The sequence below is a fragment of the Symphalangus syndactylus genome, chromosome 12, assembly GCF_028878055.3.
Source record: "Symphalangus syndactylus isolate Jambi chromosome 12, NHGRI_mSymSyn1-v2.1_pri, whole genome shotgun sequence".
Classification (NCBI taxonomy): domain Eukaryota; kingdom Metazoa; phylum Chordata; class Mammalia; order Primates; family Hylobatidae; genus Symphalangus; species Symphalangus syndactylus.
In genome coordinates this window covers 116,684,599-116,828,777 of record NC_072441.2, presented here as the reverse complement: position 1 = coordinate 116,828,777, position 144,179 = coordinate 116,684,599, and positions in this window count along the sequence as shown.

The window sequence follows — 144,179 nt, the reverse complement described above, 5'->3', positions numbered from 1 at the left end:
GTTTTGATTGAGCCGTTCTGAAACACTCTTTCTGTAGAAACTGCAATTGGACATGCTAAGCGCTAAGAGGCCTACATTGGGAAAAAGAATATCTTAAAATAAAAACTACACAGATGCATTCTGTGAAACTTATTTCTGATCTGTAAATTCAGTTAACAGAGATAAAACATATTTTTGATTGAGCAGTTATGAAACACACTTTTTGTAGAAAATGCAAGTGGAGATTCGGAGCGCTAAGAGGGTAATAGTGGAAAAAGGAATGTCTTCAAATATAAACTACACAGAATCATTCGGTGAAACTTCTTTCTGATCTGTGCATTCAGCTAACAGAATTAAAACATACTTTTGATTGAGCAGATCTGAACACTCTTTCTGTAGAAAATGCAACTGGACATTTGGAGCGCTAAGAGCGTAGTAGTGGAAAAAGGAATATATTCAAATATAAACTACACAGAAGCATTCTGTGAAACTTCTTTCTGATCTGAGCATTCAGCTAACAGAGTTAAACCATACTTTTGATTGAGCAGTTTTGAAACACTCTGTCTGTAGAAAATGCAACTGGACATTCGTAGCGCTAAGTGGGTAATAGTGGAAAAAAAATATGTTCAAATATAAACTACACAGAAGCATTGTATGAAACTTCTTTCTGTTCTGTGCATTCAACTAACAGAGTTGAACTTTACTTTTGATTGAGCCGCTCTGAAACACTCTTTCTGTAGAAACTGCAATTGGACATTCTGAGCGCTAAGAGGCCTATATTGGGAAAAAGAATGTCTACAAATAAAAACTACACAGAAGAATTGTGTGAAAATTCTTTCTGTTCTGTTTGTTCAACCAAAAGAGTTGAACCTTAGTTTTGATTGAGCCGTTCTGAAACACTCTTTCTGTAGAAAATGCAAGTGGAGATTCGGAGCGCTAAGAGGGTAATAGTGGAAAAAGGAATGTCTTCAAATATAAACTACACAGAATCATTCTGTGAAACTTCTTTCTGATCTGTGCATTCAGCTAACCGAGTTAAACCATACTTTTGATTGAGCAGATCTGAACACTCTTTCTGTAGAAAATGCAACTGGACATTTGGAGCGCTCAGAGAGTAGTAGTGGAAAAAGGAATATATTCAAATATAAACTACACAGAAGCATTCTGTGAAACTTCTTTCTGATCTGAGCATTCAGCTAACAGAGTTAAACCATACTTTTGATTGAGCAGATTTGAAACACTCTGTCTGTAGAAAATGCAACTGGACATTCGTAGCGCTAAGTGGGTAATAGTGGAAAAAAGAATATGTTCAAATATAAACTACACAGAAGCATTGTATGAAACTTCTTTCTGTTCTGTGCATTCAACTAACAGAGTTTAACCTTACTTTTGATTGAGCCTTTCTGAAACACTCTTTCTGTAGAAACTGCAATTGGACATTCTGAGCTCTAAGAGGCCTATATTGGGAAAAATAATATCTTCAAATAAGAACTACACAGAAGCATTGTGTGAAACTTATTTCTGATATGTTCATTAAGCTAACAGAGTTAAACCATACTTTTGATTGCGCAGTTCTGAACACTCTTTCTGTAGAAAATGCAAGTGAACATTCGGAGCGCTAAGAGGGTAATAGTGGAAAATGAATATATTCAAATATAAACTACACAGTAGCATTCTGTGAAAATTCTTTCTGTTCTGTGCATTCAACTAACAGGGTTGAACCTTAGTTTTGATTGAGCCGTTCTGAAACACTCTTTCTGTAGAAACTGCAATTGGACATGCTAAGCGCTAAGAGGCCTACATTGGGAAAAAGAATATCTTAAAATAAAAACTACACAGATGCATTCTGTGAAACTTATTTCTGATCTGTAAATTCAGTTAACAGAGATAAAACATATTTTTGATTGAGCAGTTATGAAACACACTTTTTGTAGAAAATGCAAGTGGAGATTCGGAGCGCTAAGAGGGTAATAGTGGAAAAAGGAATGTCTTCAAATATAAACTACACAGAATCATTCGGTGAAACTTCTTTCTGATCTGTGCATTCAGCTAACAGAATTAAAACATACTTTTGATTGAGCAGATCTGAACACTCTTTCTGTAGAAAATGCAACTGGACATTTGGAGCGCTAAGAGCGTAGTAGTGGAAAAAGGAATATATTCAAATATAAACTAGACAGAAGCATTCTGTGAAACTTCTTTCTGATCTGAGCATTCAGCTAACAGAGTTAAACCATACATTTGATTGAGCAGTTTTGAAACACTCTGTCTGTAGAAAATGCAACTGGATATTCGTAGCGCTAAGTGGGTAATAGTGGAAAAAAGAATATGTTCAAATATAAACTACACAGAAGCATTGTATGAAACTTCTTTCTGTTCTGTGCATTCAACTAACAGAGTTGAACCTTACTTTTGATTGAGCCGTTCTGAAACACTCTTTCTGTAGAAACTGCAATTGGACATTCTGAGTGCTAAGAGGCCTATGTTGGGAAAAAGAATGTCTACAAATAAAAACTACACAGAAGAATTGTGTGAAACTTCTTTCTGTTCTGTTTGTTCAACTAAAAGAGTTGAACCTTAGTTTTGATTGAGCCGTTCTGAAACACTCTTTCTGTAGAAAATGCAAGTGGAGATTCGGAGCGCTAAGAGTGTAATAGTGGAAAAAGGAATGTCTCCAAATATAAACTACACAGAATCATTCTGTGAAACTTCTTTCTGATCTGTGCATTCAGCTAACAGAGTTAAACCATACTTTTGATTGAGCAGATCTGAACACTCCTTCTGTAGAAAATGCAACTGGACATTTGGAGCGCTAAGAGAGTAGTAGTGGAAAAAGGAATATATTCAAATATAAACTACACAGAAGCATTCTGTGAAATTCTTTCTGATCTGAGCATTCAGCTAACAGAGTTAAACCATACTTTTGATTGAGCAGTTTTGAAACACACTTTCTGTAGAAAATGCAACTGGACATTCGTAGCGCTAAGTGGGTAATAGTGGAAAAAAGAATATGTTCAAATATAAACTACACAGAAGCATTGTATGAAACTTCTTTCTGTTCTGTGCATTCAACTAACAGAGTTCAACCTTACTTTTGATTGAGCCTTTCTGAAACACTCTTTCTGTAGAAACTGCAATTGGACATTCTGAGCGCTAAGAGGCCTCTATTGGGAAAAATAATATCTTCAAATAAAAACTACACAGAAGCATTGTGTGAAACTTATTTCTGATATGTTCATTAAGCTAACAGAGTTAAACCATACTTTTGATTGCGCAGTTCTAAACACTCTTTCTGTAGAAAATGCAAGTGGACATTCGGAGCGCTAAGAGGGTAATAGTGGAAAAAGGAATATATTCAAATATAAACTACACAGTAGCATTCTGTGAAAATTCTTTCTGTTCTGTGCATTCAACTAACAGGGTTGAACCTTAGTTTTGATTGAGCCGTTCTGAAACACTCTTTCTGTAGAAACTGCAATTGGACATGCTAAGCGCTAAGAGGCCTACATTGGGAAAAAGAATATCTTAAAATAAAAACTACACAGATGCATTCTGTGAAACTTATTTCTGATCTGTAAATTCAGTTAACAGAGATAAAACATATTTTTGATTGAGCAGTTATGAAACACACTTTTTGTAGAAAATGCAAGTGGAGATTCGGAGCGCTAAGAGGGTAATAGTGGAAAAAGGAATGTCTTCAAATATAAACTACACAGAATCATTCGGTGAAACTTCTTTCTGATCTGTGCATTCAGCTAACAGAATTAAAACATACTTTTGATTGAGCAGATCTGAACACTCTTTCTGTAGAAAATGCAACTGGACATTTGGAGCGCTAAGAGCGTAGTAGTGGAAAAAGGAATATATTCAAATATAAACTACACAGAAGCATTCTGTGAAACTTCTTTCTGATCTGAGCATTCAGCTAACAGAGTTAAACCATACTTTTGATTGAGCAGTTTTGAAACACTCTGTCTGTAGAAAATGCAACTGGACATTCGTAGCGCTAAGTGGGTAATAGTGGAAAAAAAATATGTTCAAATATAAACTACACAGAAGCATTGTATGAAACTTCTTTCTGTTCTGTGCATTCAACTAACAGAGTTGAACTTTACTTTTGATTGAGCCGCTCTGAAACACTCTTTCTGTAGAAACTGCAATTGGACATTCTGAGCGCTAAGAGGCCTATATTGGGAAAAAGAATGTCTACAAATAAAAACTACACAGAAGAATTGTGTGAAAATTCTTTCTGTTCTGTTTGTTCAACCAAAAGAGTTGAACCTTAGTTTTGATTGAGCCGTTCTGAAACACTCTTTCTGTAGAAAATGCAAGTGGAGATTCGGAGCGCTAAGAGGGTAATAGTGGAAAAAGGAATGTCTTCAAATATAAACTACACAGAATCATTCTGTGAAACTTCTTTCTGATCTGTGCATTCAGCTAACCGAGTTAAACCATACTTTTGATTGAGCAGATCTGAACACTCTTTCTGTAGAAAATGCAACTGGACATTTGGAGCGCTCAGAGAGTAGTAGTGGAAAAAGGAATATATTCAAATATAAACTACACAGAAGCATTCTGTGAAACTTCTTTCTGATCTGAGCATTCAGCTAACAGAGTTAAACCATACTTTTGATTGAGCAGATTTGAAACACTCTGTCTGTAGAAAATGCAACTGGACATTCGTAGCGCTAAGTGGGTAATAGTGGAAAAAAGAATATGTTCAAATATAAACTACACAGAAGCATTGTATGAAACTTCTTTCTGTTCTGTGCATTCAACTAACAGAGTTTAACCTTACTTTTGATTGAGCCTTTCTGAAACACTCTTTCTGTAGAAACTGCAATTGGACATTCTGAGCTCTAAGAGGCCTATATTGGGAAAAATAATATCTTCAAATAAGAACTACACAGAAGCATTGTGTGAAACTTATTTCTGATATGTTCATTAAGCTAACAGAGTTAAACCATACTTTTGATTGCGCAGTTCTGAACACTCTTTCTGTAGAAAATGCAAGTGAACATTCGGAGCGCTAAGAGGGTAATAGTGGAAAATGAATATATTCAAATATAAACTACACAGTAGCATTCTGTGAAAATTCTTTCTGTTCTGTGCATTCAACTAACAGGGTTGAACCTTAGTTTTGATTGAGCCGTTCTGAAACACTCTTTCTGTAGAAACTGCAATTGGACATGCTAAGCGCTAAGAGGCCTACATTGGGAAAAAGAATATCTTAAAATAAAAACTACACAGATGCATTCTGTGAAACTTATTTCTGATCTGTAAATTCAGTTAACAGAGATAAAACATATTTTTGATTGAGCAGTTATGAAACACACTTTTTGTAGAAAATGCAAGTGGAGATTCGGAGCGCTAAGAGGGTAATAGTGGAAAAAGGAATGTCTTCAAATATAAACTACACAGAATCATTCGGTGAAACTTCTTTCTGATCTGTGCATTCAGCTAACAGAATTAAAACATACTTTTGATTGAGCAGATCTGAACACTCTTTCTGTAGAAAATGCAACTGGACATTTGGAGCGCTAAGAGCGTAGTAGTGGAAAAAGGAATATATTCAAATATAAACTAGACAGAAGCATTCTGTGAAACTTCTTTCTGATCTGAGCATTCAGCTAACAGAGTTAAACCATACATTTGATTGAGCAGTTTTGAAACACTCTGTCTGTAGAAAATGCAACTGGATATTCGTAGCGCTAAGTGGGTAATAGTGGAAAAAAGAATATGTTCAAATATAAACTACACAGAAGCATTGTATGAAACTTCTTTCTGTTCTGTGCATTCAACTAACAGAGTTGAACCTTACTTTTGATTGAGCCGTTCTGAAACACTCTTTCTGTAGAAACTGCAATTGGACATTCTGAGTGCTAAGAGGCCTATGTTGGGAAAAAGAATGTCTACAAATAAAAACTACACAGAAGAATTGTGTGAAACTTCTTTCTGTTCTGTTTGTTCAACTAAAAGAGTTGAACCTTAGTTTTGATTGAGCCGTTCTGAAACACTCTTTCTGTAGAAAATGCAAGTGGAGATTCGGAGCGCTAAGAGTGTAATAGTGGAAAAAGGAATGTCTCCAAATATAAACTACACAGAATCATTCTGTGAAACTTCTTTCTGATCTGTGCATTCAGCTAACAGAGTTAAACCATACTTTTGATTGAGCAGATCTGAACACTCCTTCTGTAGAAAATGCAACTGGACATTTGGAGCGCTAAGAGAGTAGTAGTGGAAAAAGGAATATATTCAAATATAAACTACACAGAAGCATTCTGTGAAATTCTTTCTGATCTGAGCATTCAGCTAACAGAGTTAAACCATACTTTTGATTGAGCAGTTTTGAAACACACTTTCTGTAGAAAATGCAACTGGACATTCGTAGCGCTAAGTGGGTAATAGTGGAAAAAAGAATATGTTCAAATATAAACTACACAGAAGCATTGTATGAAACTTCTTTCTGTTCTGTGCATTCAACTAACAGAGTTCAACCTTACTTTTGATTGAGCCTTTCTGAAACACTCTTTCTGTAGAAACTGCAATTGGACATTCTGAGCGCTAAGAGGCCTCTATTGGGAAAAATAATATCTTCAAATAAAAACTACACAGAAGCATTGTGTGAAACTTATTTCTGATATGTTCATTAAGCTAACAGAGTTAAACCATACTTTTGATTGCGCAGTTCTAAACACTCTTTCTGTAGAAAATGCAAGTGGACATTCGGAGCGCTAAGAGGGTAATAGTGGAAAAAGGAATATATTCAAATATAAACTACACAGTAGCATTCTGTGAAAATTCTTTCTGTTCTGTGCATTCAACTAACAGAGTTGAACCTTACTTTTGATTGAGCCGTTCTGAAACACTCTTTCTGTAGAAACTGCAATTGGACATGCTAAGCGCTAAGAGGCCTACATTGGGAAAAATAATATCTTCAAATAAAAACTACACAGATGCATTCTGTGAAACTTATTTCTGATCTGTAAATTCAGTTAACAGAGATAAAGCATATTTTTTATTGAGCAGTTATGAAACACTCTTTTTGTAGAAAATGCAAGTGGAGATTCGGAGCGCTAAGTGTGTAATAGTGGAAAAAGGAATGTCTTCAAATATAAACTACACAGAATCATTCGGTGAAACTTCTTTCTGATCTGTGCATTCAGCTAACAGAGTTAAACCATACTTTTGATTGAGCAGATCTGAACACTCTTTCTGTAGAAAATGCAACTGGACATGTGGAGCGCTAAGAGCGTAGTAGTGGAAAAAGGAATATATTCAAATATAAACTACACAGAAGCATTCTGTGAAACTTCTTTCTGATCTGAGCATTCAGCTAACAGAGTTAAACCATACTTTTGATTGAGCAGTTTTGAAACACTCTGTCTGTAGAAAATGCAACTGGACATTCGTAGCGCTAAGTGGGTAATAGTGGAAAAAAAATATGTTCAAATATAAACTACACAGAAGCATTGTATGAAACTTCTTTCTGTTCTGTGCATTCAACTAACAGAGTTGAACTTTACTTTTGATTGAGCCGCTCTGAAACACTCTTTCTGTAGAAACTGCAATTGGACATTCTGAGCGCTAAGAGGCCTATATTGGGAAAAAGAATGTCTACAAATAAAAACTACACAGAAGAATTGTGTGAAAATTCTTTCTGTTCTGTTTGTTCAACCAAAAGAGTTGAACCTTAGTTTTGATTGAGCCGTTCTGAAACACTCTTTCTGTAGAAAATGCAAGTGGAGATTCGGAGCGCTAAGAGGGTAATAGTGGAAAAAGGAATGTCTTCAAATATAAACTACACAGAATCATTCTGTGAAACTTCTTTCTGATCTGTGCATTCAGCTAACCGAGTTAAACCATACTTTTGATTGAGCAGATCTGAACACTCTTTCTGTAGAAAATGCAACTGGACATTTGGAGCGCTCAGAGAGTAGTAGTGGAAAAAGGAATATATTCAAATATAAACTACACAGAAGCATTCTGTGAAACTTCTTTCTGATCTGAGCATTCAGCTAACAGAGTTAAACCATACTTTTGATTGAGCAGATTTGAAACACTCTGTCTGTAGAAAATGCAACTGGACATTCGTAGCGCTAAGTGGGTAATAGTGGAAAAAAGAATATGTTCAAATATAAACTACACAGAAGCATTGTATGAAACTTCTTTCTGTTCTGTGCATTCAACTAACAGAGTTTAACCTTACTTTTGATTGAGCCTTTCTGAAACACTCTTTCTGTAGAAACTGCAATTGGACATTCTGAGCTCTAAGAGGCCTATATTGGGAAAAATAATATCTTCAAATAAGAACTACACAGAAGCATTGTGTGAAACTTATTTCTGATATGTTCATTAAGCTAACAGAGTTAAACCATACTTTTGATTGCGCAGTTCTGAACACTCTTTCTGTAGAAAATGCAAGTGAACATTCGGAGCGCTAAGAGGGTAATAGTGGAAAATGAATATATTCAAATATAAACTACACAGTAGCATTCTGTGAAAATTCTTTCTGTTCTGTGCATTCAACTAACAGGGTTGAACCTTAGTTTTGATTGAGCCGTTCTGAAACACTCTTTCTGTAGAAACTGCAATTGGACATGCTAAGCGCTAAGAGGCCTACATTGGGAAAAAGAATATCTTAAAATAAAAACTACACAGATGCATTCTGTGAAACTTATTTCTGATCTGTAAATTCAGTTAACAGAGATAAAACATATTTTTGATTGAGCAGTTATGAAACACACTTTTTGTAGAAAATGCAAGTGGAGATTCGGAGCGCTAAGAGGGTAATAGTGGAAAAAGGAATGTCTTCAAATATAAACTACACAGAATCATTCGGTGAAACTTCTTTCTGATCTGTGCATTCAGCTAACAGAATTAAAACATACTTTTGATTGAGCAGATCTGAACACTCTTTCTGTAGAAAATGCAACTGGACATTTGGAGCGCTAAGAGCGTAGTAGTGGAAAAAGGAATATATTCAAATATAAACTACACAGAAGCATTCTGTGAAACTTCTTTCTGATCTGAGCATTCAGCTAACAGAGTTAAACCATACTTTTGATTGAGCAGTTTTGAAACACTCTGTCTGTAGAAAATGCAACTGGACATTCGTAGCGCTAAGTGGGTAATAGTGGAAAAAAAATATGTTCAAATATAAACTACACAGAAGCATTGTATGAAACTTCTTTCTGTTCTGTGCATTCAACTAACAGAGTTGAACTTTACTTTTGATTGAGCCGCTCTGAAACACTCTTTCTGTAGAAACTGCAATTGGACATTCTGAGCGCTAAGAGGCCTATATTGGGAAAAAGAATGTCTACAAATAAAAACTACACAGAAGAATTGTGTGAAAATTCTTTCTGTTCTGTTTGTTCAACCAAAAGAGTTGAACCTTAGTTTTGATTGAGCCGTTCTGAAACACTCTTTCTGTAGAAAATGCAAGTGGAGATTCGGAGCGCTAAGAGGGTAATAGTGGAAAAAGGAATGTCTTCAAATATAAACTACACAGAATCATTCTGTGAAACTTCTTTCTGATCTGTGCATTCAGCTAACCGAGTTAAACCATACTTTTGATTGAGCAGATCTGAACACTCTTTCTGTAGAAAATGCAACTGGACATTTGGAGCGCTCAGAGAGTAGTAGTGGAAAAAGGAATATATTCAAATATAAACTACACAGAAGCATTCTGTGAAACTTCTTTCTGATCTGAGCATTCAGCTAACAGAGTTAAACCATACTTTTGATTGAGCAGATTTGAAACACTCTGTCTGTAGAAAATGCAACTGGACATTCGTAGCGCTAAGTGGGTAATAGTGGAAAAAAGAATATGTTCAAATATAAACTACACAGAAGCATTGTATGAAACTTCTTTCTGTTCTGTGCATTCAACTAACAGAGTTTAACCTTACTTTTGATTGAGCCTTTCTGAAACACTCTTTCTGTAGAAACTGCAATTGGACATTCTGAGCTCTAAGAGGCCTATATTGGGAAAAATAATATCTTCAAATAAGAACTACACAGAAGCATTGTGTGAAACTTATTTCTGATATGTTCATTAAGCTAACAGAGTTAAACCATACTTTTGATTGCGCAGTTCTGAACACTCTTTCTGTAGAAAATGCAAGTGAACATTCGGAGCGCTAAGAGGGTAATAGTGGAAAATGAATATATTCAAATATAAACTACACAGTAGCATTCTGTGAAAATTCTTTCTGTTCTGTGCATTCAACTAACAGGGTTGAACCTTAGTTTTGATTGAGCCGTTCTGAAACACTCTTTCTGTAGAAACTGCAATTGGACATGCTAAGCGCTAAGAGGCCTACATTGGGAAAAAGAATATCTTAAAATAAAAACTACACAGATGCATTCTGTGAAACTTATTTCTGATCTGTAAATTCAGTTAACAGAGATAAAACATATTTTTGATTGAGCAGTTATGAAACACACTTTTTGTAGAAAATGCAAGTGGAGATTCGGAGCGCTAAGAGGGTAATAGTGGAAAAAGGAATGTCTTCAAATATAAACTACACAGAATCATTCGGTGAAACTTCTTTCTGATCTGTGCATTCAGCTAACAGAATTAAAACATACTTTTGATTGAGCAGATCTGAACACTCTTTCTGTAGAAAATGCAACTGGACATTTGGAGCGCTAAGAGCGTAGTAGTGGAAAAAGGAATATATTCAAATATAAACTAGACAGAAGCATTCTGTGAAACTTCTTTCTGATCTGAGCATTCAGCTAACAGAGTTAAACCATACATTTGATTGAGCAGTTTTGAAACACTCTGTCTGTAGAAAATGCAACTGGATATTCGTAGCGCTAAGTGGGTAATAGTGGAAAAAAGAATATGTTCAAATATAAACTACACAGAAGCATTGTATGAAACTTCTTTCTGTTCTGTGCATTCAACTAACAGAGTTGAACCTTACTTTTGATTGAGCCGTTCTGAAACACTCTTTCTGTAGAAACTGCAATTGGACATTCTGAGTGCTAAGAGGCCTATGTTGGGAAAAAGAATGTCTACAAATAAAAACTACACAGAAGAATTGTGTGAAACTTCTTTCTGTTCTGTTTGTTCAACTAAAAGAGTTGAACCTTAGTTTTGATTGAGCCGTTCTGAAACACTCTTTCTGTAGAAAATGCAAGTGGAGATTCGGAGCGCTAAGAGTGTAATAGTGGAAAAAGGAATGTCTCCAAATATAAACTACACAGAATCATTCTGTGAAACTTCTTTCTGATCTGTGCATTCAGCTAACAGAGTTAAACCATACTTTTGATTGAGCAGATCTGAACACTCCTTCTGTAGAAAATGCAACTGGACATTTGGAGCGCTAAGAGAGTAGTAGTGGAAAAAGGAATATATTCAAATATAAACTACACAGAAGCATTCTGTGAAATTCTTTCTGATCTGAGCATTCAGCTAACAGAGTTAAACCATACTTTTGATTGAGCAGTTTTGAAACACACTTTCTGTAGAAAATGCAACTGGACATTCGTAGCGCTAAGTGGGTAATAGTGGAAAAAAGAATATGTTCAAATATAAACTACACAGAAGCATTGTATGAAACTTCTTTCTGTTCTGTGCATTCAACTAACAGAGTTCAACCTTACTTTTGATTGAGCCTTTCTGAAACACTCTTTCTGTAGAAACTGCAATTGGACATTCTGAGCGCTAAGAGGCCTCTATTGGGAAAAATAATATCTTCAAATAAAAACTACACAGAAGCATTGTGTGAAACTTATTTCTGATATGTTCATTAAGCTAACAGAGTTAAACCATACTTTTGATTGCGCAGTTCTAAACACTCTTTCTGTAGAAAATGCAAGTGGACATTCGGAGCGCTAAGAGGGTAATAGTGGAAAAAGGAATATATTCAAATATAAACTACACAGTAGCATTCTGTGAAAATTCTTTCTGTTCTGTGCATTCAACTAACAGAGTTGAACCTTACTTTTGATTGAGCCGTTCTGAAACACTCTTTCTGTAGAAACTGCAATTGGACATGCTAAGCGCTAAGAGGCCTACATTGGGAAAAATAATATCTTCAAATAAAAACTACACAGATGCATTCTGTGAAACTTATTTCTGATCTGTAAATTCAGTTAACAGAGATAAAGCATATTTTTTATTGAGCAGTTATGAAACACTCTTTTTGTAGAAAATGCAAGTGGAGATTCGGAGCGCTAAGTGTGTAATAGTGGAAAAAGGAATGTCTTCAAATATAAACTACACAGAATCATTCGGTGAAACTTCTTTCTGATCTGTGCATTCAGCTAACAGAGTTAAACCATACTTTTGATTGAGCAGATCTGAACACTCTTTCTGTAGAAAATGCAACTGGACATGTGGAGCGCTAAGAGCGTAGTAGTGGAAAAAGGAATATATTCAAATATAAACTACACAGAAGCATTCTGTGAAACTTCTTTCTGATCTGAGCATTCAGCTAACAGAGTTAAACCATACTTTTGATTGAGCAGTTTTGAAACACTCTGTCTGTAGAAAATGCAACTGGACATTCGTAGCGCTAAGTGGGTAATAGTGGAAAAAAAATATGTTCAAATATAAACTACACAGAAGCATTGTATGAAACTTCTTTCTGTTCTGTGCATTCAACTAACAGAGTTGAACTTTACTTTTGATTGAGCCGCTCTGAAACACTCTTTCTGTAGAAACTGCAATTGGACATTCTGAGCGCTAAGAGGCCTATATTGGGAAAAAGAATGTCTACAAATAAAAACTACACAGAAGAATTGTGTGAAAATTCTTTCTGTTCTGTTTGTTCAACCAAAAGAGTTGAACCTTAGTTTTGATTGAGCCGTTCTGAAACACTCTTTCTGTAGAAAATGCAAGTGGAGATTCGGAGCGCTAAGAGGGTAATAGTGGAAAAAGGAATGTCTTCAAATATAAACTACACAGAATCATTCTGTGAAACTTCTTTCTGATCTGTGCATTCAGCTAACCGAGTTAAACCATACTTTTGATTGAGCAGATCTGAACACTCTTTCTGTAGAAAATGCAACTGGACATTTGGAGCGCTCAGAGAGTAGTAGTGGAAAAAGGAATATATTCAAATATAAACTACACAGAAGCATTCTGTGAAACTTCTTTCTGATCTGAGCATTCAGCTAACAGAGTTAAACCATACTTTTGATTGAGCAGATTTGAAACACTCTGTCTGTAGAAAATGCAACTGGACATTCGTAGCGCTAAGTGGGTAATAGTGGAAAAAAGAATATGTTCAAATATAAACTACACAGAAGCATTGTATGAAACTTCTTTCTGTTCTGTGCATTCAACTAACAGAGTTTAACCTTACTTTTGATTGAGCCTTTCTGAAACACTCTTTCTGTAGAAACTGCAATTGGACATTCTGAGCTCTAAGAGGCCTATATTGGGAAAAATAATATCTTCAAATAAGAACTACACAGAAGCATTGTGTGAAACTTATTTCTGATATGTTCATTAAGCTAACAGAGTTAAACCATACTTTTGATTGCGCAGTTCTGAACACTCTTTCTGTAGAAAATGCAAGTGAACATTCGGAGCGCTAAGAGGGTAATAGTGGAAAATGAATATATTCAAATATAAACTACACAGTAGCATTCTGTGAAAATTCTTTCTGTTCTGTGCATTCAACTAACAGGGTTGAACCTTAGTTTTGATTGAGCCGTTCTGAAACACTCTTTCTGTAGAAACTGCAATTGGACATGCTAAGCGCTAAGAGGCCTACATTGGGAAAAAGAATATCTTAAAATAAAAACTACACAGATGCATTCTGTGAAACTTATTTCTGATCTGTAAATTCAGTTAACAGAGATAAAACATATTTTTGATTGAGCAGTTATGAAACACACTTTTTGTAGAAAATGCAAGTGGAGATTCGGAGCGCTAAGAGGGTAATAGTGGAAAAAGGAATGTCTTCAAATATAAACTACACAGAATCATTCGGTGAAACTTCTTTCTGATCTGTGCATTCAGCTAACAGAATTAAAACATACTTTTGATTGAGCAGATCTGAACACTCTTTCTGTAGAAAATGCAACTGGACATTTGGAGCGCTAAGAGCGTAGTAGTGGAAAAAGGAATATATTCAAATATAAACTAGACAGAAGCATTCTGTGAAACTTCTTTCTGATCTGAGCATTCAGCTAACAGAGTTAAACCATACATTTGATTGAGCAGTTTTGAAACACTCTGTCTGTAGAAAATGCAACTGGATATTCGTAGCGCTAAGTGGGTAATAGTGGAAAAAAGAATATGTTCAAATATAAACTACACAGAAGCATTGTATGAAACTTCTTTCTGTTCTGTGCATTCAACTAACAGAGTTGAACCTTACTTTTGATTGAGCCGTTCTGAAACACTCTTTCTGTAGAAACTGCAATTGGACATTCTGAGTGCTAAGAGGCCTATGTTGGGAAAAAGAATGTCTACAAATAAAAACTACACAGAAGAATTGTGTGAAACTTCTTTCTGTTCTGTTTGTTCAACTAAAAGAGTTGAACCTTAGTTTTGATTGAGCCGTTCTGAAACACTCTTTCTGTAGAAAATGCAAGTGGAGATTCGGAGCGCTAAGAGTGTAATAGTGGAAAAAGGAATGTCTCCAAATATAAACTACACAGAATCATTCTGTGAAACTTCTTTCTGATCTGTGCATTCAGCTAACAGAGTTAAACCATACTTTTGATTGAGCAGATCTGAACACTCCTTCTGTAGAAAATGCAACTGGACATTTGGAGCGCTAAGAGAGTAGTAGTGGAAAAAGGAATATATTCAAATATAAACTACACAGAAGCATTCTGTGAAATTCTTTCTGATCTGAGCATTCAGCTAACAGAGTTAAACCATACTTTTGATTGAGCAGTTTTGAAACACACTTTCTGTAGAAAATGCAACTGGACATTCGTAGCGCTAAGTGGGTAATAGTGGAAAAAAGAATATGTTCAAATATAAACTACACAGAAGCATTGTATGAAACTTCTTTCTGTTCTGTGCATTCAACTAACAGAGTTGAACCTTACTTTTGATTGAGCCTTTCTGAAACACTCTTTCTGTAGAAACTGCAATTGGACATTCTGAGCGCTAAGAGGCCTATATTAGGAAAAATAATATCTTCAAATAAAAACTACACAGAAGCATTGTGTGAAAGTTATTTCTGATATGTTCATTAAGCTAACAGAGTTAAACCATACTTTTGATTGCTCAGTTCTGAACACTCTTTCTGTAGAAAATGCAAGTGGACATTCGGAGCGCTAAGAGGGTAATAGTGGAAAAAGGAATATATTCAAATATAAACTACACAGTAGCATTCTGTGAAAATTCTTTCTGTTCTGTGCATTCAACTAACAGAGTTGAACCTCACTTTTGATTGAGCCGTTCTGAAACACTCTTTCTGTAGAAACTGCAATTGGACATGCTAAGCGCTAAGAGGCCTACATTGGGAAAAAGAATATCTTCAAATAAAAACTACACAGATGCATTCTGTGAAACTTATTTCTGATCTGTAAATTCAGTTAACAGAGATAAAACATATTTTTGATTGAGCAGTCATGAAACACACTTTTTGTAGAAAATGCAAGTGGAGATTCGGAGCGCTAAGTGGGTAACAGTGGAAAAAGGAATGTCTTCAAATATATACTACACAGAATCATTCGGTGAAACTTCTTTCTGATCTGTGCATTCAGCTAACAGAGTTAAACCATACTTTTGATTGAGCAGATCTGAACACTCTTTCTGTAGAGAATGCAACTGGACATTTGGAGCGCTAAGAGCGTAGTAGTGGAAAAAGGAATATATTCAAATATAAACTACACAGAAGCATTCTGTGAAACTTCTTTCTGATCTGAGCATTCAGATAACAGAGTTAAACCATACTTTTGATTGAGCCGTTTTGAAACACTCTGTCTGTAGAAAATGCAACTGGACATTCGTAGCGCTAAGTGGGTAATAGTGGAAAAAAGAATATGTTCAAATATAAACTACACAGAAGCATTGTATGAAACTTCTTTCTGTTCTGTGCATTCAACTAACAGAGTTGAACCTTACTTTTGATTGAGCCTTTCTGAAACACTCTTTCTGTAGAAACTGCAATTGGACATTCTGAGCGCTAAGAGGCCTATATTGGGAAAAATAATATCTTCAAATAAAAACTACACAGAAGCATTGTGTGAAACTTATTTCTGATATGTTCATTAAGCTAACAGAGTTAAACCATACTTTTGATTGCGCAGTTCTGAACACTCTTTCTGTAGAAAATGCAAGTGGACATTCGGAGCGCTAAGAGGGTAATAGTGGAAAAAGGAATATATTCAAATATAAACTACACAGTAGCATTCTGTGAAAATTCTTTCTGTTCTGTGCATTCCACTAACAGAGTTGAACCTTACTTTGATTGAGCCGTTCTGAAACACTCTTTCTGTAGAAACTGCAATTGGGCATGCTAAGCACTAAGAGGGCTACATTGTGAAAAAGAATATCTTCAAATAAAAACTACACAGATGCATTCTGTGAAACTTATTTCTGATCTGGAAATTCAGTTAACAGAGATAAAACATATTTTTGATTGAGCAGTTATGAAACACTCTTTTTGTAGAAAATGCAAGTGGAGATTCGGAGCGCTAACAGGGTAATAGTGGAAAAATGAATGTCTTCAAATATAAACTACACAGAATCATTCGGTGAAACTTCTTTCTGATCTGTGCATTCAGCTAACAGAGTTAAACCATACTTTTGATTGAGCAGATCTGAACACTCTTTCTGTAGAAAATGCAACTGGACATTTGGAGCGCTAAGAGCGTAGTAGTGGAAAAAGGAATATATTCAAATATAAACTACACAGAAGCATTCTGTGAATCTTCTTTCTGATCTGAGCATTCAGCTAACAGAGTTAAACCATAATTTTGATTGAGCAGTTTTGAAACACTCTGTCTGTAGAAAATGCAACTGGACATTCGTAGCGCTAAGTGGGTAATAGTGGAAAAAAAATATGTTCAAATATAAACTACACAGAAGCATTGTATGAAACTTCTTTCTCTTCTGTGCATTCAACTAACAGAGTTGAACCTTAGTTTTGATTGAGCCGTTCTGAAACCCTCTTTCTGTAGAAACTGCAATTGGACATTCTGAGCGCTAAGAGGCCTATATTGGGAAAAGGAATGTCTACAAATAAAAACTACACAGAAGAATTGTGTGAAACTTCTTTCTGTTCTGTGTGTTCAACTAAAAGAGTTGAACCTTAGTTTTGATTGAGCCGTTCTGAAACACTCTTTCTGTAGAAAATGCAAGTGGAGATTCGGAGCGCTAAGAGGGTAATAGTGGAAAAAGGAATGTCTCCAAATATAAACTACACAGAATCATTCTGTGAAACTTCTTTCTGATCTGTGCATTCAGCTAACAGAGTTAAACCATACTTTTGATTGAGCAGATCTGAACACTCTTTCTGTAGAAAATGCAACTGGACATTTGGAGCGCTAAGAGAGTAGTAGTGGAAAAAGGAATATATTCAAATATAAACTACACAGAAGCATTCTGTGAAACTTCATTCTGATCTGAGCATTCAGCTAACAGAGTTAAACCATACTTTTGATTGAGCAGTTTTGAAACACTCTGTCTGTAGAAAATGCAACTGGACATTCGTAGCGCTAAGTGGGTAATAGTGGAAAAAAGAATATGTTCAAATATAAACTACACAGAAGCATTGTATGAAACTTCTTTCTGTTCTGTGCATTCAACTAACAGAGTTGAACCTTACTTTTGATTGAGCCTTTCTGAAACACTCTTTCTGTAGAAACTGCAATTGGACATTCTGAGCGCTAAGAGGCCTATATTGGGAAAAATAATATCTTCAAATAAAAACTACACAGAAGCATTGTGTGAAACTTATTTCTGATATGTTCATTAAGCTAACAGGGTTAAACCATACTTTTCATTGCGCAGTTCTGAACACTCTTTCTGTAGAAAATGCAAGTGGACATTCGGAGCGCTAAGAGGGTAATAGTGGAAAAAGGAATATATTCAAATATAAACTACACAGTAGCATTCAGTGAAAATTCTTTCTGTTCTGTGCATTCAACTAACAGAGTTGAACCTTACTTTTGATTGAGCCGTTCTGAAACACTCTTTCTGTAGAAACTGCAATTGGACATGCTAAGCGCTAAGAGGCCTACATTGGGAAAAAGAATATCTTCAAATAAAAACTACACAGATGCATTCTGTGAAACTCATTTCTGATCTGAAAATTCAGTTAACAGAGATAAAACATATTTTTGATTGAGCAGTTATGAAACACTCTTTTTGAAGAAAATGCAAGTGGAGATTCGGAGCGCTAAGAGTGTAATAGTGGAAAAAGTAATGTCTTCAAATATAAACTACACAGAATCATTCGGTGAAACTTCTTTCTGATCTGTGCATTCAGCTAACAGAGTTAAACCATACTTTTGATTGAGCAGATCTGAACACTCTTTCTGTAGAGAATGCAACTGGACATTTGGAGCGCTAAGAGCGTAGTAGTGGAAAAAGGAATATATTCAAATATAAACTACACAGAAGCATTCTGTGAAACTTCTTTCTGATCTGAGCATTCAGATAACAGAGTTAAACCATACTTTTGATTGAGCAGTTTTGAAACACTCTGTCTGTAGAAAATGCAACTGGACATTCGTAGAACTAAGTGGGTAATAGTGGAAAAAGAATATGTTCAAATATAAACTACACAGAAGCATTGTATGAAACTTCTTTCTGTTCTGTGCATTCAACTAACAGACTTGAACCTTACATTTAATTGAGCCGTTCTGAAACACTCTTTCTGTAGAAACTGCAATTGGACATTCTGAGCGCTAAGAGGCCTATATTGGGAAAAGGAATGTCTACAAATAAAAACTACACAGAAGAATTGTGTGAAACTTCTTTCTGTTCTGTGTGTTCAACTAAAAGAGTTGAACCTTAGTTTTGATTGAGCCGTTCTGAAACACTCTTTCTGTAGAAAATGCAAGTGGAGATTCGGAGCGCTAAGAGGGTAATAGTGGAAAAAGGAATGTCTCCAAATATAAACTACACAGAATCATTCTGTGAAACTTCTTTCTGATCTGTGCATTCAGCTAACAGAGTTAAACCATACTTTTGATTGAGCAGATCTGAACACTCTTTCTGTAGAAAATGCAACTGGACATTTGGAGCGCTAAGAGAGTAGTAGTGGAAAAATTAATATATTCAAATATAAACTACACAGAAGCATTCTGTGAAACTTCATTCTGATCTGAGCATTCAGCTAACAGAGTTAAACCATAATTTTGATTGAGCAGTTTTGAAACACTCTGTCTGTAGAAAATGCAACTGGACATTCGTAGCGCTAAGTGGGTAATAGTGGAAAAAAGAATATGTTCAAATATAAACTACACAGAAGCATTGTATGAAACTTCTTTCTGTTCTGTGCATTCAACTAACAGAGTTGAACCTTACTTTTGATTGAGCCTTTCTGAAACACTCTTTCTGTAGAAACTGCAATTGGACATTCTGAGCGCTAAGAGGCCTATATTGGGAAAAATAATATCTTCAAATAAAAACTACACAGAAGCATTGTGTGAAACTTATTTCTGATATGTTCAGTAAGCTAACAGAGTGAAATCATACTTTTGATTGCGCAGTTCTGAACACTCTTTCTGTAGAAAATGCAAGTGGACATTCGGAGCGCTAAGAGGGTAATAGTGGAAAAAGGAATATATTCAAATATAAACTACACAGTAGCATTCAGTGAAAATTCTTTCTGTTCTGTGCATTCAACTAACAGAGTTGAACCTTACTTTTGATTGAGCCGTTCTGAAACACTCTTTCTGTAGAAACTGCAATTGGACATGCTAAGCGCTAAGAGGCCTACATTGGGAAAAAGAATATCTTCAAATAAAAACTACACAGATGCATTCTGTGAAACTTATTTCTGATCTGAAAATTCAGTAAACAGAGATAAAACATATTTTTGATTGAGCAGTTATGAAACACTCTTTTTGTAGAAAATGCAAGTGGAGATTCGGAGCGCTAAGAGTGTAATAGTGGAAAAAGGAATGTCTTCAAATATAAACTACACAGAATCATTCAGTGAAACTTCTTTCTGATCTGTGCATTCAGCTAACAGAGTTAAACCATACTTTTGATTGAGCAGATCTGAACACTCTTTCTGTAGAGAATGCAACTGGACATTTGGAGCGCTAAGAGCGTAGTAGTGGAAAAAGGAATATATTCAAATATAAACTACACAGAAGCATTCTGTGAAACTTCTTTCTGATCTGAGCATTCAGCTAACAGAGTTAAACCATACTTTTGATTGAGCAGTTTTGAAACACTCTGTCTGTAGAAAATGCAACTGGACATTCGTAGCGCTAAGTGGGTAATAGTGGAAAAAAGAATATGTTCAAATATAAACTACACAGAAGCATTGTATGAAACTTCTTTCTGTTCTGTGCATTCAACTAACAGAGTTGAACCTTACTTTTGATTGAGCCGCTCTGAAACACTCTTTCTGTAGAAACTGCAATTGGACATTCTGAGCGCTAAGAGGCCTATATTGGGAAAAGGAATGTCTACAAATAAAAACTACACAGAAGAATTGTGTGAAACTTCTTTCTGTTCTGTTTGTTCAACTAAAAGAGTTGAACCTTAGTTTTGATTGAGCCGTTCTGAAACACTCTTTCTGTAGAAAATGCAAGTGGAGATTCGGAGCGCTAAGAGGGTAATAGTGGAAAAAGGAATGTCTCCAAATATAAACTACACAGAATCATTCTGTGAAACTTCTTTCTGATCTGTGCATTCAGATAACAGAGTTAAACCATACTTTTGATTGAGCAGATCTGAACACTCTTTCTGTAGAAAATGCAACTGGACATTTGGAGCGCTAAGAGAGTAGTAGTGGAAAAAGGAATATATTCAAATATAAACTACACAGAAGCATTCTGTGAAACTTCTTTCTGATCTGAGCATTCAGCTTACAGAGTTAAACCATACTTTTGATTGAGCAGTTTTGAAACACTCTGTCTCTAGAAAATGCAACTGGACATTCGTAGCGCTAAGTCTCTAATAGTGGAAAAAAGAATATATTCAAATATAAACTACACAGAAGCATTGTATGAAACTTCTTTCTGTTCTGTGCATTCAAATAACAGAGTTGAACCTTACTTTTGATTGAGCCTTTCTGAAACACTCTTTCTGTAGAAACTGCAATTGGACATTCTGAGCGCTAAGAGGCCTATATTGGGAAAAATAATATCTTCAAATAAAAACTACACAGAAGCATTGTGTGAAACTTATTTCTGATATGTTCATTAAGCTAACAGAGTTAAACCATACTTTTGATTGCGCAGTTCTGAACACTCTTTCTGTAGATAATGCAAGTGGACATTCGGAGCGCTAAGAGGGTAATAGTGGAAAAAGGAATATATGCAAATATAAACTACACAGTAGCATTCTGTGAAAATTCTTTCTGTTCTGTGCATTCAACTAACAGAGTTGAACCTTACTTTTGTTTGAGCCGTTCTGAAACACTCTTTCTGTAGAGACTGCAATTGGACATGCTAAGCGCTAAGAGGCCTACATTGGGAAAAAGAATATCTTCAAATAAAAATTACACAGATGCATTCTGTGAAACTTATTTCTGATCTGTAAATTCAGGTAACAGAGATAAAACATATTTTTGATTGAGCAGTTATGAAACACTCTTTTTGTAGAAAATGCAAGTGGAGATTCGGAGCGCTAAGAGGGTAATAGTGGAAAAAAGAATGTCTTCAAATATAAACTACAGAGAATCATTCGGTGAAACTTCTTTCTGATCTGTGCATTCAGCTAACACAGTTAAACCATACTTTTGATTGAGCAGATCTGAACACTCTTTCTGTAGAAAATGCAACTGGACATTTGGAGCGCTAAGAGCGTAGTAGTGGAAAAAGGAATATATTCAAATATAAACTACACAGAAGCATTCTGTGAAACTTCTTTCTGATCTGAGCATTCAGCTAACAGAGTTAAACCATACTTTTGATTGAGCAGTTTTGAAACACTCTGTCTGTAGAAAATGCAACTGGACATTCGTAGCGCTAAGTGGGTAATAGTGGAAAAAAGAATATGTTCAAATATAAACTACACAGAAGCATTGTATGAAACTTCTTTCAGTTCTGTGCATTCAACTAACAGAGTTGAACCTTACTTTTGATTGAGCCGTTCTGAAACACTCTTTCTGTAGAAACTGCAATTGGACATTCTGAGCGCTAAGAGGCCTATATTGGGAAAAAGAATGTCTACAAATAAAAACTACACAGAAGAATTGTGTGAAACTTCTTTCTGTTCTGTTTGTTCAACTAAAAGAGTTGAACCTTAGTTTTGATTGAGCCGTTCTGAAACACTCTTTCTGTGGAAAATGCAAGTGGAGATTCAGAGCGCTAAGAGGGTAATAGTGGAAAAAGGAATGTCTCCAAATATAAACTACACAGAATCATTCTGTGAAACTTCTTTCTCATCTGTGCATTCAGCTAACAGAGTTAAATCATACTTTTGATTGAGCAGATCTGAACACTCCTTCTGTAGAAAATGCAACTGGACATTTTGAGCGCTAAGAGGGTAGTAGTGGAAAAAGGAATATATTCAAATATAAACTACACAGAAGCATTCTGTGAAACTTCTTTCTGATCTGAGCATTCAGCTAACAGAGTTAAACCATACTTTTGATTGAGCAGTTTTGAAACACTCTGTCTGTAGAAAATGCAACTGGACATTCGTAGCGCTAAGTGGTAATAGTGGAAAAAAGAATATATTCAAATATAAACTACACAGAAGCATTGTATGAAACTTCTTTCTGTTCTGTGCATTCAAATAACAGAGTTGAACCTTACTTTTGATTGAGCCTTTCTGAAACACTCTTTCTGTAGAAACTGCAATTGGACATTCTGAGCGCTAAGAGGCCTATATTGGGAAAAATAATATCTTCAAATAAAAACTACACAGAAGCATTCTGTGAAACTCCTTTCTGTTCTGTTCATTCAACTAAAAGAGTTGAACCTTAGTTTTGATTGAGCCGTTCTGAAACACTCTTTCTGTAGAAAATGCAGGTGGAGATTCGGAGCGCTAAGAGGGTAATAGTGGAAAAAGGAATGTCTTCAAATATAAAATACACAGAATCATTCTGTGAAACTTCTTACTGATCTGTGCATTCAGCTAACAGAGTTAAACCATACTTCTGATTGAGCAGATCTGAACACTCTTTCTGTAGAAAAGGCAACTGGACATTTGGAGCGCTAAGAGGGTAGTAGTGGAAAAAGGAATATATTCAAATATAAACTACACAGAAGCATTCTGTGAAACTTCTTTCTGATCTGAGCATTCAGGTAACAGAGTTAAACCATAATTTTGATTGAGCAGTTTTGAAACACTCTGTCTGTAGAAAATGCAACTGGACATTCGTAGCGCTAAGTGGGTAATAGTGGAAAAAAGAATATGTTCAAATATAAACTACACAGAAGCATTGTATGAAACTTCTTTCTGTTCTGTGCATTCAACTAACAGAGTTGAACCTTACTTTTGATTGAGCCTTTCTGAAACACTCTTTCTGTAGAAACTGCAATTGGACATTCTGAGCGCTAAGAGGCCTATATTGGGAAAAATAATATCTTCAAATAAAAACTACACAGAAGCATTGTGTGAAACTTATTTCTGATATGTTCAGTAAGCTAACAGAGTGAAATCATACTTTTGATTGCGCAGTTCTGAACACTCTTTCTGTAGAAAATGCAAGTGGACATTCGGAGCGCTAAGAGGGTAATAGTGGAAAAAGGAATATATTCAAATATAAACTACACAGTAGCATTCAGTGAAAATTCTTTCTGTTCTGTGCATTCAACTAACAGAGTTGAACCTTACTTTTGATTGAGCCGTTCTGAAACACTCTTTCTGTAGAAACTGCAATTGGACATGCTAAGCGCTAAGAGGCCTACATTGGGAAAAAGAATATCTTCAAATAAAAACTACACAGATGCATTCTGTGAAACTTATTTCTGATCTGAATATTCAGTTAACAGAGATAAAACATATTTTTGATTGAGCAGTTATGAAACACTCTTTTTGTAGAAAATGCAAGTGGAGATTCGGAGCGCTAAGAGTGTAATAGTGGAAAAAGGAATGTCTTCAAATATAAACTACACAGAATCATTCAGTGAAACTTCTTTCTGATCTGTGCATTCAGCTAACAGAGTTAAACCATACTTTTGATTGAGCAGATCTGAACACTCTTTCTGTAGAGAATGCAACTGGACATTTGGAGCGCTAAGAGCGTAGTAGTGGAAAAAGGAATATATTCAAATATAAACTACACAGAAGCATTCTGTGAAACTTCTTTCTGATCTGAGCATTCAGCTAACAGAGTTAAACCATACTTTTGATTGAGCAGTTTTGAAACACTCTGTCTGTAGAAAATGCAACTGGACATTCGTAGCGCTAAGTGGGTAATAGTGGAAAAAAGAATATGTTCAAATATAAACTACACAGAAGCATTGTATGAAACTTCTTTCTGTTCTGTGCATTCAACTAACAGAGTTGAACCTTACTTTTGATTGAGCCGCTCTGAAACACTCTTTCTGTAGAAACTGCAATTGGACATTCTGAGCGCTAAGAGGCCTATATTGGGAAAAGGAATGTCTACAAATAAAAACTACACAGAAGAATTGTGTGAAACTTCTTTCTGTTCTGTTTGTTCAACTAAAAGAGTTGAACCTTAGTTTTGATTGAGCCGTTCTGAAACACTCTTTCTGTAGAAAATGCAAGTGGAGATTCGGAGCGCTAAGAGGGTAATAGTGGAAAAAGGAATGTCTCCAAATATAAACTACACAGAATCATTCTGTGAAACTTCTTTCTGATCTGTGCATTCAGATAACAGAGTTAAACCATACTTTTGATTGAGAAGATCTGAACACTCTTTCTGTAGAAAATGCAACTGGACATTTGGAGCGCTAAGAGAGTAGTAGTGGAAAAAGGAATATATTCAAATATAAACTACACAGAAGCATTCTGTGAAACATATTTCTGATCTGAGCATTCAGCTAACAGAGTTAAACCATACTTTTGATTGAGCAGTTTTGAAACACTCTGTCTCTAGAAAATGCAACTGGACATTCGTAGCGCTAAGTGGGTAATAGTGGAAAAAAGAATATGTTCAAATATAAACTACACAGAAGCATTGTATGAAACTTCTTTCTGTTCTGTGCATTCAACTAACAGAGTTGAACCTTACTTTTGATTGAGCCTTTCTGAAACACTCTTTCTGTAGAAACTGCAATTGGACATTCTGAGCGCTAAGAGGCCTATATTGGGAAAAATAATATCTTCAAATAAAAACTACACAGAAGCATTGTGTGAAACTTATTTCTGATATGTTCATTAAGCTAACAGGGTTAAACCATACTTTTCATTGCGCAGTTCTGAACACTCTTTCTGTAGAAAATGCAAGTGGACATTCGGAGCGCTAAGAGGGTAATAGTGGAAAAAGGAATATATTCAAATATAAACTACACAGTAGCATTCAGTGAAAATTCTTTCTGTTCTGTGCATTCAACTAACAGAGTTGAACCTTACTTTTGATTGAGCCGTTCTGAAACACTCTTTCTGTAGAAACTGCAATTGGACATGCTAAGCGCTAAGAGGCCTACATTGGGAAAAAGAATATCTTCAAATAAAAACTACACAGATGCATTCTGTGAAACTCATTTCTGATCTGAAAATTCAGTTAACAGAGATAAAACATATTTTTGATTGAGCAGTTATGAAACACTCTTTTTGAAGAAAATGCAAGTGGAGATTCGGAGCGCTAAGAGTGTAATAGTGGAAAAAGTAATGTCTTCAAATATAAACTACACAGAATCATTCGGTGAAACTTCTTTCTGATCTGTGCATTCAGCTAACAGAGTTAAACCATACTTTTGATTGAGCAGATCTGAACACTCTTTCTGTAGAGAATGCAACTGGACATTTGGAGCGCTAAGAGCGTAGTAGTGGAAAAAGGAATATATTCAAATATAAACTACACAGAAGCATTCTGTGAAACTTCTTTCTGATCTGAGCATTCAGATAACAGAGTTAAACCATACTTTTGATTGAGCAGTTTTGAAACACTCTGTCTGTAGAAAATGCAACTGGACATTCGTAGAACTAAGTGGGTAATAGTGGAAAAAGAATATGTTCAAATATAAACTACACAGAAGCATTGTATGAAACTTCTTTCTGTTCTGTGCATTCAACTAACAGACTTGAACCTTACATTTAATTGAGCCGTTCTGAAACACTCTTTCTGTAGAAACTGCAATTGGACATTCTGAGCGCTAAGAGGCCTATATTGGGAAAAGGAATGTCTACAAATAAAAACTACACAGAAGAATTGTGTGAAACTTCTTTCTGTTCTGTGTGTTCAACTAAAAGAGTTGAACCTTAGTTTTGATTGAGCCGTTCTGAAACACTCTTTCTGTAGAAAATGCAAGTGGAGATTCGGAGCGCTAAGAGGGTAATAGTGGAAAAAGGAATGTCTCCAAATATAAACTACACAGAATCATTCTGTGAAACTTCTTTCTGATCTGTGCATTCAGCTAACAGAGTTAAACCATACTTTTGATTGAGCAGATCTGAACACTCTTTCTGTAGAAAATGCAACTGGACATTTGGAGCGCTAAGAGAGTAGTAGTGGAAAAAGGAATATATTCAAATATAAACTACACAGAAGCATTCTGTGAAACTTCATTCTGATCTGAGCATTCAGCTAACAGAGTTAAACCATAATTTTGATTGAGCAGTTTTGAAACACTCTGTCTGTAGAAAATGCAACTGGACATTCGTAGCGCTAAGTGGGTAATAGTGGAAAAAAGAATATGTTCAAATATAAACTACACAGAAGCATTGTATGAAACTTCTTTCTGTTCTGTGCATTCAACTAACAGAGTTGAACCTTACTTTTGATTGAGCCTTTCTGAAACACTCTTTCTGTAGAAACTGCAATTGGACATTCTGAGCGCTAAGAGGCCTATATTGGGAAAAATAATATCTTCAAATAAAAACTACACAGAAGCATTGTGTGAAACTTATTTCTGATATGTTCAGTAAGCTAACAGAGTGAAATCATACTTTTGATTGCGCAGTTCTGAACACTCTTTCTGTAGAAAATGCAAGTGGACATTCGGAGCGCTAAGAGGGTAATAGTGGAAAAAGGAATATATTCAAATATAAACTACACAGTAGCATTCAGTGAAAATTCTTTCTGTTCTGTGCATTCAACTAACAGAGTTGAACCTTACTTTTGATTGAGCCGTTCTGAAACACTCTTTCTGTAGAAACTGCAATTGGACATGCTAAGCGCTAAGAGGCCTACATTGGGAAAAAGAATATCTTCAAATAAAAACTACACAGATGCATTCTGTGAAACTTATTTCTGATCTGAAAATTCAGTTAACAGAGATAAAACATATTTTTGATTGAGCAGTTATGAAACACTCTTTTTGTAGAAAATGCAAGTGGAGATTCGGAGCGCTAAGAGTGTAATAGTGGAAAAAGGAATGTCTTCAAATATAAACTACACAGAATCATTCAGTGAAACTTCTTTCTGATCTGTGCATTCAGCTAACAGAGTTAAACCATACTTTTGATTGAGCAGATCTGAACACTCTTTCTGTAGAGAATGCAACTGGACATTTGGAGCGCTAAGAGCGTAGTAGTGGAAAAAGGAATATATTCAAATATAAACTACACAGAAGCATTCTGTGAAACTTCTTTCTGATCTGAGCATTCAGCTAACAGAGTTAAACCATACTTTTGATTGAGCAGTTTTGAAACACTCTGTCTGTAGAAAATGCAACTGGACATTCGTAGCGCTAAGTGGGTAATAGTGGAAAAAAGAATATGTTCAAATATAAACTACACAGAAGCATTGTATGAAACTTCTTTCTGTTCTGTGCATTCAACTAACAGAGTTGAACCTTACTTTTGATTGAGCCGCTCTGAAACACTCTTTCTGTAGAAACTGCAATTGGACATTCTGAGCGCTAAGAGGCCTATATTGGGAAAAGGAATGTCTACAAATAAAAACTACACAGAAGAATTGTGTGAAACTTCTTTCTGTTCTGTTTGTTCAACTAAAAGAGTTGAACCTTAGTTTTGATTGAGCCGTTCTGAAACACTCTTTCTGTAGAAAATGCAAGTGGAGATTCGGAGCGCTAAGAGGGTAATAGTGGAAAAAGGAATGTCTCCAAATATAAACTACACAGAATCATTCTGTGAAACTTCTTTCTGATCTGTGCATTCAGATAACAGAGTTAAACCATACTTTTGATTGAGCAGATCTGAACACTCTTTCTGTAGAAAATGCAACTGGACATTTGGAGCGCTAAGAGAGTAGTAGTGGAAAAAGGAATATATTCAAATATAAACTACACAGAAGCATTCTGTGAAACTTCTTTCTGATCTGAGCATTCAGCTTACAGAGTTAAACCATACTTTTGATTGAGCAGTTTTGAAACACTCTGTCTCTAGAAAATGCAACTGGACATTCGTAGCGCTAAGTCTCTAATAGTGGAAAAAAGAATATATTCAAATATAAACTACACAGAAGCATTGTATGAAACTTCTTTCTGTTCTGTGCATTCAAATAACAGAGTTGAACCTTACTTTTGATTGAGCCTTTCTGAAACACTCTTTCTGTAGAAACTGCAATTGGACATTCTGAGCGCTAAGAGGCCTATATTGGGAAAAATAATATCTTCAAATAAAAACTACACAGAAGCATTGTGTGAAACTTATTTCTGATATGTTCATTAAGCTAACAGAGTTAAACCATACTTTTGATTGCGCAGTTCTGAACACTCTTTCTGTAGATAATGCAAGTGGACATTCGGAGCGCTAAGAGGGTAATAGTGGAAAAAGGAATATATGCAAATATAAACTACACAGTAGCATTCTGTGAAAATTCTTTCTGTTCTGTGCATTCAACTAACAGAGTTGAACCTTACTTTTGTTTGAGCCGTTCTGAAACACTCTTTCTGTAGAGACTGCAATTGGACATGCTAAGCGCTAAGAGGCCTACATTGGGAAAAAGAATATCTTCAAATAAAAATTACACAGATGCATTCTGTGAAACTTATTTCTGATCTGTAAATTCAGGTAACAGAGATAAAACATATTTTTGATTGAGCAGTTATGAAACACTCTTTTTGTAGAAAATGCAAGTGGAGATTCGGAGCGCTAAGAGGGTAATAGTGGAAAAAAGAATGTCTTCAAATATAAACTACAGAGAATCATTCGGTGAAACTTCTTTCTGATCTGTGCATTCAGCTAACACAGTTAAACCATACTTTTGATTGAGCAGATCTGAACACTCTTTCTGTAGAAAATGCAACTGGACATTTGGAGCGCTAAGAGCGTAGTAGTGGAAAAAGGAATATATTCAAATATAAACTACACAGAAGCATTCTGTGAAACTTCTTTCTGATCTGAGCATTCAGCTAACAGAGTTAAACCATACTTTTGATTGAGCAGTTTTGAAACACTCTGTCTGTAGAAAATGCAACTGGACATTCGTAGCGCTAAGTGGGTAATAGTGGAAAAAAGAATATGTTCAAATATAAACTACACAGAAGCATTGTATGAAACTTCTTTCAGTTCTGTGCATTCAACTAACAGAGTTGAACCTTACTTTTGATTGAGCCGTTCTGAAACACTCTTTCTGTAGAAACTGCAATTGGACATTCTGAGCGCTAAGAGGCCTATATTGGGAAAAAGAATGTCTACAAATAAAAACTACACAGAAGAATTGTGTGAAACTTCTTTCTGTTCTGTTTGTTCAACTAAAAGAGTTGAACCTTAGTTTTGATTGAGCCGTTCTGAAACACTCTTTCTGTGGAAAATGCAAGTGGAGATTCAGAGCGCTAAGAGGGTAATAGTGGAAAAAGGAATGTCTCCAAATATAAACTACACAGAATCATTCTGTGAAACTTCTTTCTCATCTGTGCATTCAGCTAACAGAGTTAAATCATACTTTTGATTGAGCAGATCTGAACACTCCTTCTGTAGAAAATGCAACTGGACATTTTGAGCGCTAAGAGGGTAGTAGTGGAAAAAGGAATATATTCAAATATAAACTACACAGAAGCATTCTGTGAAACTTCTTTCTGATCTGAGCATTCAGCTAACAGAGTTAAACCATACTTTTGATTGAGCAGTTTTGAAACACTCTGTCTGTAGAAAATGCAACTGGACATTCGTAGCGCTAAGTGGTAATAGTGGAAAAAAGAATATATTCAAATATAAACTACACAGAAGCATTGTATGAAACTTCTTTCTGTTCTGTGCATTCAAATAATAGAGTTGAACCTTACTTTTGATTGAGCCTTTCTGAAACACTCTTTCTGTAGAAACTGCAATTGGACATTCTGAGCGCTAAGAGGCCTATATTGGGAAAAATAATATCTTCAAATAAAAACTACACAGAAGCATTCTGTGAAACTCCTTTCTGTTCTGTTCATTCAACTAAAAGAGTTGAACCTTAGTTTTGATTGAGCCGTTCTGAAACACTCTTTCTGTAGAAAATGCAGGTGGAGATTCGGAGCGCTAAGAGGGTAATAGTGGAAAAAGGAATGTCTTCAAATATAAAATACACAGAATCATTCTGTGAAACTTCTTACTGATCTGTGCATTCAGCTAACAGAGTTAAACCATACTTCTGATTGAGCAGATCTGAACACTCTTTCTGTAGAAAAGGCAACTGGACATTTGGAGCGCTAAGAGGGTAGTAGTGGAAAAAGGAATATATTCAAATATAAACTACACAGAAGCATTCTGTGAAACTTCTTTCTGATCTGAGCATTCAGGTAACAGAGTTAAACCATAATTTTGATTGAGCAGTTTTGAAACACTCTGTCTGTAGAAAATGCAACTGGACATTCGTAGCGCTAAGTGGGTAATAGTGGAAAAAAGAATATGTTCAAATATAAACTACACAGAAGCATTGTATGAAACTTCTTTCTGTTCTGTGCATTCAACTAACAGAGTTGAACCTTACTTTTGATTGAGCCTTTCTGAAACACTCTTTCTGTAGAAACTGCAATTGGACATTCTGAGCGCTAAGAGGCCTATATTGGGAAAAATAATATCTTCAAATAAAAACTACACAGAAGCATTGTGTGAAACTTATTTCTGATATGTTCAGTAAGCTAACAGAGTGAAATCATACTTTTGATTGCGCAGTTCTGAACACTCTTTCTGTAGAAAATGCAAGTGGACATTCGGAGCGCTAAGAGGGTAATAGTGGAAAAAGGAATATATTCAAATATAAACTACACAGTAGCATTCAGTGAAAATTCTTTCTGTTCTGTGCATTCAACTAACAGAGTTGAACCTTACTTTTGATTGAGCCGTTCTGAAACACTCTTTCTGTAGAAACTGCAATTGGACATGCTAAGCGCTAAGAGGCCTACATTGGGAAAAAGAATATCTTCAAATAAAAACTACACAGATGCATTCTGTGAAACTTATTTCTGATCTGAATATTCAGTTAACAGAGATAAAACATATTTTTGATTGAGCAGTTATGAAACACTCTTTTTGTAGAAAATGCAAGTGGAGATTCGGAGCGCTAAGAGTGTAATAGTGGAAAAAGGAATGTCTTCAAATATAAACTACACAGAATCATTCAGTGAAACTTCTTTCTGATCTGTGCATTCAGCTAACAGAGTTAAACCATACTTTTGATTGAGCAGATCTGAACACTCTTTCTGTAGAGAATGCAACTGGACATTTGGAGCGCTAAGAGCGTAGTAGTGGAAAAAGGAATATATTCAAATATAAACTACACAGAAGCATTCTGTGAAACTTCTTTCTGATCTGAGCATTCAGCTAACAGAGTTAAACCATACTTTTGATTGAGCAGTTTTGAAACACTCTGTCTGTAGAAAATGCAACTGGACATTCGTAGCGCTAAGTGGGTAATAGTGGAAAAAAGAATATGTTCAAATATAAACTACACAGAAGCATTGTATGAAACTTCTTTCTGTTCTGTGCATTCAACTAACAGAGTTGAACCTTACTTTTGATTGAGCCGCTCTGAAACACTCTTTCTGTAGAAACTGCAATTGGACATTCTGAGCGCTAAGAGGCCTATATTGGGAAAAGGAATGTCTACAAATAAAAACTACACAGAAGAATTGTGTGAAACTTCTTTCTGTTCTGTTTGTTCAACTAAAAGAGTTGAACCTTAGTTTTGATTGAGCCGTTCTGAAACACTCTTTCTGTAGAAAATGCAAGTGGAGATTCGGAGCGCTAAGAGGGTAATAGTGGAAAAAGGAATGTCTCCAAATATAAACTAAACAGAATCATTCTGTGAAACTTCTTTCTGATCTGTGCATTCAGATAACAGAGTTAAACCATACTTTTGATTGAGAAGATCTGAACACTCTTTCTGTAGAAAATGCAACTGGACATTTGGAGCGCTAAGAGAGTAGTAGTGGAAAAAGGAATATATTCAAATATAAACTACACAGAAGCATTCTGTGAAACATATATCTGATCTGAGCATTCAGCTAACAGAGTTAAACCATACTTTTGATTGAGCAGTTTTGAAACACTCTGTCTCTAGAAAATGCAACTGGACATTCGTAGCGCTAAGTCTCTAATAGTGGAAAAAAGAATATGTTCAAATATAAACTACACAGAAGCATTGTATGAAACTTCTTTCTGTTCTGTGCATTCAAATAACAGAGTTGAACCTTACTTTTGATTGAGCCTTTCTGAAACACTCTTTCTGTAGAAACTGCAATTGGACATTCTGAGCGCTAAGAGGCCTATATTGGGAAAAATAATATCTTCAAATAAAAACTACACAGAAGCATTGTGTGAAACTTATTTCTGATATGTTCATTAAGCTAACAGAGTTAAACCATACTTTTGATTGCGCAGTTCTGAACACTCTTTCTGTAGATAATGCAAGTGGACATTCGGAGCGCTAAGAGGGTAATAGTGGAAAAAGGAATATATGCAAATATAAACTACACAGTAGCATTCTGTGAAAATTCTTTCTGTTCTGTGCATTCAACTAACAGAGTTGAACCTTACTGTTGATTGAGCCGTTCTGAAACACTCTTTTTGTAGAGACTGCAATTGGACATGCTAAGCGCTAAGAGGCCTACATTGGGAAAAAGAATATCTTCAAATAAAAATTACACAGATGCATTCTGTGAAAATTATTTCTGATCTGTAAATTCAGGTAACAGAGATAAAACATATTTTTGATTGAGCAGTTATGAAACACTCTTTTTGTAGAAAATGCAAGTGGAGATTCGGAGCGCTAAGATGGTAATAGTGGAAAAAGGAATGTCTTCAAATATAAACTACAGAGAATCATTCGGTGAAACTTCTTTCTGATCTGTGCATTCAGCTAACACAGTTAAACCATACTTTTGATTGAGCAGATCTGAACACTCTTTCTGTAGAAAATGCAACTGGACATTTGGAGCGCTAAGAGCGTAGTAGTGGAAAAAGGAATATATTCAAATATAAACTACACAGAAGCATTCTGTGAAACTTCTTTCTGATCTGAGCATTCAGCTAACAGAGTTAAACCATACTTTTGATTGAGCAGTTTTGAAACACTCTGTCTGTAGAAAATGCAACTGGACATTCGTAGCGCTAAGTGGGTAATAGTGGAAAAAAGAATATGTTCAAATATAAACTACACAGAAGCATTGTATGAAACTTCTTTCAGTTCTGTGCATTCAACTAACAGAGTTGAACCTTACTTTTGATTGAGCCGTTCTGAAACACTCTTTCTGTAGAAACTGCAATTGGACATTCTGAGCGCTAAGAGGCCTATATTGGGAAAAAGAATGTCCACAAATAAAAACTACACAGAAGAATTGTGTGAAACTTCTTTCTGTTCTGTTTGTTCAACTAAAAGAGTTGAACCTTAGTTTTGATTGAGCCGTTCTGAAACACTCTTTCTGTAGAAAATGCAAGTGGAGATTCAGAGCGCTAAGAGGGTAATAGTGGAAAAAGGAATGTCTCCAAATATAAACTACACAGAATCATTCTGTGAAACTTCTTTCTCATCTGTGCATTCAGCTAACAGAGTTAAATCATACTTTTGATTGAGCAGATCTGAACACTCCTTCTGTAGAAAATGCAACTGGACATTTTGAGCGCTAAGAGGGTAGTAGTGGAAAAAGGAATATATTCAAATATAAACTACACAGAAGCATTCTGTGAAACTTCTTTCTGATCTGAGCATTCAGCTAACAGAGTTAAACCATACTTTTGATTGAGCAGTTTTGAAACACTCTGTCTGTAGAAAATGCAACTGGACATTCGTAGCGCTAAGTGGGTAATAGTGGAAAAAAGAATATATTCAAATATAAACTACACAGAAGCATTGTATGAAACTTCTTTCTGTTCTGTGCATTCAAATAACAGAGTTGAACCTTACTTTTGATTGAGCCTTTCTGAAACACTCTTTCTGTAGAAACTGCAATTGGACATTCTGAGCGCTAAGAGGCCTATATTGGGTAAAATAATATCTTCAAATAAAAACTACACAGAAGCATTCTGTGAAACTCCTTTCTGTTCTGTTCATTCAACTAAAAGAGTTGAACCTTAGTTTTGATTGAGCCGTTCTGAAACACTCTTTCTGTAGAAAATGCAGGTGGAGATTCGGAGCGCTAAGAGGGTAATAGTGGAAAAAGGAATGTCTTCAAATATAAAATACACAGAATCATTCTGTGAAACTTCTTACTGATCTGTGCATTCAGCTAACAGAGTTAAACCATACTTCTGATTGAGCAGATCTGAACACTCTTTCTGTAGAAAAGGCAACTGGACATTTGGAGCGCTAAGAGGGTAGTAGTGGAAAAAGGAATATATTCAAATATAAACTACACAGAAGCATTCTGTGAAACTTCTTTCTGATCTGAGCATTCAGGTAACTGAGTTAAACCATACATTTGATTGAGCAGTTTTGAAACACTCTGTCTGTAGAAAATGCAACTCGACATTCGTAGCGCTAAGTGGGTAATAGTGGAAAAAAGAATATGTTCATATATAAACTACACAGAATCATTGTATGAAACTTCTTTCTGTTCTGTGCATTCAACTAACAGAGTTGAACCTTACTTTTGATTGAGCCTTTCTGAAACACTCTTTCTGTAGAAACTGCAATTGGACATTCTGAGCGCTAAGTGGCCTCTATTGGGAAAAATAATATCTTCAAATAAAAACTACACAGAAGCATTGTGTGAAACTTATTTCTGATATGTGCATTCAGCTAACAGAGTTAAACCATACTTTTGATTGCGCAGTTCCGAACACTCTTTCCGTAGAAAATGCAAGTGGACATTCGGAGCGCAAAGAGGGTAATAGTGGAAAAAGGAATATATTCAAATATAAACTACACAGTAGCATTCTGTGAAACTTCTTTCTGTTCTGTGCATTCAACTAACAGAGTTGAACCTTACTTTTGATTGAGCCGTTCTGAAACACTCTTTCTGTAGAAAATGCAATTGGACATTCTAAGCGCTAAGAGGCCTACATTGGGAAAATGAATATCTTCAAATAAAAACTACACAGATGAATTCTGTGAAACTTATTACTGATCTGTAAATTCAGTTAACAGAGCTAAACCATATTTTTGATTGAGCAGTTATGAAACACTCTTTTTGTAGAAAATGCAAGTGGACATTCGGAGCGCTAAGATTGTAATAGAGGAAAAAGGAATATCTCCAATTAAAAACTACACAGAAGCATTCTCTGAAACCCCTTTCTGTTCTCCACATTCAACTAACAGAGTTGAGCCTTACTTTTGAAGGAGCAGTTCTGAAACCCTCTTTGTGCAGAAACTGCCAGTGGATATTCGGAGCGCTAAGTGGGTAATAGTCCAGAAAGGAGTATCTTCAACTAAATACTACACAGAAGCATTCTGTGAAACTCCTTTCTGTTCTGTGCATTCAACTAAGAGAGTTGAACCTTACATTTGATTGAGCCTTTCTGAAACACTCTTTCTGTATAAACTGCAATTGGACATTCTGAGCGCTAAGAGGCCTATATTGGGAAAAATAATATCTTCAAATAAAAACTACACAGAAGCATTGTTTGAAACTTATTTCTGATATGTGCATTCAGCTAACAGAGTTAAACCATACTTTTGATTGCGCAGTTCGGAACACTCTTTCTGTAGAAAATGCAAGTGGACATTCGGAGCGCTAAGAGGGTAATTGTGGAAAAAGTAATATATTCAAATATAAACTACACAGAAGCATTCTGTGAAACTTCTTTCTGTTCTCTGCATTCAACTGCCAGGGTTGAACCTTACTTTTGATTGAGCCGTTCTGACGCAATCTTTCTGTAGAAACTGCAATTGGAGATTCTGAGCGCTAAGAGGCCTATATTGGGAAAAAGAATATCTACAAATAATAACTACACAGAAGCATTCTGTGAAACTACATTCTGTTCTGTTCATTCAACTAAAAGAGTTGAACCTTAGTTTTGATTGAGCCGTTCTGAAACACTCTTTCTGTAGAAAATGCAAGAGGAGATTCGGAACGCTAAGAGGGTAACAGTGGAAAAAGGAATGTCTTCAAATATAAACTACACAGAATCATTCTGTGAAACATCTTTCTGATCTGTGCATTCAGCTAACAGAGTTAAACCATACTTTTGATTGAGCAGATCTGAACACTCTTTCTGTAGAAAATGCAACTGGACATTTGGAGCGCTAAGAGGGTAGTAGTGGAAAAGGGAATATATTCAAATATAAACTACACAGAAGCATTCTGTGAAACTTCTTTCTGATCTGAGCATTCAGCTAACAGAGTTAAACCATACTTTTGATTGAGCAGTTTTGAAACACTCTGTTTGTAGAAAATGCAAATGGACATTCGTAGCGTTAAGTGGGTAATAGTGGAAAAAAGAATATGTTCAAATATAAACTACACAGAAGCATTGTATGAAATTTCTTTCTGTTCTGTGCATTCAACTAACAGAGTTGAACCTTACTTTTGATTGAGCCGTTCTGAAACACTCTTTCTGTAGAAACTGCAATTGGACATTCTGAGCTCTAAGAGACTTATATTGGGAAAAATAATATCTTCAAATAAAAACTACACAGAAGCATTGTGTGAAACTTATTTCTGATATGTGCATTCAGCAAACAGAGTTAAACAATACTTTTGATTGCGCAGTTCCGTACAGTCTTTCTGTAGAGAATGCAAGTGGACATTCGGAGCGCTAAGAGGGTAATAGTGGAAAAAGGAATATATTCAAATATAAACTACACAGTAGCATTCTGTGAAACTTCTTTCTGTTCTGTGCATTCAACTAACAGAGTTGAACCTTACTTTTGATTGAGCCGTTCTGAAACACTCTTTCTTTAGAAACTGCAATTGGACATTCTGAGCGCTAAGAGGCCTATATTGGGAAAAATAATATCTACAAATAAAAACTACACAGAAGCATTCTGTGAAACTTCTTTCTCTTCTGTTCATTCAACTAAAAGTGTTGAACCTTAGTTTTGATTGAGCCGTTCTGAAACACTCTTTCTGTAGAAAATGCAAGTGGAGATTCGGAGCGCTAAGAGGGTAATAGTGGAAAAAGGAATGTCTTCAAGTATAAACTACACAGAATCATTCTGTGAAACATCTTTCTGATCTGTGCATTCAGCTAACAGAGTTAAACCATACTTTTGATTGAGCAGATCTGAACACTCTTTCTGTAGATAATGCAACTGGACATTTGGAGCAATAAGAGGGTAGTAGTGGAAAAAGGAATATATTCAAATATAAACTACAAAGAAGCATTCTGTGAAACTTCTTTCTGATCTGAGCATTCAGCTAACAGAGTTAAACCATACTTTTGATTGAGCAGTTTTGAAACACTCTGTCTGTAGAAAATGCACCTGGACATTCGTAGCGCTAAGTGGGTAATAGTGGAAAAAAGAATATGTTCAAATATAAACTACACAGAAGCATTGTATGACACTTCTTTCTGTTCTGTGCATTCAACTAACAGAGTTGAACCTTACTTTTGATTGAGCCGTTCTGAAACACTCTTTCTGTAGAAACTGCAATTGGACATTCTATGCGCTAAGAGGCCTACATTGGGAAAAAGAACATCTTCAAATAAAAACTACACAGATGCATTCTGTGAAACTTATTTCTGATATGTAAATTCAGTTAACAGAGCTAAAACATATTTTTGATTGAGCTGTTATGAAACACTCTTTTTGTAGAAAATGCAAGTGGACATTCGGAGCGCTAAGATTGTAATAGAGGAAAAAGGAATATCTCCAATTAAAAACTACACAGAAGCATTCTCTGAAACCCCTTTCTGTTCTCCGCATTCAACTAACAGATTTGAGCCATACTTTTTAAGGAGCAGTTCTGAAACACTCTTTGTGTAGAAACTGCCAGTGGATATTCGGAGCGCTAAGTGGGTAATAGTCCAAAAGGAGTATCTTCAACTAAATACTACACAGAAGCATTCTGTGAAACTTCTTTCTGTTCTGTGCATTCAACTAAGAGAGTTGAACCTTACATTTGATTGAGCCGTTCTGAAACCCTCTTTCTGTAGAAACTGCAATTGGACATTCTGAGCGCTAAGAGGCCTATATTGGCAAAAATAATATCTTCAAATAAAAACTACACAGAAACATTGTTTGAAACTTATTTCTGATATGTGCATTCAGCTAACAGAGTTAAACCATACTTTTGATTGCGCAGTTCCGAACACTCTTTCTGTAGAAAATGCAAGTGGACATTCGGAGCGCTAAGAGGGTAATAGTGGAAAAAGGAATATATTCAAATATAAACTACACAGTAGCATTCTGTGAAACTTCTTTCTGTTCTGTGCATTCAACGAACAGATGTGAACCTTACTTTTGATTGAGCCGTTCTGAAACACTCTATCAGTAGAAACTGCAATTGGACATTCTGAGCGCTAAGAGGCCTACATTGGGAAAAAAATATCTTCAAATAAAAACTACACAGATGCATTCTGTGAAACTTATTTCTGATCTGTAAATTCAGTTAACAGAGCTAAACCATATTTTTGATTGAGCAGTTACTAAACACGCTTTTTGTAGAAAATGCAAGCGGACATTCGGAGCGCTAAGATTGTAATAGAGGAAAAAGGAATATCTCCAATTAAAAACTACACAGAAGCATTCTCTGAAACCCCTTTCTGTTCTCCGCATTCAGCTAACAGAATTGAGCCTTACTTTTGAAGGAGCAGTTCTGAAACACTCTTTGTGTAGAGACTGCCAGTGGATATTCGGAGCGCTAAGAGGGTAATAGTCCAAAAAGGAGTATCTTCAACTAAATACTACACAGAAGCATTCTGTGAAACTTCTTTCTGTTCTGTGCATTCAACTAAGAGAGTTGAACCTTACATTAGATTGAGCCGTTCTGAAACACTCTTTCTGTAGAAACTGCAATTGGACATTCTGAGCGCTAAGAGGCCTATATTGGGAAAAATAATATCTTCAAATAAAAACTACACAGAAGCATTGTGTGAAACTTATTTCTGATATGTTCATTCAGCTAACAGAGTTAAACCATACTTTTGATTGAGCAGTTTTGAAACACTCTGTCTCTAGAAAATGCAACTGGAAATTCGTAGCGCTAAGTCTCTAATAGTGGAAAAAAGAATATGTTCAAATATAAACTACACAGAAGCATTGTATGAAACTTCTTTCTGTTCTGTGCATTCAAATAACAGAGTTGAACCTTACTTTTGATTGAGCCTTTCTGAAACACTCTTTCTGTAGAAACTGCAATTGGACATTCTGAGCGCTAAGAGGCCTATATTGGGAAAAATAATATCTTCAAATAAAAACTACACAGAAGCATTGTGTGAAACTTATTCCTGATATGTTCATTAAGCTAACAGAGTTAAACCATACTTTTGATTGCGCAGTTCTGAACACTCTTTCTGTAGATAATGCAAGTGGACATTCGGAGCGCTAAGAGGGTAATAGTGGAAAAAGGAATATATGCAAATATAAACTACACAGTAGCATTCTGTGAAAATTCTTTCTGTTCTGTGCATTCAACTAACAGAGTTGAACCTTACTTTTGATTGAGCCGTTCTGAAACACTCTTTCTGTAGAAACTGCAATTGGACATGCTAAGCGCTAAGAGGCCTACATTGGGAAATAGAATATCTTCAAATAAAAATTACACAGATGCATTCTGTGAAACTTATTTCTGATCTGTAAATTCAGTTAACAGAGATAAAACATATTTTTGATTGAGCAGTTATGAAACACTCTTTTTGTAGAAAATGCAAGTGGAGATTCGGAGCGCTAAGAGGGTAATAGTGGAAAAAGGAATGTCTTCAAATATAAACTACAGAGAATCATTCGGTGAAACTTCTTTCTGATCTGTGCATTCAGCTAACACAGTTAAACCATACTTTTGATTGAGCAGATCTGAACACTCTTTCTGTAGAAAATGCAACTGGACATTTGGAGCGCTAAGAGCGTAGTAGTGGAAAAAGGAATATATTCAAATATAAACTACACAGAAGCATTCTGTGAAACTTCTTTCTGATCTGAGCATTCAGCTAACAGAGTTAAACCATACTTTTGATTGAGCAGTTTTGAAACACTCTGTCTGTAGAAAATGCAACTGGACATTCGTAGCGCTAAGTGGGTAATAGTGGAAAAAAGAATATGTTCAAATATAAACTACACAGAAGCATTGTATGAAACTTCTTTCAGTTCTGTGCATTCAACTAACAGAGTTGAACCTTACTTTTGATTGAGCCGTTCTGAAACACTCTTTCTGTAGAAACTGCAATTGGACATTCTGAGCGCTAAGAGGCCTATATTGGGAAAAAGAATGTCTACAAATAAAAACTACACAGAAGAATTGTGTGAAACTTCTTTCTGTTCTGTTTGTTCAACTAAAAGAGTTGAACCTTAGTTTTGATTGAGCCGTTCTGAAACACTCTTTCTGTAGAAAATGCAAGTGGAGATTCAGAGCGCTAAGAGGGTAATAGTGGAAAAAGGAATGTCTCCAAATATAAACTACACAGAATCATTCTGTGAAACTTCTTTCTCATCTGTGCATTCAGCTAACAGAGTTAAATCATACTTTTGATTGAGCAGATCTGAACACTCCTTCTGTAGAAAATGCAACTGGACATTTTGAGCGCTAAGAGGGTAGTAGTGGAAAAAGGAATATATTCAAATATAAACTACACAGAAGCATTCTGTGAAACTTCTTTCTGATCTGAGCATTCAGCTAACAGAGTTAAACCATACTATTGATTGAGCAGTTTTGAAACACTCTGTCTGTAGAAAATGCAACTGGACATTCGTAGCGCTAAGTGGGTAATAGTGGAAAAAATAATATGTTCAAATATAAACTACACAGAAGCATTGTATGAAACTTCTTTCTGTTCTGTGCATTCAAATAACAGAGTTGAACCTTACTTTTGATTGAGCCTTTCTGAAACACTCTTTCTGTAGAAACTGCAATTGGACATTCTGAGCGCTAAGAGGCCTATATTGGGAAAAATAATATCTTCAAATAAAAACTACACAGAAGCATTCTGTGAAACTCCTTTCTGTTCTGTTCATTCAACTAAAAGAGTTGAACCTTAGTTTTGATTGAGCCGTTCTGAAACACTCTTTCTGTAGAAAATGCAGGTGGAGATTCGGAGCGCTAAGAGGGTAGTAGTGGAAAAAGGAATGTCTTCAAATATAAAATACACAGAATCATTCTGTGAAACTTCTTACTGATCTGTGCATTCAGCTAACAGAGTTAAACCATACTTCTGATTGAGCAGATCTGAACACTCTTTCTGTAGAAAATGCAACTGGACATTTGGAGCGCTAAGAGGGTAGTAGTGGTAAAAGGAATATATTCAAATATAAACTACACAGAAGCATTCTGTGAAACTTCTTTCTGATCTGAACATTCAGCTAACAGAGTTAAACCATACTTTTGATTGAGCAGTTTGAAACACTCTGTCTGTAGAAAATGCAACTGGACATTCGTAGCGCTAAGTGGGTAATAGTGGAAAAAAGAATATGTTCAAATATAAAGTACACAGAAGCATTGTATGAAACTTCTTTCTGTTCTGTGCATTCAACTAACAGAGTTGAACCTTACTTTTGATTGAGCCTTTCTGAAACACTCTTTCTGTAGAAACTGCAATTGGACATTCTGGGCGCTAAGAGGCCTATATTGGGAAAAATAATATCTTCAAATAAAAACTACACAGAAGCATTGTGTGAAACTTATTTCTGATATGTGCATTCAGCTAACAGAGTTAAACCATACTTTTGATTGCGCAGTTCCGAACACTCTTTCCGTAGAAAATGCAAGTGGACATTCGGAGCGCAAAGAGGGTAATAGTGGAAAAAGGAATATATTCAAATATAAACTACACAGTAGCATTCTGTAAAACTTCTTTCTGTTCTGTGCATTCAACTAACAGAGTTGAACCTTACTTTTGACTGAGCCGTTCTGAATCACTCTTTCTGTAGAAACTGCAATTGGACATTCTAAGCGCTAAGAGGCCTACATTGGGAAAAAGAATATCTTCAAATAAAAACTGCACAGTTGCATTCTGTGAAACTTATTTCTGATCTGTAAATTCAGTTAACAGAGCTAAACCATATTTTTGGTTGAGCAGTTATGAAACACTCTTTTTGTAGAAAATGCAAGTGGACATTCGGAGCGCTAAGATTGTAATAGAGGAAAAAGGAATATCTCCAATTAAAAACTGCACAGAAGCATTCTCTGAAACCACTTTCTGTTCTCCGCATTCAACTAAAAGAGTTGAGCCTTACTTTTGAAGGAGCAGTTCTGAAACACACTTTGTGTAGAAACTGCCAGTGGATATTTGGAGCGCTAAGTGGGTAATAGTCCAAAAAGGAGTATCTTCAACTAAATACTACCCAGAAGCATTCTGTGAAACTACTTTCTGTTCTGTGCATTCAACTAAGAGAGTTGAACCTTACATTTGATTGAGCCGTTCTGAAACACTCTTTCTGTTGAAACTGCAATTGGACATTCTGAGCGCTAAGAGGCCTATATTGGGATAAATAATATCTTCAAATAAAAACTACACAGAAGCATTGTTTGAAACTTATTTCTGAAATGTGCATTCAGCTAACAGAGTTAAACCATACTTTTGATTGCGCAGTTCAGAACACTCTTTCTGTAGAAAATGCAAGTGGACATTCGGAGCGCTAAGAGGGTAATAGTGGAAAAAGAATATTTTCAAATATAAACTACACAGAAGCATCCTGTGAAACTTCTTTCTGTTCTGTGCATTCAAATACCAGGGTTGAACCTTACTTTTGATTGAGCCGTTCTGAAACACTCTTTCTGTAGAAACTGCAATTGGACATTCTGAGCGCTAAGAGGCCTATATTGGGAAAAAGAATATCTACAAATAAAAACTACACAGAAGTATACTGTGAAAGTTCTTTCTGTTCTGTTCATTCAACTAAAAGAGTTGAACCTTAGTTTTGATTGAGCCGTTCTGAAACACTTTTTCTGTAGAAAATGCAAGTGGAGATTCTGAGCGCTAAGAGGGTAATAGTGGAAAAAGGAATGTCTTCAAATATAAAATACACAGAATCATTCTGTGAAAATTCTTTCTGATCTGTGCATTCAGCTAACAGAGTTAAACCATACTTTTGATTGAGCAGATCTGAACACTCTTTCTGTAGAAAAGGCAACTGGACATTTGGAGCGCTAAGAGGGTAGTAGTGGAAAAAGGAATATATTCAAATATAAACTACACAGAAGCATTCTGTGAAACTTCTTTCTGATCTGAGCTTTCAGGTAACAGAGTTAAACCATACATTTGATTGAGCAGTTTTGAAACACTCTGTCTGTAGAAAATGCAACTCGACATTCGTAGCGCTAAGTGGGTAATAGTGGAAAAAAGAATATGTTCATATATAAACTACACAGAATCATTGTATGAAACTTCTTTCTGTTCTGTGCATTCAACTAACAGAGTTGAACCTTACTTTTGATTGAGCCTTTCTGAAACACTCTTTCTGTAGAAACTGCAATTGGACATTCTGAGCGCTAAGTGGCCTCTATTGGGAAAAATAATATCTTCAAATAAAAACTACACAGAAGCATTGTGTGAAACTTATTTCTGATATGTGCATTCAGCTAACAGAGTTAAACCATACTTTTGATTGCGCAGTTCCGAACACTCTTTCCGTAGAAAATGCAAGTGGACATTCGGAGCGCAAAGAGGGTAATAGTGGAAAAAGGAATATATTCAAATATAAACTACACAGTAGCATTCTGTGAAACTTCTTTCTGTTCTGTGCATTCAACTAACAGAGTTGAACCTTACTTTTGATTGAGCCGTTCTGAAACACTCTTTCTGTAGAAAATGCAATTGGACATTCTAAGCGCTAAGAGGCCTACATTGGGAAAATGAATATCTTCAAATAAAAACTACACAGATGAATTCTGTGAAACTTATTTCTGATCTGTAAATTCAGTTAACAGAGCTAAAACATATTTTTGATTGAGCAGTTCTGAAACACTCTTTTTGTAGAAAATGCAAGTGGACATTCGGAGCGCTAAGATTGTAATAGAGGAAAAAGGAATATCTCCAATTAAAAACTACACAGAAGCATTCTCTGAAACCCCTTTCTGTTCTCCGCATTCAACTAACAGAGTTGAGCCTTACTTTTGAAGGAGCAGTTCTGAAACCCTCTTTGTGTAGAAACTGCCAGTGGATATTCGGAGCGCTAAGTGGGTAATAGTCCAAAAAGGAGTATCTTCAACTAAATACTACACAGAAGCATTCTGTGAAACTCCTTTCTGTTCTGTGCATTCAACTAAGAGAGTTGAACCTTACGTTTGATTGAGCCTTTCTGAAACACTCTTTCTGTATAAACTGCAATTGGACATTCTGAGCGCTAAGAGGCCTATATTGGGAAAAATAATATCTTCAAATAAAAACTACACAGAAGCATTGTTTGAAACTTATTTCTGATATGTGCATTCAGCTAACAGAGTTAAACCATACTTTTGATTGCGCAGTTCGGAACACTCTTTCTGTAGAAAATGCAAGTGGACATTCGGAGCGCTAAGAGGGTAATAGTGGAAAAAGTAATATATTCAAATATAAACTACACAGAAGCATTCTGTGAAACTTCTTTCTGTTCTGTGCATTCAACTACCAGGGTTGAACCTTACTTTTGATTGAGCCGTTCTGACGCAATCTTTCTGTAGAAACTGCAATTGGAGATTCTGAGCGCTAAGAGGCCTATATTGGGAAAAAGAATATCTACAAATAATAACTACACAGAAGCATTCTGTGAAACTACATTCTGTTCTGTTCATTCAACTAAAAGAGTTGAACCTTAGTTTTGATTGAGCCGTTCTGAAACACTCTTTCTGTAGAAAATGCAAGAGGAGATTCGGAACGCTAAGAGGGTAACAGTGGAAAAAGGAATGTCTTCAAATATAAACTACACAGAATCATTCTGTGAAACATCTTTCTGATCTGTGCATTCAGCTAACAGAGTTAAACCATACTTTTGATTGAGCAGATCTGAACACTCTTTCTGTAGAAAATGCAACTGGACATTTGGAGCGCTAAGAGGGTAGTAGTGGAAAAGGGAATATATTCAAATATAAACTACACAGAAGCATTCTGTGAAACTTCTTTCTGATCTGAGCATTCAGCTAACAGAGTTAAACCATACTTTTGATTGAGCAGTTTTGAAACACTCTGTTTGTAGAAAATGCAAATGGACATTCGTAGCGTTAAGTGGGTAATAGTGGAAAAAAGAATATGTTCAAATATAAACTACACAGAAGCATTGTATGAAATTTCTTTCTGTTCTGTGCATTCAACTAACAGAGTTGAACCTTACTTTTGATTGAGCCGTTCTGAAACACTCTTTCTGTAGAAACTGCAATTGGACATTCTGAGCTCTAAGAGACTTATATTGGGAAAAATAATATCTTCAAATAAAAACTACACAGAAGCATTGTGTGAAACTTATTTCTGATATGTGCATTCAGCAAACAGAGTTAAACAATACTTTTGATTGCGCAGTTCCGTACACTCTTTCTGTAGAGAATGCAAGTGGACATTCGGAGCGCTAAGAGGGTAATAGTGGAAAAAGGAATATATTCAAATATAAACTACACAGTAGCATTTTGTGAAACTTCTTTCTGTTCTGTGCATTCAACTAACAGAGTTGAACCTTACTTTTGATTGAGCCGTTCTGAAACTCTCTTTGTGTAGAAACTGAAATTGGACATTCTAAGCGTTAAGAGGCCTACATTGGGAAAAAGAATATCTTCAAATAAAAACTACACAGATGCATTCTGTGAAACTTATTACTGATCTGTAAATTCAGTTAACAGAGCTAAACCATATTTTTGATTGAGCAGTTATGAAACACTCTTTTTGTAGAAAATGCAAGTGGACATTCGGAGCGCTAAGATTGTAATAGAGGAAAAAGGAATATCTCCAATTAAAAACTACACAGAAGCATTCTCTGAAACCCCTTTCTGTTCTCCGCATTCAACTAACAGAGTTGAGCCTTACTTTGAAGGAGCAGTTCTGAAACCCTCTTTGTGTAGAAACTGCCAGTGGATATTCGGAGCGCTAAGTGGGTAATAGTCCAAAAAGGAGTATCTTCAACTAAATACTACACAGAAGCATTCTGTGAAACTCCTTTCTGTTCTGTGCATTCAACTAAGAGAGTTGAACCTTACATTTGATTGAGCCTTTCTGAAACACTCTTTCTGTATAAACTGCAATTGGACATTCTGAGCGCTAAGAGGCCTATATTGGGAAAAATAATATCTTCAAATAAAAACTACACAGAAGCATTGTTTGAAACTTATTTCTGATATGTGCATTCAGCTAACAGAGTTAAACCATACTTTTGATTGCGCAGTTCGGAACACTCTTTCTGTAGAAAATGCAAGTGGACATTCGGAGCGCTAAGAGGGTAATAGTGGAAAAAGTAATATATTCAAATATAAACTACACAGAAGCATTCTGTGAAACTTCTTTCTGTTCTGTGCATTCAACTACCAGGGTTGAACCTTACTTTTGATTGGGCCGTTCTGACGCAATCTTTCTGTAGAAACTGCAATTGGAGATTCTGAGCGCTAAGAGGCCTATATTGGGAAAAAGAATATCTACAAATAATAACTACACAGAAGCATTCTGTGAAACTACATTCTGTTCTGTTCATTCAACTAAAAGAGTTGAACCTTAGTTTTGATTGAGCCGTTCTGAAACACTCTTTCTGTAGAAAATGCAAGAGGAGATTCGGAACGCTAAGAGGGTAACAGTGGAAAAAGGAATGTCTTCAAATATAAACTACACAGAATCATTCTGTGAAACATCTTTCTGATCTGTGCATTCAGCTAACAGAGTTAAACCATACTTTTGATTGAGCAGATCTGAACACTCTTTCTGTAGAAAATGCAACTGGACATTTGGAGCGCTAAGAGGGTAGTAGTGGAAAAGGGAATATATTCAAATATAAACTACACAGAAGCATTCTGTGAAACTTCTTTCTGATCTGAGCATTCAGCTAACAGAGTTAAACCATACTTTTGATTGAGCAGTTTTGAAACACTCTGTTTGTAGAAAATGCAAATGGACATTCGTAGCGTTAAGTGGGTAATAGTGGAAAAAAGAATATGTTCAAATATAAACTACACAGAAGCATTGTATGAAATTTCTTTCTGTTCTGTGCATTCAACTAACAGAGTTGAACCTTACTTTTGATTGAGCCGTTCTGAAACACTCTTTCTGTTGAAACTGCAATTGGACCTTCTGAGCTCTAAGAGACTTATATTGGGAAAAATAATATCTTCAAATAAAAACTACACAGAAGCATTGTGTGAAACTTATTTCTGATATGTGCATTCAGCAAACAGAGTTAAACAATACTTTTGATTGCGCAGTTCCGTACACTCTTTCTGTAGAGAATGCAAGTGGACATTCGGAGCGCTAAGAGGGTAATAGTGGAAAAAGGAATATATTCAAATATAAACTACACAGTAGCATTTTGTGAAACTTCTTTCTGTTCTGTGCATTCAACTAACAGAGTTGAACCTTACTTTTGATTGAGCCGTTCTGAAACTCTCTTTGTGTAGAAACTGAAATTGGACATTCTAAGCGTTAAGAGGCCTACATTGGGAAAAAGAATATCTTCAAATAAAAACTACACAGATGCATTCTGTGAAACTTATTACTGATCTGTAAATTCAGTTAACAGAGCTAAACCGTATTTTTGATTGAGCAGTTATGAAACACTCTTTTTGTAGAAAATGCAAGTGGACATTCGGAGCGCTAAGATTGTAATAGAGGAAAAAGGAATATCTCCAATTAAAAACTACACAGAAGCATTCTCTGAAACCCCTTTCTGCTCTCCGCATTCAACTAACAGAGTTGAGCCTTACTTTTGAAGGAGCAGTTCTGTAACACTCTTTGTGTAGAAACTGCCAGTGGATATTTGGAGCGCTAAGTGGGTAATAGTCCAAAAAGGAGTATCTTCAACTAAATACTACACAGAAGCATTCTCTGAAACCCCTTTCCGTTCTCCGCATTCAACTAACAGAGTTGAGCTTTACTTTTGAAGGAGCCGTTCTGAAACACTCTTTTTGTAGGAACTGCAATTGGACATTTTGAGCGCTAAGAGGCCTATATTGGGAAAAATAATATCTTCAAATAAAAACTGCACAGAAGCATTGTGTGAAACTTATTTCTGATATGTGCATTCAGCTAACAGAGTTAAACCATACTTTTGATTGCGCAGTTCCGAACACTCTTTCTGTAGAAAATGCAAGTGGACATTCGGAGCGCTAAGAGGGTAATAGTGGAAAAAGGAATATATTCAAATATAAACTACACAGTAGCATTCTGTGAAACTTCTTTCTGTTCTGTGCATTCAACGAACAGATGTGAACCTTACTTTTGATTGAGCCGTTCTGAAACACTCTATCAGTAGAAACTGCAATTGGACATTCTGAGCGCTAAGAGGCCTACATTGGGAAAAAAATATCTTCAAATAAAAACTACACAGATGCATTCTGTGAAACTTATTTCTGATCTGTAAATTCAGTTAACAGAGCTAAACCATATTTTTGATTGAGCAGTTACTAAACACGCTTTTTGTAGAAAATGCAAGCGGACATTCGGAGCGCTAAGATTGTAATAGAGGAAAAAGGAATATCTCCAATTAAAAACTACACAGAAGCATTCTCTGAAACCCCTTTCTGTTCTCCGCATTCAGCTAACAGAATTGAGCCTTACTTTTGAAGGAGCAGTTCTGAAACACTCTTTGTGTAGAGACTGCCAGTGGAAATTCGTAGCGCTAAGTGGGTAATAGTGGAAAAAAGAATATGTTCAAATATAAACTACACAGAAGCATTGTATGAAACTTCTTTCTGTTCTGTGCATTCAACTAACAGAGTTGAACCTTACTTTTGATTGAGCCTTTCTGAAACACTCTTTCTGTAGAAACTGCAATTGGACATTCTGAGCGCTAAGAGGCCTATATTGGGAAAAATAATATCTTCAAATAAAAACTGCACAGAAGCATTGTGTGAAACTTATTTCTGATATGTGCATTAAGCTAACAGAGTTAAACCATACTTTTGATTGCGCAGTTCCGAACACTCTTTCTGTAGCGAATGCAAGTGGACATTCGGAGCGCTAAGAGGGTAATAGTGGAAAAAGGAATATATTCAAATATAAACTACACAGTAGCATTCTGTGAAACTTCTTTCTGTTCTGTGCATTCAACTAACAGAGTTGAACCTTACTTTTGATTGAGCCGTTCTGAAACACTCTTTCTTTAGAAACTGCAATTGGACATTCTGAGCGCTAAGAGGCCTATATTGGGAAAAATAATATCTACAAATAAAAACTACACAGAAGCATTCTGTGAAACTTCTTTCTCTTCTGTTCATTCAACTAAAAGTGTTGAACCTTAGTTTTGATTGAGCCGTTCTGAAACACTCTTTCTGTAGAAAATGCAAGTGGAGATTCGGAGCGCTAAGAGGGTAATAGTGGAAAAAGGAATGTCTTCAAGTATAAACTACACAGAATCATTCTGTGAAACATCTTTCTGATCTGTGCATTCAGCTAACAGAGTTAAACCATACTTTTCATTGAGCAGATCTGAACACTCTTTCTGTAGATAATGCAACTGGACATTTGGAGCAATAAGAGGGTAGTAGTGGAAAAAGGAATATATTCAAATATAAACTACAAAGAAGCATTCTGTGAAACTTCTTTCTGATCTGAGCATTCAGCTAACAGAGTTAAACCATACTTTTGATTGAGCAGTTTTGAAAAACTCTGTCTGTAGAAAATGCACCTGGACATTCGTAGCGCTAAGTGGGTAATAGTGGAAAAAAGAATATGTTCAAATATAAACTACACAGAAGCATTGTATGACACTTCTTTCTGTTCTGTGCATTCAACTAACAGAGTTGAACCTTACTTTTGATTGAGCCGTTCTGAAACACTCTTTCTGTAGAAACTGCAATTGGACATTCTATGCGCTAAGAGGCCTACATTGGGAAAAAGAACATCTTCAAATAAAAACTACACAGATGCATTCTGTGAAACTTATTTCTGATATGTAAATTCAGTTAACAGAGCTAAACCATATTTTTGATTGAGCTGTTATGAAACACTCTTTTTGTAGAAAATGCAAGTGGACATTCGGAGCGCTAAGATTGTAATAGAGGAAAAAGGAATATCTCCAATTAAAAACTACACAGAAGCATTCTCTGAAACCCCTTTCTGTTCTCCGCATTCAACTAACAGATTTGAGCCATACTTTTTAAGGAGCAGTTCTGAAACACTCTTTGTGTAGAAACTGCCAGTGGATATTCGGAGCGCTAAGTGGGTAATAGTCCAAAAGGAGTATCTTCAACTAAATACTACACAGAAGCATTCTGTGAAACTTCTTTCTGTTCTGTGCATTCAACTAAGAGAGTTGAACCTTACATTTGATTGAGCCGTTCTGAAACCCTCTTTCTGTAGAAACTGCAATTGGACATTCTGAGCGCTAAGAGGCCTATATTGGCAAAAATAATATCTTTAAATAAAAACTACACAGAAACATTGTTTGAAACTTATTTCTGATATGTGCATTCAGCTAACAGAGTTAAACCATACTTTTGATTGCGCAGTTCCGAACACTCTTTCTGTAGAAAATGCAAGTGGACATTCGGAGCGCTAAGAGGGTAATAGTGGAAAAAGGAATATATTCAAATATAAACTACACAGTAGCATTCTGTGAAACTTCTTTCTGTTCTGTGCATTCAACGAACAGATGTGAACCTTACTTTTGATTGAGCCGTTCTGAAACACTCTATCAGTAGAAACTGCAATTGGACATTCTGAGCGCTAAGAGGCCTACATTGGGAAAAAAATATCTTCAAATAAAAACTACACAGATGCATTCTGTGAAACTTATTTCTGATCTGTAAATTCAGTTAACAGAGCTAAACCATATTTTTGATTGAGCAGTTACTAAACACGCTTTTTGTAGAAAATGCAAGCGGACATTCGGAGCGCTAAGATTGTAATAGAGGAAAAAGGAATATCTCCAATTAAAAACTACACAGAAGCATTCTCTGAAACCCCTTTCTGTTCTCCGCATTCAGCTAACAGAATTGAGCCTTACTTTTGAAGGAGCAGTTCTGAAACACTCTTTGTGTAGAGACTGCCAGTGGAAATTCGTAGCGCTAAGTGGGTAATAGTGGAAAAAAGAATATGTTCAAATATAAACTACACAGAAGCATTGTATGAAACTTCTTTCTGTTCTGTGCATTCAACTAACAGAGTTGAACCTTACTTTTGATTGAGCCTTTCTGAAACACTCTTTCTGTAGAAACTGCAATTGGACATTCTGAGCGCTAAGAGGCCTATATTGGGAAAAATAATATCTTCAAATAAAAACTACACAGAAGCATTGTGTGAAACTTATTTCTGATATGTTCATTAAGCTAACAGAGTTAAACCATACTTTTGATTGCGCAGTTCTGAACACTCTTTCTGTAGAAAATGCAAGTGGACATTCGGAGCGCTAAGAGGGTAATAGTGGAAAAAGGAATATATTCAAATATAAACTACACAGAAGCATTCTGTGAAACGTCTTTCTGTTCTGTGCATTCAACTACCAGGTTTGAACCTTACTTTTGATTGAGCCGTTCTGAAGCACTCTTTCTGTAGAAACTGCAATTGGACATTCTGAGCGCTAAGAGGCCTATATTGGGAAAAAGAATATCTACAAATAAAAACTACACAGAAGCATTCTGTGAAAGTTCTTTCTGTTCTGTTCATTCAACTAAAATAGTTGAACCTTAGTTTTGATTGAGCCGTTCTGAAACACTCTTTCTGTAGAAAATGCAAGTGGAGATTCGGAGCGCTAAGAGGGTAATAGTGGAAAAAGGAATGTCTTCAAATATAAACTACACAGAATCATTCTGTGTAACATCTTTCTGATCTGTGCATTCAGCTAACAGAGTTAAACCATACTTTTGATTGAGCAGATCTGAACACTCTTTCTGTAGAAAATGCAACTGGACATTTGGAGCGCTAAGAGGGAAGTAGTGGAAAAAGGAATATATTCAAATATAAACTACACAGAAGCATTCTGTGAAACTTCTTTCTGATCTGAGCATTCAGCTAACAGAGTTAAACCATACTTTTGATTGAGCAGTTTTGAAACACCCTGTCTGTAGAAAATGCAACTGGACATTCGTAGCATTAAGTGGGTAATAGTGGAAAAAAGAATATGTTCAAATATAAACTACACAGAAGCATTGTATGGAACTCCTTTCTGTTCTGTGCATTCAACTAACAGAGTTGAACCTTACTTTTGATTGAGCCGTTCTGAAACACTCTTTCTGTAGAAACTGCAATTGGACATTCTGAGCGCTAAGGGGCCTATATTGGGAAAAATAATATCTTCAAATAAAAACTACACAGAAGCATTGTGTGAAACTTATTTCTGATATGTGCATTCAGCTAACAGAGTTAAACCATACTTTTGATTGCGCAGTTCCGTACACCCTTTCTGTAGAAAATGCAAGTGGACATTCGGAGCGCTAAGAGGGTAATAGTGGAAAAAGGAATATATTCAAATATAAACTACACAGAAGCATTCTGTGAAACTTCTTTCTGTTCTGTGCATTCAACTAACAGAGTTGAACCTTACTTTTGATTGAGCGGTTCTGAAACACTCTTTCTGTAGAAACTGCAATTGGACATTCTAAGCGCTAAGAGGCCTACATTGGGAAAAAGAATATCTTCAAATAAAAACTACACAGATGCATTCTGTGAAATTTATTTCTGATCTGTAAATTCAGTTAACAGAGCTAAACCATATTTTTGATTGAGCAGTTATGAAACACTCTTTTTGTAGGTAATGCAAGTGGACATTCGGAGCGCTAAGATTGTAATAGAGGAAAAAGGAATATCTCCAATTAAAAACTACACAGAAGCATTCTCTGAAACCCCTTTCTGTTCTCCGCATTCAACTAACAGATTTGAGCCTTACTTTTGAAGGAGCAGTTCTGAAACTCACTTTGTGTAGAAACTGCCAGTGGATATTCGGAGCGCTAAGTGGGTAATAGTCCAAAAAGTAATATCTTCAACTAAATACTACACAGGAGCATTCTGTGAAACTTCTTTCTGTTCTGTGCATTCAACTAAGAGAGTTGAACCTTACATTTGATTGAGCCGTTCTGAAACACTCTTTCTGTAGAAACTGCAATTGGCCATTCTGAGCGCTAAGAGGCCTATATTGGCAAAAATAATATCTTCCAATAAAAACTACACAGAAGCATTGTTTGAAACTTATTTCTGCTATGTGCATTCAGCTAACAGAGTTAAACCATACTTTTGATTGCGCAGATCAGAACACTCTTTCTGTAGAAAATGCAAGTGGACATTCGGAGCGCTAAGAGGGTAATAGTGGAAAAAGGAATATATTCAAATATAAACTACACAGAAGCATTCTGTGAAACTTCTTTCTGTTCTGTGCATTCAACTACCAGGGTTGAACCTTACTTTTGATTGAGCCGTTCTGAAGCACTCTTTCTGTAGAAGCTGCAATTGGCCATTCTGAGCGCTAAGAGGCCTATATTGGGAAAAAAATACCTACAAATAAAAACTACACAGAAGCATTCTGTGAAACTTCTTTCTGTTCTGTTCATTCAACTAAAAGAGTTGAACCTTAGTTTTGATTGAGCCGTTCGGAAACACTCTTTCCTTAGAAAATGCAAGTGGAGATTCGCAGCGCTAAGACGGTAATAGTGGAAAAAGGAATGTCTTCAAATATAAACTACACAAAATCATTCTGTGAAACATATTTCCGATCTGTGCATTCAGCTAACAGAGTTAAACCATACTTTTGATTGAGCAGATCTGAACACTCTTTCAGTAGAAAATGCAACTGGACATTTGGAGCCCTAAGAGGGTAGTAGTGGAAAAAGGAATATATTCAAATATAAACTACACAGAAGCATTCTGTGAAACTTCTTTCTGATCTGAGCATTCAGCTAACAGAGTTAAACCATACTTTTGATTGAGCAGTTTTGAAACACTCTGTCTGTAGAAAATGCAACTGGACATTCGTAGCGCTAAGTGGGTAATAGTGGAAAAAAGAGTATGTTCCAATATGAACTACACAGAAGCATTGTATGAAACTTCTTTCTGTTCTGTGCATTCAACTAACAGAGTTGAACCTTACTTTTGATTGAGCCGTTCTGAAACACTCTTTCTGTAGAAACTGCAATTGGACATTCTGAGCGCTAAGAGGCCTATTTTGGGAAAAATAATATCTTCAAATAAAAACTACACAGAAGCATTGTGTGAAACTTATTTCTGATATGTGCAATCAGCTATCAGAGTTAAACAATACTTTTGATTGCGCAGTTCCGATCACTCTTTCTGTAGAAAATGCAAGTGGACATTCGGAGCGCTAAGAGGGTAATAGTGGAAAAAGGAATATATTCAAATATAAACTACACAGTAGCATTCTGTGAAACTTCTTTCTGTTCTGTGCATTCAACGAACAGAGTTGAACCTTACTTTTGATTGAGCCGTTCTGAAGCACTCTTTCTGTAGAAACTGCAATTGGACATTCTGAGCGCTAAGAGGCCTGCATTGGGAAAAAGAATATCTTCAAATAAAAACTACACAGAAGCATTCTGTGAAACTTATTTCTGATCTGTGCATTCAGTTAACAGAGCTAAACCATACTTTTGATTGAGCAGTTATGAAACACTCTTTGTGTAGAAAATGCAAGTGGACCTTCGGAGCGCTAAGATTGTAATAGAGGAAAAAGGAATATCTCCAAATAAAAACTACACAGAAGCATTCTCAGAAACTCCTTTCCGTTCTCTGAATTCAACTAACAGAGTTTAGCCTTACTTTTGAAGGAACAGTTCTGAAACACTCTTTGTGTAGAACCTGCAAGTGGATATTCAGAGCGCTAAGTGGGTAATAGTCAAAAAAGGAATATCTTCAACTAAATTCGACACAGAATCATTCTGTGAAACTTCTTTCTGTTCTGTGCATTCAAGTAAAAGAGGTGAACCTTACTTTTCATTGAGCCGTTCTGAAACACTCTTTCTATAGAAACTGCAATTGGACATTCTGAGCGCTAAGAGGCCTATATTGGTAAAAAGAATATCTTCATATAAACACTACACAGAAGCATTCTGTGAAACTTCTTTCTGATCTGTGCATTCAGCTAACGGAGTTAAACCATACTTCTGATTGAGCCAAATAACGAATTCCTTTAAGCATAGATATATATATACACATATATACACATATATATATACATATATACATACGCACACATATATATACATATATATACACACACACACATACATATACATGTATATATACACACATACATACTTATATACACTTTTATACCTGCCAAGAAAGGTAAGTTTGTCACTGCTTAGAGATTGCTGAAAGCAAAATGAAAGAGTTCCATCAAGTGGTCATATCAAGACACAGCAGTTTGTATTTCACCAATAGAAAGAGGAAAACAATTTCTCTGAAATCTAGTTCAGACATAGATTTCTAACCGAGCTATTAAAATTTTATGCCATGCAACATTAAAAAACACAATTAAATGCATTTTAAACATTATTACTAATTCATTTTCCTATTCATTTTTAAACTGCAAAGAAAATAGAAACTATGTGATTTTTATTTTTTATCTTTTTCATAAAGAATACTCTCTCCATATAGTTTGCAGTTGAAAATGCGTGGTTATAATCTTAATTTGCATGTTAGTCATTTTTTTATATTTGCAGGTAAACCACAGGTAATACTAAACTAAGTATTTGGATTGCACCGAAAATTCAGAAACTAACTACTTGCAAATGACCTATACATCTTAAAATAGTACAAAATAAATACAAAGAAAACTCTACTCAAGGTTGTTTTAAAAAATAAAATAAGTTATAAAACATAAACATGAGTTAACTTGCTTCTTTTAACAATCTATAGTTTTTGCCTTGCCAAATTTCATCTCCTTCATAAAGACAGACAAAACAGGCATCTTTCTTTTTAAAGTATAATTGATTTAAGGGGTCATTTTCTCATTATTTTGGAAAAACCATCATGGCTTATTTTAATGTTATAAATGCTACTTCTAAATATATATTACAGATTAAGATTTGTTTCTTGCTTAATAAAGCAGTAGTTCATTTAAGCAACCATTGTTTAATTAAACTTTCTGAATATTATATATATATTACTAATGAGATGAGGTTAAACAATAGATTTTTATATAAAACCTATGAAATATATATTATCTAGACATAAAATTGGAAGCAATGTATTTAATGATTAAGATCATGGATTTTGGCATCAGAGAGATTTGATTTGAATCTAATCTCTTCCACTTTTTTTCTCTGTAACCTGGAGCAATGACAAGCGTACTTTGTTTCATTGCACTTTTCTTGTAGATGTTGTGTTTTTTACAAATTGAAGGTTTGTGGCCAGCCTGCCTTGAGCAATTCTATCCACACTATTTTTTCCAACAGTATGTGCTCACTTTTGGTTTCTGGGTCACAGTTCAATACTTCTCACAATATTTCAGATTTTATCATTGTCATTATATTACTTATGGTTATCTGTGATCAATGATCTTTTATGTCACTATTGTAATTGTGGGACACCATACACTCTGCACATATAAGATAGCAAACTTAATTAATATCATGTGTGTTCCCACTTCTTCAGCAGCTAGCTGTTCTTCCATCTCTCTTCTTCTCCTCAAGCCTCACTATTCCCTGAGACACAACAATATTAAAATTAGACCAAGTAATAACCCTGCAATGGCCTGTAAGTGTTCAAGTGAGAAGAAAAGCATCATACATCTCCCACTTTAAGTCAAAAGCTGGAAATGATTAAACTTAATGAAGAAGGCATGTTGAAAGCTGAGAGAGGCTAAAAGCTAGGTCTCTTATAACAAACAGCCAACTTATGAACACAAAGGAAAAGTTCTTGAAGGTAATTGACAGTGCTACTACAGTGAACAAATGAACGATGAAGAATGTAAAACAGGCTTGTTGCTGATATGGAGAACGTTTTATCAGTCTGGATAGAAAATCAAACCAACTACAACAAGGCCCAAATTATCTTCAATTCTCTTCAGGCTGAGAGAAATGAAGAAGAAAAGTTGGAAACTAGAAGAAGTTGGTTGATAATTTTTAAGGAAAGAAGCCATCCCAAAATAAAAGAAAAAGTGCAAGGTGAAGTAGTAGCATGTGCTGATGTAGAAGCTTTAGCACATAATCTGGAAAATCTAGCTAAGATAATAGATGAAGTTTGTTACACTAAACAAGAGATTTTCAGTGTAGATGAAACAGACTTATATTGAAAGAAGATGCTGTCTAGGACGTTCATGGCTAGAAAATAAGTCAATGCCTGGCTTTAAAGCTTCAGTGCACAGGGTGACACTCTTGGTAGGGGCTAATGCAGCTGGTAAATTGAAGTTGAAGCCAATACTGATTAACGATTCTGAAAATAGCAAGAATTATGCTAAATCTACTGTGCCTGTACTCTATAAATGGAGCAAAGTCTGAATGACAGCATATCTGTTAACAGTATGGTATACTGGATATTTTTATCCCGCTCTTGAGACCTACTGCTCAGAAAAAAAAGAGTCCTTTCAAAATATTGCTGTTCATTGACAATGTACCTGACCACCCAAGAGTTCCGATGGAGGTGAACAAGGATATTAGTGTTTCTAAGCTCGTTAACACAACATCCATTCTGTAGCCTCTGAATCAAAGAGTAATTTCAACTTTCAAGTTTTATTACATAAGAACTAAACATGGTAAGGTTATTGCTGCCATAATGACTACTCTGATTAATCTGGGTAAAATAAATTGAAAATCTTCAGGAAAGGATTCACCACTCTAGATGACACTAAGGACATTTGTGATTCCTGGGAGGAGTCCAAAATATCAACAATAACAGGAGTTTAGAAGAAGTTGAGTCCAACTCTCACAGATGACCTTGAGGGGTTTAACTCTTCAGTGGAAGTAAATGCGGATGTGGTGGAATCAGCAAGACAACTAGAATTAGAACTGGAGCCTGAAAATGTGACTGAGTTGCTGCAGTTTCAAGATACAATTTTAATGCATTAGGATTTGTTTCTTAGAGATGAGCAAAGAAAGTCGTTCCTTGAGATAGAATCTACTCCTGGTAATGATGCTGTGAACATTCTTCAAATAACAACAAAGAATTTAGAATATTACAGAAATTTAGTTGATAAAGCAGTGGTAGAATTTGGGTTTGAAAGAAGTTCTACTGTGGGGAAAAAGCTATCAAACAGCATCACGTTACAAAAAAAAAAAAAAAATCTTTCATGAAAGGAAAAGTCAACCAATGTGGCAAACTTCATTGCTGCCTTGTTAGAAGAAATTGCCACAGCCACATTAACTTTAAGAAACCACCACCCTGATTGGTCAGCTGCCACCAACACTTGGACCAAACCCTTTACCTGTGAAAAATCACAACTTGATGAAGGAACAGATAATCATTAGCATTTTAGCAATAAAGTATTTTAAAATTAAAGTATGTGCATTGTTTTTTAGACATACTTCTATTGCACACTCAGCTGCTTATATTGTAATGTAAACATGACTTTTTTATGCATTGGAAAACCAACAAACTTGTATGACTCACTTTATTGCAATGTTTGCTTTACTGCAGTGGTCTGGAACTGAATCTGTAATATCTCCAAGGTATGCCTGTATATCTTCATGTATAATAGGGAAGTAATTCTACTGATACAGGTATGGTAGAGCTTAGATAATGTCTCTTATATCAAGCATCTAGATTAGTAGCTGACTATCATCAAAATGAAAACACATGTTTGTGAATTAATATTTCCACTGTTCTATCTTGTTATTGGTAGGTGAGAGTGGTGGTGAACTTTCACCTCAAATTGTTTGATTTAAATAGTTGAAAAAATATAAACAAGTAAGGAGACAAAAGACAAATGTATTGCTTCTATGATGACAATACGATCATATTTCTTCTGAGTGCTCTATGACCTTCCTCCAATCTAAGCAATATTTCCATTTCTACTAGAAGCCAGAGAGATTCACACTGTTACCCTTCTTTCTGTCTTTTGGAAATTTGCAGTGATAATAAGTTGATTTAAAATCCTTACTTAATATCAAGAACAACTCTTCCTGTCAACATGGTAATAAAATGAACACTGAGGATGAAGAGAGAGAGAATGATAAAGTGCATTCAGTAAAACATAAACAAGTAAAGGATGTGGGCGCAAGGTATATAGGAAGTATTAATAGTTGTACTCCTCTCACATATTTTGTCATGTGTGAAATAATTCAAAAGTAAGATGTAAGTAAACCTAAAAGAAAAACTAAAACTCCCTTTAGGAAACCTAAAAGTGAATAGATTCACACTTCAACAAACTTTTGACGATATGTCAGCAAGATGGAAAATAACTACAAAAGGAAAGCTGCAGATACAAGAAGAAATGTTGAGTGAAGAACATGGAAAGCATGTAGATAAACCACAGGGTCTGTGTGAAATAACAAAAAAATTAAATTTGGGAATACAGAAAGGATATAATTAAAATATGGGACAATAAGTAAGACTAGCAGGTGATTTGATTTTTATAATTCTAAGGTCCCTATGTTATATAAAGAAGGAATAGAGAAAATGATTAATGTAGACTTTAAGTAAATAAATCTGTTAAAATTTCATGGTAACTATTAAAAGAATAAAGAGGGAAATAGAATTTAAATAAAAACTTCATGTAAAAGATGCAGAAAAAGTGATAAAAAGTAAAAGCGATGAAGCAAAAGAGGAACATACAAAACAAGAAATAGGATGGTAATGAATCCAAATATATCAGCAATCCTAATAAATGTAAATAAATTAACTTTCTAGTTAAAGGTTAAATTCAATAAAAGATAAGATCCAGGATTATACTATCGAAGAATCACACATGAAAATAAAAACATGGAAAAACTGATACACAAAGGATAAGAAATTAGGCAGCTTAAATATTAGTCAAAGGAAAGCTGGTGTATCTATATTAATATTATAGAGTGAAGTCTTTAAGGCACAAAGCATCATATAGAATGGAAAACATCATAAAACAATGATAATTATACACTCATTTCAACTTTGATGCCTCTAATAACTTGCCTCAAAACATATAAAGAAGTCAACAAACCCATCATACCAAGGAATACACAGTGTTCTCAGGTACGCACGGAACTTCAGAGAAAGCCGAACCACATGGGGAAGACATAATGCACATATCAGCCAATTCCAAGGAATTATCAGACAGATATACTTCTCTTAGCACAACGAAGTTCAAAGTCAGAAAAAAACATTTTTTTTTAAAAAATTTGTAGATTTGGAAATAGGAAAGCATATTTAAAACATACAAGAAAGCAATAAAGTCTGAAAACCGATAAATTCAACAGTTAACTTAAGATATTAGGGAAAATATAAGAAACCCAAGCAGAAGAAATGCAATTATAAAAACCAACAATAATAATGAATGAAATAGTAAATAGAGATACAGCAGATTAAAACAAAAAGATTAACAAATCGAAAGGCTAATTCTTATATATTTAATATATGTGTGTGTCTAATCTACTCTCAATATTAAACTATTAATCCTTTCTTTCCTAAATATATATCAACAATGATTGTTATATTTTTTCTATTTTTATATTTACACAGGGAAATGTGATATTCACCATGTTTCACTTAGTGTTTTTTAACTCAGTATCATTTTTGAGGCCAATTTTGAGACCCATGTGTATAGAGAGATACTTTATCCCTTTTAACTCTTGCCCAGTAATATATAGATTAAATTTTTATCCATCTATCCCCCATTTGCTATCTGCTAATAGTATTTCAAAGCACATCCCTGAATTTTCCTATGCATCTCTGTTACACGTTACCCTAAAGAGAAATGACAAGCTTTTTAGAGAAGTGGCATACTCAATTTCCCTAAATGTTGGCAAATTGATTATTTAAATGGCATTTAGCAGAAAATCTAACAAAACATTTTTCTTCACATTAAAAAAGAAATCCTTAAATTGCTTCTTAGTTTCTATAAAAATGGAAGAGTGGAGAAGTATTCAGGGCTTTATGTTTTATTCAATTGGATCAATATCCTCCATAATCCTGTGAATCACCTTTTTAAAAAATTTGTAAAACTTAAGACAATATTTTATAGTTTTGCTCCACATTGTTTGAAATTTAGAAACTTTTATTTCTAATTAGATTGCTATGACATTAAGTGTGTGTGTGTGTGTGTGTGATTGGTAGGTATATAAATTATCTACTACATGCAAGATATAAAAATATGATAAAGTGTTTGGACCTTACCCTTAGAAAACAATATCTCAATAACTGTGGTGTGGCTGAGATGATGTTCAGGTATCATCTCATATTTGCCTACATTTCTAAGTTTATTTCTACATTGCCAAGTTTGTCACTATAACATGGCCATTTCCTGTATAGGAGACAGATGCTCTTTAGGTGTGTCCATCATAAAACTAGTTTAATAAATCAGGACACGTTGAAAATAAAATAAGCCTCAAGCATAAAGCAGGACCAATCCTTGAACAAAGTGTATATTCAATATATACTCCATTGGCTTCAATAGTGAAAATATACTGTGAGCTGTCACAAAGTTGGTAGGCTCTGATCCCCAGCGGATACTGTGCCTGTCCTTTGCATAACTAGAGGGATTGTTAGTCCTCTTTGCATACATCACGATTGTTAATAAAGTGACATTTGTCAAAATGAGTAAGCACCTGTTGCCATGGAAGGTGCCATAAGCAAGATTATAAAACAAATTGTTGTAGTTGGCTAGGAACCAGGAGGAAGATGAACACCAGAAGAAAAGGCATTCTTTCCTTAATTCCTCATACCCATTTTACAATGCATTGCATACAGTTGTTTATGCAGAACACAGGCTGTTTTCTTTTTTTCTGAAACCTCATGTAACCGATGGTATTTTAAATGAGCTCTAATACAAAATGCCTCACACACTGCTATCCTATGCCTCATTTAACCCATTATATGGGTTCCCTCTTGAAACATTTAGTCTTCATTTGTCTATTTTTCCTGTAACTTATTTTTAGGAATAGAAAAATCATGTCCTGGGAAGCATGTCTTCTGGCACATATTTAAAATACCTAAGGGGGCTCAGGTAACATCAAGACCCTAGTAGGTGCAGACGGGTCCCCACCAATATCTTGGCATTTTATTTCAATTATTTACTATCTTTCAATATGGCCCACAGCATGAAGATTTTGCATATACCAGTTTATTTTTTAATTGAAAATTGAAATAATACCAATACTCATAAAAAAATCCATTCAATTCTATTCAGTAAACAGTCTTCCTCTTCATGCCAGTAGATATCTGTAACTCTTTCCCCAGGTTCCTTATTTAAAGTATCTTTACCAAAAAAAGCAGACAGGCTTCAAATAACCGTCTGACATTGGAGAATGACAATATTTTTTCTTGTGAATTAGCATCCTAGCTAGGCACTGATATGAGATATACTGACATAGCTTTCCTGCCAAATCTCATTCTTGTATTGTTCATGAATAGATTCATTATTTTGGTACAAAGACTTTAAATATCAAGTTTAATTGATCTTTTATATCACACTTCTCCAGAATTTTTTACTGAAGGATAAATTTGTTCCTCTAAAAAGCACAGCCTGTCCCGAGCAGATGCATGCCATTAAAAAAAAAAAAATCACATAAATGTCTTCTTTTGGTTCTATCACAGCCTAACATATGAATCCATGTTTATTGTGGTAATGATTCAAACTAGTAAAATGGGGTATAATTTTTGTTTGTATTATAATTGCAGTGCTCCTCATTTCTAGGTACCCCATACTGGCTATTCTCATGTTTTATGTGAATCTCAGGGTGTATTGACTAGCTCTGTGATCTTGGAAAAAATGACTGGCTGCAAAAAGTTCTCTCATTTCTTCTGCCAATCCCATTCTCTGAAGAGGAAAATGTAAGACTATGTGTGCAAAAATTCTAAGACACTGAGAGTCCAAAGAAAATAGAGAATAGATATTTAAGCTTGAGACCAGAAAGCATTTGTGATTATTAAGACTGAATTCTTGTGACTTTGAGTCAGAATGGCTTGTTTTTAGTTGGAAGTTATCTTCTAGATCCTTATTCTCTGATTATATGCAATTTGGAAATGTCCTACATAAAAACTGCTGCCTAACTTGTCACCTGGTTTTCTTCCAATGCACAGAAAGAACTAGAAGCCCTGCAACAAATGGATTATGTGCACCATCTGGCCATTTTGTGTCGCATACTAAATTTTAAACTAAAAATGCCTTTCTTCTTCCCATACTAGAACATAAGAAATTTGCTATCTTTTCTGGCTTGATGTATAACTTAATTTATTTGTTAATATAAGTTGTTGATGGCTAAAATTGTGTAAAATGTAGTTATACATAATTTTTAGCTTCAAAGTCACAAATTTTGTCACTTTATTATGGAGGAATTGCAAATATCTCTAGGGTATAAACTCAGCCTGATTTCTGGATATCTGTTTTTTTCTATTTGCAACTTCAAATATGTGTGTAACGCCATTGCGAACTCTCAATTTTGTTAGGTGTCTTTCAAGTATATATGAGAAGTTAACATATGCATATTTTATATAATTTTTACATGTAAGTGCATATGAGTTCCTCTGAACTTTGAGAAACTAAACTGTCCAGAAAGGTATGTTTTTACATGTAGCCATTTGTAATTTGGTAACCACAGGAAATGTAAATCTGAAAATAACTATAAAACAGTTAAGGAGAAGTATATAGTGTGATTCTTTTCCTTATCTAATATAAATTTTTAAAGCCACAGGAAAAGGAGCCGAAGACTGGACTGTAACAGGTTTGGAGGCTATGAATACATAGAATGATACCAATTTATGGAAATACAGATTGATATTAGCTCATGTTATTGAGGGCCTACTCTTTGCCTTTTTTGTGTATGTATGTATGTATGTCTTTATTTATTTATTTCTGTATTTATTTATTTTTAGAGACAGGGTCTCACTCTGTGGTTCAGATTGGAGGGCAGTAGCGCGATCACAGCTCACTGCAACCTCAACCTCCCAGGCCTAAGCAATCCTTCTGCTACAGCCTCCCAAGTAGCTGGGACTACAGGCACGTGCCACTGCACCCAGCTAAATTTAAAAATATTTTGTAGAAACTGGGTCTTTCCCTGTTGCCCAGGCTGATCTTGAACTCCCGGGCTAAAGCGATCGTCCCACCTGGGCCTCCCAAATTGCGGGGATTACACGCACAAGCCACCGTGCCCAGCCACCATTGCCTTTATACATATTACCTCATTTAAATATGCATTTTTCCAATGGAAGGAACTGGAGCTTAGATAAATTCTATACCTCTCAAAATAACACCACGTGGATTTTTAAAAAAATCTTTAAGCATTTACCTACTTATTTATTTGGCTAATGGGAAAAAAAAGCTCCCAGTCACAAACATCCCCCGTCACAAACATCACGATCCATGATGATAGAGCAAAATCAGATATGCTAAATTTAGCCAAATGTATTGCATACAGTAGGTCATCAATACATGCTTATTGAATTAATTAAAATCCAACTTGAAAAGGAAATTGACCCTGTCAAATATTTGTATATTTTATCTCATCAAATTTAGTTGTGTGTGAGCCAAAGAAAACATATGAAAAGTGTTTTATTTTGCAGGGACAGATGTATAAAATATTATCTAATTTTAATATACTAAAGGCATAGTTATAGTTTTCCTTTAAACATCATTTTGACCTTAATGATGTGACTTACTATTTTACCCTCCAAAAACAGTACACTTTATAATTATAATTGCTGGAACACGCCACTTTCTAGAATTACGAAAAATAATTCATTACACATAAAGGCTTTATTTTGGAATGAATAAATGAATGTTGGCTGTCATCGTAATTTGTGCCTCCCGAAAGATTGGTTTCCTACCTCTAGATAGAGAGAAAATAAAATTTAATCTTTAAGAATTCACATTTCTTGTTTGGCAAGAGTTTGTATTGCTACTAATTAGCTGAAATAGAAATTAAAGAATCTCGGCTACATTGAACAACTGGGCTTTGAATGTCTAAAACTGTTTCCTCAGAAGAGAACAGGTGATGTCATTGCATCAAGTCACTGGGATGAATTGCTGAAAGGGAGATGCATGGAAACAATATCGTACCCTCAAAATTTCCATTGAGGAGCACAATGTCTCCATATACACTATTACCAGTTTCCCTTCAGAATTTTCTCTATGTCTGCTTTTAATTATCACAAATTCATTTATCCCCCCTATTTAAGTTCCCCCTCCCTCTTCCCCTATATTTCCCCTTGAACCTATCTTTTCTGTATCCATTGCAGAGAGATCACTTCGTTGTAACTGAATACAGATCTGAATGCTTACCACTTGCAGAGTCCAATTCACAAGAGTGAGGTCTGGTGGAAAGAAAGGGATTTTACTAACCAAAACTAGTAAAGGGGATGTGGCCGGATTCCCATCCAAAGCAACCACTTCAATTTTGGGGGTGAGGGTAGGAGTTTAAGTGTGGAAAAATTGATAAGGAAGGCGCGCAAAATTGTGCTGAGTACAATGTCTGTGTGTCTTGCTCTGGTGGCTATTTTGTGTCTCAGTCCTCCTGAATCACGAGCTGGCAGCATCTCAACAATGGCGGGGTTGTTGACTAGCCAGCCACCTTGAAATAATCTTGGGAATTTTGCAGCTGAGTCTCCAAGCTTCCTTTGTCAGACTCAAGATTAGCCCCTGCAACTTCTAAGAAGGCATATAGACGACAGCATACAATTAGATAAATGTGAAGGGAGTATACATGGTAGGAAAGGGAGGGATATGGGGTCTATTTTATGGCTAAGAGAAAAGGCTTCTACAGTTTTCTTCAAGGTTTTATCTTGAAACCCAAGACTAAAAAAAATAAAATGCATTTTGAAGTTAAGCTATCTGGTTTTTTAATGATTTATAGCTCTGGGGGTCTTCTCTTTTCTAATTATCCCCAAGCCCTAGGATGTATTTTGGGCAATAATTTGTACTAAATATGTGAGTTCAAAATGAGATATTTATTTACCTTGTACTTTATGTTGCAAATTTCCTAAAACTGTAATTTTAACAATCTACACGTTTATATTTATGTGATGGTTTTGTTAATTTCATTTCAACACTTTTCTCCAACAAGTGGATTTATACAAAACTGACAATGTGAATCTTCTTCAGCATCCCCCTTCAACATCTTAATAGGATAAAATGAATCATAATTTTAAACTACATTTCTTAATTTAAAGAAAAAATTTATGTGGACATATTCACATTCAAGGTGAGTATCCAGCAAACAGTAAATCAGGCAGGTGGTTATGTTGGGAAATGGTAGCAAAACATTTACAATTGATGCCATATGGCTTTCAGCCTAGTAGGGCCAACTAGCTGTGTTCAATGACTCTGGGGAAATTAAGCTGTTTGAAGGTCATTAATGCTAATTCTAAACCTCTGGGGCAGTGACAGGAAGTTGGCAGCAATATGCAGGGAAACCATACCTCCAACTGAGTGGATAAGCCTCCTTCATAAGTGGACCGAGGATTGTTCTTGTTGGGCCTGTGCTCTGATTTGGAGACAAAGAACCAGGTATAACCACTATTGCTGCATATACACAGCAGGCAGTAACGTATATTCTGATCCTGCCATTGTCTTTCTTAAACTGACCAGGAGTCCTTATCATAAAGTTCAAATCCCCTTCCATTATCTTCCTGTTTCAGCTGATACCACTGTCCTCTGGACTAAGCCCCAGGCACATTAAGTTTCTAAGTTGACATTTTTAATTAAGTTTTAAAGACATATTTGGAGAATTTTTTAATGCACAAGTATATGTCCAGCTCAAATAATTCCACTTTCAATGTGCTTTCCTGGGTTTCTTGAATGCCATTGAGAAATTACAGTACATATAAAGAAAATAGAAAAGAAATAGTAATCACTGAATCAATGATTAGCGAAAAAAAAACAGCAAAAGCTAAAGCTTTTCAGCAATTAAGTTCACCAATTTTCAGTAAATAACTCAAGTGAAAAAAATTAATTTATCTACTTGAAAATGGCTAATGCAGAGTCAAAGATTAAAATGTTGGAAATAAATTTTCTTCTTCCACGCCAACCTTTAAGGAAAATATTATTGAACTCTTCTGGAACACAAAATCTTTGCAACCAGCATTATTATGTATATTATCCACTTACATTAAATTAAAACTCTATATGCATGAGGGAATGTTTCTTCAAATATTAACCATAAATAGAAATTAGAAAAATGTATAAAATTAGGTTGTATATTTCATTCCTAAGATTTTCTAGACTGGGTTTTCTGAAAGATGCAACACCATTCTCTTGATATTCTACAAATAGAAACACGCTACCCCAGAGCATTGGGTTCAGAACGTGCTACCCCAGAAGATGGCACCTTCACATTTGAGAAAATCACAAAGGAGAAAGGTCTCTGACCTTCTCCAATCCTTCTTCTCTGAAGCAAGCTGTAAAAGAATCTGATCTTCAGCTGGGTGCGCTGGCTCACTCCTGTAATCCCAGCACTTTGGGACGCCGAGGTGGGTGGATCACGAGGTCAGGAGATTGAGACCATCCTGGCTAACACGGTGAAACCTCGTCTCTACTAAAAATACAAAAAATTATCCGGGTGTGGTGGTGGCACCTGTAGTCCCAGCTACTCGGGAGGCTGAGGTAGGAAAACGGTGTGAACCCGGGAGGTGGAGCTTGCAGTGAGCGGAGATCACGCCACTGCCCTCCAGCCTGGGCGACAGAGCGAGACTCTGTCTCAAAAAAAAAATAAAAAAAGAATCTGATCTTCCTCTGAAGTATGTGATAAGAGCCTCATGTGCCTCATATCTGGAGACAAGGAATGTCACACTGGGACACAGAAAATAATATGAACAAACAGGCCTTGCTAAGTTCCCCCAGCTTATTACCATTAGATCATACTCCTTCTGTTCAATCATGCTTCCTCATGACTGTCTACTCCCCATCCAACCTAAGCATAAATATACATAGATTTCGCCATTTCTTTGGGTCTTCATTTCTGAAGGTCCACATGTCACATAAAATTTACATTAAATAAATATGTATGCTTTTCTGTTGTTAAACTGCCTTTTGTTATAGGTGCTTCAGCCATGAACCTAGTGATGGATGAGAAAAAAAAATCCCTTCTACCCTACACTAACAAGGAAGGACGAGAGAGAGAATTCTAATTTCTTACCATAGGTATTCAATGTGATGAGAGGGTGGTCATTTGATGTATAAAATTAGGAATTCATTCTAAAACATGTTTGAAACTTTTGTTTACTTTATTGCAGAGGAAGGGGCAAGTTTGGTGCTCCAAATTCCTGTTTTATTTGCCATCATAGAAAGGATTTGAATTTGCAAGACACTTCAGAAAAGTCTGATTTTTTTTTTCACTTTAAATGTGGTATTGTGGTTACCGTAATGAGGTGGCATCGACACTGCTAATACTTACCCTTTGGAGTTTACCCCAAGGCTTTACCATAAGACATCATCCAGATCACTGTGCTTTCTTTTAAAAAACAAGTCTTTATTAAAAAGAAAAGCACAAACTAGACCATCACAAATAGAAATTAGTAATAGCCAGAAACGTATTTAGCAGCGATATTTTTTCTTTTTTTTTTTTTAACAGTCTTGCTCTGTCTCTCAGGCTGGAGTGCAGTGGCGTGATCTCGGCTCACTGTAACCTCCACCTCCCAGGTTCAAGCAATTCTCCTGCCTCAGCCTCCCAGAGTAGTTGTAACTAGAGGTATCCACCACCACACCCAGGTAATTTGCATATTTTTAGTAGAGTTGGGGTATCACCATGTTGGCCAAGCTGGTCTTGAACTCCTGACCTCAGGTGACCCGCCTACGAAAGTGCTGGGATTACAGGAGTGAGGCACTGCACCCAGACTTATTTAACATCAGTTCTAAACATTGTTGACACATTGCAGTATCTAATTTTCTCTAGTATCCTTAATTAATTATATAATGTGACTTTTGAAGAATTCTTATATACATTAAGATAAAGTTCAAGAAGGCCATTAGCAAAGGATTTTAAAAAGAGTAGTTTTTTTACAAAGATTTTCCATTTTAAACAGATTTTTCTTATAAAATAAATTTCTCCATGTCTTTTAAAAATACGAAACTTGGCTCCCATTAAATATGCTCATTTTTAGTTACCCATGGGATACCCTTACTTATCTATGATAACAGATACTTGTCATAATTTCCTGTATACTCCTAATGTCAGAGGTATGTTTACAAGTGGTATCATTTACTTCTGGATTTCATTTCCAGCTATTTAACCTCCAGATTCATGATAAAGCATTTTTAAGATTATCTCTGAAAACAATACCTGCTTTTTATTTACTCAAAATATATCTACACTTAACATAAGTACACTTTGGATAAGCAGTTATTTTTAGGCAAACTTTTACTAAGATAAGTATATGACAACATAAATAATGGAGGATATCCATGTGTAGCTAAAAGTGAAAATATTTACTTTACCTGGAAGATGTGTTTTTTTAAAAAAAAAAAAACCCTGAAACAATTGATTTCATGCAAAAAAAGTGCTAAAAGAAAAATGCGTAATCTCTGTATGATAAAAACATTTTCTCGAGCTGTGCAAATGACCTTGTTGATTTTTATTTTATCTAAGAATGATTTTAATATGCAATAATACAACTTACAGCAACATATAACAATGCATTTAATAGTAATGCACAAAAGTAACAAAGCAATGCAGATAAAAATGTTATACTGAACTCATCATTTGACATACTTCCTGTATTAGAATAATTTGCTGAATAATGTCAATTATCAAAACATGTAGCTGCTATGTAGTCCCTTAAAAACTGATATTTCCAGCATGTATATAATACACATATAAGTATATTCGTGTTGAACATAGCTTTAGTACTTTTTATATTTTTTTAAAAAGAAATTGTATGCCTTTTGTTCAAAACCACTATAACTTACTTGACCTGTGTGTGATTTTTATTTTCCGTTAAAATATTTAATTTCCAATATAGTTTGGATGTAGGACAGTCTGCATTTTAGGAAGCAAAAAAATAAATTTTAGAAAGGTAAAATATCAAAGCCAGTTTTGTAGTAATAGTGATGTCTAAAAGTTGAAATAGTAGCTGTCATTAAATGAGCACCTACTATATTTCAGGCACTAAACTGGATTCTTATAGACTCTTTAATAATAATATCATACATTATAAATGTGAAATTTTAGACTGCAAAGTACATAATTTGCTAAAAGTCACAGATGTAATAAACTGTCAATCCAGAATTTGAACTTAAATCTTTTGGCTGCAGAGAGGAAAACAAAAGAACGGTAGGTAAATAGCTAGATGAATCCGTTGACTGACAGTCGTATCAGCTTCCCTTTACTGAATGCTGATCTCATCACACCAGTATAACTTTGTAAAATGTGTTTATTATTTCCATGTTCAAAGTGAGTGACTTAAGGCTAAAAATGATAAGAAATGTGTCCTTGATGGCAGCTATCACTGGAAGATCCAGAATTTTAACCAATATTTCACTATCCAGTATTACTCATTTCAAAGCACTCAGCCTTTCTGCTATCACATACAATTTCCACTTCAAGTAACAAATTCAAATATAATCGGTACAAAGTTTATCCTACCCTGAAAATGAAATGTATAATATTCAAGAACAACTTGATGATTCACATCTGAGAAAACATAGTACTCTCAAAGTGACAAATACTGAATAAATAAATATTACCTCTGTATTGGATGTCTAAAAATGAGTAAGGACAAGATACTTCAAGCTGGAAAAATTAGAATGCAAACAAAAGACAACGGAGAAACCAAACATAGCTGGTCACATATGTATTTTTGTAACGATTTTTAAGTCTGGGAGTCTTGTTTCCTAAGCAAACATTTATTTTTTTGTTAGCCAGAAGTTTATATCTCCCTAGATTATGTAAAATACTGAAAAAAGAAATATGAAAACTTTATTTTTAGTTGTGTCATCAAACAGTGCCTTACATATTTGAATGACTACACTTTCAAAAGCTGCCAAACTTTAATTTCTTCTGTTAGTATCTATATCTACACATATTCAACATTCAAAGTAAGGAATCTTGTAGTGTGTGTTATATTGTTCAAGTATTGATGATTTTGTTGCAACTCTGGGAACACTTTTTAGCCCCTGAAGCCTGAATTAGGGGTATCTATATAGAGAGGAAATTATTGGCTTATCAAAAGTGTGCATAGATTCTGTAGGTCAAGTCTATCCATCATAGACTTCCTAAAAGGTGGATTAGATTTGAAGCTCTCCCAATTTATTTTGTTATGGTTTATTGGCACATTCATTTTGCACAACTGTTTATACAAAATAAATGGCTGCTGATATCTTAAGCCCCTCCATTAGTGGAGTCCAATTCACCATCTAAGATAACAAAAACATAGGAATCTTCAGTTCCTACTGCTACCATTACAGAAGGCTCAAGCTGTAGAATATTTGATGCTTTCTGCTCTCAAAGTTCTGATCCAGTCCTTTCTCTTACATAACATCTGTCCATGGCCTTGCTCAGAGGGACCCAGTGCTCATTCAAAGATCCCTTTATTGTGGTGAATGTTTAATTTCTTACTAATATTCATTCAAATGCAATACATGTATAGTTACATTCAGTCTGTGCTGCTATAATGGAATATAAGAGACTGGGCAATTTGTAGAGATTCTTCATGGTTCTGGAAACTGGAAAATCCAAGATGCAAAGGCAAGTGTCTGGTGAGGACCTTCTTTCTGTGTCATCTCATGGTGGAAGGTGAGACAGCAAGAGATTGAACTCCCAGCTTTAAGTTATTTTAAATCAGCATGAATCTGTTCACAAGGCTTCAGCCTTCATGACCTAAACACCTCCCATTGGGCCCCACCTCCCAACAGTGGTTCATTGGATTATGTTCCAACACATGCCTTTTGGAGGGACACAGCCAAACGATAATGATATATAACAGCATTTTCTAAGTGTTCATTTTGATGAATTTTGACAAATGTTTACAGTAGTGTAACAACCACTTCAATGGAGACGTTTCATCCTAAAAATTCCCTTGTTCTATAGATTCAATTTTTATATTCTTCTGAAATTTTATGCTGAAATCTAATACCCAATATAATGGTATTGCGAGTTGGAGGCTTTGGAAGGTGATTAGATCATAAGAACAGAGACTTAATCAAAGGAGTTAGTGCTTTTTATAAGAGACCCTGGAGATATCCCGTCCTTCTACAATGTGAGGAGACAAAAGAATGACAGCCACCTCTGAATCAGGAAGTGAGTCATTACCAGGCACTGAATCTGTCAGTAACGTGAATTTGAACTTCTGGTCACCAAAACTGTGAAAAATAAATTTTGGTTGTTTATAAACTACCCAGTCTATGATATTCTGTTACAGCAACCTAAAGTACTATGTTACCTGGTGCCCCTTTGTAATCAGTCCTCGCCCCCAACCTGACACCTAGCCCCTGTCTACCCCACTCAGATTTGGGTGGCTACAGTTTTGGCTATTAAATAATGTCACAAAAATTGAATCATATACTATGTAGCTTTGATTGTTTTTTATTGAGTTTACTTAATGCGTTGGAGATTTATTCATGCTGTTACATATGTCTATATTGTATTTTTTTATCGCAAACTAGTGTTCCATTTGATTATACCTTTACTAATACATGGGCCTCTGGATTATTTCTAGTTTAAGGCCATGCAAATAAAGTTGCTATAAACATTAGCAAATGGGTCTCTGTATGAACATGCTTTTATTTCTCTTGGGTAAACATCCAGGAATTGACAGTTGAGTCATATGATAAATGTATATTTAAATTTAAAAGAAACTTCCCTATTGTTATCCAAAGCAACTATACCACTGATGTTTCTACATATCCTCATCAGTACTCCGTCTTCTGTGATTTGATTATAGCCGTCCTAGTAGCTGTATAGAGCATCTCATTGCAGTTTTAATTGCATTTTCCTAATGACTAGTGGCGTTAAGCAAATTTTCACTGCTTATTTGCCATTGGTATATACAGTGGTTCCACGTTCTCCGTGAGAGATTAGTTCTAGAACCCTGATGGATGCCAAAATCCAGAAATGCTAAAATTCCAACATTGGTCCTGTATAACCTGGGAAAATTAAAACTGAGCCCTCTGCATCCTTGGGCTGCCCAATCTGGGAATACTATATTTTCTATCCATAGTTGGTTGAATCTGTGAATGCAGAGCTCGTACACAGGAAAGGCCAACTATATTTTTTGAAAGTCCAGTTTTTAGTCTGTTTCTACCAGTTATAAAAATTTCCAGTTCGCATATATGGAAACTGTTTTTATGTGGATGGCTGAGGATTCTTTTGGAAAAACATACTGTCAAGAAAAGAACATAGGGATTATAAGCCTGACTCTATAGCAAAATCTGATTTTTTAAAAAGAAATTTTTATTAAAATGTCTAAAAAACACTGGGGCCCTGTTGACATCACTTGGATACCCGGCTGGTATAATCTATGACAGTATAAAGAGCCCGTCTATGTACTCTTCCATGGAATATGAGATGTTGAGGACTTTGGCATGTCGGTAGTTATGTCCACTGGTATTTATTTAGGCAGAGTATGGGGGGTTGCCAGGATTAAGAGAGGGCATAGGGTCAAGTGTGCATCCTGAGAAGCCATAAACAGAAAAGAAAGTGTAACCTAGTAAACCGTGCAGTTCCCGCAGGAATCTGGCAGGAATGGGACACAGTGGGCCCAGCATGGTCTACCAACCCCCTGCCGAATCCTTGAAATTCCTTCTGAAAACCTCCAGAAAGAAAGGACAGAGTACTGCATAGAGGGTTGAAGGTTCTGGTTTCTCCTGGCTCTTGTTTCTGTTTACGATTTGTATCTGTAGTAGTTTCCTGGGACTGCCCTAACAAAACAGCGCACAGTGGGTGGCTTAACCATAAGTGTACTGTCTCAGAGTTCTGGAAGGCAGAAGTCTAAAATCATGGTGTTGAAAAGGTGGCTCCTTCTGAGAGCCACAAGGAAAAAGCTATTCCAGAGAAGTCTCTCTCCTTATGTCATGCAGCTTTGGGTGTTTCTTGGTGTTTTAGTCTGTTCTCCTGCTGCTCATGAAGACATACCAGAGACTGGATAATTTATACAGAAAAAGAGGTTTAATGAACTCACAGTTCCATGTGCTGGGAAGGCCTCATAGTCATGGCAGAAGACGAAAGGCTCATTTCACATGGCGGCAGGCAAGAGAGAATGAGAACCAAGCAAAGAGGAGACCCCTTATCAAACCAACAGATCTTGTGAGACTCATTCACCACCACAAGAACAGTATGGGGAAAACCACCCCGTGATTCAATGATCTCTCACCAGATCCCTCCCACAACACATGGGAGTTACGGAAACTACAACCATGATTCAATTACCTCCCCCAAATCCCTCCCACAACACATGGGAGTTACAGGAGCTAAGACAGACCATATCGCTTGGCTTATCAATGGCATTCTTCCTGTGTCTTCACATCGCCTTCTCTGTATACCTATCTTTCCCTGTGTCCACATTTCTCCTTTTTGTAACTACAGAGTCATATTGGATTGGGCCCATCCTAATGACTTCATCCTGACTTGGTCATCTGCAAAGGCTGTATTTCCATACAAGGTCACATTCACAGCTACTGGAATTACCGCCTCATTATTTGCTGAAGGTACACAATTCAACCCATAACACTGTCAGTCTAGTAATTGTGCCCTTTTAGGTAATTTCTGTTTTCTACTCATAATTTAAAATGAAAGCATCTTGAAATTATAAAAGACAATAGTGCTAAGAGAAAATTTCCATCAACCTATGATTTTAAACTCTTCAAAGTGCTAAGAGAAAATATCCATCAATCTATTATTTTAAACCTTTCTAAATTATTAAGAGTAAGATATATAAAATAAGATAATTTTCAGGACAGCCATGGTTGTTCATGCGTGTAATCTCAGCACTTTGGGAGGCTCGGGAGAGCAGACTGCTTGAGCTCAAGAGTTCAAGACCAGCCTGGACAAGATAGTGAAACTTCATTTCTACTAAAAATACAAACAATTAGCCTGGTGTGGGCATGGTGGCAAATGCCTGTAGTCCCAGTTACCCAAGAGGCTGAGGTGGGAGACCTGCTTGAGCCCAGAAAGTCAAGGCTGCAGTGAACCATGATTGCACCACAGCACTGCAGCCTGGGTGACAGCCTGAGACCCTGCCACATACACACACACACATATTCAAATAAATGATTGAGTTTACATACCAAAGAGCACCAAAATATATGCTTCAATGAGAAGAAAAGAGTGAGATCTAAGTGGCACTGAGTTATACAGAAACTTGAAAACACGTTGGTGTATCTAAATAATCAATAACCAAAGTAACAGCAATAATAACATTAAGGATAATGACTATTTAGCTTGGAATTTAAAAAACAATACATAATTATATTTACAAATTGCAATAATATAAAAACTGGAAGAGATGATCATATCTAAAATTTTCTACAGCCTTTAAATTGTTCAGGTAGAAGGAGATGATTGTTTCAAGTTGTACTTTGCTAATGCAACCTTGTGCTTCATTAGTGCTAATGCACTTTGTTCAACATTTAATAACTAAAGAGCAATGAAAAGCGACACAGATTAAATGGAAAAGGAAATATACAAACAACACACCCCCCAAAAATATGCAATCAAGTCAATGAAAAGCAGAAAACAAACGAAAAAAGTAAAGAAGTAAAAATGCAGTGAAATTTTATTAAAGATGCAGAAATATATCCATATGTGTCAAAATCATATTTAGTATGAATAGATTAACTTCACTATTAAAAGACAGAGAGTACAAGCTATAATGACAAAGGATTTTTAAATGCTGAGGGACATAAAATGATATGCCAAAATTTAGATTGTATAGTGACATTAATATCTCATTAAATATGCTAGAGCAAAATCTGAAATATATTCAAAAATTAACTTTGGGAGCCCGAGGTGGGTGGATCAAGAGGTCAGCAGATCGAGACCATCCTGGCTAACATGGTGAAATACCATCTCTACTAAAAATACAAAAAATTAGCCAGGCATGGTGGCAGGCGCCTGTAGTCCCAGCTACTAGGGAGGCTGAGGCAGGAGAACAGGGTGAACCCGGGAGGTGGAGCTTGCAGTGAGCCGAGATCGTGCCCCTGCACTCCAGCCTGGGCGACAGAGCCAGATTCCATCTCAAAAAAAAAAAAAAAAAAAAAAAAAAAAAAAAAAAAAAAAAAAAAAAAAAAAAGCTTTCCAGTTGAAATATCTTTATAACGTAATATTGAATTCTCATGGCTAAGGAAAAATAATTTTATAATTAATCAGGTCTAAATAAAATAAATTAAATACTGAAAGGGCAAAAAATTATCTTAAAGCTTTTACACTTCAATGCTCAGTTTTGCTGTGAACCTAAAACTGTTTTAAAATTAAATTATGTTAAATAGAAATAATTATTTGTGGGACATTTAATGTTTCTTGATTAACCCTTGGACTTGTAGAGATTTTAACTTAGAACAGGCATAAAAATTGTAACAATTGTTATTGTGAATAGAATAGAATATTGTTCTGAGAACAGTAAATATTTCTTGAGAATTTCGATGTGTCAGAGGCTGGAATATTTTCACATATTGTTTAACTCTTTTGTCTTATATACTATTTTGTCTTTAAAACAATCAGATGAGGAAAATGAGGCTCAGATAGCAACTAGCCTGACCCAAATCACACAGCTAGAAAGCAGAGGATGCAGGATTTAAACCCAGAACCTGTTTGACTATTCACTACACTCTACCACCACCTCCAAGGAACGTGGTGCGTATATGATACTTGAGGACATATCAACAGTCACGACTAAGATTTAGTAAAACGGTGGAGAAATGAAGACAATGTTGAAAGAGAAAGAGTTCTAAGCCAACCACAATTAAAGTCTGAGTATGAAGAAGTCATGCAAAATATTTAACAATTTTACAAATGAAGAAGATGAGGCTAAGAGAGAATTCATTGCTTGCCTTATCGGACATCACAGTCCTCACTAATTATTTTAGTTTGTGTTTTCTTTCACATGTCTTGAAACTTGCACCATCCTATAATAGTCACTAGAATTTAGTACTTAATTTTTCTCTCGTTTCTGTGCATCTGTGCATGGAGAGGGATACCCCTGCTGCATGCTGATAGAAACTGACATTGTTTGAAAACACCTACTTTCATTTCCTAAATATGTGACTTCAAATATAACATAATTAAATATATAAATACTTAGGATATTTTTCTCTCTCTTAAAATTTATCTCAGCTTTGCAGGCCATAAGCTCAGAAATATGTGTTCCTTGTAAAAGCCACCATCTTGACCTCTTATTCTCCAACCATTAGCACAGTAAGTGTGCATTTAAACAGTTAACTAGCTATGAAATTGTTGGTAGAGGAGTTCTACAAAAACTGCAATGTATTAAAATCCTGTTTGGTCACAACTTTCTGAGGGAGGGAAGAAAACTTCATATGAGTTATGGCGATGTAATTTATGTTGATTATAAGAAAAAATTTGTTTAGGCCAATAAAATTCAAATTAACAAAGCACATTCAGAAACGAGGTTTAAAACATAAATAGCATGAAATAGGGGAGATTAGAGCTAATATTTTCCAGGAGCTAAATAAACACACAAGCTCATATAGCATTTATTGTAAAGGTTAGAAGAGAAATCTAATTCAATATATTTAATGTACATGTAGAATGATTAGAATCTGTCTGGTTCTTGATAAATATAATCTAAAGAATTAGTTTAGACATCTTTCTCCCATCTTCAGTCAGAGTTTTATAAATTAATGAAATTATCTATTATCATTTCATCTTAGATGTCATAAGACTTTGGAAACAGGGGGTATTAGGGACTAATTTACAACACATAAATAGCTTGAACAGGTGGTACTTAATACCATCACAGATACTGGTCACTGGGTAGAGTTCACAGTTATGGAAGTGAATGCCAATTAGAAAAATGTTCATATCCTCATCACTGAGTAAACTTAAACTAAGTGAAAAGACACCACTTGCCAGGTGCAGTGGCTCAGGCCTGTAATCCCAGCACTTTGGGAGGCCGAGGCAGGCAGATCACGAGGTCAGGAGATCGAGACCATCCTGGCTAACAGGGTGAAACCCCGTCTCTACTAAAAATGCAAAAAAAAAAATTAGCCAGGCGTGGTTGCGGACAACTGTAGTCCCAGCTACTCGGGAGGCTGAGGCAGGAGAATGGTGTGAACCCGGGAGGCGGAGCTTGCAGTGAGCCGAGATTGCACCACTGCACTCCAGCCTGGGCGACAGAGCGAGACTCCGTCTCAGGAAAAAAAAAAAAAGAATGGATGAATACAAATGCCTTTAATTCCGTTCAGACTTAAGACTTCACAGTTCTCAGAGACACCAAAGAAATTCTTTCCAAAAGTTTTTTTTGCAGAGATATATTTAAAGGCATAATTATATTTTTAAGAGCTTCCCAGATTGTAACAAATATAAGTAACTTCAACTAGCAAATAAGAAATTCATAAATGTAGCTAGCTGCTCAGTATTGCTGATTTGATATCATTTGATATCTTCGAAGTGTACCAACATTTAATGAGGATATAACTGAGTGAATCCTGCAACAGAAATATTAACATATGTGCTAAAATGAGCTATAATGGATATATATATTTCCAATGTCATTTAGAGCAAATACTTATATTAATCAGGCTGAATTATATGACTCCTACATTGAATCTTTGAACAATTGAGTTACAGTGGCAAATAATAGACAAATAAAGAAATGACATAATTAGATCATAAACTGATTTAGTAGTCTTATATAATTTTTATGTAGAGCCTGAAGGAAGAGTGCTGATCATGAAATAGTATCCTAAAAGAATGCAGCTATTACTTAATAATACAAGGAAATCAGAAAATTTGTCAAGGATCATGCAGCATAGTGAGTAGTGATGATTTACATATATCTGAATAGATGATTTACATATATCAGAATAGATGATTTACATATATCAGAACTGATGATTTACATATATCAGAACTGATGATTTACATATATCAGAATAGATGATTTACATATATCAGAATTGATGACTTACATATATCAGAATATTCATCCCTTAACTTAACTACTCATAGATAACAACTTGAGCATTGTGAAATGTTGTTTTCTCTCTGAGGTATTCTTTCAGATCCTACATACCAGTGAAACTACTGACATCAGCTCCTCCGAAGGGCTCCAGGAGAAGCTGACTCACTAAAGGGTGAAGTTTCTATATCCTGGTGATTTAAGATTTAATCCCCCTAACCCAAACCAGTCAGTGACCCCGTTTATCCAGCCCCTGGTCCTCTACAATCCCTTCACCCCAACCAAGTACTCTCTGGAAAGACAGATTTGAGGGTGCTCGCATCTCCTCACTCAGCTGTCCTGCAATCATTAAACTCCTTCTTTACTGCAAACTCTGTTTATCAATTTATCAGACTGTGACTGCACAGCAGTCAGAGAATACAAACACGTGAGTCCTGTATCATTTATAAATATTTAACTTTTATATATATTTAACTTCTATACACATAATTGACTATTTTGTATATTACTATTAGTAGGTAATAATAATATTTATATTTCCTCCATAGGTAGCTTCTGGGGCATTTCTGCCTGGTAAATTTTATTCTTTAATGACAAAGACTAAAGTAAGTAACTTTAAAATATTATTGAGAATTTTTTTTCTATTGATGGGACACTGAATTTGTAGGTAGAAATAAAAACCTAGCTTTTTACTAAACTTAATTTTAAACACAATTCAAAATATAAATATAAAATTAAGAATTTCCAAAATTAAACTTAGTTTTAGAAACTCACATAAGCAAGTGTAATACTGAAGAGCAAAGAAACTGTGGTCTACAAAAAAAATTATAAGTAATTCATGAAATCTAAGGGCTAATTTGTGAAGTAAATTAGGAGGATATTTTATGCTGTAGCACCATCCTAGAGACCAAGAGAATCGCTCTAGGAAAACCTGCTCAACTCTTTTTAACCAGAAATTCTTTCTTTCTCCAGAAATCCCTTTCAGGTAATGCCTAATAATATCTCACTGAACATGTATTAGAAATCGTAGTTTAATTTTTAATTAAATAATTCAGTGAAAATATATTAATTGTAAAGATAAATTTTAACACATATGGGAATACTAGACTTACGGTGGTCATCAACCCAAAATGCTACAAAATTACATGGAATGGTTAGTTTGGCAAAAATAAATATCAACACTACCACCAAAAACCTAGGTTTCAAAAAGAAATACAAGAAGCATTCCAAAATGTTAAAAATTTTTCATTTGTCTACTTTCTAAATGCTCTTTAAAATACTTATGTCATCATAATTTTGAAGTTTAAAAGTAAAGAAATAGTTCTCCTAGTTAATATACTGCCTTAAAGTTACTCTGGCTCACAAACAGAACAAATCAAAGCATGACTTGACAGCCGTCAAATTACAGGAAATTGAAGCTAAATGAAATTGGACACCTCACCTCATCTAAACTCCTTACTTTATAAGAAGGAAAAGCCTCACAAAATGTTGAGGTCATTTAGCTTAAAGTCATCAGGTGAGTTAGAGATAATCTGAGAACACCACTTTTTTTCTCTTTGTTACTATTCTCTCATGAAATTTTGCCTGAAAACAGGTCTACTAAAGATATAAGAATTTGTAATGAAGATGAATATATATCATTGTCTTTCTGCTTAGGGTTGTTCAATATTTTCCCATTGATAATATATAAAATCCTACCTACTTTGACCTCCTATCATTGCCTTTCTGCTTAGGGTTGTTCAATATTTTCCCATTGATAATATATAAAATCCTACCTACTTTGACCCCCTATCATTGCCTTTCTGCTTAGGGTTGTTCAATATTTTCCCATTGATAATATATAAAATCCTACCTACTTTGACCTCCTCTCCCACCATTTCCTTGCTATCTCCTAGAACTTCATTCTTGACTCCAAAGCTGCACCCTCCTGCATCAGTTTCTTTTGTTTGAAATCTTCAGCCCTTCATAAATTTCATCCACCAAACTCCTATTTATCCTTTAACTCCCTATTATTTTTTCTTACACTGCCACATTTTCCTTCATTAGCACATATCCAATTTAAAGTTATATAGTTTGAGTTTTTGCTTGACTTTCTGTTTCTCCATTAAAGCATAAGCTCCACAAAAGCAAGTATCATGTCTGATTTAACAGGGTATATTCTATTCTTATAAGAGTGCTGCCACGTAAGTGTCAATGAATGTTTGTGAAATAAATGAAGGACTAAAGGAGTGACTGAACAAATAAAAATAAGTTCTCTGTGTGTATTGTATGTGTGAATAAGATTTTGAGTTTGGCCAAGGCAGTTAATCACATATTAACAACTCATTAAAGTTTATTGCTATGAGGTACACAATTGGTTCAACACCAAATTCTAAGATGAAACAAGGTTTGTGTTCAGAAATATAGTGTCACTTTTTCTAATATCAGTTGCCCTCCAACTATCAGCATGACACATGCAAACCATTGATACGTGTTTTTCTGTTTTTTTTTTTGTATTGAAGATACAACATGAAGGAAAATTATTATATTTCTAATAGGAAGTCCTGTTCTAAATGACAACAAATCTGAGCGTGAACACATTTGTTTAAAAGAGAGAGATTAAAAAGATGAGATTCTGTTTGTACAGTATATAACTGAAGAGAGTTGTATCTAGCAATTTGACAAGAAAGGTGAAACAGAACATTAACCTGAGCACACAAGTTCAGCTAATGATCTGGGATGGGGAGTTGTGGGTAGAGAGGAGGACAAAGACGAAAGACAACCGTTTACCCCAAGTTACTCTCCAAAGATGAGAAAAAGCCCTCTTAGTAATGTCTTTCAAAATCTAACTACTTTCAAGAACACATCGATAAGATACAGAGAGATAACAATCAAGTTGGACAGTAACTTAAAAGTCAGATGTCTTTTTAAGCATAAGTAACTTAGAACTGTAAAGTAAAAAACACTAAATGTCATTGACTTTAAAGTGGATACTGAAGAAAAAGAAAACCCTTCTATTAAAAACTAGACTACATGCAGTAACTTATGTAGAAAACTTAGCATAAATATTTATACAAAATTGCCCTACCCTATTTTATTAAAGTATGACATTATAAATTAAGAGAAAATCATTTTAAAAATGAGTTATATTTTAGGCCTTTTTTCTCAAAATGAGTTTCATAAATTGATATGGTTATTAGCATAGGAATTTCAATAATAGGAACAAAGAAACCAAAAGAAAATGTGTGTGTGTGTATGTATACAATTACCTGGCATTCCAACTTCAACATGTTTAAAAATATTTCAGTAAAAAATGTTAGATTTATTTTAAGGTAGTTTGTAAGATATTTATTAGGTTTATTTGTAGGCCTTGCACACTAAGTTAAGCAACACTATCATAAAATAAATTATTTAATAATGAAACAGAAACTCAAAGCTTCATATTATAATTAAATAAACTCTAAAGTATCTAGTAACTTCAACTGTATCCCTAAAATAACATCAGGTCTACAGTGTGTATCAACTTGTCCAGAGGAAACGCAACAATGAAAGAAAGAAAGAGATATCTATTTTTTCATAAAAGATCAACACACTTTGTCCAATTTTTTTGTCCAACTGCTATCAAGTGGGCCAACGCTAATGGCAAATAAAAGAGCTGCCATTCAACATGCATTCTAGTAGTGAATATTAACTGACTACTCTGTGAAAGCAGTGTTCGTTGAACAAATAAAAGAATCTTTGCCTGCGTGACGCTTATATTTTGGTCACTTTACATTTTACTGGAGGAAACGTGAAGAATAGAATACGAGCAATATTAACAACATCATTCCACTAGAAGGTCTCCAGTGACTGATACTTTCAGACTCATGTCAATGACCCTATATGATCTTTATATTCCAAGGAGCATGGCAATGGATTTTAACATTTCCAAATTAAAAGGTAATGGTAAAGTAATGATAACCAACACAAAAATGACTCCCTGGAAACGACAGCAACTCATTTCAAATGGCTTTGGAATGCCATTAGGACAGTACCTTTTTCTTTGTAATGCAAAAGTCTCACAATCCAGAGAGCAGGTCTTGTGAATTTTGTGAATTTTGATGAGAGGTAAGGCATTACAGAAAGACCCAAAAGTCATGCTCCAGATTCCGGCAATATAGCTAGTAGGACAGACACAGAGTACATAGTTTTACTACTGATCACAGTGATTTAGAGATTGGAACCCATAGTTCTGTGAGATCAGGCATCACTTCAAGATAAATTTACATTTTTAATAAATGCAAACTTTGGCTCAGCTAAACAAGGTACCTTGGGCTATATTAACTGTAGATAGATAAATTTGGCGTAATTAACCCTTGCACAGTCTAAACATACCATGTGCCAAAAATGATGTAAAGCACTGAATATGTGAGATAAAGTATGATGAATTCCATTGACAAATACAGGCAATAGCTTCCATTTAATTGAGAAGAAACCGTATACCTAGCACAAGTCTTTTTCTGTGCATTAACTTTTCATAATACAACTATATGAAGTATATAGTATAAAATAGTATATGAAACTATTTTATATATAAATAAAGGTGTTTCCAAAGGTTAAGAAAGGGCACGGTGAGAGTGAGAAGCACAGTCTGGGTGGGCAGGACAATCTAGTTGTCTATCTGTGCTTTAAACTCCAATAAACATCATCTCCCACACCACGGCATCTAACTCAGAGTCACATTTCAATTGCCAGCAAATGGAAGCCTCATAAACCCAAAATGTGAACGGCAATGAAGTTCATAGAGCACGCTTTGAGTGCACAGAGTATCTTTGCAAACATTATCTTTTTTTATTACACTTTATGTTTTAGGGTACATGTGCACAACGTGGAGGTTTGTTACAGATGTATACATGTGCCATGTAGGTGTGCTGCACCCATTAACTCATCATTTAACATTAGGTATATCTCCTATTGCTATCCCTTCCCCTCCCCCCAAACATTATCTTTTAAGACTTTCACAATCACGCCATGAGATTATTCCCATATCAAAAAGTAGGAAATGAAAGCCTGGAAAGAAGTTATATTGACATTAAACTGCTCTCAAACCCAAGTGTACAAATGATTCTTCTTGCAAAGAAATTCATATTCTACACAAAGTTCTATTTCAAAATGAATTCTGGAATTCAATTAAACACTCATCTGGAAAACGAGAGCTTAAGTGGAAATTCCTCACTGGTATTCAAGCAAATAAATTAAATAATGATATTAAACCTACATCTAATCTCTTATTATTACATATTCAAAGTTTGCTATACAGCTACCACTAAGTTATACATTTCCAGTGACACAAACCATAAAATGAATTTGTTTCTATTGGTACTAGCAAAAAAAAAAAAAACCTGCGTAGACAGCAAAAGGGTCAATCTACTAATTTATCTTCTAATAACTTTCCACCCAGGAGCATTCGCCCCTCTCATTAGACAGTTGTTCTATGCTTCTTTTTTTCACATTCTAATTGCCTCACCTGAACCAAAAAAAGAATGTGGATCTAGGATCAATACCTTTTGAAAAGTCATTTATTTCATTATATTATTTTTTCATATATCTGCATTATTGCATAGAATACCTGATTGGTCTTATGCTAAGTTTTTCATGTAACATTACCTCTGCAAGATGTTAATAAGTATCCTTCCAAAAATGTTTGAAAAATCTTGGGTAAAACATATTACGTAAGTTCCTGTTTTATAGTTTTCCAAGAGTTTTACTATCCTTGGCCAATGACAAAATTCAAAGCAGAGATACAGTACACAACTTTTGTAAAACTTACCTATTTTTCTTATAAGACTGTGGCTTTGTTTTGTTTTGTTTTGAACTTCTTTTCTGTGATGTGACATGAGACTGTGTGTTGAGTTAGGGGTGGGGACATACATTAACAGAGGTTTAGGAACTGCTTTGCTAAAGCAAGTTTGAGGAGAAAATGGGGAGACTAATACAAGATTTTCCTTTAAGCAGTGGGAGTTGAAGGGGTAGGTGGTTTTTGGAGAAAGAAGAGACCCATTCATGGCACAGGCTTCTTTATGTTTCTGCTCTGTGTGATACTTAATGAGGATACAGACATTCACTTCCTCTATTTCCCACCCCTGGCCGGGGGTAACCCAAAGGTACCTGATAAAGACACAGCCTTATAGCTGTATCAAGTATCCCTGAGTGTGTTAGGACTGGAGAGGCCTAAGGAATAAAAAACATACATGCATTAAATGGAACAAATACAGAGAAGAAGAAAACTCAGACATGGTACATTAATTGTGTACCTTTCCTTACAACCCAGCACATCACAGGGTACATGACCTGCTTCCTTTTGACCTGCTTCCTTTATGTTCACTGCATGAACAGGGAAGGGGGTTGGGGTACACGTGGGAGATAATTGTGTTTACTATGTACCTGGTATTAATACATCTATAGAGACAATTGGAATGACTATACTGGAGAAACAGCAAGAGAAGAACTGAAAAGGCTAAAACAAATACTTGGTTCTCTAAAAAATACTCCAAAGGATTTCTCATGTCTGACAAATTACATTTTAGTCTAATAGTAATAAGTGACCAAAACTAAGGTGATTTGATAAATATCATAAGGTATTTTACTGTGAAATTGATATCTATACGTATTGCTTATAAAGCTCAGTAATCTGTTCTTGAATTGAGAAATTACTGAGACAACATCAAAAGCTGTCATTTTTGTTTCTATGTTGTCGTTGTTATTGTTTGTGAGGTCAGAGCTTCTAAACTTTATGACTGTTTGAAAGGGGCCTATATAGACCTTGCCTGAATATTAAGTCATGTGAAATGATAAAAAGCTTTCTGATTTATTGGGTTAGACAAAGAAAAAATTGAGAAATTGAGCATCATTAAAATTAAAGACTTTTGTTATTAAAACTGTGCTTAGAATGAAAACAAAAGCCACAGGTTGGGAGAAAATTTTTTCAAAACATATTCAAAACATTTTCAAAACATATCAGATAAATTACTGGTATTTAAAGTATACAGAGAACTCGAAAATAAGAAAGAAAACAACTCATTTAAAAAATAGTCCAAAGGTCTAAATACAGCTGTCAAATGGGGATTTTGAAGTTACTAGTCATGTATCATTAGGGAACTGCAAGTCACAGCAACCGTGAGATATTATTACATGACTATTAAAATGACCAATATCCAAAAGTCTGATGATACCAAAAGCTGGCAAATGTGAGGAGAAACAGGAACTTTTATTCATTGCTTGTGAGAATGCAGAATAGTACAGCTACTTTGGCAGTCAGTTTGGCAGTTTCTTATAAAACTAAACATACTCCTACCACACAACCCAGCAATTACATTCCCGGTATTTACTTAAAGGATTTGAAAACTTACATGCACACAAAAGCCTTCTTCCCATGAATGTTACAGGAGCCTTATTCATGATCACTAAAATCGAAATGTCCTTCAGGAAGTGAATGGAAAAATAAACTGTGGTATATCCAGGCAATGGAATAGTATTCTGTCAAGCTACAGAAGACACACAGGAACCTTTAAATGCATATTGCCAAGTGAAAGAAGCCAGTCTGAAAAGTCTACATACCGTATGATTCAACTACATGACCTTCTGGAGAAAGCAAAACTATGGAGACAGTAAAGAGATCAGTGGCTATTAGGGATTTGGAGGAGATTTGTGCAGTCTAAACATGTCATGTGCCAACAATGACGTAAAGATATGTGAGATAAAGTATGACGAATTCTATTGACAAACACATGCAATGGCTTCCATTTAACTGAGAAGAAACCATATACCTAGCACAAGTCTTTTTCTGTGCATTAACTTTTTGTAATACAACTATATGAAGTTATAGCCTATTTTATATATGAATAAAAGCATTTCCAAAGGTTAAGAAAGGGCACAGTGAGAGTGAGAAGCACAGTCTGGGTAGGCAGGTCAATCTAGTTTTCTATCTGTGCTTTAAACTGCTATAACCATCAACTCAATCTACTAATTTATCTTCTACATAAATTAGTAGAGGAAACGATGAACGGATGGAGCAAGGAAGAATTTTAGGAGAGTGAATCCATTATTCTGTATGACACTGTAATGAGGATTATTTGTCATTACACATTTGACAAAACCTATAGAATTCATAAGACAAGGAGTAAACTCTAATACAAACTACATACTTTAGTCAATAGTAATGTACCAATATTGACTCATCAACTATAACAAATGTACCACACTATTGCAAGATGTTAAAAATCGGGGAAATTGGGGTAGAGGCTGAGGATGACGTGTGAATGCTTATTCACTTCTTTCTACAAACCTAAAATTGCTTTTAAAGAGTCAATAAAAATTAAAACAAGGCAGGGTTTTCATGCAATGGAAAAAAACACACAACTTTAGTAAGTGACTCATAATTATGCTTATGCCACTTTGCTAGATTACACTTCATTAATAAATATAGTTTCATTCTTTATGTTATAAAGCAGAATAAAGTCAGATATCTAGAGAAATTGATTTTAATGATTAGAGTAAAAGCATTTTCACCTCCAACGTCAGAATGAGTTCTTCAGAATCAGTCCATTTTATAGTTAAATCAATCATTGATTTTAAAAAAATATTGAGAAAAACTTTAACTTCACTTTTTCCATCAAACTCAATGTCATGACAGCATTGTCATTTCAATCTAGGATTAAAACCTATTTCTGGACCCAGTGGACTTACTGTGATAGATTCTGAAAATGTCAGACGTTAAAGTCCAGTCTTTGATCTGCTGTCCTCTGCAGTTATCAAAAGGTCAGTTTATCCTGCTTCTTTTCTCTCTTTTTCATATATCTTGCACTTCAGCTTAATATTAGTATTAAGCTAAATTTCTTATTTTATTTTGATTGATAAAGGAAAACAGATTGTTTCAATACAGTTACTGAGAATAAGCAGCAAAACGTACTTATAAAGTACACAAGAGAGCTATCAGATAAAAATTTGTTCAAAAAAAGATTTGGAAATTTTTATTGCATGAATGTTCAAATGGAAAGGAAAACTTTCTGGATTCTTTTTCCACCACACAGGAGTAGCAGCACTAAAGTAGTGAATAATGTCCGTTCAATTGGTAGTTTTCATGTATTTCTGATATCAGAAATGGACTGTTAGTAACTAGTTTTAAAAGCAGAGCATTTTTGTGCATGGCATTCCCCTGAATTCCAAAGCCCAAACTTAACTTAGGCTAATTTCTCTCTGCTGGGAGCCCCATTAATTTCTCATAGATAACATTTCATATATATGCGGCATTCTGATGATGTAAAGGAATTCACACCTTATGGGCCTACAAGCCAAATTTAATCAATGGCTTGCTTCATATGGCTGAGAGCTAAAAATTGTTTTGGCATTTTGGAAGTGTTTAAAGAAGGAGAAGGAAGGGGAGAAGAAGAATGAGTAGATGAAGGAGAGACAGAGACTACATATGGCCAGCAAAGCCTATAATATTTACTGTCTAGTTCTTTACACAAAGAACTTTTCCAATCTTGAACAAAACACACACATTTTCGTTATGCCAAAAAAGGACTACAATAAATCTTCACTTAACATCATTGACAGGTGCTTGAAAACTGGTCATAGGTATATATATTTATGGTCACGTGATGTTTTGATACACGCATACGGAGGGATAAATTGGGGATGGTTAATTGGTACAAAAATACAGTCAGCGAAACCCATTTTACCATAGGTTGACATCAAAAGAGTTCAGCTTCTATGGCTTTTGGTAACTAAAACGTCAACAAACTTGTAAATAAAGATCAAAACACTTCTAATATTAAATGCTGAAATAAATTTCAGCTATTCATACGTTTAAGATTAATAAAAGCTAGTAAAATCATTATTTACCTACTTATTTCAGTTTAGGGTTGCAGTTGACCGCAGCCTATCCTGTCAGCTCAGGACGCAATGTGGGAACCAGCCCTGGACAGGGTGCCGTCGCATTGCAGGTGCACTCACACATACCCACAGTTACTCAGACTGGGACCACATAGACACGTCAATCAACCTCACATGCACAGCCTTGGGAAGTGAGAGGAAACTGGAGCATCCAGAGAATATCAATGCAGACATGGGGAGAATACATAAGCTCTACACAGACAGTGAACCCCAATTGGAATCAATTTGTTTTTTCTCATCAACATCATAATGAAATGACATTGAATGAAACGTCGTTATTCAAAGACCTGTTGTACTCAGTTCTAAACATTTCAGAATTAAGAGATCTACACACATCCTCTTCTATATAATGGAGTGGGTCTCTTAAAATTTCCTGGCAACATACTCTTAGCCTGCCTAGGAAACACTTTAGAATACAACTGCATTATAATAAATTTTCATATTCTATTCATATCTTCATATTTCTCCCTCTACTTATTAAGGTATAGTCTTGTATATGTAATCCTTCAGTTCCTGAACAAGGTGAACATATGATCTCATGATGTGTGTTTTAATTTCTTAACTTTGTTGAGATTTGGGAATGTGAGGATGATGGAAAGGAAAGAAAGGAATTCAGCAGCTATAAAAGAAATCTGACCTTTAATTTTTTTATTGAATTTGTTTCTTGTTTTATTTTTCCTTCCTTTGCACAAATGAGAACTTCTAGTTTTACAAAGGGTACCATCAACTTTAGGACAAAAATTTGTATTTGTGGCATAACACAAGTTGGAGACACAATGATTTAGAGATTGCATATCAATTTTATCAAATAAATGTGATAAAGTAGGTGATATGCACACACACACACATTTGTAGTGACAAAACCATTGACACAGATACCCAGATGGCACTTAATGTACTTTCAGCCTTAAATTCTTTCTCAAGGACAAGCCATTTGTTTGCAAATGATTTAGCATTCAAAAATGATTAAACACGGGAAAAAATGCATTGCACATAAAGTTCAGATTACAAGTGAATTAAAGTCACACTAATATAACTATAATTTATAATGAATTCAAATGGCTTTCAGAAGGGTCATCTGTGGAAGGTGAAGAGCAATCTGAATTTATTTTTCTGGTAACTGGTCACAGCAATGTTTTCTAGACTAGTGAGTGAGTGCTCATACAGCACCATGTGTGTTCAACAACACATAAAGTTGGATGACAAAATCTACTTTAGTGAGAAGGTAGCTATTTCCAGGGGCACCAATAGTAATGTCAGTTTTGAGTCTTGGGTTTGCTTTTGTTTGTTTACAAGGCGATGAAATGTTTAAGGAAAAAATAAATTCTACCAATCCATGTTGAGTGAACATTTCAATCCTTGTAAAGACCAAAGTCAGCTGCCACCATGCCATGCAAACCTTATAGTACATGACATGTTAAATCGGTAACCTCGAAAGGGACTTCTGAGAAGCTATGAGTAAAAGGCACATACAAAATGCCTCTGAGATGAATTCACAAATGAAATGGAAAAGGATAACTGTGTACATCCAAGAAGAATAGTAATTAACAGAAAACAAGAACACTTCTAAATTGAAAGAATCCCTAAAGTAAAAGAAGACCAAAGAAAAAGAAATAAAGATGAGAAGTGAAATGAGGCGGAAATGGTGAGCGACAAGGAGATACACTGAGAAAAAAAGTAGCTAAAGTTAGTGTGTTATTATTTCAGCAAAATTAAGTATATCAATACTGAGAAATATGACTTGAAATAGATTCAGTACCTCAAGCAGAAACATAAACAAATAACATCTGGGTTTTTCTTTTGATAACCAGTATTTTAAATACAAAAATCTAAAAATTTTGTCTTTGTGTAAGAGTTACACATTTATCATACCAATCAATAACAAAAAGGCGCTATAAATACTGTATGGAAATAAATGTCCTAACAGATGTTAACCAGACATCAGTCTTCACCGGTAAGGATTAGATTTGAAGGTGTTTGCAGAGAATTAAAACTTGTTTTTATAACATAACTTAGCAGCTAAGTAGTATAATGAAAATGGGATATTCAAATTATAAGATATAAAATATTAAAGATAGAAGAACATGTTTATTTTTTCAATATAAATATTGTTACAGCTCAGAGAAACAGTATGAAATCTCAGGGCTCATGAAAGGCCACATTCTAGAGATAGTGATTGACAGGTATGGTAATTCCCCTACAGCGTGGTGCCTGTTGTCATGGAGTAGCATGTCTCCTACAGGGTACTACCAGCAGGTTCATGTAGGAAGAGCCAATAGTCCATGTGAGAAACCCCGGAAGGCTAAAGATAGAAGGAAATATTTGTGCCACGTTGAAGAGCAAGTTCACCAGGTGAATTGGCATGTGGCTAGGGTACAACTTCCCATACATATATAAATAATGAAACACACAAAAAATTATCAGAAAAGTATTTTATTATTATTAGAGTCACGATTAGCACTCTCCTCATCAGGAGAGTTTTAGGTTTTTTTCTAGCCCTACTCTATACTTTTTAAACACAGTCTCCAAGTTTCAAAATAAAAGTTTCTTATTTTTAATTCAAATCTCAATTAAAATAAAACAAAAACCGAAAATGTAGAAGTTCCTTATTTTGACCATCTATATATCATACACAACAAAAAGACTGATAAAATTCCACTAAACACAACAGCTAGATCCGTATTCCCGTTACTGCTTAAGCCCATTCCAATAAGGATTTTATACCAAATCTGCCCTTGCCAAGGCTACCTGGGGCCTTCATTTTATTATTTGCAATGGACAATTTTAACTTCACATCCATGTTGGCTTCCTTACATCCTAGATGCACATACAGCCAGATTTTTTCCATCAGATGTGATTTGATCCTCCAAATTCGGAATGCCTTGATGACCTCCTCTTTATCTAAAGATCACTTTAAAAAGCCTGAAGTATTTGGCTCTTCCCTAAATCTTTGGCCAGATGTAATGTCATCCTCCCATTGGCTTTCTTTGTCCAAACTACATTAGCCTTATCTCAGATCTTCAAACAAGTTATATTTCCTGCCTAAGATCTTTCTATGAGTGAGTGAAAGGTGTGACGAAGATAGTTCCTCTTTGCCCCCAAAGGTTTCATTGATCACGCTGATAATGAATTTACTGTTATTTTAATCTCTTACTGTTATACTCAGGCTTAAATTCTCTACCCTACACACTTCAGTTGACATAATTTTAATTTCCACTGTGATGCTTCTCTCTCTTCTGTCAACACTCTCTCCTCACAGGGTTTCATCCAGATCAGGAGTCAGTAACATTTTTGACAAAGAGCCAGATAGTAAATATTGCAGGCTTTGTGTTGCCAAGAGGCAAATTTATGGAACTTTCCCTGCTGAAAAATTTCCCTGTATTTTACATTTTAGACTTATAAATGCCACACGTACTTATAACTCATGAGCCATACAAAAATAGGTGGCAGACCAGATCTGGCTCATGGGCTATAATAGTTTTCCAACCCCTCACCTAGATTCATGACTTTAGGCATGCTCTATAGGCTACGATGATCTAACTCACATCTCTAGCCAAGTCAACTTCTCAGTGCCTACTTGATGTCTCCACTTGGATTCTAACTAGCGTCTTAATTTAAGATTAAAAAATGTAAAATCAATCACACATACGCACCTACCCACACCTCTGTCACTTGCAAACTGCCTCATGTCATCAAGACTTTGCCATATCACTAAAAGTGACCATAATCCCCCATGTCCCTAAATCCAAATACCTTGATATAATTCTTGCTCAGTAAATTCAATCATCTTCAAATCAACTTCCAATCTCAACTGATTTTCTCCAACTTTATTGCTACACTCATAATCCCAACTACCATCATCCTTCAACTGGACAGGTGCAATAGTCAGCTAAATGAACCCCCTTCCTTCACTACTGTACCCTTCCACAATAGTACACCCTCCTAAGAGCTAACCTCATCGTATCACACATCCATCATAGACTTTTCAATGTAGTTAATTTATATTCACATTTTGATATAAGATCTAGATTTGGTCCCTGAGAACACTCATGTAATCTCTCTCCATGCTCTTCCTTCATGGACATTCCAGCCAAACCGGCCTTCTTTTCTTTGTAAGAAACTATCAAGCTCTCTTTTTAAATTACAGAATCTTTATATCTGCCCTTCTTTCTGCTCAGAGCACCCCAGATCTTCAAAGTACCTTCCTCTTTGTCTTCACTCAACTCTCAAATGAAATATTACCTCCTCAGAGAGAAAAATGCTCTGAAATACCTACAGCCAGATCAGTGCCTTCCTCCTTGACAGTTTTACTCAGCCATGTTATCACATGTAATCTTCTTCGTAGTAGTGTACTTTATAGCCCTTCACACCATTGCTTTTTTTAGGTATTTGTATGTCTTCCTCCTCTTTCCCTCCTCACTACAGTATAGCCAATTGTGTCTTTGCCTTCTTCACTGCTATATCCCCTAGTGCCTGGTAGGCTTTCTATAAACAGCCATTTATTGACTTATTGACTACATGTATATGCTAATCCTTTTTACTAATTGTTGTTACACTATAAATTTCTCTTCTCCCTCTCTTCGCTTCCCTCTTCTCATGTCCCTTGATGCTTCCTACTCAATATTAACATGGACATCATTTTGTGTCTTCAGCATTTCTCTTTTCATTATATTATGATAGGTTAATTTTCCTAAGAAAACACTATTTTGACAAAAGCAAAGCATTAAAGTAAAGCAGCATAGGATCAATTTTTTCCTATTGAAAAGGAAACACCATCTTTCCGAGAAGACAATTCCACCAGGAAACAAAAAAAACACACACATTTCCGGTAAGTCCTAGTTCCCAAGACTTGAAGCCAGTATGTTTTTCCACTTTCAAGTATCCTTGACTGTAGAGATAAAAGGTATCCACTTAGAGATATTAACTCATTACCACTGCCTAAATTTGGTTTCCAGAAACACAACTTAATATGACATCAATGGATGTGATAATCATTTGAAAGTAGCTTTATCAAAATCATCCAACAGAACAAGTTACTTTCCTAATTAGCATCCTCGGTTAAATACCTAAATCTGATGAATAATAAGTTATGCATTATGCTAAATTGCATTGGCTCACTATCTTAGAATGCTTTCAAACTAATTAAAAATGAGATATTCAGTGATGAGAAACATAAAAAGATAAAAACCTATTTCAATCAGTTTAAATTAGAATTTAACATTTCTTCAATACGCTCTTTTGTAGTCAATTGCAAGAGTAATAAAGCAAAATTATTGAGTCTATAATAGTGACCGTTCAAAATTCATAGTGAATTATTAAAAAGAAAACTAAGGTCCCTGCCAACTTTCCACCTCACTTCAAAGCATAGCCAAGGTCATTACAACAGCAAGTAAAAGACTCCACACAATTCCCACTTCTTCGCCTCTATACTGTTACTTCTGGAATCTTCTACTGCTCCAAATTGTGTGTTTGCTCCAGACTCAGCAGTTCTCACCACCTTGTTCTTCCAATTGCCATCTTCTCTGTGCGGCCTTTCTTGACTACCCAGTTAAAAATTATCCTATCAAAATTATCTGATCCCCATCCAGGATTACTTTTCACCATCTAACTTACGATACTTTGCATATTTATGTGGCTCATTGTCTGTTATCTGTCTCCCTAAGTTAGAATGCGAGCTTCATGATGGCAGAGTTTTGGTCAATTTCCTTCACTCAATAATTCCTGACCCAAAGTAAACACTTCATAAGTATTTTTTGAATATACTAATATATAGTCCGAATTATCAAGGAACTTATAAATAAATAAAGACACAACCCAGCATATAGTGCAGCTTGAGAAATGTTGATAGTGTGGTACAGGAGGAGGTATGTAAACTATGAGAAGCAACAGTTAAATAAGAAGCAATCCAGAAAGACACACAGTGTGGGTGACATCTGAGTTAAAGGACAGAAGGTAAGAAGATAACCAGATGGAGAAAAGAGAGGAAGATCTTACAAACAAGCATCAGAAGTTACCATAAGAAAAGCAAGTACAAAATCATCAGAAGAAAAACAATTGCATCCCAGTTATTACCACAAACATAATTAACTATGAAAACCCAGAACAGTTCATGCTTTGATAATGCTAAAGTTGATACGTAGATTAAGATGTGATATAACAATCTGCAAATCTTAGTTTTCAGAAAACCTTTTTAGGCAAGATATGATGATTTAAGGAAGAAAAGTTGCTGATGGATGAGGCATGTTGTCCCTTAAAGACAAACACTATGAAGACTGCGTACAGCCTTTATAATGGAAAGGTGCCACGTTTTTTCTTTTTTAAGTCCTTGGAATCTCAGTTGGCAACTTTGAAATTCATGTGTAATTCATGAGTTTTTTAAAAGAAATGTAATAAGTAACACAAGTGATTCTAGAGCTTGTCTTTAGGCTGAGGTAGATATTGGCATTATAAATTGAAGTGCTAGAAAGGAACAATAAGAATTAAGAATAAGCAGTAATTTCTGCCAAGATCTGTGGCACCCAGTCTCACACATAAGGCTTTTTGGAATCTCTTGGTTTCCAAGGTTCAGGCTCTCATACTTTAGTTTGTACATAAAGGACTTAAGTTATTCTTAAAGCACAGTTTTAGCACTTCACACCAGGAGATGGTTATGAGACTGATCACAGGATAAAGTGAAATAGGATGTGTGCCTACTTGTAGAAGGAACCTCGTTCCTTTTGCCATTCTATTCCTACTTTTCTGGCAGGAAAGTCCTAGAAAAAATTTCATATACAGATTAATTTTAAACAATTTACATTATATTTTACTATTAATAGCTTCTAGAATATCTTAGCTTAGGCTGGCCCTGGTGGCTCACACTTGAAATCCCAGAATTTTGGGAGGCTGAAGTGGGCGGATCAACTGAAGTCAGGAGTTTGAGACTAGCCTAGCCAACATGGTCAAACCTAGTCTCTACTAAAAATCCAAAAATTAGCCGGGTGTGGTGATGCGTACCTGTAATCCCAGCTACACAGGAGGCTGAGGCAGGAGAACCATTGAGCCTGGGAGGTGGAGGCCGCAGTGAGCCAAGATTGTGTCACTGCACTCCAGCCTGGGCAACAGAGCAAGACTCTGTCTCACAAAAACAAAAAACAAACAAACAAAAAAAGAGTATCTTAGCTTATATATTTCTCACATCTGATCCTACCACTTTACTTCTTTTTTCCTGTTTATACCAATTATTTCTATTCCTCTTTACATATAGGCAGAAAGATAAGACTAAAATGTGTCATAGACAATGACATCTAGTAAATTGACGTATTCTTCATGTTTAATTCCACAACAGATTTCAAATACAACCAAAATCTCCAAATAAAATCTTAATTCTAAATTGAGTGCTTGTACAGTCTTCAAATATGTTCAAATAGAACATCAAAGCTCAATAAAAATAGTTATATCACTTGGGATGGTGTTTAAAATATTTTTTCCTAAATAAATTCAGCTTCAGAGGATGAGAAAACCTTCGTTAGGAGATGTTTTAAAGAACAAATTAAGTTAAATGTGAAGGAAATCATACTTTATTTTGTTGAATAGTAAGATTTTTTTGTTGCTATTGTGAATTAATGCCATCCAAATATTGAGTGATGTAATTCAATTTAGTAAAAGAAAAAAGTCTAAATTATCAACTTCTTTCCTTATAAAAATGAAATATGCTATAACTTGCATTTTCTCCATGGCAATGACCCTGATGATCAGAGAGGTTAAAACCTAAAAACATTTAAAATCATCTAATCTAAATTATAAAAAAGAAATCCCTTTCTTCAGAAAAAATAATTTTTTAAGGAAGCACTCATAAACAAATCTCTACTAGTAGATATACAGCATACACATCTCTTACTATCTCCCATGCAGACTGCATAAAAAGGCGTGCTGGCTACTTTTAAGAAAACAACATTCAGATGTCTGGAAAGTATCTGAAATGCATGATTAATCTACACAGATAATTTTCTCAAGAAACCAAATTTTGAAGACAAGTAATTCAAAAGTCTATTGTCTATAAAGTAAATCCGCTGGTATACTTAAACTGCTGTAATCCTTTCTCTGTTTACCTTATAGTGTGCACCTCTCAAGCTATGGGAATGCATGTCTTCTCTAAGAAGAGCTGACTTCTTTTGTAGGAAAAAGCTGTTGGAAATGACTGTTAGGATTTCAAATGTTTGGGAGTGTGTATTCATGTGGGTTTTACGTGTTGAATATTTGCATTTGTAATTTTAAGATGCTTAAATCAAAAACTAAAATGACCTATGCAACATAACTCTGCCATAGGATAAATTAAATTCAATTAAATGTTCCCATACAAATTATTATCTACCACAATGTAAAAATATTTATATATCACAAAGATGTAAGAAACACTGACTTCTATTATACAGCAGAGTTCAATTTCACTACTACTTAGCTTGATATTTTAAGGTCATGTCTCTTGGAATACACATTCAATATTCATTGCCAAACGTCTGAGCTCACCTCTCTTGAAGCAATATTCAATTATCAAAGGAAAATAATTTACCAAGCAACCTCACAAAACACAAACTCTAGGTAGCATCAAGGTTTTTCAAAGTGATTATTCCTTACTGGTCGAGATCCTAAGATATTAAAACTCATAGATCACATGATCTGAGATTTTCTAATTGAAAAGCTGTAGCTGTAAACCTTTCATTCAAAGTCGGATACTACTTTCAGCTGTCAAAAGAATTATGCAATCACTTAAACTTCTGGAATGAAAGAGAAAATGAAGGGAACAATAAAAGTAACTGAAATGCACTGAGAAATGAACATAAGGAACCAAATGGAGGCAAAGACAGAGAGAGAGAGAGAGAGGGCTGTTTATCTAACCTTCCCTTCTTGAGTGGGTTTTCTCTGATATCTCTAGAGAACAATTGGATGTGTAACAATGAAATACAAAACACAAGATACTGTCTTCGTATAATTACTTGTAATGATTCCAAGATGGCATAATTTGAGAACTTGCTAAATAGGACAACAAAGTGATCTGCTTTTCCAAAATTTTGCCCCTTAGCTTATATATTATTTCATGGTGAAGATCAATAAAACTGAAAATTGGAATTGCCAGATATTATCAGATTTTATTTTTTGAATGCTTAACAGCTGACCCAAAATCTGGTCATAAAAATGGAAGTTAAATTAAATTGTCCTCAAAATTTAAGTTTGCTACATTTGTAAGAACCACTTGCTTCTTCAAAATCTCAAACTTTCTCATATCTAGCAGCAAATTGAAATTAGGAATTTAAGCATGTAAATTCATCATGGAAACCAAATTGATTAAAATTTTCTGTGTATGCATGATAATGTTTAAAATTTTTGCTACATTTAAACCCTAAGTTAGTTACAAAAACCCTAAAATTATGCTTGTTTAAAAACTTGGGCTAACTTGCTTTTGAAAACATACTGACATATTCGTTCCATTCTTCTTATAATTATTTTTTTGTCACTCCCAAGCAGCACACCATTGTATATATCCCCAAAACGGCACTTCTTTGTTAAAGCCATTAGGACAGAAATATTTTTGAGCCAGATGCAATGGCTCATGCCTGTAATGTCAGTACTTTGGGAGGCCTAGGTTAGAGGACTGCTTGAGGATAGGAGTTTGTGACCTGCCTGGGCAACATAGCAAGACCCAGTCTTTACAAATGAAATGAAAATAAAATATAAAATAAACTGGCTGGACAAAGTAGTGCACACCTGTGGTCATAGCTACCAGGAGGCTGAGATGAGAGGACCATATGAACCCAGGAGTTTGGGGCTGAGAATGAGCTATGACTGCACCACTGCACTTCAGCCAGAACTATGGGTTGGTGAGTTAGAAATAAGTTCTCAGTTCTGAATATAATAACTGCTCCTGGCACTCCCCAGAATGAGCTGGGTTTTCTTTTGCCTCTCTATAGTCCCTCTTCCTCAGGAAATACCCCCATGGTTCTGCCCGCTGTGCTATTAATTACACCAATGCTTATTATATGTCAGTTCAGTTTTATCTAGATTCTCCCAAAGTCAGTGCTGAACTTAGTTGTTTGAAAATGTATATATTGTAATAGTTACCAAAAAGACCAAATACAGCTAGATATTTATGCTATTTGTTTTATTTCCATCGTAGGTATATTTCCTTTTAAAATTCATATATATCTTTCTCTAAGGATTGTCTCCGTTTTCAGATGTTAAGCACTTTCTCATGCACACACCACCTAAGCAGCAAAGACAGAGTCCACGTCAGGGAATGTCACATTCAGGATAAGTACCTATTATTCTGTAACTCAGAAGTAGGAAAATGGATGTCCTCAAGCAGATGCTTTTCTTGACAGATACAAAAATTTGACAAGGATCACTGACTGACTTCCAACCCACCATTCATCACTTTTATCTTATTTTGACCCTAAGGGTCCCAGAGGGATAATGGCACTACATTCCTATTTAGAATTCAGATTTCAGATTGCATTTCTTATATCATTGTTTATAAGTAGTGGTTGCACACAGTCGCGATAATACTGTGACATTAATCTACATTCCTCGTTAAATCGATTTTTGTCTTCCGTTTTTGAGCTTAGCTACAATTTCTCACACGGTTTCTCTAGGAAGATTCCTCAATGACTGAAACATTTAGAACATGGTCGATTCATAAATACGACACTGGGATTCCCCAATGACTGAAACATTTTGAACATGGTCCATTCATAAATACGACACTGGGATTCCCCAATGACTGAAACATTTAGAACATGGTCCACTCATAAATACGACACTGGGATTCCCCAATGACTGAAACATTTAGAACATGGTCCATTCATAAATACGACACTGGGATTCCCCAATGACTGAAACTTTTAGAACATGGTCCATTCATAAATATGACATTGGGATTCCCCAATGACTGAAACATTTAGAACATGGTCCATTCATAAATATGACATTGGGATTCCCCAATGATTGAAAAATTTAGAACATGGTCTATTCATAAATATGAAGAGCTTGTGTAGAAAGTATAATTTACTTATCCTATTATGCTTAAGAAATTATGTGAAATAATGTGAAAATAATCTTAAAACATTTGCATGCATATTTGCTGCAAGAGTCATCTTTCATTGATACTTAATCATAATCATGGACATGGTGGGTCCCAATAACCAATATTTAATGCAAGACTGTAAATTTAATAGAGAGAAAACCTTATTTATAAATTTTCATGTGTTCTTTTCTTGACAATAAGGAGCTGTGAGATTTGTATTTTAAAAGATACTTAGTAATAAAAACTTTAATTTTTAAAACTTTTATTTTTAAATTCTGCTTAATTGCATAAAAGTTAAAAGGTAATATTTAATATTTAATGAGGCTTATTGAGCTAAATGATGATATGCAGCTTGGGTTATACTTGCAATTATAAGATTTGCTCATTATACCTAAGCAATCTCCTTCACTCAATCTAGCTACCACTAAGGAAGCAAAATTCCCTGAATCATAGTATCAAAGCATTCCATTATGTTTTCTATTAAGTTGTTTTGTTCTTTGAATCATTGTCTATTTTAATTTATCCTTTTAGAAAGAAAACAAATTACTTAACTTGCATTTCCCACTAGAAGCTTCACTACAGCTAGACTTGGAATTGATTTCAGGCCATTTTTTAATAAATGATGGTCCCTAGTGAAAGATAGAATACTTGAGCCATCAATATTGAGTAAATAAAAGGGTTTGGGTAAATAAGAGAGAAGATACCTATTTTTCTCAAATATTTTAAATACCTAATAACCTATTCCTCATCTAAAACAAGCCACAATTACTGGAAATGATGGTCAGAGGAAGGTATTAGCAACCCTGTGTAATACTACATGTCATGTTGGATCACTATTACAGAGAAACAGTTGTCATGCTGCATTTTAGTAATTCTACACATCACCAGAGAAATAGACAACTCTTATAGCCAAAGAAATCCAACGTAGCTACTGTCTACATATTCTTGTTTTAGACCTTTGGTGAAAAAAACTACTATGTGTATTGAATATATTTTACATTAGTTTTATCACAAAAGAAAAATGAGAATTCTATTAGATGCAAATACAAATTCTGAATGACAGGAAAGAAAAATTAAAATCAAAGCTGATCTTAATTAACAAAATGTATTATCTGCTTACATGTATATACAACTGTTCATATACAAAGGCACAGATGCATTTGTGGTTTTGAAAAAATATCTATTTCATTTCAAATCTTCATTGAACAATATTACATATGGCAAGAAAACTGATCTTTTTGAAGGATCTTTTAAAAAGTGTTAAACTTTATTAGATACTCCAAACTAGCAAAGCTCAACTTCATCACAATTATATAATAACACTGCACACTTTCAATTTTATCTGGAGAAATATATCTATCCCTTGAAATAACTCTGTAAACTTCCTGCTCACAGATTTCATTTCAAGCCTTGAAAATGCAGAAAATCAATGCTGAATATACTTGCCCCGAAAGGAAAAGAAAATTTCAGGGGTGTCAGGATGTTTTATCACATAAAGTACAGAATTGCAATTTGTATATGAGCAGGCAACACACCTCCAAAAATAATACAATACTTATCACAAAATACATTCACAGATACTAGATTTGGCACAAACCACTCCATACAGCTATTGATGAAATCAGTATTGAAAGCCTTATTCCAAAATCTATGGCCCTTTTCTACTCTCCAACTGACATTTCAGGATGCCACAACCTTGCAGCTCCACTCTCTCATTAATTTCCCCTAAATACCCTTGGCAGAAGAACGAGAAACGTCACATTTTTCATTTAATTTCTAAAGAACATCACATCCTTTAAGAATAGGTTCTTGAAATTTTAAAATGTTAAACATAAAAACCCTAAAGAGACAAACATCCAAAAACATAAAAACCCTAAACAGACAAACGTCCAAAAACTTTTCTTCAAAATCACAACAACTTTATATGCTACGTGTTCCTGTAAAATACCACATACACAAACTCACAGGCACACCCACCCACCCAAAACCCACACACTCGAATTTATATGGCCTCGTAACACCTCACATATATATACATGTCACCAAATGCAACAGAGACACACGCATATATATGGCCTCATAATACCTCACATATATATACATATCATCAATTACAACAGAGAAAAGCCAATTTCAGAAACATGGCTTCAATTTTGATGCATTTACTCACACTTAATTCTATTTCAATTTAACTGCAGAGATATTACAATACCCTGTAACAAAAACCTGACGGAAGATTGTAACAAATTGCTTAAACATCAAACCAAACACTAAACATAATTTCATCACAAAGTGAAATTCGCATCCAACTCGCAAAGAATTAGAAAATCCTTGCACTTACCTTGGCCTTGTCCATTCCCCAGATGACCCCAAAACACCACCGTCATCATCAACAGCCCCGGAGCCCACGTCCACATCCTTCTAGTGACACGCTCGTGTCTTCTGGCCATTGCATCTTAAACTCTGCATATTCAGTGGGGTGGATGTGAAAGTACAATAAATTACATTCTTAGAGAAATACACTACGACTCAAATCCCATATCTAATATGCACTGTGCATTTCTGAATTATCCTGCCTACAAGGAGGTACATTTGAAAATCATGCTTCCCTTTAGGGTTGTCATATTGATGATTAATACGAAAGCTCATTCATTTTTAATCTTTAAGCATTCATCTGAATTCCATTTTTAATATCATTTTCCAAAACAGGCCACTTAACCTATGAATGTTAAAAAGTACTCCCGATATACATATTGGAGTTCAGTCAAGCAAAAGCATGGTGTATGGACACTACTTAAGTATAACTTGATATTTAGGCAAATTGATGAATTTAACATACCATGTAATCTCTACATATATACAAAAGGACTTTTCAACACATTTATGTAAGTTTTGCATAAATACCCTTGAAAATATTCTCAAGTTTTAAGTGGTATTCTAATTATGTCAGTAATTTTAACTGAATAAAGAGATGCATCATGTGCAAAAACTAATCTTGTTTACTTAAAATTGAGAGTAAAATTAATTATAGAAGGTACAAAACACTTGTAATTTTGATTTCAGATATATGACCCACAGGAACCTTCATATATACAAATATTATACACATATATGACAATGTATATTTGAATGTTCATTTTGAAACTGCTTTTCATACTGATACATGAAAATACTTAAATGTCCACCAAAGCAAGGTTATTTATTCATACATTTGAATGATATACAGTAGCTCAAAAGAATAAACTTGAGTTGCATGTACTAATATGGATAAGTGTCCAAAATGAATAGTGAAGCAAAACTAGCAAATTTAATAATGATAAGTTCAAAATTACACCTTTCATATGTAAACATGTGCAATAGTTAAAACTATAAATTTTATGTTGCATAAATATATAATACAGTATAATAACGCATAAGAATGAGAAACACCTTCAAGACTAAAGTTAGGAAATTACAAGACTACAATTTAAATGGTTAGTAGGTGGAATTTTAAATCAGAGGTTACTCCTAAATCCCAATTTTTCCACAGTTGACAAAATAACGGAGTTAAGAAAAATAAACTTAATGATTTCCAGAATGAATGCTTTATTCAAAATGCTACGTAATTACAATTCTAATAAACTTGCAAGGGAATCCAGTCACCCAGAAATTTTTTATGCCTTTCTCCTACATCACGAAAGGGGAAGATTTAATTACCAACTTTGCATTACTTAACGTCAGACTCATAGTATCAGAGCTAAAGAGAAATTTAAGAAACACCTAACTCAACCTCTCCATTTTAAATGACCAAATGAGTTGAGAAGGTTACAATGACATTTCTAAGTTCATATGTAAAAACAGAATTTTGATGACAATGACAGTTTAAGTACTAATAAACACTCCTGGAAAAGTTACTGTAATCCAGGTTATTTTACTGTGCTAAATGCCTTACATTCTTTACCCAATTCAGTTTTCACAGAAATCCTATGAACAAAGCACTTCCAAAATTTACCACTTCACAGCTAAGAAAACAAGGCTTAGAGAAATGCTACACGATCCCCTAGTCATGAGGTTAGTAGGTACCACTGTGGAGACTGAGGCAAAACAGGACGATTTCAAAGCCTATGCTCTGAACAAGTAAACACTAAGCAGGAATTTAGTTCTAGATCTCCCAGTTGTAGTCCAATAATCAGCCAAAAAATGGTGCTGAGAAGAGGGGAAAGAAAGATGTCTTGTATGTGGAGCCTCATGTATTTGATCCCAAATACATCTTCATATTGAAAATCATTAGAGCACAAGGCAAAAGAATTATTAGTTTGTTTCTAAAATCATCAACCTTTCCCAAGTTGAACATACAAATATATTTTATCATATATATACTATATGTGTGTATAGCGTGTGTTTATCTAAGTATTCCTGTGGTTTATATATCTGGATGTGGAATTACAAGTGTTTTGTGGTTTATTATTTATTTATTATTATACTTTGAGTTTTGGGGTACATGTGCACAATGTGCAGGTTTGTTACATATGTATCCATGTGCCATGTTGATGTGCTGCACCCATTAACTCGTCATTTAGCATTAGGTGTATCTCCTAATGCTGTCCCTGCCCCCTCCCCCCACCCCACCACAGTCCCCAGAGTGTGATGTTCCCCTTCCTGTGTCCACGTGTTCTCATTGTCTCCCTCTGTTGCTCTGGCTGGAGTCAGTGGTGTGATCATAGCTCACTGCAGACTCCAAGTCCTAGGCTCAAGCGATACTTTTGCCTCGGCCTCTCAAGTAGCTCGGACTACAGGCACGCACCACCATCCCCGGCTAATTTTTTTACAGAGATGGGTCCCACCGTGTTGCTTGACTGGTCTCAGCCTCCTTAAGTCAAGGGATCCTCCCACCTGGACTTCCGAAAGCACTGAGATTACAGGTGTCAGCCACCGTGCGTTTTTTGATTTCTTCAATTAATTTTACTTATACACTTGATTACACAAGATTAATTTTGTGTACATAATGAATCTCTTTTGAGGTTTAAGTTACTGATTAATTAGAGTACCACTTAACAAGCGTGTCATCCCAGCACTTTGGGAGGCTGAAGTGGGCGGCTCACCTGAGGTCAGGCATGAGCCACCGTGCCCGGCTTACACACATTCTTTTCACTCCTGCTTGCAGATCTCTGTTCCCTTCTAATTCCAGTGGAACCACTTTCACTTAGTATCAAAATATCCAGATCCACTCATCAAAGTGTAAATAATCCTCCAGCAAATTACCTTTGCAAATCTATTTTTATGTAATATTTCCTTAACTTCTTCTTACCTACATCCAGTAGTCATTTTACAAGGCAGAATTTTTTCTATTTTATATAGAACTGAGGCAGTATTTGAAAAAAATCTCAAAACACTCTTCAGGAAGGACTGGCATCTAAAACACCAGTTCCAATATATATTTCAGTAACATTTTAAAGGACAGATGCTTTTCAAAATGTTATTATAATTTAAAAAAATGTAACCTTCCTCTCTGAGTTCATGTTTATGGAAAACTAATATTTCATAAATGCCAAGTTACTATGATGTATTATCTAAATGCTGCCCCTGCCATTCTATAAATACAAAAATCATAACCTTCTAACTAACTTTGGTATTAGTCAACAACTGTGCTGATGAAAAGTAAAATCAATTCATTTAAAATAATTTTCCATGAACAAAATCAAGTAACTTGTAAGTAGTATGGTAGATGAACCAAAAAATAAAGTAACATTAACCAGAAAGACATGCCATGGACTTCTCTAATCTTTTTTTGGAACACCCTTTTCATGCATATGAAAATAAAAATTAAATATAAAATACCTACTTTATGTATGTACTTTTACTTGTGTCTATTGTTCTTTAAAGATTAAAATAACTCCTAAAGCCTGGATAGCTGAGCCCATTGTGCTCTTCTGCCCATAAAATAGATCGGATGTGCAGTGAAAGAGGTAAAACTTAGGCTTTCAGGTTAGTTATGACGATGGAAACACAATTCTATTCAATAGTGTTCATCTTGGTCTTTCAAATGTTTAAGGTCACAAGGCAAAAGAGAACAGACTTTAAGAATGTTCGTGTATTACTTCTCGTCTTACCCAATAGCTACATTAGTTCAATTAGGCCAGTGTTTTGGAGTAAACAGCACTGTGAAATGTGTCGTGGAGTCCGGAGGCTCCACCACCTACCTCCATGTAGTTGTTCTGTCCGATGGAGCCTAGAGTAATACCTTAGGAGATGCATTACATCTACAGGTACCAACCAGGAAGGGTAGTCTTGAATTAAATGGCTTTAGAACACGTTATAAGAGCAAATCGAAGCTTCTAGGTATTAGAACCACTTCAATCACAGAGCGTCTCTGGGTTCTATCTGTGGCCAGCATCAAGTATCTGTCTGCCCTCCCCGAATGCTTTCTCTCATCATGTGGATCTTCTAGATGGTCTTATTCTTCCCCAGCCAGCCAACTTGATCAACAAGCCTAGGTATATTAGATATGTATAAAGTTGGTTCTTAAATAAAGTCCATTTCTGTATCTAGGTAAGTAATGTCTTCAGACTTACAATTTCATTGATATCTAGAAAGAGTGACTCTAGTTAGCTTCTAGTGTCAGTTTTTCTAGCAGCTTCTTTAAAAACAAAAATCCTCTCTGGAACAAAGCTTCCTTGCAAGTATTGCTGTTGGCAATAGTCCTCTTTACTGAAATGCTTATCCGGTGAAACTTGCGCTGTGCCAGTGAGCCTGCAGGTTGATGGTCCTTTTGTTCAACTTCTCCATTATAAAGCAACCTCTCTGATCACCCTTTTAAAACTAAAGACCAAAGAATCAAATGAGATCAGGAAGTGACCAGAGCTCACAGGTCATCAACTCCTCTTCTTAGCATATTATAGCACACAGTCTAAGCCCGAAAAACACAGCAGAACCCATTACAGCTCTCGAGTTCCAGTTATTAACATTGATTTTTTCCAATGGGAAATTTTCATTAGAAGCTATCACAGGACTCACATTCAGTAATAACTTAGATTAGGATACATACTGGAGCCTTTGTCCTTAGAGTAGGTGCCACTGAGTCACTATTAAAAGGAGTCTTTTTGATCTTAGTAAATTCTCACAGGGCTTATCTCAGTCTAAACTGTAACTGGCCTTTACTAGTGATGTCATGTGTAGCTCAAATTAATATTGTAATGTATATAAATTGTATATATAGGTATAATACATGCATGTATTTACAATTATTTATTTTATTTTATTTTTTAATAAGATAAAAGTTAGAGGTTAAAATATGACTCTAGGCCATTGTGCTTTAGAATGAAGAGCACAGACATGGGTTGGAAATGTAAATTTTGGCCCAATTTAATTTCTGTGACAAATTCATTAATGTCTTCAAGGTTCAGGCTCTATGTATGAGACAAATGAAAACAGCTCTAAGATTCCTGAAAACCCTAAAATATTAAAATTCCACTCTGCCATTAGTTCAGATAAATCATTTGCCAATTTGCCCCACAAGAACCAGGCATCTTTAAATGGTAACATAACATGCACTTCTCTCTCCCAAAGTGTGGTGCATAAACGTTCTGCTTCTCAATAACACAGGATGCCTGCTAAAATGTGCTGTCAGGGGGATTAGTAAGGAAATGTTGTATCAAAACTTCTGCAGATGTGGCCCTGAAATACACATTGTAATAAATCCTCCAGGCCTCTCAAGTTAGGAATAACTGGTTTATAAAATTGTACTTACTTAAAAATTATAGATAAACAGATTTCACCGTAACCCATTCTTTCTGTTCTGAATGAAATAAGGCTCTATATTCAGACTGAATTTTCAGTGAAAAACAACTTAAAATAGTGACAAATCATCTATAAGTTTAAATGAATATAACTAGGAGACCTGAAAACTCAGGTTTAGCAGTCATCTTCCAACAGTTTGAGAGCCCACAGGAGCCACAGAGCCCTCATGTCTCTCCAGAGAAGCAGGGTGATTCTTCCCCCTAAACACCATGCAATTCTTGAAGTGAGTGAAAGCATCCCTGCTCACACTGATACCCTCTCAAGTGAACTCAAAGTTAAGCCATCTCCAGCCAGACCAGATATCCTGGCCCATATCTCATTCATTAATATATGTTGAGAAGCCTTTGTTTCTTGGAAACTACATGAAGTGAATAGGCTGTGGACTCCACTGGACATAGTGGTCTATATTTAACCAATTCCCTTCACACATATGTATCAGATGCTCTCTTAGTTACGGAGCTGCAGTGGTGAATAAGAAAGCCACAGTCCTGTACTCCCAGGGTTTCAATTCTGAAGACGAAGACAGGCACAGAAACCCAACTGAGCAAAGAGAAGAGATTATTACAAAATGTGTTCACATGCAAAGTGAAGCAAGGGACTGAATATACAACAAGGGTTTTGGGGCGAACATTAGATACAATCTTAATTCAGATTATATAAGATTCATACATATAATTTTTATATATAGATATATTAATTTGGGCCGGGCGTGGTGGCTTATGCCTGTAATCCCAGCATTTTGGGAGGCCAAGGCGGATGGATCACTTCAGTCCAGGAGTTTCAGACCAGTCTGATCAACACGGCAAAACCCCATCTCTACTAAAAATAAAAAAGTTAGCCGGATGTAGTGGTGTGCGCTTGTAGTCCCAGCTACTCAGGAGGCTGAGAAAGGAAAACTGCTTGAACCCAGGAGGCAGAGGTTTCAGTGAGCCAAGATTGTGCCACTGCACTCCAGCCTGGGTGACACAGCAAGATCCTGTCTCAAAAGAAAAAGAAAAAAAGAAATATTAATTTGGATTATACAGATTCTAACCACTTCTTTCAAGTGAGAATATTTAAGGTAAGACCTGAGAATAAAAAGAGTTAGCTTTTCATACACTACAGAAAGATTCGTCTTTTAGGAAAAACCCCCAGTGTTCATGGACCCTAATATATGAGCAAGATCTTGGCATGTAGAAGAAACCTGTGAATTGGATGAAATGAAAAACTGAAAAGTAGGAATCTGGATGAAGTACAGAAGGGAGAAAGACTAATGTGAGACGTGGCTGAAAGAGAAGGATATGTGAAACAGTACAGGTCTTCATTAGTAATGATGAGGAACATAAATGTTAGTCCAAGTACACCAGAAAAGTGGGAGAGTTGGAAACTGAAAGACATGTTAAGAGATCACTTTGGTTTCTCTGTAGCTAACAGGGTGTAGGAGATTAAGAATTAAAGTAGGTTGACTAAGGATGACCTAAGAAAATAAGCATAGGTAAGAAAATATGTGGCTCTGGCTAGGCTGGGGACATTGGAAATCAAAAGAGGTGGAGGAAATTACAGATGTATTTGGAACCAAAATATTTTTTAAATGAATGTTGAATTGGATATTGTCAGAATATTGAGGAAGGGCCAAAAATGACTTATAAGCGTCTAGCATGGCTGGCAGTGCCACTTACTGACATGTGGGAAACCAGGACATGTTACCTCTGAATTATTCGAGTGCTATTGTCATGTAAATCATCAACTCCCAGAATAAAGGTCTGGGCCAAACTCTAAGACTGGAAATTATGAGCTGTTTAGTAGTGTTTAGAGCTTAGAGAGAGTATGTGTGTGGAGAGAAAAGAAGAGCAATTAGGACAGAACCCTTAGAAACATCAATATTTAAAATTTGGGAAGAGAAACAGAAACAAATAAATTGTGGGAAAATGAAGCTCAGGGTAGTTGCAAGGGAATGCTAAAAATGAACTATGGCATTTGAGGAGGAAAACGTGGAAACTGAAAGCAAGAGAGTACGGATGGATCGTGAGGGAGCAGCAGCAGCTGTGTCCTAAGAAGAGTCTCAGTGAAAATGAAGGGTTGTAGGAATGAGGACATCTGGGCCAACGAGCTGGCAAGGAGTGATGTCCAGGAGGCAGAATATTTGCATCTAGATCCTGGTGGTATATACCCTTATAGAAAATGTTTCAGATTTGATGACAATAAAGTGGAGGAAAGAAAAAAAGTAATGGAAATAAAGATGTCAAAAAACGGGGAACCGAGGTTTGTACTGGTCCTTTCACGTGAAAGCTGAGCCACTAAAATGATGGCTGAACTTGCCTGAAGATGATATTGAGCAAAAGATCTACAGCCTTAAATAAATGGCAAGAGGCCAGGTGCAGTGGATCATGCCTGTAATCCCAGAACTTTGGGGGGCTGAGGCAGGCATATCACCTGAGGTCAGGAGTTCGAGACCAGCCTGGCCAACATGGCGAAACCCCGTCTCTACCAAAAATACAAAAATTAGCTGGGTGTGGTGGTATGCACCTGTAATCCCAGTTACTCAGGAACCTGAGGCAGGAGAATCACTTGAAACCGGGAGGAGGAGGTTGCAGTGAGCCGAGATCACACCATTACACTCCAGCATGGGTGACAGAGCAAGATTCCATCTCAAAAAAAAAAAAAAAATAAGACCAGAGTGCCCAGGAGGGAGGTCTGTTGATGATGGTAATACCAAAGGGGCATGGCCGATATTTCCAAGGGGTTTGAGTTTCAAAGGAACAGTCTAATTTGCAAGGAGCGGAGAAATTAACAGTCTAGAAGTTGTAACGGGAACCAAGAACAACCACCTCGGCTTCCAGCCATAGGTATGTGGAGGGTGAGAAAAAGACCTGTCTCAATTTATGAAAGCTAGAGGAAAAACTGCACTTTAGTATCAACCAACTTTTGTTTTAAGATAATTACAAACCAATATGGAACTTAGCAAGAGTCAATTTTGACAGTTTCCTGCAGCTTAGTAAATTCTGCACAAAATTAAGATTTAACACAAAAGTAGAGAAAAATTTTAATGGCATAGCACATTTCTTCACAATTCCTTAAACCAAATAATTCCCTGTTCTTCTAACTCTCACCTTACACTATCAACTAGGCTTCTTATTCAATGAACGGTTTAAGTCTACTAAGACACACACACACACACACACACACCTCTTATCCAGCTGCAGATCTCATTTTTGAAGGTACATTGAAAGTACATAGATCATTCTATAATCATCAACTATGAAGATTGTGAGCAACTGGAACAAGTATTCTTGGAAAAGAAGTTTCCTGTGTATAAGAAAAAAAAGAGTCCAACTCTGGGAACTGACTTGGCTGAGTCATCATTATATGCCACTGGCAAGAAATCAAGAAGTAACTCAGGACTGATAAACTTTGTTAAAGGAAATGGAAACAGCCTATCTGTGAGGCTTAATTCTTGATAATCTGGCCAAGATATAGCATCTGGATAAGAGTTCACTGACTCAACTAAATTTTGTGAAGGTGAAGTACTTGTTAAAATGAAAGATCTATTTAGAGAGAAATAAGTAGACATAATGTCTGCACTATGGATAGGTGTATACCTGTTTTTTGCAAAAACAGTTTGTATCTTTGAAATGCTGGTTTGCCCTGGACAGAGCTAACTTAAATAGAGACCTGGCGCGGTGGTTCATGCCTGTAATCCCAGCACTTTGGGAGGCCGAGGAGGGTGGATCATGAGGTCAGGAGATCGAGACCATCCTGGCTAACACGGTGAAACCCCGTCTGTACTAAAAATGCAAAAAATTAGCCGGGCATGGTGGCGGGCACCTGTAGTCCCAGCTACTCTGGAGGCTGAGGCAGGAGAATGGTGTGAACCCGGGAGGCGGAGCTTGCAGTGAGCCGAGATCGCGCCACTGCACTCCAGCTGGGTGACAGAGAGAAACTCCGTCCCCAAAATATATATATATAGTTTTTTTATATATATATGTATATATACCCAAAGGATTATAAGTCATGCTGCTATAAAGACACATGCACACGTATGTTTATTGTGGCACTATTCACAATAGCAAAGACTTGGAACCAACCCAAACGTCCAACGATGATAGACTGGATTAAGAAAATGTGGCTGGATACATATGTAACAAACCTGCACATTGTGCATATGTACCCTAAAACCTAAAGTATAATAAAAAAAAAAGAAAATGTGGCACATATACACCATGGAATACTATGCAGCCATAAAAAAGGATGAGTTCATGTCCTTTGTAGACACATGGATGAAGCTGGAAACCATAATTCTCAGCAAACTATCACAAGGACAAAAAAAACCAAACGCTGCATGTTCTCACTCATAGGTGTGAATTGAACAATGAGAACACATGGACCCAGGAAGGGGAACATCACACTCTGGGGCCTGTCATGGGGTGGGGTGAGGGGGAGGGACAGCATTTGGAGATATACCTAATGTAAATGATGAGTTACTGGGTGCAGCACACCAACATGGCACATGTATACATATGTAACAAACCTGCACGTTGTGCACATGTGTCCTAGAACTTAAAGTATATATATATATACATATATATATATATATATATATACATATATATATATATATATATATACATATATATATATATATATATACGTATATATATATATATATATATATATAAATATAAAGAGAAAACCATTAAAGAAAGGCTATAATACACAGGAACACACAGACATACATACACCTGTGTGTCTATATCTTCAGTTATCACACTTTTTCTATACAGACTCCACACGAGACAAACATGTTACATTTTATGAGAAACTATAAGTGGAAAGAGGAGAATTTGTGAAATCAATATAGAATGTTCCTTGTTTAGCATAATTCTAACTGTTTCTCATTAGAGGTCTGAGTATCAATCTGTATTATATGTGGCCATGCTGGCATTTGGGAAATTCCACAAGAAACTTTTTAAATATGAATTTGGAAAAGGGAAAAGGATTTTTAAAGTGTCTTTTTTTGTTCTGCATTCTATGTGGAACATCTATTTTGTGCTAACTGCTCGTGTTAGCTTGTGATTGCCTGTGACTATGTGGAAGATATACTTTACGTGACTATGTGAGCAATAGTCTTAAAGTTAAGAAATCTAAAATTTGGTTGGTTAAGTTGCTAATTAGGTAAATTACCTTGTAATGGTTACTTAACCTCTCAAAGATTAATTATCTTCAGTGGTACATTGAAGGTTCCATTCATATTGATTTTAGTAGACTTATCCTACTAAAAAGTAAATTTAACAGAAATTATTCTAGACCTCATTATTTCAGGAGACCCCACCCCAGCTTTTATTCCTAACTTCAAGAAATGCAGAGAAATTTAAAAATTCGATGTTCTCCCAATTCAACAGAATATAACTGAACTAAATCGATTTATGTATAATTCATTATTTCAACCTTTAACGCTATATCCGAGCGGTTTGTTTTCACCATAAAGTTATAGCTGTTTAGGCCAATAATTAAAGAGGACCTTGATAGAGAATGACAAGAGAGGATGATCACCCTATTGTCTATCTTCCAGCTGTTTTCAATGCCCTGAAGTTTTATTCACACCCAAATATTAGAATCTTATCTGAGAGAGCGTACTCAAATGATGAATCATGCTAATTTCTCAAGAAAAGTGTTACAGAATAATAAATGCCTTTCTGGTCAAAGCACTGATGCTCTGGAAATAATCTTTATCCAAATGAGGTACAGGAATTGTTAGGACTATTAAAAGTTTGTATATGATATCTGCCAGGTTCGACTGAGCTTCACTTAAAATCTACCATATTAGGGCCAAGTGTAATGACTCAAATTAGTGAACTTAAAAATTGTTTTAAAATGTTTCCTGGAGACATTTCAAATATTGCTCTCTGATTTATCACTGTTACTTTTGCTGAATTCAATTTGATGCCAAGATTTATTCAGATTAATCAAATGCCATAAACTCTGATACCTAATGTTCCTTAACACCTTAAGAACTTTTAAACAGATCAAATGTTGAAGATACGCTTTTAGTGAAACTGTACCTAAGCACATGAATTCTATTGAATATAGCTTTTTAGAAGACTAACAAAGAAAGAAGACTTAGGAAATTCGGAAACATTTTTTAAACCTTCTAGAGGGAATTAAACTACTGAAAAATAATTTCAATTGGTGAATCTAATGGCATTAATCAGAAGATAAGAAAAAAGTAACCATAAAACTTTATGGGGGTAATATTTGCTATGAGGATCAGGAAAAACAACTAATGGATATTAGGCTTAATATCTGGGTGATGAAATAAACTGTACAACCAATCCCATGGCATAAGCTTACCTCTGTAACAAACCTACACTTGTACCCCTGAACTTAAAAGTTAAAATTTAAATAAATAACGTTGTGCTATTAATTTCAACCAGAGCCTTTCCAAGGTGCAGGGAACTTTTGAGAATTTTATTTCTTGCAAAAGGAAACTTGATTCCTTGCTTAGGGCCTTCCTAGGAAAACCTCTATTCTTTGGAGAAGCATCATACTCCTACAATATTTAAGGACCATCATATTTGTCAGACTTTTTTTCTGTTTTACTGTGAGCAGTTTACAGAACATAAAGAAAAATCAAATCCGAAGGTGCACTACACGTGTTTTATCAAAAGGAACATTTTTGTGTACTTTTAAGAAAATACGACAAATTGAGTTTTCTGACCTATTACCAAGTTAGACATCTTGAGTGAATTGAATCTGTTGTAATCCTGTTTGGTTTTCATCCCATGGCTCTGGAAAACTGACATTTATCTCCAATTTTTCAACTCTGCTTCTTTCCAGTACCTCATCTATACGACTATTATAGTACTTTTCATCTGCTTCTACCACTACACTATGGCTGCATTACTTTTAACACAGTGTCCCACATGTTACCCATTTCTACCTTATATAAAGAGTAGAAATTGAATTGTAATTGAGTATCCAGTTGCCTCATATTCAGGTCTTCAACTGAAATAACTCCAGCTATCTCAAAACTTCAACCCTCTCTGGAAGTATTGGACCAAATTATCCCAGATTATAGCACTCTCAGGCTAAAATTACTAATGCTTCTATAGTTTCAGAGACTGTATCAGGTTATTCAACACAACATTCCATGCACCATTCCAGCCTCATATAATCAGAGGACACTTAGACGACTTTAATAGCCTTCAAAAGACACCCTCCTCTTTTACTTATATATATATTTATTTATCTATTTATTTAATGGAGACAAGGTCTCACTCTGTCACCCAGACTGGAGCGCAGTGGCATAATCACGGTCCACCGCAGCCTGCACCTGCCGGGCTCCGATCCTTCCACCGCAGCCTCCTGAGTGGCTGGGACCACAGGCGCCGCCACCACGTCTGCCTGGTTTTTGTATTTTTGTGGAGATGGGGTTTCACATGTTGCCCAGGCTGATCTGAGACTCCTGGGCTCAAGAGATCCACCTGCCCCGGCCTCCCAAAGTGCTGGGATTACATGAACGAGCCATTGTGCCCAGCCGGTCCCGCCCGGTTTTTAACCTTCGTACTGTTTATATAATCATCCTTCACAAAATAGAACACTTCATTACTCGATGGTTCTCATTATTCTAATATGAAGAACTATATTAAGAAAATAAATTCCTGGCCGGGCGCGGTGGCTCACACTTGTAATCCCAGCACTTTGGGAGGCCGAGGCGGGCGGATCACGAGGTCAGGAGATCGAGACCATGGTGAAACCCCGTCTCTACTAAAAATACAGAAAATTAGCCGGCGTGGTGGCGGCGCCTGTAGTCCCAGCTACTCGGGAGGCTGAGGCAGGAGAATGGCGGGAACCCGGGAGGCAGAGCATGCAGTGAGCCGAGATCGCGCCACTGCACTCCAGCCTGGGCGACAGAGCCAGACTCCAGCTCAGACAAAAAAATAAATCAATAAATTTCCAATATTTCCTAGCATATCCAATTTAATTCTATACATCACATAAAAATAAAAGCCGTCTTACTGTGTTAGTTTCTTACTGCTGTTACAGTAAATTAACATAAACTCAGAGGCTTAAAACAACACATTTTTTTTCTTTATACTTCTGGGGGTCAGAAGTCCAAAATGGGTCTTAGTGTGCTAAAATCAAGGTATCATCAAGTGTATATTTTGTCTAGAGATTCCAGGAGAGAATTCACCAGGTTTGAGGGGTCACATGTATCCCTGAGCTCTTGGCCTCTGCACATCTTGGACACAGCACATCACTTCAGCCTCGGCTCCAGTTTACCCAAGCTCTTCTGCTCACTCTGGTCTCTCCGCCTTCCTGTCTGAAGGTTCTTTGTGACTACAGTGGGCCCACCTAGATAATTCAGGATAATCGCTCCAGTTTAAGGTGAGGTGATTAGCAATCTTAATTCCACCTCTAACCATAATGCTTCCATGCTGCCTAACAACACATTCAAAAGGTCATCCTGCTAAGGGTCATTATTCTACCTACACACTAAGTGACTGAGAAAAAGTAAAGTTATCTATCATGCCTTACCTATGGCGAGGAAATAATAACTTATAATGATTTATCTATGAAAACCTGTTTTTAAAAGCTTTGGTCCTAGTCTATTGATTAAAGTTTTGGTATATTCCAGATAAATTTCATGTCCTTGATGCTAACACATTGTGCACAGTAGATGGCCTTTTTAAAATAGTACTGCATAAAGGAATATTTAAGGTTGTCTGGACAATAGAAAAGGAACTTTAGTTGCTATGCCACAAAAGGCCGGATTTCTGCACATTACACCTCCTACCAGTGCACACATGTGCCAAACTCCTTCCTGAAAGCCTGGTTTATGTTTCCTATGTGCTTAGCAATAGTTTTACTCTCACGACTGTTTATATTAAGTCCTATTTTTTAAAGCATATCCTCATTTGTTTGTTTTCCTGAGCCTCTGAACTGGATTTCATCTGGTATGTATTGCACAGGTTTGCACACTTGATTGTACGCTACCTAAAAGCATCCTCTTGTGTTCTGGACACGGTTATTTTTCTCCATGGTAAGGTGATAAGTGACTTCTCTGAGGACTTGCCACCTTAGAATGCAGTGGTGACATCACCTGCTCAGGCTCTGTCTGCAATGTGGAATTTAGTATTTTCCAACTTCTGGTCTAACTTGAACTTCATAATTAAGCAGAGCCGCCTTTTGAGGGAACAGTAGGGTGTCTGCCCCTAAACGTCTGTGTAAATGCAGAGACACATTTGGGAACATAACTGACTTTTACGTACAGAAGCCAGATGCATTTCATGACCATGCATGCTTAGGGAAGCAAGTTCATCTCATCTATCACAATAAGCATCTGTGCCACTAAATTCCACTGCAGGATACTTTTCACACTTAGACAACAAAACATTTAAGGAAATAAAAGCTCTTTCCAATAAAAATGTGCATCAAATACTGTGTGTATGTTTAAAAAAAAACCTTCCTCTATAAGATAAGGCCACAGGAACTACTAAAAAAGCATTCTTGAAATACATTTTCTGATAGGAATCTAGGCCCTTGCCTTATATAAGATTTAAGGAAAGTGATGTGTGTGTCTTTATACTTGAAAGGCTGTTTTCAACAGCAAAGGGTATGCTTTGAGGTATCAATATAGTTTTGAGAATGCAAAAGTTTAAAAGAAATGGAATGCATATTCTCCAGGTATGAATATGCAATTGTCATTATTTTCCTACCATCTACTAGATTAGAAACAGAAGAAAAATTATGGAAATGTCTGTTTTCCCTCAATAGGAGTACCTATTTATTAAAGTTAATTAATTACTATTCTTTAAACATTTTCAAAATAGACTCATAAGTGACAACTTTCAGAGAAAACAAGGGTTTTTGGATGTAAATATTTACTTATAACATGGATAAAATAATTTTGTTAAATATTAACTCCATATTCATAATGTTCTCTATTGTTTTTGCATTTTGTTTAACAATAGAGAATCTAAGACATTTAGTGTTCATGAGTTTCATACAGTTTCCTGTCAATGTACTTTGTCTTTTTTTTATTGGACTACTAATCATTTATTTATGATTTGTTGGAACTACTCATATTTTAAATATGTCAAGTGAACTGCAAGCACTTGTTGCTGATTTGATATTTGCTTTTTACACATATTCATTGTATCCTCTGAAAAAGAAAAGTTTTATATTTTAACAAATTCCAATCCATAAATTTTTTTTTAAATTTTCTGTTATTGGTTAGGGCTATGTTTGGATATTTAATTTTAACCGTAATGTTGCAAGTGATATTTGTCTATGGTATTTTTTCTTTATATTTTGGAAAAGTGTATTTGACATCCACTATGGAATTAATATTTATTAATGACATATTATACCTTTGTGCAACTATAAAATACATATAGCCAATTATCTGAACACCATTTTATGAACTGTTTATCACTTATCCACTGATTTGAAACACTATCTTTATCATATATTGGATTTTAGGTTTATCGAGATTATGTAACATGAAATTATTTAATTATGAAATTATGTGAATTCAAGCATGACAGTCAGCTCTTCTTCCCCACCACTACCCTGTAAAAGGATGGATGGAATAATTGCTTCCCTATGGCTTAAGTGTATGAGAGGTATACAACATGGTCTTGATGAAGTGGGAACTACACAGAAACTGTTTTTGGTCCTGAAATGTACTCCAGCTTTACCAATTTGTTCTACACATATACCATTGAGGGTAGAAGCTGAATTTTGCTAATGATTATATTTACACTACTTAACATTGTGCCAGATACTGAGTAGATGCTTAGAAACATGTTTAATGACTTGTTTTATTGATAGAGACCTAATTATCTGCTGTAGTGGTGCTATCTCATTCAGAATCATTTTGACCAGCCTTTCTCCATCATGAATAAAACACTTATTTACACACTTGTGTACATGCACATGTGCATAGAAACACACACACCCTTTGCAGAGACAAACTGCATCGAAAGCATGTACAAACATTATAGTATTTTTGTTGATTCTGACCTGATTCTGATTCTATTGTATACATTTTCATTCTGATCACAATAACAATAAAAATAGAAAACTATAAGTTGTGAAGCTGGAAGATGCAGAACATGAAAGATCGAATTACCAATTCTTTTTTCTATTTTCTTTAGTTGGCTGCTGATAAAATCAGAAAAGAAATGGACACAAAAATGAAAGTATGCAATGTGTGTGCGTGTGTGTGTGTGTGTATCACATGCACTCGTTTCCATGATGTACATATGGAATTTCATAACCAGCCAAACTAAGCTTCATAAGTGAATGAGAAATAAAATCCTTTACAGACAAGCAGATGCTGACAGATTTAGTCACCATCAGACCTGCCTTCCAAGAGCTCCTAAAGGAAGCACTAAACATGGAAAGGAAAAACCAGTACCAGCCTCTGCAAAAACACACCAAAATATATAAACCAATGAAACTAGGAAGAAACTGCTTCAACTAATGTGCAGAATAACCAGCTAACATCATGATGACAGGACCAAATTCACACATAACAATATTAACGGTAAATATAAATGAGCTAAATGCCCCAATTAAAAGACATACACTGGCAAATTGGATAAAGAGTCAATACCCACAGGTGTGCTGTATTCAGGAGACACATCTCACTTGCAAGGTCACACATAGGCTCAAAATAAAGGGATGGAGGAATATTTACCAAGCAAATGGAAAGAAAGAAAAAAAAAGCAGGAGTTGCAATCCTAGTCTCTAATAAAACAGACTTTAAACCAACAAGGATAAAAAAGGACAAAGAAGGGCATTACATAGTAGTAAAGGGATCAATGCAACAAGAAGAGCTAAGTATCCTAAATATATATATATGCCAAATACAGGAGCACCAGGATTCATAAAACGAGTTCCTAGAGACCTACAAGGAGACTTAGACTCCCACACAATAATAGTGGGAAACTTTAACAACCCACTATCAATATTAGACAGATCAACAAGAAAGGAAATTAACAAGGATATTCAGACTTGAACTCAGCTCTGGTCCAAGTGGACCTAATAGATACCTACAGAACTCTCCACCCCAAATCAACAGAATATACATTCTTCTCAGCACCACATAGCACTTATTCTAAAATCAACCACATAATTGGAAGTAAAACACTCCTCAGCAAATGCAAAAGAATGAAAATCATAACAAACAATCTCTCACACCACAGTGTAATCAAATTAGAACTCAGAATTAAGAAGCTCACTCAAAACTGCACAACTACATGGAAACTGAACAACCTGCTTATGAATGACTACTGGGTAAATAGCAAAATTAAGGCAGAAATAAATAAGTTCTTTGAAACCAATGAGAACAAAGACACAACATATCAGAATTTCTGGGATACAGTTAAAACAGTGTTTAGAGGGAAATTTACAGCATTAAATGTCCACATTAGAAAGTGGGAAAGATCTAAAATAGACACCCTAACATCACAATCAAAAGAAGCAATGGAAAACACATTAAAAACCTAGTATAAAACAAGAAATAACTAAGATCACAGCAGAACCGAATGGGAGAGAAACACAAAAAAACCTTCAAAAAAAAAATCAATGAATCTAGGAGTGGGTTTTTTGAAAAGATTAACAAAATAGATAGACCGGTAGCCAGACTAACAAGGAAGAAAAGAGAGAAAGATCAAATAGACACATTAAAAAACGATAAAGGGGATATCACCACTGATCCCACAGAAATACAAACTATTATTAGAGAATACTGTAAACACCTCTACACAAATAAACTAGAAAATCTAGAAGAAATGGATAAAGTCCTGGACACATACACCCTCCCAAGACTAAAGCAGGAAGAAGTCAAATCCCTGAATAGACCAATAACAAGTTCTGAAATTGACTCAGTAATTACTAGCCTACCAACCAAAAAAAGCCCAGGACCAGATGTCTTCACAGCCGAGTTCTACCAGAGGTACAAAGAGGAGCTGGTACCATTCCTTCTGAAACTATTCTGAACAATAGAAAAAGAAAGACTCCTCCCTAAATCATTTTATGAGGCCAGCATCACTCTGATTCCAAAACCTGGCGGAGACCCAATAGAAAAAGAAAATTTCAGGCCAATATCACTGATGAACATCGATGCGAAAATCCTGAATAAAATACTGGCAAGAGAATCCAGCAGCACATCAAAAACTTATCCACCACGATCAAGTTGGCTTCATGCCTGGCATGAAAGGCTGGTTCAACATATGCAAATCAATAAACATAATCCATCACATAAACAGAACCAATGACAAAAACCACATGATTATCTCAATAGATGCAGAAAAGGCCTTCAATAAAATTCAACACCCCTCATACTAAAAACTCTCAATAAACTAGGTATTGATGGAACATATCTCACAAAAATAAGAGCTATTTATGACAAATGCATAGCTAATATCATGCTAAATGGCCGAAAGCTGGAAGCATTACCTTTGAAAACTGGCCCAAGAGTAGGATGCCCTCTCTCCCCACTCTTATCAACATAGTATTGGAAGTTCTGGCCAGGGCAATCGAGTAAGAGAAAGAAATAAAAGCATGCAAATAGGAAGAGAGGAAATCAAATTGTCTCTGTCTGCAGATGACATGATTGTATATTTACAAAACGCCACCACCTCAGCCCAAAAATTCCTTAACCTGATAAGCAACTTTGGCAAAGTCTCAGGATATAAAATTAATGTGCAAAAATCACAATCATTCTTATATACCAATAACAGACAAGCAGAGAGCCAAATCATTAGTAAACTCCCATTCACAATTGCTATAAAGAAAACAAAATACCTAGGAATACAACCTACAAGGGATGTGAAGGACCTCTTCAAAGAAAACTACAAACCAGAGCTCAAGGAAATGACAGGACACAAACATATAGAGAAACACTCCATCCTCATGGATAGGAAGACTCAATATCATGAAAATGGCCATATTGCCCAAAGTAATTTATAGATTCAATGCTATTCCCATCAAGCTACCATTGACTTTCTTCACAGAACTAGAAAAAAACTATGTTAAATTTCATATGGAAGCAAAAAAGAGCCTGTGGAGCCAAGGCTAACCTAAGCAAAAAGAACAAAGCTGGAGGCATGACGCTGCCTGACTTCAAACTATATTACAAAGCTAAAGTAACCAAAACAGCATGGTGCTAATACCAAAACAGATATATAGACCAATGAAACAGAATAGAGGCCTCAGAAATAACACCACACATCTACAACAATCTGATCTTCAACAAACCTGACAAAAGCAAGCAATGGGGAAAAGATTCCCTATGTAATTAATGGCGCTGGGAAAACTGGGTAGCCATATGCAGAAAAGAGAAACTAGACCCCTTCATTATACCTTATAAAAGAATTAACTCAAGGTGGATTAAAAACATAAATGTAAAACCTAAAACTATAAAAACCCTAGAAGAAAACCTAGGCAATATGATTCAGGACATAGGTGTGGGCAAAGACTTCATGACTAAATCACCAACAGCACTTGAAACAACAGCCAAAATTGACAGATGGAATCTAATCAAACTAAAGAGCTTCTGCTCAGTAAAATAAACTATCACAAGAGTGAACAGGCAACCTACAAAATATGAGAAAATTTTTGCAATCTATCCATCTGACAAAGGTCTAATATCCAGAATCTAGAAGGAACTTAAACAAATTTACAAGAAAAAAAAAACAAACAACCCCATCAAAAAGTGGGCAAAGGATATGAACAGACACTCCTCAAAAGAAGATATGTATATGGCCAATAAACATATGAAAAAAGCTCATTATCACTGTTCATTAGAGAAATGCAAATCAAAACCACAATGACATACCATCTCACACCAGTTAGAATGGTGATCATTAAAAATTCTGGAAACAGCAGATGCTGGAGAAGATGCAGAGAAATAGGAACACTTTTACACTGTTGGTGGGCTTGTAAAATAGTTCAACCATTGTGGAATACAATGTGGTGATTCCTCAAGGATATAAAACCAGAAATACCATTTGACCCAGCAATCCCATTACTGGGTATATACCAAAGGATTATACATCATTCTACTCTAAAGACACATGTACATATATGTTTATCATGGGACTATTTACAATAGCAAAGACTTGGAACCAACATAATGCCCATCAATGATAGACTGGATGAAGAAAATGTGGCACATATTCACCATGGAATACTACACAGCCATAAAAAAGGATGAGTTCACGTCCTTTGCGGGGATATGGATGAAGCTGGAAACCATCATCCTCAGCAAACTAACACAGGAACAGAAAACCAAACACTGCATGTTCTCACTCATAAGTGGGTGCTCAACAATGAGAACATGTTGACACAGGGAGAGGAACATCACACACTGGGGTCTGTAGGTGGGTGTGGGGAAAGGGGAGGGAGAGCATTAGGACAAATAGCTAATGCATGTGGAGCTTAAAACCTAGATGACGGGTTGATGGGTGCAGCAAATTACCATGGCACAAGTATACCTATGTAACAAACCTGCATGTTCAGCACATGTATCCCAGAACTTAAAGTAAAATTTTAAAAAATGAAAGTATGCAATATGTGTATGTGTGTGTATACATACATATAAAACAAGCACTCATTTTCATTTTGTACATATATGCACATTATGAGTGTGAATATATGTTAAATAATATCCTATCAGTTTTGTATTTGTAACACATATATGTACATGCATATACAACAAATAGAGGTGTTTTGCATAATAATTTCATTTATATTCATTTCATCAGCTAAGAACTAAAAAGAATTTAAATCAAAATCAATTATTCATTTACAGGTGTTTTTAACCATCATCTCCCCCTTTATCTTCAGTTTTATGACTCCTTGTATTGCCATTTTGTGACTTTTTTGCCATAAATTATACATATTTGGAACAGTCACTTTAAGAAATTCAATCTTTGGATAAGATCTCTAAGATTGATTTAGTATGAATACGTGTGTGGGCACACACTTGACAAAGAAAGGCCAGTTATAAATATATGTGTACACTTATCAAAATAATTCACATAAAATCTCTGAATAAAATTATCTGTATGCTTTTTCTGTCAATAAAAGCAATATAGTATAATTCTTGGTAGTAAACCTGTTTGTTTTCATTCTGTTGCCTACCATGTGAGCTGCCATGTTGGTATAAAACATCGATCATTTGATATTTTACTACAGCAAATAATAGTGATCCCCACGAAATAATAAATAAATCAGTGAGTTTCACGGAAATAAGTTTTTGGATGGATCAGATAATTTGAAGTTGTTAGTTTATTCTCCAGCAAGGTGAAAGAAAAAAGCTGTTAGTTTGTTCTCTATCAGGTGATCGAAGATGAAAACTAAAGTTCTCAAGGCCAGTGCATAATAATGGTGCCGTATTCTGTGCATCAATCACCATTACCAAATACCTATATTGCCAAATATTTCATGTACCGCTTTAGTGGTGATTAATCAATGTGCCATGGCACTGAAACTGAAACGAGACTTTGTAGTACAAGTGATATTCAAAGGGTTTTGAAAATTTATCAGCTCTATAGATATAGATGAAAATTTATCATCATCTATCTAGAAATCCTGTTTTTATAAATGTTACCTAGCCAAATATTGGTTTTATTTACTTAATATTTAGAAAACATGAGTTTAGTAAAAATTGTTCAGATTTTCTTAATGTAGTGTGTGAAATTACTATGTAATTATACAAGAAATATGCTACACAGCTGAATACACAAAGAGGTCAGCAGAGGGAGCAAAAGGTGCCTTTCCCCTATAATCCACAGCAACATCACCCGCTCTTCTCTCTACATCATCGACGTATGTTATCTAAAGTCCTGTGCAAATGCCACCTCAACACAAGTCCTCTAGCCTTGCCTTCTTATCAGAAGCAGCTCGAAAGCCCCGATAATTCTAGAACCACTGAAAAATACACACTTGTTGCAAGGATTGAAAAGCCTCATATTGCAAATTCAGAATTCACAGTACTGAAAAAATTCATAATTTTTTAAAGTTACAATACTGTGAACTATACAAAATGAATTATGCTGGGATCCGATGACTCTCTTCATTCCAGCCTATCTTATATTTTCTCATTCATTTCTCCACATAGTCACAACAACAGACTCACTATTACATTTCATTAATGGCTATTTTATAATAAATGATCTCAATAGCATTTCTGAAACCTCTGCTGTTCTGGTTTTACAGAACTCTTGAATTTTTGAATGAGTTAGTTTTTGATTGAAAAAGACCTGACTCTTATGCTTAGAAAAGCCATCATTTCTTTCTGTAAGCTTTCCGTCTTCTATAAGCTTTACATGTTCCATAAGCAAACATTCGCTGGTTTTGTGATCAAACTAGAGAGGCAAATTCAGTTAATAATAACAACGTCATTTATCATCCTCAAATCTAGTGTTATGGATAATACGATCTCCACAAGGAGACGGTTGCACGAGCGACAAGAGAAAGACAATCAACAGTCTTTTACTCATACCAAGATATGTCCACACACACTTGTTTCAACAGTCAAAGTAACGCCATATGTCCCCAGTGATGTGGGTGGGCAAAAGGAACAGTTGGCCTGCTAATGAGGGCCATATGTACACGCAGCCTATCGTACCATCCTTCTTACTTATGGTTGCTGAAAACTCAGTGGAAGAGCTTGCTCTGAGGAATGGCATGGCTGGAGGAGGAGAGGCTTCCTTAAGAGCAGGAAAGGACCATTTGTTGTACAACTACTGTATCTCTGAAACTGGGAGCTAAAGATATGCATGTACGTTACTCATTCTTATTAAGAGTTACTTACGCATCCGTAGAGTTCTTTACTCCAGTTTCACCTTCTTTCACTAAATTCTTTTGCATTTATGTGCAAAGGGATTTTGGGCCCTTTTCAAAAATTACTTTTCCTAATCAATCTTGTTAATTTGATGTTCATTTACATCGGCTTCTCTTTATTTTTAGCTTGATTTCCAGAAAAATTATACTTTCTTTGACATTGTTAAATGTTACAATATTAAAAGAAATGAAAAAGACTTAAAAACTTAGAATATTTGAATGAGGGTTTCTGGAAGGCAGAGAGAACAATAAGGCAAAAGTACTTACTGCACTACTGTTCCAAAGTAAAAGAAAAACAAAGATTTTAAAAATGATTATAGCAGCTTTGTATCTCAACCAGGGTTTCCTTTGAAATTTCTACAACTGCAAACACTATTCAGCAATTTGCACTGATTATAAAATTTATTGTTTTAAGGTCAATTGTGATACTATGATCAGATAATATAATTTACTTTACTCTTAATGGCTTCATTTTGACAACTGAGGGAGCTTTCAGGAAGGACAACGCTTCCTGCACAACAACCAGTAAAGCAGGTCACATCCATTTTCAATCTAATTTTAAGAAAAATGAAGGACAAACTACTTGTGAGGCAGCAAGAATTCATTTGCATTAAATTAATTTGAACAGGGCATTTCAAGTTCTCTCTGGCAACAATGGAATAAAGGGGAAAATGAATCTATCTTATGCAATGATCCTCTTCTAGGTTACAGAAAGATTTGAAAGGCTGACATGACCATTGCTAAATTTCTTCTAGAAGTCTATGATTAGTGTCATAGATATAACTCATGAGATAAAATATTCACAAAGAATGTCTGTGAACTGCATCAATTGTGATGGAACTACTGTCTAACATCCCTTTGAAAAGTTATATTCTGCAAAGGTTAAAAAAACACCAACCTTTCGATGCTTTCTTATATGGATGAGCTTTTGTCAACAAGAACTAAGCTTCACAATTAAGCACTATGGAAGATAATGTTCTAGGTTAATTTAAACCTAACTAATCCAGGACTTGGCCTTGATAAATAATGGGTTTAATTAATATTTTTGACCCTAGCAGTGCAAATACTTTTACTTATATTTTACTAAAGCTAGTTTTGACAAATCTAAGGGTATTTAATTTATCAGTATCTGTTGTCAGATGAAAACTTCCCCATCAATACCTTCTAATGGTTCAAAAATAAACTGTTACCCCCACAGATACATTGTTTTTCCATGCGTAAGCAAGTACATTAATTTCAGGGTCTCAAGGCATAAAAGTGATATTACCACTTGTGATAGGCTGCATAATAGTCCCAAAAGATGTTCTTCACCTAATCTCCCGGCCCTGGGAATGTGCTGCCTTACACAGCCAAAGGACTTGTAGATACGATTCATTTAAGGATCTGGAGACAAGGTGATTATCCCAGATCATCCACGTGAGTCCAAAGTAATCACAGGAGTCCTTAGATGAAGTGGAGAGAAGGACTCAAAGTTAAAGGAGGAGACAGCGCGGAGACAGAAACAGAAATAAAAGCAACGCACCTTGAAAATGGAGGAATGGGGAAAAGACAATGAAGACAGGTGCCACCAGAAGCAGAAAATGCAAGAGAATGGATTCTCCCCTCAGCACCTCCAGAAGGAACCCACACTGCAGACACATTGACTTAGCCATATTAAAGTGATTTTGGACTTCTGACCTTTGAAACTGCAAGACAATAAATATGTGTTAAGTTATGTAAATGTGTCGTAATTTGTTATAGCAGCAGTAATACAACTAATACACCACTACAATAAGCAAAGGAAATAAAGTGCAATAGTGACAAACTTAAGGGTTTCCAGGAAAGAGAAACGAAGTGGTAAACTCAATCACAGGATTATATTAGTAACTGTAGTATATGTTACTTGCTTACCCTTTCAATCACATTATTGCTGTAATTATCATTATCATCCAATCAATATGATTACACCAGTATGTATAACTTAGACATGAAAATTTTTTTCTATTTCACTCTTCCCATAATTCCATGCAGCTACCCCTAAGCAACTATGTATCTGATGAAGCTAATATTTTCAGGGAAAATCTTCCATGTTAAGCAGAAAATTTACATCTAAAATTAAATTATTTTAAGCCAGTCTGGGGACAATACCTAGAAAATTCAAACATTACTTCTCAAGAATACCACTAGCAGTGAATTTGTGACGCTATCTTCCACCAACTGAATCAAAATTAATTTTAAATATTTTCAAAGCAATATTTTAAAAAATCGTGTACACATTTTTTCCTCTTGGTAAAAATAAACCACTTCTCAACCATCCATTATATTTATGTTAGTTACATGAAGTCCATACATGAATTATCATACCACAAATAGAAAACTATTTAAATAGAAAAATCTCACTTGGTGCTGACAGAATGACAGCATAAAACTGTTAAGCATGAGGAGAAAGTTGTTTGCAGTGTAAATATTTCCCTTTTCCTATCAAAGTGTGTCCTGTGATCTAGCGCTCTTCTCTCCACATGATTAAGTACAGCAAAAGTTATAAAAACACTCATTCTAGTTTTCTATACTTTAATGGTTGTAGAACATCAGAAGAGAATTGGGAGATGGGAATGTTTTGTGCTTGACATTGCATTTGAGGGGAAAATAAAAACTTGGACATAATATGTGGGATGTCTCCACAGTAATACATGGGAGGGCAAGAAAAAAATGCTATCAAATTTCTACCATGCGCTGAGCCCCTTATATCAACAAATATCCAGCCTTTCTAATGTACTAACAACCACTCTTCATAGCAAGTATTCTATTCCCAGCTTGTAGGTAAGAAACAAAGCTTCAGAAAGGGATCTTCACCAATTTCACACAGTCAATAAAAGGCAGAACTAGGGCAAATATCAATAATAAAAATAGCAATCTAATCCTAATTGGACCTGGCACTGTTCTAAGAAGAAAATCATTAACAAAGGATTTTGAGTTACCACACTCTTAGTCTCCCCGTTTTACAAAAGAAGCAACTGGGGTAAAGTGAAGCTATGCCGTTTCTTTTCAAGCTCATATACCTAACAAGATACCACTTTAATCATGGGTCTCTGATAGATCGTGTACCTCATTTCTAGCGTTTGCTGAGATTTTTCTTATTAACCCTAAGCAAGTATTTGATCCCTGGTAAGTATGCTGTAATTTTTTCACCACTCATTCTTATCACGGTTCTTCAAGAAAAGTACAGTTCAACACATTTGTCCTATTTGGTTACAAATTTTGAAATTCAAAATATGTATCACACTAAGCTGTTAGCTCCATTTGGAATTTTAAAAAACTAAATTTTTCACTCAGTTAAAAAAAATTGCATTGTTTACTCCCATATCTACAATATAGCTTATAAGTGTATATTTGTATTGAAAACATAATTTTCTACAACTTTTATAATATTTAAATATTATTTAAGGTTTTAATAATATTTAAATATTTAAATAATACATTTAAAAACATAGTTCAACAAGTCCGAATAATCCATCACTTACTTATGACAGAATATTTGTTCAGTATCTTCTGTTTGTTCACTCTTGTGTAATATATCCTATTTTAAGAATCAAAAACTTCTCTTAATGTCAACACTACAGCCTCTTCACAATTCCTACTTATTCCTAATTACCCTTCAGGAGCAAATAAAATGAATTTATCCCAAATTTCTTTGCTTTGAAACAACTTCAGTGAAAATGGTGGTTGTCAACCATATCTACCATTCATATATCCCATTGTTTTCTGCATTAAATTTCATCTAATACTCCTTATGCCATCAGTGTCACTACAAAGGGGGACAGGGGATGAATCTCATCATGAACAAAGGTATATACACTAGATCTTAGGATGTTCAATCATTTCCTTACTCTATTATGTCCCATCTGAACTACTCATATTAAAATGAGCAACTATATGAACATGGTACTTTTAAGAAAGGATGTTCAAAAATTAATTCATATCTTGTACAAATTGGTATCCAAGAAATCATGACCTAATAGGCATCACATATGTGAATGAAAAAATTCACTTTCAGCAATGAATGTTGATGACACTCCTTTAGCAAGAGTTGTACCGAGCTACCCACAACTCCTCAGCACTCACTATTCTCATACATGCGGTCGGACAATGTCCAAGGGTGCAGTGATTCTGTCCAGAGGCTTTTCTGGGCCGTTAGAGCTGTCTCAGCCTGTGTACAGGGTTATACAGACACTCTAGGGCATTCATGACTCTGATCACTGGAGCAGCCCTGTACTAACTGCAAATTTATGGAGGAAACTTTCAAGTCCTCTTGCCCCCCAGTTGGGGTAACTCTGTTACCTATTTCATGTGGTCTCAGTTCTCCAACAAAAATGATCTCGGCCTGCTCATCTTACTTCCATTTCACTACATGGCATAACTAGAAGTTGACTAGGTATTCTGCTTTAATGTATATGCAAAGCCCTCTTGTTCAGGAATGTTTGTAGAATAATATTTCTAAATTAGGAATACAATTGGTCTTGTTCTTTCCTGAGGGATAAAATGTCATCTCTCTTCTTCTCTCCCTCTCTCCTTTCTTCCTAACTCAGCTAACCCTCTATCTGAAAGAATTACAAAGGAAGAAATCTAGGGCATTGTTTAGCATTCTCAGGAGGATTGGAAATGTTGGAATGACAGCGAGTATCACACATACACTGCTTGAAGTATTTTGTAGGATCCAAGGGAAGAGAAAATTTTGACATTCCAGAAAATTTAAGTCATCCTTTTAATATCAGGACCAGAAAGAAACAGGTCACACGGGCAAGAGCCATAAAACTAATTATCTTGACTCTTTCCAGAATACCTGAGCTATAAATGTACAGGGAATCCTGTAATCAGATGCAAAGTTGTGTATAATATACTTAGTTCCCAAATGTAACTAGGAATTTTATGTATATAATGTGAAAAATCGTTCCAAAGTATTTGAGACTCCAAAAACTTTCCTAGCTAGCATTCAATATTCTTGCTTAACTTCTCCTTATACCCCTAACTGTATTGAGCATGCATAGACACACAAAAGCTAGGATCAACTATTACCGCTTAAGAAAGAAAAGGAGGAAAAAGGCTGTATTATAGGGATTTAGTTTTCTTCCTCAACTCTTGAAGAAGCCTATTTGTATCAGCCCGTGTCAGACAACAAAGTACTTATCAATAAAGTTTTATGAATGTGGTCACATATGAAATATAAGAGCATTCAGTTTCTACCTCTCCTTTTCTCATAAATCCTACATCAGATAGACATTAGCTATATCTGCCAATGTTTCCACGGAATCTTAAAGACTATTCACTGCAAAGCTGGCAGTGTAGCCTGAAAGCAAGTTATGTCTGCGTTGCAACTTCACACTAAGTGGTTTAAAAATACAACTAAATGTGGCCTGTCTTTATCTTGATTATAAGACATAAATTATCCCAAGAATATTCTTAGTAAAAATTGGGTCTCCCGGTCAAGCCACTTCTATTAAGAAGGACACAGGTCAGTTTTTAGGAGTTTAGGTGTTATTTGGAAGTTAGGAGCATCTAAATATGGAATATAACTCCATTAAATTATAGTATATTTTATATCAAAGAGAAACGACAAAAATAAGAAATGTTTTAAGTATTTTTTCGTATAGCGTGTTCATATATAATTACTTCAGTAGTCTCAATGTAGTCATGCAATTGTTTGGGTAAAGAACTAAACTTGAAGTTAAATAGCATAGGTCTGAATTCTTATGGTTTATAACATTCATATATTTTATATGTTCCAGAATAATATGTAATTTCTAAGTTTATAACATAATAATTACAGAAATCTAGGTAAAGTAATACTTCTGTGACACAGTCTCTTCATCTACAAAATGGAATATTGCTTTTCTCCTTAAATTTATATTAAAAATTGGAGAAGTAATATATGTGAAAGAACCTTACATTAAATATGCAAGTTTTATTTGTTGAATTCAAACAGTCATTAAAGAACAAAATAAAACATTACATTTGGATTAACAAAGTAGATACATATATCTCAATCTGAGAAACCTTTAAGCTCTCTTGACCATAAAATGACATTGGATCCTATAAGAGAGTTTGGTAAATATTTGAAAGATATTTCAATTTCACACCTAAATGTTGATTCTGACATTTATTTCCTAAACTTATCATTTGTATACTTACCTGCTATTAAATCCACAGGGGTCATGTCACTAACTGTATGCCCACCGATTTTATTGAGAGGTATTCAGCAAGGCCCACAAAGTAAGTATTGAATTTTTTTAAAAAACAGACCCAAAACACCTAAAAGCAAAACACTTAGTAAATTCTTATAATCATGAAGATCACAAATTAGTGCTATTAGTAAGAAAGAAACTTCTAAACCAAATAAAGTCCTAATACCTCCAACGAATTTTGTCTCTCTGATACACACACACACGATTAAAAAAAAAATGAAGGAAATGTAAAAAAATAAATAAATGAAGGAAGTTCTGTGGGAAATGTCCATAATTTCATGCCCAGAATTTCCCTATCAATCTCTTTCCCCAAAGTTCTTCCGAGAAAATAAAGTTGCCTTTCTCTCAACGTTAACTCATCACTTTTCTCATAGCATTTTCAAAAGAAATATTTCCTGTCAGCCGGCCACTTAAACTTTGTGCTGTTAAAGAAATCCAAAAAGGTATCAATTTTGCAACAAAGGATAAAGAGGAGACGAAGTGAACCAACATGGCTTTTAAGCTAAATTGCCGTCACCTGTCACAGGTTGTCTAGCGAGCCTCAAGTTCCCTCTAATAAGCTTATGGAGGGTGCGGAGCAAAGGCACCTCAAGGTGCTCTGCGGGTTTTCCCCTGGTAAATTAGGCTGAAAGGAAAAGAGTCCCACCCCCCACCCCCAAACTTGGAGACCAGGGCTGCCCTGCCGAATGCTGTGCCCAGACCTCCTACTTCCACGCCCTTCCAGTCCTTTCCTCGGCTTGGAAAATTGGGCATGAGGCAAGCAAAAGGAAGGACAGAAGGCCAAAACGGGCATCCGGGAAGCCAAATTTCTGTCTCAAAAGCTCGTCTAGAAACGCGTACATAGCGCGTGCCTTGCGGACATCTCCTAAAACCCCGTTCACTGAAGCTAATTCCTCCCGAACGCCCCCACGCCGGCTGAGGATCGCAACCGCCCATCCGCCCCTCCAGCCTGTGCAGCCGCCCCCAAAACCTCCCGTGAATCGGGAAATGTCAAGGCAGCAGCGCTTGGGGAGCCGAGCAGCCTCGCCAGTTCCAAGTCTCTGGTTCGAGACCCCTCGCTTCGCCTCTTTGGGGAACTCACCTGGAGTCAGGTTTAGATGGCAGCCTCCACCCAGGGGACCGGGAAGCGGCCCCGGGAAGCGCCGCCGCGTCCTGTGAATAACGAGCGCAGCGCAGCGGAGCAGCTCCCCCTGGACTGGCCGCTCCCCGATTCCTCCCGCTCTGTCCGGGAACCGTCCCTCCGTTCTTTCCTCTCCCTCCCCTGCCTGCAGCCGCCGCGCTCCCTCCTCCTGCTGGCGGCTCAGGGCTGTGCTTCCGCCTCCCTCCTGCGGGCGCACGAGCTGCCCGCGCTGCTAATGAGCAGGCTCCAGGCTCCGCCCGGCCAGGGGTGCGCACACACCCCACGCCGGAGACGAGCTCCCGGGAGCGGAGCTATGGATACGCCTGGTGCGGCCGCTGGAGAAATGAACTGGAGGAGGCATCCAGCATCTCACACTTTCTGGCCACTCAGCTTAACTAAGCCATAACCCCAGACTTCTTCCTAAATCTCCAGTAATTTACAGGTGCTGAAAAGTCAATGAGGGGTTTGAGCACAATCTGTGTTAACAGTATTGCCAGTATAGAGATGCTAATCTGGCTAGATTCTAGGGATGAAATGTTCAAGGGACGGTATATGATTCTTTCTGGTGGTTATTTTGACATATTTTGGCTATACTTACAGATCTGTAAAATAAACCAGCAATCTTCTAATCATGACAACACAGATTCCTAATTGAAGGCAGCTGATACTTATTAAATACCAGGCTCTGTTTAATAGGCTCTTCTTTCCCAGCTGATCTTTACTACAATTCTGTGAGCACTACTAGCACCCCTATTCTATATTTTAAGAATTTGGGTTTAACTTTTAAAACAAGACGGTCTTAAAACAAGACTAAGGATCATGTCCAACCTTGCAGAGATTCTAAGTTTCTGAGCCTAAATAATAACTGAAATCTGTAGCTCCCACAACCCATAGCCTGTGTATAATGTGTTGCAGCATCTTGGATGGTACTGTGTAACTGAACCAACAAAGATAATAGGACCATCAGCAAATACACACCACGAGACTAATGAATACCTAGAATCCTAGTGAGACTTGTAAATAGTCAAGCACCCTAAGTAACAATAGTTCAAGTGCATGCTAAACATGGTGATTACTTATAAAAGAACAGCAACCAGTATGAGTGAAGACAGGCAAATAATGTTCAAAATGTTCAGAATCAATGTCCAGCCACTTATGAGTTGAATTCCCCACTCTAAAAAGGAGGCCAGATGTGATGTATTCTAAGAAGTCTACAATGGGCGTGGTCTTTTCGCTACCAAAAAGGGCTTTTTAAACACTTATTTCCCATTAAGAATATGCAATAGCTAATTAATATTAAATCTGAAAATCAGTGATAATTTATTTCAACTAACCTTACATGAAAAAATCATTCCTCATTCAAGCTTTTAGAATTAGATTAAATAGCATTGAGTATCAAATTTACTTCAACCCATAGAAATAATAGACAGTTAATTAATAAAGTAAGTAATTTAATTAACTTTACTTTTGTGTCATGATGTATTTTTCCTTAGGAAAAGGATAAGACATTTTTTCCATGGTATAAAATACTAGAATATGACTTTTATATTTTTCTTCATGAAGATTAAAGAATTAATAAAATAAGTACAGACATATTGTCAACAAATCTATCCAGATCATTCATTCTCCACTCAAGAAATTATGCTAGGCAAGCTTTATTTCTCCATATGTACAAGGCAATTCAGAGGTCAAAAATTTGAAAACACTTCAATGAACATCAACCATTAATTAACTAAGAGTAGATTTTATTTATAAACAACTTTAAAAGACTATAAAAAAGGTATAACAAACTTCTACTTTATCAGTACTGCTACTCCTGTTGAACACAAAGATATATAATTATAGTTTTCTCCCTATTTAAAATATTTATTGATTCTGGCATAATAATGTCATACTCATCCCTCAATAATCAGTGTACATGGAACCAGAAATCTTTTCTTTCACCTAGTCAATTTAAGTATTTCTGTGTTTTGCATGTTAACACTCTATTTATTCTGTGTTTCTAGTGCTTATCCTCAAAATTTTTATAGTTCCGTTCACATATGAATTCTACCAATCAGCACTATATATAAATAATGCAACGTATAAAATGTGTTAAATAAATGGATGTAAGATTTATGCTAAATTTTTCACATAGTAAGTACTTCAAAACCCTTATTATTTTTCCTTAAGCTTTTATGTGCATATATTTTATCTCTCCAACTAAAGAATAAACTTCTAAATAAGAAGAGTTTTGTCTATAAATTTTACGCATTTTAATACATTATTAATCTAAAACCTTGGACTAGAGTTTGGAATTCTTTTATGTATTCATTTATTGATTCAAAAAATAGGTGTCCATGCCATTTTTTCTAAACCTTGTGCAAGATGTAGGGTATACAATGATGTCCAGACTTTAGAGTCCTTGACCTCATGGCGTTTAAAGTGCAGTAATGTACAGTAATTTTAAAATCTATTTATTATTATTTAAAACAATCAATGAATACATTCTTGTCGAAAATAACTGAAAAGTCTGTCTGAATTCCCTGGCCAAGGCCAAAACATGAAAGCAAAAGAGCTGCCTGAAAACAGTGCAAGCCACTCTCCAGAGGGTTTCTCTGTTGAAACAGCACATCGCATTATGGAAATAATGAGAAAAATTAGTAACTGTGCAAACGACAACACATATGCATCTTTGTGGTTTCTGACCTTTTAGCATCGTCGAAGCGAGACCACAAACCTTTCAACACCAGGCGTGGTATTAATCTTGCACAGAATATAATGTTTTCACATATTTTATTCTGATTTCCTACAAAGTAATTTCAATTTCTAGCTAAAGCTAATGGATTTTTCTAGTGAAAACATTGTGTACCGAATGACTTTCCAGTGAGATCCGCGTACCATGCGCCATTTTCATGTTCGTGCTCATTTCTCTGAAGTCTGTTTGCCTTTAATTCACCATAATGAAATTCCTTGTGTACTTTTATTGGCTACCATTGCATAGTGACACTTGCATCCAAATGTAATTCCATTTGAGCTTGGCAGTGTTTGCTTTTTTATCAGAAGAGGAAAGTTAGAGGGAACAAGGGGCAAAGATGTGTGTAAGAATATCTGAGGGACCATCACAGCATCATCACAAATTCAAGATTTTTTTGAAACATTAGACAAGGGACTCACAGCCATGCCCTGGGATGGCTGAAACACTTCACAACCTGCTCATGTTTATGACCAAAATCATCACCTAAAATGAATTCAATGTGTCAATATCATAATATTGTTTGTGTATAAGTAATCATGAAGCAGTTAGGGAAGGGAGTATAATCTAGTAAGAAATTGGAACAAAAAGTGTTAGACAAAATTCAAGAAGATTTAAAAGAAGAAAATTAACCTGTCTGATCTGAACAGAATTGGAAAAGCACATCAATCATAGCTCTATACATTGACCATAGACTTAAAGCATAACATAAAAATAAAGAAGGCAGATAACTCAGGAAAACATTTCTATTAAATCTACTCCGTAAAGTTTTCCCATACTTTTATTTTACTAACAGGAGCATACATTTAAATCTGACAAAATCATATATATTTTGTTGATTCAATTTGTAGCAGATAGAGGAGCATGTCCCAGTGCTATGACAGTGAGTTGTCACTATAACATACCACTGCTTTACATCTTACCCACAGGCTAAAATGTTTACCCCTAGAGTCGTGACTTTGTATATGACAGGAGATTGCTACTAAAAGTAAATATATTTGGCTGAAGGGTAGATACAACTTTAGGCCATTATATCATTCACTAAAATTTAGCTGGCATTTACATATTTACCTGCTTAGTTCATATGACAAATATGTTTGAGAGACTGCCATATACAAAAAAAAAAGATGGAACCATCTTACAAATTTAGAGATTACTTAAAGAAATGGAACTGAAGGGTTAACTGTGATGGCAAGAATGAAGAGAGCAAAACCAGAGGGTACTTCAAGGAGAACAGGCATGAGAGAGGCATTATAATTTGGAGGGTGCTATGATTTGAACCTATGTGCCCATCCAAAGTTTGTATGTTGAAACTAAAATCCCAGGACAATGACATCAAGAGATGGGGCTTTTGGTTAAGTGATTAAATGAAGAAGGATCCACCCTCATGAATGAGATAAACGTCCTCGTAAAAGATGCTTTAGAGGAATGCCGGGCTCCTCAGTCTCTTCTGCCATGTCGTTACATTGTCCGTTTTTGCCCACTTTTGTCACGTGAAGACGAAGCAAGAAGGTGCCACCTCGGGACCAACTGCCAAATCTCCACTGCCTTGATTTCGGACTTCTCAGCCCCAGAACTGTGAGAAATACATTTCTGTTTTTTATGAATTACTCAATCTGTGGCATTTTGTTATAGCAGCATACAGACAAAAACAGGGTAAACAGCCTGGTGAGAGTGGATATTTTAGAAACTTGAGATGATTCAATGTCGCTGATTCTCCATTTTCTCATATGTAAAATGAAGGAAATAATGCTGATTACTTCATAGTTCATTGTACAAATTAAATTAACTATGTAAATAAAGCAATATAGTTCCTTTTATCTAGTATACATTGTTTAAGTGTTGTTGTCATTACATGAGGAAAACAAGAACTTCCCCAAACAGAAGGATGTGGGAACCAAAACTAAGATATAAGAAAGGAACAAAGTTCACTGTGACAATCTGGTCAAGCGCTGGTTAGGGAAGATAGCATAATGTTACGCATAGATATTATTATAGGATAATTTTCCTCCACCCCGAACTCCTCTAGCACTTTCCCTACGTCTTTCATTGCACTTCTTCATTTGTCTCTTTAATTACGGTTATTTATATAAATCTTTTAGCTTCCAACAAAAATAAGCTTGTAGTGGGACAGATTCTTGAGGATCTATGTCAAAGCAATTTTTCTATTTCCTACAGCAAGTAACCCAGTAGTAATCACACAGAATTTGTTAAAAGAATAAACATAGGAAGATTAATTTCCATTTTTTTCTTTGCTAATTTTTAATCAGAATTATACCATTGTTAGGGAGGGAGAAATTATAAATTGAGGACATGAGTATTAACATTTAAATCTGTTATTCTGCTTTATTTTAGAGCTTGCCATGTTTTGTGATTAAAAAAAGAAACAGGACATTCTATATAGCTGTTGCAAAACGTGTGGTCTGTTGGTGAACTAGCAGCACCAGCATTATCAAGATTTCCTTAGTTTGCAGGGCTACTGAGTCAGAATTCGCATTTTGACAAAACTCCAGGTGATTCATGCTCTGCATTTAAGTTGGAGAAGCACTGTTCTATAGTTCTCCTTATGTCCTAAATGCATTGTCAGTGAAAGAAAATACTATACGTATGATAATAATAACGGTAATATTAACAAAAATGTAACTATTAGTAATTTTCTATGCTCTCCCAGATACTAAGTCCTTTATTTAATACTTGTGATATTTCTGCGAAGTTGCAATTGATATCACCTACTAAACTGATACTCAGAAATCTGAAGTAATTCTCCAAGGTCACAAAGCTAGTGAATCACAAACCAGATTTTTAAACTCTTGCTGCTTCATTCCAAAGACTAAACCGTTTCTAACTCACGGTTAATACATTTGCTTCTGCCTTCCATTTCCTAAATATGGTTTCCTTTCTATTTCATTAGCTTTACTTATACATGACTGATTTTTAACCCTCTCTAACATTTGCAGAATATGGTGTACTATGGTTAATAAGGACAATACCAAGTAATATCATGTTGAGAAAGCGTGCAGAAGTAGCATCAAAAAACAGACTTTTTCCAAAATGTTTACTAAAAACTTTCAATAAAAACAAGATTTTCTACTTAGAATTTCTACCTTGCATAACTCAAATGGAGCATGATTATTAAAATGACAAAAAGATTCCGTAATTGCCTAAGAGCTAAGAATAAGAATTGCTATATAAAAAAGCATAAATATGCCATATGAATGACATGTATAAGAATCATGGGAGTGCTATTTGGTATTTAGTATTTAGTTCCATTCTGCAGCATGATCAAAAAGAAGCATCTGTATAGTTCACTGTGCATTATAGCACAATAAATCACCTCATTAGGCTCAGATATATGTAAAGATTTACAGTCTGGGAAAGTCCACTAGATATTCTTAATCACTTCTTAGACTGTACTGTCCCCCGTATTTCTCTTTTTCTATAGAAAGGTTGCACATGGAAAGGCTTTATTTGAAATCGAGCAATGAATGGAATGTCTGTGAAGCAAGAAATAGATGGAAATTGACATTTTAAAAGAAAGTTTGGCTTCTGAAGAGATACAGCTGTGACCTTGGTCTTTTTGTTGGAGAGAAGTATTCCCTAGCCTTACTGTACTATTTTTCCCAAAGCACCCTCTCTATTGTTCTCCCTTCATCTCTGGCTCGTATCATATGGCCCCTCCCTCATTCTATCTGGTGAATTCTGAGAAAAATGCTTAAATTCTGCAGAGAAGATTGAGAACAATGCTAAATATTCCTCAGAGAAGCAAAATATTATGTTAACAGTTTATATTTTCACATGAAATTGTCTATCTCTTCTCTCTGTCTCATGTGTGTATGTGTGTATGTGTGTATGTGTATATATATATCTACATATAATATACAGTAGATATGTATATATAGAGTATAATATTCAGTATATATGTATATATAGTATAATATACCGTATATATGTATATATATACAGTGTGTGTGTGTATATATATATACATATATATATATATATGTATATATATACTACCATTTACCTCCCAGGCTATACGTCCTGACATCTTAAAAGTAGAAAGCCCTCACAGGCCGCGGTTGCTCATGCCTGTAATCCCAGCACTTTGAGAGGCCGAGGCGTGCAGATCACCTGAGGTCGGGAGTTCAAGACCAGCCTGACCAACATGGTGAAACCCCATCTCTACTAAAAATACAAAAAATTAGCTGGGCGTTGTGTTGCGCACCTGTAATCCCAGCTACTCAGGAGGTGGAGGCAGGAGAATCACATGAACCCGGGAGTCGGAGGTTGTGTGAGCCGAGACCATGACATTGCACTGCAGCCTGGGCAATGAGAGCAAAACTCCATCTGAAAAATAAAGGTGGATAGGCCTTAAAAGACTTTTGAAAATGAGATTTGTCAAATATTTATTAGAGATGAAGAAAATAAGTGCGGACCCACACGTAACTTGTCTGAGGTCACAGAAGTAGGGACCCACACGTAACTTGTATGAGGTCACAGAGGTAGTCATGCTGCAGCAGCCTTATTGGTTTTCCTCTATGACATGCATTATTATTGTTTTTGATCATTTCAAGAGGTTTCTAGTCGATAGTGGGACAAAATTTCTAATTTGGGAACCTAATTTTCTCTGCAAATCTTCTTTACATCTCTAGCTTATTAATACACCTCAGAAGTGTTACAGGAATTAATTCGCAGGATTTTGAAGAATATTTTGAGGTATGCTGGGAAAAATCATGTCAAGTATCAATGATTAGAAACTAAACAATCAATATTAGATATTGTAAAATTATATTTAATCTTCCATATGGCATAAATAAGTTATTTTAATGTACAGTCGTTGTACTTTGTAAATTTGCATATAAAATATTTGAAAAAATAACTTTCAATATGTAAAATGTAAATATACAAAGGAAAGGATCGGAAAAAATAGATAAAAATAATGAGGCTAAGAAAACACTACAGTGTCACCCTCAGAAGACTATAGAAGGATTCTCACCCTCGAGAAACAGAGGAACTTGAACATGGAAATGACCCTCTGCTGGCCATACTGATTATGGTACATAATTTTAAAAGGCTTTTAGAGAGAAGGGAAATGTTTTATTATGCATTCAGCACAGTGTTATGGTGATGTTTCTTAACTATCAGCTATTTTTAAAATTCTTATAATCTTTCTATAGATGACAAAGTTACATAAATATGAAGGATAAGAAGGGCCCCTGCAAACCTGATAATACAATTCTCTTTTCAATGATAACGTATTTCTAAGCGCGCATCTCCTAATCATATTGATGTGCATTAAGTGTTCTTTTACCTACACCTGTCAAAGTGGCTAAAGTAATATTTCATGAGGAGATAATTTTTTCCTTTAGGTGATTTTTTCCGCATAATACTCTAACATTTCCAATTCCATCTTTCTCGAAAAAGTTTACATGATATACATATACAATTACTAAAATTTTGGCGGCATAAATAATTTAAATGGACTTTACTTCAAAGATAATATTTATTTTAAAGTTGTAAACCTTTGAATCATCAATTAATTAGAATTATCTTTTTCTTTATAAATAAAGTTTTTTGTCCCTACATATTTATGATTTGGAAATTTTCACCTGGAAAATTTCATTTTCAGTTGTATGCCTTGTCTTTAGTATAAAATTCAGTATTTCAATTTCAATATAATTTTTTGATTGATTTTAATGCAGAGAACAGAAAGGAATATCTTCAAATATAAACTACACAGAATCATTCTGTGAAACATCTTTCTGATCTGTGCATTCAGCTAACAGAGTTAAACCGTACTTTTGATTGAGCAGTTCTGAACACTCTTTCTGTAGAAAATGCAACTGGACATTTGCAGCGCTAAGAGGGTAGTAGTGGAAAAAGGAATATATTCAAATATAAAGAAAACAGAAGCATTCTGTGAAATTTCTTTCTGTTCTCTGCAACTTCTTTCTGTTCTCTGCCTTCAACTAACAGAGTTGAGCCTTACTTTTGAAGGAGCAGTTCCGAAACACTCTTTGTGTAGAAACTGAAATTGGACATTCGGAGAGATAAGAGGATAAAAGTCGAAAAAGGAATATCTTCAGCTAAATACTACACAGAAGCATTCTGTGAAACTTATTTCTGATATGTGCATTCAACTAACAGAGTAAAACCATACTTTTGATTGAGCCATTATGAACACTCTTTCTGAAGAAAATGCAAGTGGACATTCGGAGCACTAAGAAGGTAATACAGGAAAAAGGAATATATTCAAATATAAACTACACAGAAGAATTCTGTGAAACTTCTTTCTGTTCTGTGCATTCAACTAACAGAGTTGAACCTTACTTTTGATTGAGCCGTTCTGAAACACTCATTCTGTAGAAACTGCAATTGGACATGCTAAGCGCTAAGAGGCCTACATTGGGAAAAAGAATATCTTCAAATAAAAACTACACAGATGCATTCTGTGAAACTTATTTCTGATCTGTAAATTCAGTTAACAGAGATAAAACATATTTTTGATTGAGCAGTTATGAAACACTCTTTTTGTAGAAATTGCAAGTGGAGATTCGGAGCGCTAAGAGGGTAATAGTGGAAAAAGGAATGTCTTCAAATATAAACTACACAGAATCATTCGGTGAAACTTCGTTCTGATCTGTGCATTCAGCTAACAGAGTTAAACCTTACTTTTGATTGAGCAGATCTGAACACTCTTTCTGTAGAAAATGCAACTGGACATTTGGAGCGCTAAGAGCGTAGTAGTGGAAAAAGGAATATATTCAAATATAAACTACACAGAAGCATTCTGTGAAACTTCTTTCTGATCTGAGCATTCAGCTAACAGAGTTAAACCATACTTTTGATTGAGCAGTTTTGAAACACTCTGTCTGTAGAAAATGCAACTGGACATTCGTAGCGCTAAGTGGGTAATAGTGGAAAAAAGAATATGTTCAAATATAAACTACACAGAAGCATTGTATGAAACTTCTTTCTGTTCTGTGCATTCAACTAACAGAGTTGAACCTTACTTTTGATTGAGCCTTTCTGAAACACTCTTTCTGTAGAAACTGCAATTGGACATTCTGAGCGCTAAGAGGCCTCTATTGGGAAAAATAATATCTTCAAATAAAAACTACACAGAAGCATTGTGTGAAACTTATTTCTGATATGTTCATTAAGCTAACAGAGTTAAACCATACTTTTGATTGCGCAGTTCTGAACACTCTTTCTGTAGAAAATGCAAGTGGACATTCGGAGCGCTAAGAGGGTAATAGTGGAAAAAGGAATATATGCAAATATAAACTACACAGTAGCATTCTGTGAAAATTCTTTCTGTTCTGTGCATTCAACTAAAAGAGTTGAACCTTACTTTTGATTGAGCCGTTCTGAAACACTCTTTCTGTAGAAACTGCAATTGGACATGCTAAGCGCTAAGAGGCCTACATTGGGAAAAAGAATATCTTCAAATAAAAACTACACAGATGCATTCTGTGAAACTTATTTCTGATCTGTAAATTCAGTTAACAGAGATAAAACATATTTTTGATTGAGCAGTTATGAAACACTCTTTTTGTAGAAATTGCAAGTGGAGATTCGGAGCGCTAAGAGGGTAATAGTGGAAAAAGGAATGTCTTCAAATATAAACTACACAGAATCATTCGGTGAAACTTCGTTCTGATCTGTGCATTCAGCTAACAGAGTTAAAC